The sequence below is a fragment of the Ranitomeya imitator genome, chromosome 4 (assembly GCF_032444005.1).
Source record: "Ranitomeya imitator isolate aRanImi1 chromosome 4, aRanImi1.pri, whole genome shotgun sequence".
Classification (NCBI taxonomy): Eukaryota; Metazoa; Chordata; class Amphibia; order Anura; family Dendrobatidae; genus Ranitomeya; species Ranitomeya imitator.
Window position 1 is genome coordinate 585,601,802 of NC_091285.1, and position 144,179 is coordinate 585,745,980.

A 144,179-nucleotide genomic window follows, 5' to 3' on the forward strand; every position below is an offset into this window, starting at 1 on the left:
GGCCACAGTGAATTCCCTCAATAGGAACTTCTTCCAAAAAAACAAAAAATCCTTTTTTTTTTTTTTTTTTTGCAGTGACCTGCTATAAATCGATGCACAGCCTTCTGTACTTTGCTATAGTGTTAGAAGGCTGTCCTGCTCCGCTCACTTCTGCTTTTCCACAGATGTCACATATACGGAGAGAAGATCTGCTGATCATGATCAGCCTCTGTTCAATGGAAACCTTCAACCATGGGCCGGACCGATATCGGTCTCAGATGGTTTGGTGAATCCTGCATTGAGCAGGGGGTGGACACGATGACCCTGGAGGTCCCTTACAACTCTAACATTCCATGATTCTATGTCCTGGTCGGTAGCCGTAGACATGATGTCATCTGCCCTGCTCAACTCATTAGAAAGTGAGCGCAACTGAACTAACCCTTTAAATATACTGTAAGAACGTGCATATCGGCCAGATGTGGGGCGAAGAAGACCTGTGCTGAGATAATGTTATAAATGTACTGTCCGTGCAGGAACACGGTCTGATCACAGCAAAACTCCTGGGACGGGGGTGAGAAAAGGAGTCTACAGGCAGGACAGCATTGTGTCTTAGCTGATTCTACAGGCAGGACAGCATTGTGTCTTGGCTGATTCTACAGGCAGGGCAGCATTGTGTCTTGGCTGATTCTACAGGCAGGACAGCATTGGGTCTTGGCTGATTCTACAGGCAGGGCAGCATTGTGTCTTGGCTGATTCTACAGGCAGGGCAGCATTGGGTCTTGGCTGATTCTACAGGCAGGACAGCATTGTGTCTTGGCTGATTCTACAGGCAGGGCAGCATTGGGTCTTGGCTGATCCTACAGGCAGGACAGCATTGGGTCTTGGCTGATTCTACAGGCAGGGCAGCATTGGGTCTTGGCTGATTCTACAGGCAGGGCAGCATTGTGTCTTGGCTGATTCTACAGGCAGGACAGCATTGTGTCTTGGCTGATTCTACAGGCAGGGCAGCATTGTGTCTTGGCTGATCCTACAGGCAGGGCAGCATTGGGTCTTGGCTGATTCTACAGGCAGGGCAGCATTGTGTCTTGGCTGATTCTACAGGCAGGACAGCATTGTGTCTTGGCTGATTCTACAGGCAGGACAGCATTGTGTCTTGGCTGATCCTACAGGCAGGGCAGCATTGTGTCTTGGCTGATTCTACAGGCAGGACAGCATTGTGTCTTGGCTGATTCTACAGGCAGGGCAGCATTGTGTCTTGGCTGATTCTACAGGCAGGGCAGCATTGTGTCTTGGCTGATTCTACAGGCAGGGCAGCATTGTGTCTTGGCTGATTCTACAGGCAGGGCAGCATTGGGTCTTGGCTGATTCTACAGGCAGGGCAGCATTGGGTCTTGGCTGATTCTACAGGCAGGGCAGCATTGGGTCTTGGCTGATTCTACAGGCAGGGCAGCATTGGGTCTTGGCTGATCCTACAGGCAGGGCAGCATTGGGTCTTGGCTGATCCTACAGGCAGGGCAGCATTGGGTCTTGGCTGATTCTACAGGCAGGGCAGCATTGGGTCTTGGCTGATCCTACAGGCAGGGCAGCATTGGGTCTTGGCTGATCCTACAGGCAGGGCAGCATTGGGTCTTGGCTGATTCTACAGGCAGGGCAGCATTGGGTCTTGGCTGATTCTACAGGCAGGGCAGCATTGGGTCTTGGCTGATCCTACAGGCAGGGCAGCATTGGGTCTTGGCTGATTCTTTTATTGAGGTAAAACATTTCCTTTCCTGTTTTTAATCAATGTTTTACTTCAAAGAAAAAAAAGCATTTGTGATCACGTGCTGTAATGGCTGTATACTCCCCACCCTCACTCCTACCCAGGAGATGTGGTATGATCAGACCATGTTCCTGTACGGTCAGACAGCCATTACACAGCAGGGGCACATTTATAAGATTATCTCAGCACAGGAACATTTTATTTATACACATCCAATTGTGGAAATTATTATTATTCCAAGATCTATTGATTAAAATCAACTTTTGTTTGTGGGGCAGACCCCTGTAAGGTCTTAGCTCCTGTCTTTTAATGTGATTTTTGATGTCTACTTTAAAAAAAAAAAAAGGTCCATCAATGTGCTCACTGAAATGAAAGAAATTAGCCTAAATAAATAGGTGTTAAAGGTTTATCCTCATTGTATAGAGTGATGGCATATCGCACGCATATGCTATTATTTTTCTCTTCTTTATACTGTTGCAGGGGGTCCATCCACTGGGCTCAGGGACCACCATAGTCTTGAGAAAGAATGGGGCCGCGGCAGTCTTGTGACGTTGGGACGCATGAAGTGGTTTCAGGTGGCCTCTACCGGAAAGTCCCAGATACATTTTGGGGAAGGATGCAGTACTCCTCCAGCGCTGTGGCCTTTTTACTCTCTGGATTGGATGAATTGTGGACCCTTCATATTAATTTGTATTGACGTTTTAGGTGTGGCGAAAGCCAAAAAAAAAAAAAGGTTCTAAATAAAAGAATTTGGACGTTAGTTGAAGCGGGTTTCAAGGCAAACTTTTATGCAGAAGGAAAAGAAAGCCACAACCATCTTCTTTCAACTACTGTATGTAATAAAACAAATGTCGGAGCGGTCACAAGCACCTAATGCATTACAGGGCGCAGATTTATTTATTTTACTATATAGCACCATTAATTCCATAGTGCTTTACAGTCATTATCATCACTGTCTCCATCAGGGCTCACAGTCTAGATTCCCTATCAGTATGTTTTTGGAATGTGGAATCTGGAGAAACCGGAGGAAATCCACACAAATACGGGAACAAAGTACAAACTCCTTGCAGATGTCCTTTGGGGGGGGGGGGTTTGAGCCCAGGACCCCAGCACTGGCAGGCAGTGAGCATGATTCTTTTTACTTCTCTGATGCCCCAGCCAAATCTTGTGGACTTGCCATAATGGACTGAGATGGCAATAACCCTTTAAGGCGGAGGTCTTGGCACCAATCATTGCACTTTGTGGTTGTGGGAAATCTTCCTGCCACATCACAAGCTATAATACACAGTGTTAATGATGGGCACGTGTATCATTCACAGGCATATAGGATTGCTGATCTATGAAAGTTCATGAACATACAAAAATGAGATTGCACCCATACATTGAATGAGTAACCAGATCTAACAGTATGATCTGTGTGCATCCGGTATACATCCCCTGACTGTGGTGTGGATTGGAGCACTGGCAAATCTATCCCAGAATGAGCTTTAACGGGAACCTGCCATCTGATCCATGCAGCGTATACCACGGGCGCCCTGAATCGGAGGCGACTGCGGCATTCCAGCTGTGTATGTTTGTGGCAGGGGCTACACACTGACATTGCAATCGTAGTGATGTATTGCGGCATCGCATCTAATGATCGGTGCTGCCCCATTGCGACTGCGACAGAGTTGCAAATGTTTCCGAATGAGTTGGATCTTCTGTCAGATGTGGCTCGCTGGCGTAACGTAGACTTGTCTGCTTTATTTTACAGCAAAAACACAGCTCTAAAATAGTTGTGACAGTAAGTTGTGCTAATGTTTTTGTCGCGTGACTTTTATTTTGAGAAGGGTGACAAATGTTGCTTTGTAGCCCTAGCCCCACTCTAAACGCTGCAGCCAGTCGGGGGCTATGCAGTCTGAGGCAGCCCGCTCCTATTGGCTGACAGGTTATTTCCGAAGCACTCAGACCTGTCACTCGAGGGTCGGAGATGGGATAAGCCACCGGCTGTCAATCTCAATGCTGGGGGCAGGAGGGAGGAGATGAAGCTGAGTACTGATAAAGCCTGCACCACCCAAATTGTGATTTCCATAATGCACAAATAAACATTTATTTAAAAGGAACCTGTCAGGTCCCATAACCACTGGAAAAAACCATAGTTGCTGATTGCAGTGTTACAATGCGGCTTTAGAAGTTACAATCTAAGGTTTCTGTGTTTTATAAAAGCTCTTTTATTCTGCAGCTTGTTGCATGTCAATGAGCCATGACTAGACAAGTGCCTCCCCCTGGACTAGTCCTCTAATCATACTCCATGGCAGGCTGCCGTACGTATTGTGCTGTCAGACGACATGCCTGTGATCCTACCATTACATTGGGTGTGATTGACAGCCCTTATTTAATCCATTTCATGGTAGGGCTACTGGCACTTTGTGCACAAGATTTCCAGCAATTCAATCATGAAGGAGATTGTATGGAATATGTCAATGTCAGGGGGGACATGATGAGAGGGGTCTAGTGAGGACTAGTCTGGGTCCTACCCGACTAGTCCTGGCTCGTACAATGAGCTGCAGAGTAAAAGTGCTTTATAAGGCCGGGATCACACACCGCGAGATACGGACGAGTCTCACAGGTTAAAACCAAGCTCTGGCACCGGCACTCCGGAGCGGAGCGTGCGGACGCATAGCAATACATGGAGCTGCACGCTCCGCTCCTGAGTGCTGGCGCCAGAGCTTGTTTTTAACCTGCGAGACTCGGCCGTATCTCGCTGTAGTGTGACTCCGGCCTAAAGCAGAAACTAAACATTGGAACCTCAAAGGCTTTAACCTAGGCTTAAACAACGGCTCTGGCCCTGTCACATTAAAGATCACTATGTTCAGCTGCTATATCGCTGCATAATCTTTGCGACCCTTAATTTGACCACAACAAGCAAGTTGTTAAAAGTTGAAAATCAGTTTGATTTTTTACGACTTGCTTGTCGCAGTAGCTAAAGGGGTCGCATGCAACCCCATTCACGTGCATTATCCTTTGATGTAGCAGCTGCACAGTGCGATCTGTGGCTGCACGACCTGTGGTGCCAACGTCACCGATTTGCCACAGCATTGTAATGCTGGTCTGAGCACGTGTGTGTGTATATATATATATATATTATAATAGATGTTTGCAACTTTTAGGGGACATGACATAATTGATGAATATTGGAAGGAGGCGAGGAACAATCCCACAAGCGCTGAGGGGTATTTAAAAGACTATGGTCAAGTTTGGAAGCTAGCTTCCATTCACGGGGTACTGGATAACTTGCCGATTCCTGGGGGTCTGACCTCTACCGTGTGAACTACCATTCAGTGTTAGGCCAGTCTCACACGTCCAGATAATTCCAGTACCGGAATTATCCATGTCCGTGTGCTCACGTGCGGCATCCGTGTGCTGCCCGTGTGCCGACTGGGTACCACACGCACCGTGCAGGAGACAGCGCTACAGTTAAGCACTGTCCCCTGCATCTGGTGCTGAAACCGCCATTCATTTCTTCTCTCCAGCATCGTTCGCTGGAGAGAAGATATGAAAAATCTTTTTTTTTTTTTTTTGGGTGTTTAAAATAAAGATCCTTGTCCCCAAAAATACGTGCGCTCCCACGAACACTGACATGTCTCCGTGTTTTCCAAACGGACACACGGTCCGGGAAAACACGCTGGCATGTGCAGAGACACATTGATTTTAATGTGTCTACGTGAGTCAGTGTCTCCAGTACGTGAGGAAACTGTCACCACGTACCGGAGCCAGTGACGTGTGAAACCGGCCTTAATGAGACCGCTGGAGACGGCTGAGTGATGTACTCGACTGGCCTTCAGGACTCCCATCAAGGCCTCTTTGACACGTCCATGTCTCCGGTACGTGTGGTGACAGTTTTCACACGTACCAGAGACACTGACACAAACCCAAATGAATGGGTCAGCACATGTCAGTGTGTTTCCACAGACCGTGTGTCTGTGGGCAAAACACACTGACGTCTGTTTTTTACAGTCAGCACTGGCCACTAAACGTCCCGCACACGTGCACTCCATTGACACACTGGGATGTCATCCGTGTGACACGCACCGGCGCCAGGAAAGAAGAGTTACAGTAAGCGCTGTTCTCTGGGGCCTGAATACGGCTCTCCTCATTCTCCGCTGCTCTGCCGGCGATCTGCGCGAGCAGGGGAGAATGATGAAAGCTGTATTCAAGTAAGAATAATGACCGCAGGTGGCGACTGATGGGACTATTACTTCCATCAGCCTGCACCTGCTGCCACTAATTACAGTGACAGCTGTGAGTTTTGCCTGGCTGGTTAGCGTACGTGCACACGTTGCGGAAAGATGTGCAGATGTTTCCGCACTGATTTTGGGAAATCCGCACTGCGGAATTACCGCGGTTTTTGTGCGGATTCCTATTATGGAGCAGGTGTAAACCACTGAGGAATCCGCACAAAGAATTGACATGCTGCGTAATAAACAATGCAGTGTTTCCGCACATTTTTTCTCGCAGCATGTGCACTGCGGATTTTGTTTTCCATAGGTTTACATGGTGCTGTCCAACGCATGGAAAACTGTTGTGAATCCGCAGCAAAATCCACAACGTGTGCACATAGCCTCAAAGAAAATACAGGGGAACCCACCTCGGGATTTTAATTAATTTATAGTGCAGGCGGCGGGTGATGAATACCTCCATCAGCCACTCCTGCTGTCACTTATTAGTGGCAGCAGGTGTAAGCTGATGGGAGTAATTGTCCCATTAGCTGCTGCCTGCTGTCATTGTTCTCACTTGAATACAACTCTCATCATTCTCCCCTTCTCGCGCTGATCGCTGGCAGAGCAGGGGAGAATGATGAGAGCCGTCTTCAGCACCCGGCGCCAGGGAACAGTGCTAACTGTACCGCTTCTTCCCTGGCGCCCGTCCGTGTTGTAGTGATGGGGCACACGGATGCCACTCGTGTGCCGCAAATATTACACACACGGACATTGACATCTTCTGGACTGTGTTTTCCTGTTACAGGAAATATCAGGATGTGTGAAAACCGGCTTAAGGGTATGTGCACACGCGGAATGGTGTGCGGATTTTTCCTCACTGATTTTGTGAAATCCGCACTGCGGAATTACCGCAGTTTTTGTGCGGATTCCTATTGAGGAGCAGGTGTAAACCGCTGCTGAATCCGCACAAAGTATTGACATGCTGCGGAATAAACAACGCAGTGTTTCCGTGAGGTTTTTCCGCAGCATGTGCACTGCGGTTTTTGTTTTCCATAGATTTACATGGTACTGTAAACTCATGGAAAACTGCTGTGTATCCGTAGCGGCCAATCTGCTGCAGATCCGCAGTGTGTGCACAAAGCCTAAGGCACATTACGTTAATGCAGTCCGTTAACGCTGCCATTAACCCCTATTATCGGTCGCATCGCCATTATGGCATGCGCTAGCGATGTGCCGTCATTCAGTGACGGAGCCTCGGATGCGGGCTGCAGGTTCTGTGGCTCAGTCACCGCTAGCACAGATGAATCATCTGTGCTAGTGGTATAGCATAACGCGATCGCGTGTAGGCTATAGCGTTAATGTAGCCCGTCAACGCTATGCGTTGAACGGGCTGCTTCTACGCAATGTGGACCTGGCTTAGAATGAATGGAGCAGAGGTGATCCTGATTGACCACAGCTCCATTCACACAAGAAAGAGCCCTGGTTCTCGGGATCGGTGGGGGTCCCGGCAGTTGGACTCCCAGAGATCAGGAAGCTATTCTCTCCCATGGATAAGGAATACTTTCCAGACTTGAAAATACCCCTTCAATGAACCTCACACTGTAGGATAGGAGGTTGGCGGTTCTAGTGACCGATTCCTCATACTTATTAGCGATAACTTGTGATATTACAGTGTGATCTAATATGATTGTCTGATCATCACGTATAAAACCTACTTTTAAGCCAGAAACCGAAACCTTTTTTGAGAACAGATTTTGGATCTGATATAATGCCATTTCTGTCCTTACATGTAAATCCTCAGCTTTCATTGAACGTGGCTATAACTGTGCCCAGGGTGATGTCTGTGCCTTGCATCTGAGCAGACTGCACTGGAGAGAAAGCTGCTGTCAAATTTGGGAAAAGTCTTTGAACTTTGCTCTCAGGAATGGGCTGAGTCATCCTGACCCTGGTTTTCATTAGTGACATCCCGGTGGGTGTAGTAGTTCCTCTAGGCAGGATTGGTTAGTGAGGAGGAGGAAGTATACAAGTCCTGAGCCTCCCTCTCCTGACACATCTGGAGCTGAGGATCACGCACAATCTGGGGCCATTCTCCTGTCTCTGCTCACAATGTCCTTCATCCCTGTAGACCCAGACTCTGATTTTCCTATCCAGAATTTGCCATATGGGATTTTCTCTACAGAAGATGAGGTTGGTACTGTTGTTGTACAATGATGAGGTTTATTCTCTATAACTAATTGCAGACTTTCAGAAGTTCCCTGCTATCATACATGAAACTGGAGAATGTGTTTGGATTATTTCAGTTCTTCAGGTAAGGAAATTGTTGTTCTTGTTATCTATGCGACTTCATTAAGGCCGGGTTCACATTGCATTAACAGCAGCCTGTTCAACACATGCGTTAACGGGCTACTAGCGGCGCAGATAGAGCTAGCAGATGCTCTATCTGCCCTAGCAGTGACTGACCCGGAAACGCTGCAGCCCGCGTCCAAGGGTCCGTCACTCAATGACGGCACATCGCTAGCGCACGCCCGACATAGGACTTAATGGCGGCGTTACTGGACTACGTTATGCCGCGGTGTAGCGTAGTCCGTCTAACGGACGCCTATAACGTAATGTGAACCCAGCCTAACCCAAGGGAGCCAATGATGGCAAAAGCTAGCCATCCGGGAGTGACATTACCAAAGGCCACGCTCTATATTTGATCAGTATTTTACCTCAGTATTTGTAGCCAAAACCAGGAGTGGGTGATAAATACAGAAGTGGTGACGTGTTTCTATTATACTTTTCCTCTGATTGTCCCACTCCTGGTTTTGGCTTATAAATACTGAGGTAAAAAAACTCTCCAAATACTGAAGTAAAATACTCAACGTGTGAACGCGGCCTTAGACTGGTCATAGTGCCTGTTGGGCTATGTGCTTACTTTGAGTATTTTCAGCAGAATTTTCTGCAACAAAAGCCAAAGTGTTCGCAGGAAAACAGCTGCCATTTTACGTGCGTTTCGGCTGTGTTTTTACTTTCAATTGAATGGATGAAAAACGCTGAAAGAATTAACATGCTGCAGATTTTGGGGAAAAAAGTACTTTTTTTTTTTTTTTTGGTTAAAATCCACAAGGAAAAATTAAGCAGCGTGTGCATGAGAGTTCAGAAATCTCACTTATTTTACTATTTTACTGGTGCTGTGAAGTGCAGCATTTTGAATATAGGTTATAGTATGCCTGAATGGCAGGTCATACACTGACTGGACGCGGGCAGGTCGCTGCAGGGAGTACTTTGTCCTTAAACTTGCACATGTAAGCCTATGTGCACACGTATAATGGTCCACTGCAGATTTGATAAATCCGCAGTGCAAAACCACTGCAGATTTATCGCGGATTTCACTGCGGTTTTACAACTGCGGTTTACTATTGGAGCAGGTGTAAAACCGCTGCGGAATCCGCAGAAAGAAGTGACATGCTAAGAAATGTTAACCGCTGCGTTTCCGCGCGTTTTTTTTCCGCAGCATGTGCACTGCGATTTTTGTTTCCCATAGGTTTACATTGAACTGTAAACTCGTGGGAAACTGCTGCAGATCCACAGCGTGTGCACATACCCTAATGGGTCCCACGTATGATCGGAGGGACTACTAATCGGCCACATTTGAGTCACTTGGTCCTATTTGTATGGCCAGCTTCAATTAAAATAGCATTAATATATACTAAATAATATTCCTTCCAAAGACCTTACCAAGGACCATGGGGCACTCATTACGGGTGGAAGAAAGGCTATTTCGGCAGCTAAACAGGAAAGGGTTCTTTACAGTTAGAGCAGTCAGACTGTGGAATGCCCGACCACAAGAGGTAGTAATGGCAGACACTATAACCGTTTTTAAAAAGGGCATGATGATTTCCTCAGTACACAACATTGTGGGTTTTAGATAATTTAGTGACAAAAAAAATGTATAATTGGTACAAAAGAGTTGAACTTTATGGACCTGGGTCTTTTTTTCAACCTATGTAACTGATTATAAGTGATCCATGTCTACAGTAGGGATGAACAATCGTGCTCGGTGACACTCTGATATCACTCGAGTATCTGGATGCATGGATATGCTCGGTACTTGTCGAACAATGGTGCGGTGCTTGGATTTGAAGCTTGAATCCGCATGTTTGGCGCCTTTTACGAAGCCAATAAGCATGCAGGGATTTCCTGCCAGTCACTGTAATGCTGTAGCCATCTTGGTAGTGGCATTACTGTGATTGGGTAGCAGCATGACCTCTATCAGAGGTTATAAAAAAAAAAAAAAAAAACTGCTGCTGCCGCCAATCTTGGCTTCCTGACGCCATTTCATAGCTCAGGGACAGTTCTGATTGGAGGGAGAAAGCTGTTATTCAGGCCTGTGTGTACACAGTATAGAGAGTCCTAGTGCTGATGCTGAACCATCATACTCACCTGTGAGAAACTCGGATGAGTCTCGCACGTCAATACCCGGCACTGCACCAGGCACTCAGATCGGAGCGTGCAGCCGCACACTCCACTCCTGAGTGCCAGCAGCAGCGCCGGGTATTGACGTGCGAGACTCATCCGAGTTTCTCACAGGTGAGTATGAGCCCTAAGAGCTAATCTTGTGCTGTGCTGTTTGTATTCAATACATTCTGAATTTAGCATAGGGACAGTTGCAGGAGCTGGGATAATGGCAGAATACAGAGCTTAGGGCATTGCAGTCCGTTGCTAAACATACAGTTAGTTCCATATATATTTGGACAGAGGCAACATTTTTCTAATTTTGGTTATAGACATTACCACAATGAATTTTAAACAAAACAATTCAGATGGAGGTGAAGCTCAGACTTTCAGCTTTCATTTGAGGGTATCCACATTAAAATTGGATGAAGAGTTTAGGAGTTTCCGCTCCTTAACATGTGCCACCCCTGTTTTTAAAGGGACCAAAAGTAATTGGTCAGATTAAATAATTTTAAATAAAATGTTCATTTTTAGTATGGACCTAACTGTATAGCTGTTGCACGTGACCACTTTTTCTTTTTTTTTTGGGGGGGGGGGGGGGAGAGAGTGGTGAAAAAATTGATTATATTGTCATCGATGGAGTATTTCGTGCTTTCTGTTAAATTTCAGTGGCATATAACACTTCAAAAAAGTGTTACATTTTTTTTCTACATTGAATTTGTCATCCACACACTTTTATTTTCTTTGTGTTACAATACAGTGGTATTAAATTTAAAAAACACACTTATTTGACTGCTGCAGGTGACCCATTTTATTTTTTTTAAATTCAAAATAAACTTTGTTTCAAAAGATCTAGCAATTAGAAAATGTGTAAGGCGTGTGGTAAGGAACGTGGAAGTGCTGATGATGGTGCACGTAGACGCCGATGACGTGGGGCAGATACATAGTATATACCGTATTTTCCGCTTTGTAAGACGCACTTTATTTCCCCCAAATTTGGGGGGGAAATGTGGGTGCGTCTAACAAAGCGGATATACCGCTTACCATTACAGGCTGGGAGGAGGGGGTGTCCGCCGCCGCTACCGCCTGCCGCCGCTGTCGTCCGCCGCCACTGCCGGGGTTGTCCGCTGCTGCCCCGGGTGATGCTGAAGGCTCCGGTGCTGCGGGGGGCTCTGGCGACATATTGTGAAAGACCAGAGCCCCCCGGCAGTTCTTCCATGCGTTCCAGTATGACTTATTCCGGGAAAATGGCCGCCGGAATCTCGGGAGATGAGATTTCAGCGCTGAGATCTCATCTCTCGAGATTCCGGCGGCCATTTTCCCGGAGTTAGTTCCAGTATGACTGACTCCGGGAAAATGGCCGCCGGAATCTCGGGAGATGAGATTTCAGCGCTGAGATCTCATCTCTCGAGATTCCGGCGGCCATTTTCCCGGAATTAGTCATACTGGAACGCATGGAAGAACTGCCGGGGGGCTCTGGTCTTTCACAAAATGTCGCCAGAGCCCCCCGCAGCACCGGAGACAGCCCTACAGCACAGGAGCCCCCTGCAGACCCCTCATCCCAGCCTGCAGCAAAGGAGCCCCCTGCAGACCCCTCATCCCAGCCTGCAGCAAAGGAGCCCCCTGCAGACCCCTCATCCCAGGCTGCAGCACAGGAGCCCCCCTGCAGCACAGGAGCCCCCTGCAGACCCCCTCATCCCAGCCTGCAGCAATGCTCCACTCCTGCCTCCGGCAACGAGCCTGGGACCCTGATCCACCACAACGACAACCCCTGGTAAGTAATAAGACGCATGGATTATAAGACGCCCCACCAATTTATTAAAAAATAGTTTTTTCCTATTTTTCTCCTCAAAATTTGGGGTGCGTCTTATAATCCGGAGCGTCTTACAAAGCGAAAAATACGGTACATAGTTTTTAAGGTTGAAGGAAGACTTTAAGTCCATCTAGTTCAACCCATAGCTTAACCTAACATGTGACTATGCCTGTTGCTGGAGTACAAGAAACACGCCCATCCACGACACAAAGGTTCCTGTCCCACTTTCCAGGGAGGCACAGTATACCACTTCTGAAGTCACACCAGTGCAAACAGGTGGTCAGTTGGACAGCAGATAATGCTTCCAGCAAACTTGGCAGCACCACCCAGTCTTCCACATGGTCCAGACTCACCAATCAACAGTGTGAATCACTTAATCCTCAACATTATATGCCTTCCTCCCACCATAGTGAGTCCAAGGACACTTGTGATGCCACACTAGGACACTCCGAGGAGCTCTTTACAACATCATTTTTTTGTTTGTGACCTCTCATCTTGCATGATCCAAGGGGGACAAGAGAACATACTGTTTAGTGATGCACAAATCTTAGAGCCTTGGCCACAAGAAGATGACAGTGGGGAATTGCATATTTTATCTAAGGATTAAGTTAGTTATTAAGTCAGGAGGACCAGGGTGCAGCAGTGAAAGATGGGGTGGTGGGTGATGAAGTCACCGACCCAACCTGGGAATCTGTCATGTTGAGTGAGGCCAACAGCGCTGAGGGTGAGCGTTTAGCAGCAGGGGCCTGACCACTAAGAATCTAACCACCACCAGAATGATTAGGCACATGTCATCTAAGCACCTGAATTGGTAGGCCGAACGCCTGGGTCCACGATTGGTGCCATTGGGTGACACCACTGCCTCTTCCCCTGTGTTAGGTGCTTCCAAATCCACTCTCCATGACACTGGCACAGATGCCTTCCGCCCTGCGCCCTGTCTTTGCACATTCTGATGGACTATTATAAGGCACTTCCAAATCATTGTCCCAACACAGTGTTCATCTTTCCCTACCCCAGGCCTTAGAACAAAAGAGAAAGTTTCCAGTCAAGCACCCACCCATAGGCCTAAATGGGCACATTTCCAGACTGCTTGCCTTGGAAATGTTGCCATTTAGGCTTGTTGACACAGAGAATTTCCACTGACTCATGGCGGCATTCATCCCTTTGTGTCCCCAGCCACTACTTTTTCTCCTGGTATGGCATCCCTGCCTTGTACCACCTTGAGCCCAGGAACATCACCTGTGCCCTTACCAACGCACTTACTGGGATTGTACACTTAACGAACAACAAGTTCTTGTGGCCAGAGGTGCTACATTTCCCCGACGACACACTGGGTGAACATTGTGGAGACTGGAGCAAAGTTCCAGCCTAGCACGGCACATGTGCTCCTGACACTGAGGATTATGGCCCTACTTCTATCAGGGTTTCCTCCACCTCATACATCAAGCCCTGCACCCCCTCCTGCTCCTCCTCATCTTCCATCTCTGATGTTCTATATTTAAGCACGTCTTCCACGTCAGTCAGAAGCTGGAAGCTCTGCAGCACTACCTCAGCAAAGCGTCAACAGGCTCTACTGAAGCTAATTTGCCTGGGAAACAAACCGCACACCCCAGCAGAGTTATTAAAACGAATAACATACCTGTGGCTTTTGCCGCTGAACCTCCAGCCAGGCATGGTCGTGTGTGATGAGCATAACGTGGTGGCGGCTGTAAAGCTTGATAAACTCATACACACATCATCATGCTTGGCACATGTGCTCAACTTTGTAGTTAAGTGGTTTCTGAATGCATACCTAGATTTGCCACAGCTCCTGTTCCAGGTATGTTGCATCAGCGCCCATTAGTGCAAGTTGGCTACAGCTTCCGCCGGTCTGGCAATACTGTAGCACAGGGATCCCCAACCTGTAGCTTGGGAGCCACATGTGGCTGGCTGCTAGCTTGGTACATTAGCTCCAGGTCTAGCAAAGAGCTATGAAGAGCACATCTCAAAATGGTGAATTTTGTGAGTAGTTCGGCACAGAAGAGCAGATCTGGATGTACATATACTGGTCTTAGGGGTTTAAGGATAATTTGAGGATGTGTGCTGGAGGCAGGATGATACTACCCGTCAGTGCTTGATGGGAGAATACTGAATGTGGAGATTGTGGGAACCCTTGGATGTTGGTATACTGCTTCTGTGGAAATGCTTTGGCTGACATTCTACCCATAATAGGAGCTTTGGTTGCCACTAATGTGAGGGAGTGTGGGAGCTGGATGTGGCTCGCGACCCTCTATCAGAGGTGAATGTGACTCTCGATCCTCTGTCAGAGGTGGATTTGGCTCTCAAGGTCAGAAAGGTTAGGGATCACTGCGTAGCAGCTCGTGCAAGTGCCAGTTCACCGACTGATGTGTGACATTACCATGTGCAGGAACGCCACACTGCACATGCTGGCAAGGCTTTGTGAGCAGCAGAGGCCGGTTGTCAAATTTTATCTCCAACAGTTGTGCAGTTCTCCAAGACTTTGAGGACTTCACAAATATGGTGAGTGGTGATGATTAGGGTTGAGCGACTTTTACTTTTATAGGATCGGGTCGGGTTTCACGAAACCTGACTTTTTCAAAAGTCGGGTCGAGTGAAATCGGCCGATCCTATAAAAAAGTCGGGGTCGGCCGAAACATGAAACCCACAGCAGTGCATTGGGTTTCCAATGGTTCCCAGGGTCTGAAGGAGAGGAAACTCTCCTTCAGGCCCTGGGATCCATATTTAAGTGTAAAATAAAGAATTAAAATAAAAAATATTGCTATACTTACCCTCTGACGCGCCCTGGTACTAACCGGCAGCCTTCCTTCCTTAGAATCAGCGCGTGAAGGGCCTTAGATGACGTTGCGGCTTGTGATTCGTCGCGCGACCAATCACAAGCCGCGATGTCACCGAAGGTCCTTCAAGCGCTGATTCTTAGGAAGGAAGGCTGCCGGAAAGAAGCAGGGTGCGTCCGAGGGTGAGTATATTCCTATTAGGTATATACTCACCCTCGGACGCGCCCTGCTTCTTTCCGGCAGCCTTCCTTCCTAAGAATCAGCGCTTGAAGGGCCTTCGGTGATGTCGCGGCTTGTGATTGGTCGCGCGACCACCCATGTGACCACTCGCGCGACCAATCGCAAGCCGCGACGTCATCTAAGGCCCTTCACGCGCTGATTCTAAGGAAGGAAGGCTGCCGGTTAGTACCAGGGCGCATCCGAGGGTGAGTATAGCAATATTTTTTATTTTAATTCTTTATTTTACACTTAAATATGTATTCCGATACTGATTTCCGATATTGCAAACATATCGGAACTCGGTATCGGAATTCCGATACCAGATTCAGAAGATCGCCGACCTCATGGCCGACCCCACACAGGGGTCGGGTTTCATGAAACCCGACTTTGCCAAAAGTCGTCGACTTCTGAAAATGGCCGACCTGTTTCGCTCAACCCTAGTGATGATGCCATAATCAGCACAGCAATCCCGCTTCTGTGCTTAAACAGTCACTGCTCACAATTAAACATGAATCTATACATGCGGACCAGGTGGAGATGGAGGAAGACATGAGGCAGGGAGATACTGCTCAGCATGTATAGGCGCAGTCTGATAAAAATGAGCAAATCCTGGATTAGCCCCCATTCTTCCACACCACCAGATGGCAGCAGCACATAGCGTTTTAAATGTTCAATATTTGAATGAGACCCTCCAGTTGTCGGCTTCAAGGGTGTATGGATGACCGTCCTTATAATTTTGTTTCCTGCCTTTGAGTGTAGAAGTACATCAACTACACTTTGTTCACAATATTTGACTGAGGCACTCCATTTGGTGTCTTCAAGTGTGCATGGATGACCCTCCTCATAATTTTTATTTTTTGGCCTTGTACTCTGTGCAGAGCCTTTATGTGTCTAGGAGTACCACTGCATGACAATTTGAACAGAATGTGTATGAGGCCCTCTATTATGTCTAATACAGGGTGTATCTGAGTCCCTCTTCCATCTAATTTTTGGCAGTTCTTGCATCCTTCATATATTACACTGAAATTTCTATTTATTTTTTTTAAATAAAAAAATCAGTTTTGGTTTACTTAAATTATTATATTTTAAATCCTTTTTACTTGTTGCCTTATATACAATTTATTATACAGGAAAGAATGTTTAACATTGTTTTTCCTGTAAATTCCAATTTCTCTTCGATTTTGAATGCTTTATTGTCCCTCCTTTAAAATGGAGTAGTAAAAGTGGGATACCATTGTTCTGAGCAGCAATCTGGGAGTCGGAGATGCTTACAGGGGTCTTCCCCATATTGTTGTCCTTCCATTCAGAACTTTTTTTTCTTCAATTCCACTGACCCACAGACCACCTTCTAAGGCCTGCTGAAAAATTGTTCAGATTTCCCATTGAATCCCATTATACTTGTTACTCGAAAGGAGCATGCGAATATTAGGAATTGCTCGCTTCGAGTAAAGAGCATCAGAGCATTTTATTGCCCGTTCATCCCTAGTCTACAGCCTAGCGGGTTGCGCTAACGCAATGTTTTTAATGGGGCCGCGTTCCGGTGTCGCGGTAACGTCCCCGCTCTCGCAGATCCCCGATCTGCGAGAGCGGGGAACGGACCGCGGGCGCGCCTCGGACGCTGCAAGCAGCGTCCGCGGCGCGCCAGGAAACACCGGCGCGTCGCTAGCGCGTGCCGAACATGGCACGCGCTAGTGCTGCGCGTTCCCATTGCCGTGAATGGGCGCGCTAACGGACGCGTTGCACGGCGTTAATTTCGCCGTGCAACGCTGTCCGTTAGCGCTTTCCGATTAACGCAATGGGAACCAAGCCTAATTCTGATATGGAGACATCAGCTGCATTAACTCTAAAATGATGATAATTACGGTCAAAATTATCCGTATAAGTTTTTGTTAGCTTCACAAATCTCACGGACGCCTTAAATATTTTTTACAAAGAGGTCTGAAAAGTGCCATATTTTTACGGACTGTCCTGGGATTTTTGAACAGTTGACGACCCTATAATGAGTGCTTCTTTAAATTCAGTGTTACTGATGGTAGTTTTGTAAAGAGATTAAAAAAATTTTTTATTGTCGTTTTGGATATTTCATTGATACAAGAAATCTATTTAAATCAGCCTCACAATAAAAGAAAATGTATTTTTCTTATCAGGATTTATTTTATGATTTATTAGCAGTAAGCAACGTAGAAATTTGCTTGTTTTATTATTGTTCCTTTTTCAATTTATGACCACTAGAGCGCACTCTAATACCTATAATATCATCGGAAGGTATTTATCTGCAGATTACATGCAATGTGCTGATCAACAACACAGAATATATGGCACATTTGCAACACGTGAATTAATCTAAGGCTACTTTCACACTTCCGTCAAAGTGCCTACGTCGCAATGCATCGTTTTGGAGAAAAAAACGCATCCTGCAAAGTTGCCCGCAGGATGCGTTTTTTTCTCCATAGACTTTCATTAGCGACGCATTGCGACGTATGACCACACGTCGCATCCATCGTGCGACGGATGCGTCGTGTTTTGGCGGACCGTCGGCACAAAAAAAACGTTCCATGTAACTTTTTTTGTGCGACGTGTCCGCCATTTACGACCACGCATGCGCGGCTGGAACTCCGCCCCCTCCTCCCCGGACATTACAATGGGGCAGCGGATGTGTTGAAAAACTGCATCTGCTGACCCCGTTGTTCATTTATTTCACAACGTACGTCGGGCCGACGCATGGCGACGGCCCCGTACCGACGTAAGTGTGAAAGTAGCCTAATAAGTGTTGATCTCACACACAGTATATGTATATTCTATTATATTATGATTAGTGGTGGGATACAGTCCACAAGAGAAATGGATAACTTGCTATGAAGCAACTCGGTGACCTGCATTTCACTCTTCAGCTGGATTCACATATGGTCGATTCCATTGTTTACAACAGGATCTTTCCCACCTTTCCAGCACGTCTGCTTTTTTGCCAGGGGTGCAGACGACGCTGTGGTGGCTGATCATGCAATATTGTGATCCGGACAAGTGCTTGATGAAGAAACAGCCTGATGGTGTCAGATGCTTTTTTTTTTTTTTTTTTTTTTTTTCATTAGTTTTACCATCAGTTCAGATCCTTTGTGTTGCATCAGACTAGAAGGAACTGAACCTGAAGCCGTGGATTTGTGTGGACCCAGCCTCCCACAGTGGATGTAATGCTGTAAAATCCACACCGGTCATAAACGGGCAAATCAGAGGCTATTTCCAAGAAATACATTTATCACCTCTTCAGGACTACTATATTTTGGACCCTCACCAATCCATGGGTCCCCAAGTCTCTGAAGTGACGAGAAGAGGCCATAAATATTTCCTTTTTTTTGCCTGGTGACAATTACAATGTTCTCTTTCTTGAGCCGGCGTTTTTTTATTTTCCTTTTGTTCCTTCGCGTCTCTGTTCCTGAGAAATGGACCTTTTTTCCTGTATGTAAATCTAGTCTTGATGGTCAACTGGGAATGATCATCAAGAAGAGGGCCACACCCACTTGCCTATCAATGCTGGATTTACACATAGGGAAGAAAGGGCCATATCTCAGGAAGGGAGAGGAATAAAAAATACCAGATACAGGGGAATATAGGATTTTGAAAATAATTACATAGTTATGGTGACAGGTCATCTACAAGCAATGGTATGACCACTGCTCCATTCTTTTCCACAGCAGGGCTATGTCCGTCACTGCCATAGAAATTAATCAGCGATGGAGCTTGCACAGGGGACTTTCTTCACATTTGCTTGAAGGGTTTCAGTTTGCAAAATTGATGGGGGGAATAGTTTAGAATACAGTAGTGTTCCTACTATCAAAATAACAGACCCTAAATAAAACCCTGACAGACCCCATATAAGTCAATAGGGTTCATTGTGTGAGGTTGGTATCCGTTCCACAACACATCTCGCAGAAAGTCTTCCGTAAAGCTTCATATATTTGTGAATTATTTTAGTGTTGTTTAAGGGGTTATTCCCATCTTCATAGATGGATTATGATAGCACTTTTGCCAATTGCTACTTATAAACAATTACTTCATTCTATAGATATTAACACTTTCCTTTCCATCTTTTTTTTCTTAACTCATTGCCTAGGAGACAGACTAGCTCTTGTCTAGATTGCGAGCACAGCGTAGAATCTGGCTGGTAGGTAACTGCGAGCTCCAGCCATCCTGGAAAGCTTCAAAGCAGTCTACAAGCTCAATAGAAAAGAGCTCCGAGCACTGCACATATTCTGCTGTTTAGCAGTGGTGGTCGGTCTCCAAGGCAACAAGCTGAAAAGAAAAGTGGTAATATTTCATGAACGTCTGAAAATTTTAATAAGCAGGAAATTGGGAAATTACCAGCTCTAGCTGTCAGTACCCATTTATTAAGATGAGAATAACCTTTTTCAAATAATGGTCAAGGTAATAGACACTAATCTAAAGAGAGAATTAATCAGACCTTTTCTTTTTCTTGGCAGCCGAGACATAGGATAGGAGTGGCTATTGGGGACCAAATCCTGGATCTGAGTGTCATCAAGCACCTCTTTAATGGCCCTTTCTTGTCGGGACATCAAAATGTATTTTTTGAGGTATTGTATGTATAAGCCATCCATCTTTCTAGTAGGCCGGGGTCACACTTGCGAGTTCAATGCGAGTCTCGCGCATCAAGTCCCGGCACTGCCGCCGGCACTTGGGACCAAAGTGTGTGGCTGCATGTATTTCTATGCAGCTGAACGCTTCGGTCCCGAGTGCCGGCCGCAGCGCCGGGACTTTATGCGAGAGACTCGCGCAAGTTTCTCACATTGAACTCGCAATTCAGACCCCGGACGTATTGTGTGTGTATAGGTTATATAATTTGCTATCCATCTGATACATTATTTGTTAACTATCTAGTCATCCATTTTTATTTTTTTCTTCTTTTTATAGTGTAGTATAGTGATGCAAATATTACCATAGATATTATTTCTCAGGATCTAGACTTGAATGTTAATTTCAGTACAAATGTGTAAATTGATTTGTCTCTTGATGCTATGAGAGAATGGGGAAACAAAAATACATGGTATGGAAACACATATGGTAGTAACAAGGCCAAGGCCACAGTACATGGCTACACTATAGTACATGGCTATGATACAGTACATAGCTACAGTACCATAAATGTCTATAGTACAGTACATGGCTACACTATAGTACATGGCTATGATACAGTACATAGCTACAGTACCATAAATGTCTATAGTACAGTACATGGCTACACTATAGTATATGGCTATGATACAGTACATAGCTACAGTACCATAAATGTCTATAGTACAGTACACGGCTATTGTACAATAGATGACTACAGTACATGGCTACACTAAAGTGCATAGGTATGCTACAGTACTTGGCTAGGCTACAGTACATGGCTAGGCTATAGTACGTGGCTACAATGCATGACTACAGTATAATGCATGACTATAGTACAATAGATGGATACAGTACAGGGCTACGCTACAGTACACGGCTACAGTACCGTAATTGGCTACACTATAGTACATGGCTATAGTACAATAGATAGCTACAATACAGTAAACGGCTACAGCATAGCTAAATCTTATTTCTTGCTGCTAAAACAGAGAAAACTGTCCCACTGATGATATTATGGTCATTAATGCAGGCCTACAATGTAGCATTAATCGTAACCGGCAGAAGTGATAATAATTTGGCTATGCAGGACATATTATTGTGTGAAATCATGGCCAGGACTTAACAGGTAAGTGGTCACCTGCTTATAAGAGAAGTATCACAAGTATTACCACCAAGTGAACAATGAACAGTATCTACCACAGAGGCACCGTTCATATGCCACAAATCGTGTTTTTTAATGCATTGTATGGAGGACGGTTTATAAATTTGGCTTCTACCAAATTTCTACCAAATCATGTGTTATGATTGATCATACTATTACTGTGTGTAATGTATAGACTATTTATGTGGCCTATCAATTTGTAACCACCCTGCCCCGTTCTGTTTTTTATGGGATTTTCTGTTGTTGTATATGTCTGTTTATTGATTTAATAAAGATTGAATTAAAATTTGATCGAACTGTGGGGTACACACCGTTTATTGTTCACTTGGTGGTAATAATTGTGTTTATATCTTGGGTAGCCTCAAGATTTTAGTTTATTTTGATTCATATTGAAATGGGTTTATATATCCTATTCTTGGTAATAATTCTATAAGACAGGTAATTGGGGATTAGTAATTCTAAGTGATATGAACACAGCAGCAGTATTAACTGAAAATATATCCTAAATGTCCGATGTCTTATCATAGGCAACCCTCAATAGTTTCATGGCCCTTGGGCGCAGTGCATGGAGAGAGGCCCGACAAACCATTCACCAGCTTCTATCAGCAACGGAGCCGACACTCAGAGACAGCAAGGAGCTGCGTGCCAGGTGAGTGGAGCCGTGCCTATTCTGTGTGGTTGTACTCTGCATCCGTATGACTTTTCTATCAATCACCGGGAGCGCGGTTTACCCAATGTTTAGGGTCACTTACCTCAATTATATATGTGACAGCTCTGCCTTCCATCTCTCAGCCGGGCTGCTACCAATATGGCTTCTAGCAGTCACTTTTAATCCGCCATTGTAAATTGCTTTACCGATGTGACAGAGTTTTGTTAATTTAACTGTTTGGTGCCCCAAGGTTCCCAAATAACTGTAAGGCTTCATGCACACATGTGTATAATGACCCTTTAGAAGCTCTATGGAGCCATAATATGCCCCATATACACTTGTGCTCAAACGTTTCCATACCCCAGCAACATTTATGCTTTCTTGGCCTTTTTTCAGAAAATGAGTTAGTACACCAAAACTTTTTCTCCACTCATGGTTAGTGGTTGGGTGAAGACATTTATTGTCAGACTACTATGTTTTCTCTTTTTAAATCATAATGACAACCCAAAACATCCAATTGACCCTGATCAAAATTTCACATACCCTGGTGATTTTGGCCTGATAACATGCACAGAAGTTGACACAAATGGGTTTGAATGGCTACTAAAGGTAACATCCTCACATGTGACCTGTTTGCTTGTAATCAGTGTGTGTGCATAAAAGCTAAGTGAGTTTCTGGGACCCAGACAGACTCTTGAATCTTTCATCCAGCCACTGACATTTCTTGATTGTGAGTCATGGAGAAAGCAAATGAATCGTCAACGGATCTATGGGAAAAGATAGTTGGAACTGTATAAAAGAGGAAAGAGCTACAAAAAAATATCCAAGGAATTGATAATACCAGTCAGTAGTGTTCAAACTGAGGCAGACAAGCCTCAAAACTTCTGGAACAAGGTAATTTGGAGTGATGAGACCAAAATGTAACTTTTTGGCCACAACCATAAACGTTACATTTGGAGAGAGGTCAGCAAGGCATATGATGAAAGGAACACCATTCCTACTGTAAAGCACGGAGGTGGATCGCTGATGTTTTGGGTATATGTGAGCTACAAAGGCACAGGAAACTTGGTCACAGCTGAAGGAAAGATGAATGCAGCACGTTATCTGCAAATACTGGAGGCAAATTTGCAATCCTCAACCAGGAAGCTGCGCATGGAACATACTTGGACATTCCAACATGACAACGATCCAAAACACAAGGCCAAGTTGACCTGTCATTGGCTACAGCAAAACAAACTGAAGGTTTTGGAGTGGCCATCTCAGTCTCCTGACCTCAATATCATTGAGCCACTCTGGGGAGTTCTCAAGCGCGCAGTTCATGCTAGACAGCCCAGGAATTTACAGGAACTGGAGGCTTTTTGCCAAGAAGAGTGGGAAGCTTTACCATCTGATAAAATAAAGAACCTCATCCACAACTATCACAAAAGACTTCAAGCTGTCATTGATGTTAAAGGGGGCAATACACGGTATTAAGAAATGCGGTATGTAAACTTTTGATCAGAGTCATTTGGATGTTTTGAGTTGTCATTATGATTTAAAAAGAGAAAACACAGTAGTTTGGCAATAAACGGCTTCACCCAACCACTAATCATGAGTGGAGAAAATTTTAGTGTTATATCTATAACTCATCTTCTCTGAAAAAAGGCCAAGAAAGCAAGAATTCTGCCAGGGTATGTAAACGTTTGAGCACAACTGTAAGTCTAGAGTTTTTTTTTCATATGAAATCTGGCAGAAAATATTTATGGCTTTTTCAAGTGCTTTATAATCAAGCTTTTCTCTGTAAAGTGATGCCCCCTACCTCTCGATAACATAGAATGGCACGTTGTACCTGCCGTTCCTCTGTACAAAGCCCTCAGGACCCTGAGTACCACCATACAAATGACAGCTGTACCATATGCACGAGTCCTAAAAGTAAGTTCACAGACATTTGAAATGGATTCGCTCCAAAACCCACATGAAAAAGGACAGCGTCAAATACACTTTAAATACTCCTATTCATTCATTTCAATGGAAAGTCCACTTTGCTGCTCATACGACAGGTTTTCTGAGAGCGTTTCTTTCCTCTGACAAGGTTTTGAAAATCTTGCCACAGTAAATAAAAAAGGGACATGTCACTTCTTCTATGAGGTAAATTCCCTGCGGAATCCTTCCCAAACTTGACCCTGACGAGTCAAAATACTGTCAATGCTCCAAAAACTGCTTTAGGCAAAAAAAATAGCAAAATAAAATAGCGCCGCGTTTTCTGAAGTGAATTTATTCAGTCGCCATGACAGCACAACGAGAGAGGGGATCCGCCCTTCAGTGACAGGAAACCTCAGACATAAAAAGGGCGGCACCTCACTCCCCCGCCAGTTGGTTTCCTGTCCCTGACAGTGGAACCTCTTCAGACAGGCCCTGAGAAGAGGGTCGAAGAAAAGAAGTTATCCCACTCCTGACAGGCCGATGCAGGTAGCGGGGGTCCCCTACCTCGGCCTGGTCAGGATGATGGAAGCACCACAGCAGGGGGACTGTCTGTGTAGGTGACAGCAGGAGGAAGCAGCCCTTGGCAGTGGGGTTGGCTTCTAAAGGTGCCGCTTTATACCTGGTGAGTAGGGTCCCCTTGGTGCCGCATCTGCTGGAGCTTCTGGGGTCTGTCCGCCGCTTGCGCTGGGGTCTGCGGTGGCTGGGGAGTGCTGCCGTCCTTGTTTGGCGCGTCTGCTCTCAGCGCCGCAGCTGCATCCGGAAGAGGCGTGTCCGGATGACGCGGCGAGCGGTGCGGGGCGATGACGCGGCCGCGCATGCGCGGTGGCGCCTTGTTCCGGCTAATGGCGGCGCCCAGCGTCTGCGGTGGGATTTTGGCCACAGGGGTCCGGCGCTCTCAAGCGGCTAGCAGTCGGACCCTATCGGTGCAGTACCAATCAGCGGTACAACGAGTGATTTCCCTGCTGACCCCCATCCGGGGGTGGTACCCAGGGGGATGGATTTAAACGGTGCACTGAGGCCTCAGCGTGTTCCTGTCCACCTTTTCCGGTATGTAGTCACCGGAGGGAACACCGCAGCTGTGCGGTGAACAGCAGCAACCACTTGAGCAGCCTTTGAGAAGCTCCCAGCGACGTTCTAGTGGCAGTAGTCGCGCTGGTGGAGCTAAAGCGGCTCAGAAATCAACCAAGTCCTCGGGCCGTAAAGAATCTCCGGCTAAGAAGGACCCCCCGATCACGGTACCATTCGCTGCAGGGATGGGTAAGTGAGCTTCGTGAAAGTACGCTTTCTGATTGCTGTCCCTCCTTGTATTCCCTCTCTCCTTATTAGGGGAGGAAATCTGTGTCCAAGTCCAAGCATAGGGAGTGTGCCATGTGTACGGAGCCACTTCCAGATGGACATAAAAAGAAGTTGTGCAGCATCTGCATACAACGTTTAATTGAGGAGGAGGCCCCTGACCTTACGTCTACTCTTAGGGATATGGTTAGACAGGAGGTCAGAGATTCCATGAGGTCTCAGAAGACGGTTTCCAGAAAGAGGAAGGAGATATTATCCCCGGCCTCAGATGTAGATTCAGACACAGGTGGTGTAAGCTCGGATTCTCGTCCATCATCATCATCAGAGGACATGGAATCTAGCCGAGCCTGTCTGTCACTGGATAGGATTAACCACCTAGTCAAAGCTGTTAACAACACTATGGGCATTGAAGAGACCCAGATGGAATGTTCCATCGAGGACATAATGTTTAAGGGCATAGATCGCAAATCCCGAAGGGTTTTTCCTGTAGTAGATAAAATTACGTCGCTGATTACAAAAGAATGGAAGAAACCCGAAAGGAAGGGATCACTCCCACCAGCATTCAAAAGGAGGTATCCCTTTGAGGAAGAGGCTTCATCCTCGTGGGACAAGGTCCCGAAATTGGATGCAGCGGTGGCCAAAGCATGTAAGAAAACTTCTCTCCCATTTGAGGATTTGGGAAACCTAAAGGACCCGCTTGATAGGAAAGCCGAGGTGTTCCTTAAAGGAGCTTGGGAGACGTCAGCAGGATCCCTGAGGCCGGCAATTGCGGCCACCTGCACAGCCCGGTCGTTGATGGTATGGCTGGGCCATCTGGAATACCAGCTCAAGGATAAGGTTCCTAGGAACGAAATCCTATCATCTATGTCCATGATTCAGGATGCAGCAGCCTTCCTTTCGGATGCGTCAGCAGATTCCGTTAGGCTGGCCGCAAGGTCCTCAGCCTTGTCTAATGCAGCCCGTAGAGCTCTTTGGATAAAATGCTGGCCAGGAGACTTACAGGCCAGATCGAAGCTATGTAGCATCCCCTGTGAGGGCGTTCATTTGTTTGGCCCAGTGCTAGATGAACTTCTGGAAAAGGCGGGTCACAGCAAAAAACGATTCCCTCTTTTGACAAGACCCTTCTATAGGCGGGATTACAACAGAGGATGGCCGTATCGCCGAAGATCGGACAGAGATTCAAATAGAGAATCGACCAGATATAACTCTTACAGAAGAAGAGGTAGAGGTTATATGTTTAACTCCTCTAGAGACTCTAAAAAACCTCAATGACTGGCGGTCCAGGTGGGCGGTAGGCTTTTAGCCTACTACCCGGCCTGGATAAAGATCACCAATAGTCCATGGATACTCCGTATCATTAAAGAGGGGTTAAAGTTCCAGTTCCATCATATCCCTCAAGACAAATTTAAATTAACTCCTATCCGTTCTTCTCCTGTAGAACAATTGGCATTGGAGTCAGAGGTTCAAGATCTCCAACAAAAGGGGGTTCTTATTAGAGTACCCACGGAAGAACGAGGTATGGGGTTTTATTCCCCTTTATTCCTGATAAAGAAGCCAGATGGGTCATATCGTACCATCATCAATCTAAAAGGCCTGAATGAATTCTTGCTTATCCCATCCTTTAAAATGGAATCTGTGAAAACGGCAATAAAGCTTCTTTTTCACAATTGCTTCATGGTTGTCTTAGATCTGAAAGACGCCTATTACCATGTCCCGATACATGTAAATCATCAGCGCTTTCTCAGGGTGGCGGTTTCTCTTGCCGGCACAGTAGAGCACTTTCAATATCGGGCACTCCCCTTTGGTGTTGCAGTCGCACCACGGGTTTTCACTAAGATTATGGTAGAGGTTATGGCACACCTTCATGAGCAAAACGTACTAATAATTCCCTACCTGGATGATTTATTGATTGTTGGGCGTTCAGAGTCACACTGTAAAGAGCAGTTGGAGAAGGTGATGGCAGCATTACATAACTTAGGATGGATTATCAATCTCAAAAAATCGCGTCTTCAGCCCTTAACATCACAGCAGTTTTGGGGTCTTATTGTAGATTCGGGTCAGCAGGAATGTCGCCTGCCGGACTCAAAGGTTGATAGTATTCATCGGCTGGCCTCCAGAGCAATTAATAATCCCGTTATCTCCTTAAGGCCGTGGACACACACAACGTATAAAAAAAAGGTACGTTGTTGATGGACGAGAATCGCACAAATGTTACCAAAACATTGATCCGTGTGCAGTGCGAGGGTGCGATTTTTCTCGCATCAAATGATCCGTATGGCATCCGTACTGCGTGTTTTTATCGCAGGCTTGCAAAACCGACATACGGCAATACAAGGGATGCATGTGACCAAAAAAAAAAAACATATACTGTATATGTATGTATATATATATATATATATATATATATATATATATAATGTCAGTAGACACATATGTATATATATTAATATTTCAGCCAGCGCGATTTAGCAGAAAGCCGTTAATTCAATTACCGACTTCTGCTTTCTCCTTCCTAAAACCCGACATGATATGAGACCTGGTTTACATACAGTAAACCATCTCATATCCCCATTTTTTTTTTGCATATTCCACACTACTAATGTCAGTAGTGTGTCTATGCAAAATTTGGCCGAATCTAGCTAGTAAATTAAGGGGTTAAATGGCGGAAAAAATTGGCGTGGGCTCCCACACAATTTTCTCCGCCAGAGTAGTAAAGCCAGTGACTGAGGGCAGATATTAATAGCCTGGAGAGGGTCTATGGTTATTGGCCCCCCCCTGGCTAAAAATACCTGCCCCCAGCCACCCCAGAAAAGGCACATCTGGAAGATGCGCCTATTCTGGCACTTGACCACTCTCTTCCCATTCCCGTGTAGCGGTGGGATATGGGGTAATGAAGGGTTAATGCCACCTTGCTATTGTAAGGTGACATTAAGCCAAATTAATAATGGAGAGGCGTCAATTATGACACCTATTCATTATTAATCCAATACCAGTAAAGGGTTCAAAAAATACACAAACACATTATTAAAAATTAATTTAATGAAATAAACACAAAGGTTGTTGTATTAAGTTATTCTACTCTCAATCCACTCACTGAAGACCCTCGATCTGTAAATAAAAAAAAATAATAAACCAACAATATACATACCTTCCGAGGATCTGGCACGTCCAACGATGTAGATCCATCTGAAGGGGTTAAAATATTTTGCAGACACGAGCTCCGCTAATGCAGGATGCTCATTTCTGCAAAACCCCGGCGAATGAAGCTAAATATAGGTCAATGATCTATATTTAGCTTCATTTGCGATGAGGCGCCCTCTGCTGGCTGTTCCTAGATCGTGGGAACTTTACTAGAAAGCTCCCTGGCTCGAGTTCATATGAGGACAACCAGCAGAGGGCGCCCTCTTATGATCTCGAGCCAGGGAGCTTTCTAGGAAAGTTCCCACGATCTAGGAACAGCCAGCAGAGGGCGCCTCATCGCAAATGAAGCTAAATATAGATCATTGACCTATATTTAGCTTCATTCACAGGGGTTTTGCAGAAATGAGCATCCTGCATTAGCGGAGCTCGTGTCTGCAAAATATTTTAACCCCTTCAGATGGATCTACATCGTTGGACGTGCCAGATCCTCGGAAGGTATGTATATTGTTGGTTTATTTTTTTTTATTTACAGATCGAGGGTCTTCAGTGAGGGGATTGAGAGTAGAATAAATTAATACAACAACCTTTGTGTTTATTTCATTAAATTAATTTTTAATAATGTGTTTGTGTATTTTTTTTAACCCTTTACTGGTATTGGATTAATAATGGATAGGTGTCATAATTGACGCCTCTCCATTATTAATTTGGCTTAATGTCACCTTACAATAGCAAGGTGGCATTAACCCATCATTACCCCATATCCCACCGCTACACGGGAATGGGAAGAGAGTGGCCAAGTGCCAGAATAGGCGCATCTTCCAGATGTGCCTTTTCTGGGGTGGCTGGGGGCAGGTATTTTTAGCCAGGGGGGGGGGGGCAATAACCATAGACCCTCTCCAGGCTATTAATATCTGCCCTCAGTCACTGGCTTTACTACTCTGGCGGAGAAAATTGTGCGGGAGCCCACGCCAATTTTTTCCGCCATTTAACCCCTTATTTTACTATCTAGAACAGCCAAATTTTGCATAGACACACTACTAACATTAGTAGTGTAGAATATGCAAAAAAAATAGGGATATGAGATGGTTTACTGTATGTAAACCAGGTCTCATATCATGTCGGGTTTTAGGAAGGAGAAAGCAAAAGCCGGTAATTCAATCACCGGCTTTAAAGCTGTCTAGCGCTGGAAGAAATTATATATATATATATATATATATATATATATATATATATATATATATATATATATATATATATATATATATATATATATATATACAGTGGGGCAAAAAAGTATTTAGTCAGTCAGCAATAGTGCAAGTTCCACCACTTAAAAAGATGAGAGGCGTCTGTAATTTACATCATAGGTAGACCTCAACTATGGGAGACAAACTGAGAAAAAAAAATCCAGAAAATCACATTGTCTGTTTTTTTAACATTTTATTTGCATATTATGGAGGAAAATAAGTATTTGGTCAGAAACAAAATTTCATCTCAATACTTTGTAATATATCCTTTGTTGGCAATGACAGAGGTCAAACGTTTTCTGTAAGTCTTCACAAGGTTGCCACACACTGTTGTTGGTATGTTGGCCCATTCCTCCATGCAGATCTCCTCTAGAGCAGTGATGTTTTTGGCTTTTCGCTTGGCAACACGGACTTTCAACTCCCTCCAAAGGTTTTCTATAGGGTTGAGATCTGGAGACTGGCTAGGCCACTCCAGGACCTTGAAATGCTTCTTACGAAGCCACTCCTTCGTTGCCCTGGCGGTGTGCTTTGGATCATTGTCATGTTGAAAGACCCAGCCACGTTTCATCTTCAATGCCCTTACTGATGGAAGGTTTGCACTCAAAATCTCACGATACATGGCCCCATTCATTCTTTCATGTACCCGGATCAGTCGTCCTGGCCCCTTTGCAGAGAAACAGCCCCAAAGCATGATGTTTCCACCACCATGCTTTACAGTAGGTATGGTGTTTGATGGATGCAACTCAGTATTCTTTTTCCTCCAAACACGACAAGTTGTGTTTCTACCAAACAGTTCCAGTTTGGTTTCATCAGACCATAGGACATTCTCCCAAAACTCCTCTGGATCATCCAAATGCTCTCTAGCAAACTTCAGACGGGCCCGGACATGTACTGGCTTAAGCAGTGGGACACGTCTGGCACTGCAGGATCTGAGTCCATGGTGGCGTAGTGTGTTACTTATGGTAGGCCTTGTTACATTGGTCCCAGCTCTCTGCAGTTCATTCACTAGGTCCCCCCGCGTGGTTCTGGGATTTTTGCTCACCGTTCTTGTGATCATTCTGACCCCACGGGGTGGGATTTTGCGTGGAGCCCAAGATCGAGGGAGATTATCAGTGGTCTTGTATGTCTTCCATTTTCTAATTATTGCTCCCACTGTCGATTTCTTCACTCCAAGCTGGTTGGCTATTGCAGATTCAGTCTTCCTAGCCTGGTGCAGGGCTACAATTTTGTTTCTGGTGCCCTTTGACAGCTCTTTGGTCTTCACCATAGTGGAGTTTGGAGTCAGACTGTTTGAGGGTGTGCACAGGTGTCTTTTTATACTGATAACAAGTTTAAACAGGTGCCATTACTACAGGTAATGAGTGGAGGAAAGAGGAGACTCTTAAAGAAGAAGTTACAGGTCTGTGAGAGCCAGAAATCTTAATTGTTTGTTTCTGACCAAATACTTATTTTCCACCATAATATGCAAAAAAAATGATAAAAAAACAGACAATGTGATTTTCTGGATTTTTTTTTCTCAGTTTGTCTCCCATAGTTGAGGTCTACCTATGATGTAAATTACAGACGCCTCTCATCTTTTTAAGTGGTGGAACTTGCACTATTGCTGACTGACTAAATACTTTTTTGCCCCACTGTATATATATATATATATATATATATATATATATATATATATATATATATATATATATACCTATTCTATGTGTACACATTTATTCGACCTATTCTATTGTAAGCTGTCAGTGTGATTTTACTGTACACCGCACTGAATTGCCGGCTTTTCTCTCTAACAGCGCTGCGTATTCCTCGCAAGTCACACTGCTGGTCCGTGTGTGATCCGTATTTTTGGGGCTTCCATAGACTTTCATTGGCGATTCTCGGCCGAGAAACGCTGACAATCGCAGCATGCTGCGATTTCACTCGGATCCTGAATACGGCCGAGAAAATATCGGATGATGGGAGCTGCCCCATTGATTAACATTGGGACGAGTGCTATGCGATTTTTTTTATCGCATTGCACTCGTCCGTATTACGGTCTAGTGTGACCCCGGCCCAAGAGGTGCAATGTCACTTTTGGGTTCTCTTACTTCTTGTTTTCCGGCGGTGCTGTGGGCACAGTTTCACTCCAGGTCTCTGCAATGGGATGTTCTACATAATTTTCGTCGGCTGGGCGCTAACCTCGATAAAAAATTTTCTCTATCTGTTGAGGCCACTGATTCACTAATTTGGTGGACGCACATTCCGAATCTGCGTAGAGGTGTACCCTGGACAAATCAAATAACGCGAGTAATAACAACTGATGCTAGCCCCACGGGTTGGGGGGCACACTGGGAAGATGATTGCATTCAGGGTTTGTGGTCCCAGTCTGAGCGAGACACGTCTTCCAATCTAAAAGAATTGTTGGCTTTAGAACGCGCCTTGAATGGATTCCTTATACCTCTGCAGGGTAGACATGTCAGACTACTCTCTGACAACCAGGTGACCGTTGCTTATGTTAACCACCAAGGAGGTACGCGGTCTAGGTCATTAATGGACGTTACAAATCGTGTTTTTCAGATGGCCGAAAATCACCTACTCTCCCTTACGGCTCTTCATATAAAGGGAAAGCTAAATACCATGGCCGATTATTTAAGCCGCAACGAGCTCAAACAAGGGGACTGGTCTCTAAAACCGTCTGTCTTCAATCAGATCGTACATTTATGGGGATGTCCAGAAATAGATCTTTTTGCCAGTCGAGGAAACAGGAAACTACATCAATTCTGTTCCCTAAATCCGGAGGACAACCCGTATGCAGTCGACTCTCTTCTAATCTCCTGGAACTTCAGTCTCGCCTATGCCTTTCCCCCTCTAAATCTAATTCCTATTGTTCTGAGGAAAATACGGGAAGACAGGGCCCGAGTGATATTAATAGCCCCGTTCTGGCCCAGAAGGTCGTGGTTCCCATGGCTGAGAAGCATGTCCATTTCCCAGCCATGGATCCTCCCAGAAATACCAGACCTCCTTTCCCAGGGTCCAGTCCTGCATCCACGAGTAACTAACTTACACCTGACAGCGTGGAATTTGAGAGGTCACTTCTGAAAGGGAAGGGATTTTCTCAAAATCTTATAAATACACTGCTTAAAAGTAGGAAAGCCTCCACGACAAACATTTATGTTAGGGTTTGGAGAAGATTCCTATCGAGTTCAGGGGCACAAATTGATCAAAGACCTGATATTACTCAAATCTTAGAATTTTTACAAAAGGGCCTAGAGTTAGGCTTAGCCACCAGAAGCCTTAGAGTTCAGGATTCAGCTCTAGGGGCGCTATATAATTCTAAGTTAGCCAGTAATCACTGGATAACAAGGTTTTTCAAGGCGGTTACCAGATCCAGGCCGGTTATTAAACAAAAAATAGTCCCTTGGGACCTAAATCTTGTGCTCTCAGCTCTAACACAAGCCCCGTTCGAGCCTATTGACTCTGTCCCAATCAAGATCCTGTCGGTCAAAACGGCCCTCTTAGTTGCCCTCACATCCGCGAGAAGGGTTAGTGATCTACAGGCATTGTCCAGACAACATCCATATATGCAGTTTAGGGAAGATAGAGTGGTTATGAGACCTGACCCTCTTTATCTTCCAAAGGTTGCTTCAAAATTTCATAGATCCCAAGAGGTGGTCCTACCTTCATTCTGTTCTAATCCCTCTAACGATAAGGAACAGAGATTTCATTGTTTGGACGTACGAAGGTGTCTTCTCAAATACATTTCAGTAACAGACACCTGGAAAAAAGATCACTCCTTATTTTTATCCTACCAGGGAGTTAGGAAGGGGCTTAGGGTATCAAAAAATACGCTAGCCAGATGGATTAGGGAGGCGATATCTCTTGCTTATACCGCAGGTGGCGTGGAAATTCCAGAAGGTATAAAGGCTCACTCCACTCGTGCGGTAGCCACATCCTGGGCTGAGAGAGCAGAGGTGTCGATTGAGGACATTTGTAAGGCGGCCACATGGTCTTCTCCATCTACCTTTCTTAGACACTATAGATTAGATCTAGGTGGCTCCTCCGACCTCACGTTTGGGAGAAGGGTGCTGGAGGCAGTGGTCCCTCCCTAGTCACTTTTCACTTCTCTGAAAGTCTCTCGTTGTGCTGTCATGGCGACTGAATAAATACGTACGCTACTCACCTGGTAGCAGTGTTTTTTCAGGAGCCATGACAGCACCCTTATATTCCCTACCCTCTTTGCTTTATGGGTTCGACACTTCCTTTAGTTAATTCCTAAGTTTATTCACTGGGTGAATTGTACCATATATTAATATTGTTTATGTGCTACTAACCTAGAAGGTCCTTTCATACTCTGTAAACCAACTGGCGGGGGAGTGAGGTGCCGCCCTTTTTATGTCTGAGGTTTCCTGTCCCTGAAGGGCGGATCCCCTCTCTCGTTGTGCTGTCATGGCTCCTGAAAAAACACTGCTACCAGGTGAGTAGCGTACGTATTTCTTTTGAAAAACTTGATGGATTTTTTTGCCTCTACAATGCTCCATGTGAACACTTTATGATGATTTTTGAAGTTTAAACGGCTCCAAAATTCCCATTCAGTGAGTATTTGAAGCTGCTGTTTTTGATTTGGATTTTACATCTTCTTCAAAATGCTCCTTAAAAAAAAAAAAGTATGAACATACCCTAAGACTATGCTGCTTTTTTGACATTTCCCCCAACCAATTAGCTAAAGTTGCATTTTTTTCATTGTGCTTTTCAGTGTGCTTATTTTTTACAGGCGTTTTTTTCTGGCTGCGGTGTCTCTTTTTAGTATGTCATTTTGTTTTTGATACTTCATAGTATTTTTCCTTTTTAAAAAATTTTTTATTGATACAATCATCGTGTGAGGATTACATATGTTGTTTTTTTTTTTTTTCCTGTTTCCGCTGCAGATATTTTTTTTTACCTCCAGATTTTCCTCATTTCATTCCAATCTTTGGGGAAAATCCACAAATAAAACGCATACTTGTCATCAGAAAAATTGACATGTTGTGGACTTCCAAAATGCGCCACATACGCAGTGGAAAATACTTGTCAGAACTTAGACTAAGGTTGTGTTCACACCGAGTCATTTTGCTGAGTTTTTGGAGCGGAATCTGTCCAAAATCCTACTCCAAATCTCAAAAATGTGGAGTTTTGGCTCCGTTTTTGCTCCAAAACTCAGTGTGAACACATTTTAAGGGTACATTCACACGTATCATGTTTGTACTGGTCTTGTCTGCACCAAAACCCAAATTGACAGAAGGAAAAATGCTGCGTAAAATTTGCTCATTTTTGCGTGCGGTTTCACTTATGAAAAAAAATGTTTTGATGGTTCAATTCTGCGAGGAAAAAATAAGCAGCGTGTGCATGAGATTTCAGAAATCTGGCACTGAAAAACGTGTCAAAAATACCATGTGGGATCAAGCCCTTAGAAGATTTAGGCCATTTATTTACTGCATGTCCTTTGTTCAACCATAGATCACGGCTCAGTATGTCCCAAAGTGAAACCTGCAGGCTCAGTATACAGAAACAGGAGTGTCTCTCCCCCAGCAATCTATATAGTGTGGTACTACATACTGCAGTAAATTTCACATCGTCAAGGACTTTTCATTCAATATTATTAATTATTATTATTATTTAAAACAGTTTATCTCTGTCGCTGCTTCCTGTCCTGGCCGCACATTCTACTGTATGCGGTCACGTGGGGCCGCTCATTTACAGTAATGAATATGCGGCTCCACCCCTATGGGAGGTGGAGCCGCATATTCATGACTGTAATCGGCGGCCTCACGTGACCGCATACAGTAGAATGTGCGGCCAGGACAGGAAGCAGCGACAGCCAACGAGAGAGCTGGGTGAGTATTTTCAGAACAGCGGGGAGGGGCGCACAGGGGGTGGGAACATGGACCTTTATTTTATACACGAAAAGCCACAAAAAATGGATTATCCATATCTTCTTTACAGCAAACGCTGCTGCACAGAAGATATGAATCGCGGCTTCAGCACCATGTGGGGGGGACAGCGCTTACTGGAGGGCTGTCTCCTGCACGGCGCACGGACTGCACACGGACAACATCCGTGTGCGGTACGTGTTTTACATGGACCCATTGACTTTAATGGGTCCATGTAATACGTGCGCTCCCACGAACACTGACATGTCTCCGTGTTTGGCACACGGAGACACAGTCTGCAAAAAATCAATGACATCTGCACAGATGCATTGATTTTAATGTCTACGTGTGTCAGTGGCTCCGGTACGTGAGGAAACTGTCACCTCACGTACCGGAGCCACTGACGTGTGAAACCGGCCTAAAGCTGTTTTCCAGTTTCAGAAAACCCCAGTTCCCTTGCTCCAGTTTGTTTTATAAAACATATTGTGATTTAATTACCCTGTTTCCACTGCTGCTCTCAGTGTCTGTTATTGTCTGCAGCGTTGACATCACATCAACAGCACTGCAGACGATCAGTGCAGTGAGTTCAGCGGCTCCATCAGCTATGATAGAGCCACAGAGCTCAGTTATTGTCTGCAGCGCCATCTACTGGACAGAGATGGGGACAATCACAGACATTGGGGGCAGCGGTGGAGGCTCTGAACCTGAGAAGGTTGAGTAAAGGACAGTTATATATACGTCACCATCAAAAACCTACAGCCGGTGAGTGAAGAAATCCAAAACCAGAATTTTTTTTTTAGAGATGACAGATTGTAGATTGTGACTTACAGCTGACGGCCTTTCTGATTGGGGTCGTCCACTTTTTCCTGTCTTTTTCATCATGCACCGGACCAACATGATGACTTTTTCTCCATCTCCAGAGACACATATGACTTCTCAAATTTCCAGCACCAGCCCCACCTAAACTCAGCAAAATGTTTACTGGCATCTGGATTGCAAAGGTTTTTGTTCCCTTCAACTTTCAGAGTTTTTTTCAAAATGTTCACAATGTGTCAGATATCTACTTTCACAATACAATAGGTGGAAATCAGTGTCTTAGGCCGCCGTCACACATGCGAGTTTTACGGACGTAAGAGCGCAGAATCTACGTCCGTAAAACTCGCAAAAAATACGGCACAATTATTCTCTATGCCCCTGCTCCTATTTGCCGTATTTTACTGATCAGTATTATACGGCTTTCTACGGCCGTACAAAATCGCAGCATGCTGCGTTTGTCACCGTACTGCGCAAGAAATACGCCAATGAAAGTCTATGGAAGCGTGAAAAATACGGATTACACACGGACAAGCAGTGTGACTTGCGAGAAATACGCAGCGCTGTTAGAGAGAAAAGCCGGTAATTCAGTGCGGTGTACAGTAAAATCACACTGACAGCTTACAGAAGAATAGGTAGAATAAATGTGTACACATAGAATAGGTATATATATATATATATATGTCAGTGAGACACATATATGTATATATATTAATATTTATTCCAGCGCTATACAGCTTGAAAGCCGGTAATTCAATTACCGGCTTTTTCCTTCTCCTTCCTAAAACCCGACATGATTTGAGACATGGTTTACATACAGTAAACCATGTCTTCTCTCCATTTTTTTTGCAGATTCCACACTACTAATGTCAGTAGTGTGTATCTGCAAAATTTGGCCGTTCTAGCTCTTAAAATAAAGGGTTAAATGGCGGAAAAAATTGGCGTGGGCTCCCGCGCAATTTTCTCCGCCAGAGTAGTAAAGCCAGTGACTGAGGGCAGATATTAATAGCCTGGAGAGGGTCCACGGTTATTGGCCCCCCCCCTGGCTAAAAATATCTGCCCCCAGCCACCCCAGAAAAGGCACATCTGGAAGATGCGCCTATTCTGGCACTTGGCCACTCTCTTCCCATTCCCGTGTAGCGGTGGGATATGGGGTAATGAAGGGTTAATGCCACCTTGCTATTGTAAGGTGACATTAAGCCTAATTAATAATGGAGAGGCGTCAATTATGACACCTATCCATTATTAATCCAATACTAGTAAAGGGTTAAATAAAACACAAACACATTTTTTAAAATTATTTTAATGAAATAAAAACAATGGTTGTTGCAGTATTTTATTCAACGCCCAATCCAGTCACTGAAGACCCTCGTTCTGTGAGTAAAAAAACATAATAAACCAACAATATACTTACCCTCCGCAGATCTGTAACGTCCAACGATGTAAATCCTTCTGAAGGGGTTAAAACATTTTGCAGCAAGGAGCTGTGCTAATGCAGGCTGCTCCTCGCTGCAAAACCCCAGGGAATGAGGCTAAAAATAGATCAATGATCTATATTTAGCTTCATTTGCGGTGAGGCGCCCTCTGCTGGATGTTTATAGATCGTGGGAACTTGCCTAGAAAGCCTGGGAGCTTTATATATATATATATATAGACAGTATATATATATTTTCTTTTCTTTTTGGGACACATGGATCACTTCTATAGCGGTATGTTGGTTTTGCTAGCCTGCGAGAAAACCACGCAGTACGGATGCCATACGGATTACATACGGAGGATGCCATGCGCAAAAAACGCTGACACACCCTGCCTACGGAGGAGCTACGGACCACTTTTTTCGGGACTTTTCAGCGTATTACGGCCGTAATATACGGACCGTATTGTTTTACGCTGTGTGTGACGCCGGCCTTAAAAGGAATCTGTCACCAGGATTTTGCTACCCCACCTGAGATCAGCATGATGTATGGGCAGAGATCCTGATTCCAGCTATGTATCACTTACTAGGCTGCTTGCTGCACTTTTGATAAAAGCAATGTATTTTGGACTTCGTTCAATTCCTTCCTCAAGTAGATTTCCTCCTTCATATCATTATACCCAAGGAAGGGGTTGAACCAACTCCGAAACACATTACTTTGCGCATGGTGGGCATAGCCCCATGCGGGAAGTAAGCTGATCAATGCATCCCTATGTGTGCGGAATCACCGCGATTCCACACAAAGAATGAGCATGCTGCAGATTTTTCCGCTATGCGATTCCGCAGTGGACAAATAAGCAGCATTAGCCCAGCATTGTGGAATCCCATTGAATTCAATGGGCTGTGTTGTGTGTGCGTTTTCGCAGCGAAAAACTGCAGCAAAAACGCATACAATCTGCAACGTGTGCACATAGCCTTAGGTTTCCATGCTTAACATTATTTTTTCACTGTGTTTTTTGTTGGATAACAATCGTCAAACTAATCTCTGTGCACTTTTTTGCAGAGCATTTGTTCCGCAGTCATTGGCAAAGCTTCATCTGCCAGCAAATATTGGTATGTATCTTCTAAGCTGAGATATATAGAACTTTGAGGCTGCTCTACTTTCTGATTGACAGCATGTCCATTGGTGTAACTTATAGCTTATTGCCCCAATAAAAACAAAACCCAACTATTATAGTTCTTTAATAGTATTGTATGGGCCATAAAGATCTTTGGACCCCCAAGTTCCAGGGCCCACTGCTACTGCAACCCCTTCACGCACGATAGTTGCTTCCCAGGACATGTGCCTTGGGATCTATGTCCGATTCATTGTGATCATCGAGATCTTCTTAGGATCACCATCAACTTCATTATTCATACATATAGTTTAGCTTGGCTGTTTGAGATGCAGTTCATAGTTAGGCTACTTTCACACTAGCGTTGTTTGTGCTGCACAACGGGTGCAGCGGATGCAGATTTTCATCGCATCCACTGCCCCATTGTGAGGTGCGGGGAGGTGGAGGCGGAGTTCCGGCCGCGCATGCGCAATCGGAAAAAGCGGTCCGTCGGCAGTAAAAAACGTTACATGTAACGTTTTTCGCTCCCGGCGGTCCTCCACAACACGGCGCAACCGTCGCACAACAGTTGCGACGTGTGTCAATGCGTCGCAATGCGTCGCTAATGTTAATCTATGGGGCAAAAACGCATCCTTCAAACAACTTTGGAAACAGGAACACATGGGCTACTTGCACAGTGAACAAGTCTGTATGATCATGTTCACACACCACCAAGAAACCTGAAGACACAAAAGAGAATGGTAAAACCAAAAACACTCAGTTTGAAAAAATGTTGCAGTAATCCGCAAGTGCTAGTAAAAGATGTAAAAAACAGGGTATTTGGTTGATACGTTTTTTGCAAAAAAATTTATACAAACAACTTTGCAGGATGCGGTTTTTCCCATAAACGATGCATTGCGACGTATTGCAAAAAACGCCAGTGTGAAAGTAGCCTTATTCAGAAGACCTGACCTGCTCCGGGAACACTCCGCACATATGCATTTGTATCTCACCCGCATCTACAACTCTCTGGACCTGATTTTATTACGTTTGCGCTTTTTTTTTTTTTGTCTAGTTTTTGGTGTTTTCTGACTGTTTCTAATTTGCGCCTTTTTTACAAAGATATTTCATATGTGTTCTCTGGTTTTGTTCTTTTTCATGTTCATCATTGAGAGCAGGATTTTGGGTTTCAGTTTTTTAGAGTCGAAACATTTTGGCACTAAATGTACTCAAGTTCCACCCTGGAGTACTCTTTGCGTGCAAACTTTGTGACGTTTTAGCAGAACAATCGACTTTTCCCGCTAAGAAGTCACATAAAAATAAAGAGCACTTTTGATTTGTGCACAAAAATTCGTAAAACCACGTGTGTCATATTGAAGAATTTGGCACAAAGACTATAAACGAATACAACAAGACAAAAAAAAAGAAGGGTGACTTAAAAAAAAAATGCAAATGATGAATCAGGGCCTTTTATCTATGGTGACACCTCTTAGGGCTTCCAGGTCCCATTTCACTCTCTGGGTCCTCACATGGTGATACCTCATCTACACTCCCTCAGGCTTCACTCTACGCCTTGATGGTCCACTAGTCCCAGATCTCTGTGGAGCCTTACAACAGGTCTCCCTGCGAGCACACACTGAGGAGAAGAGACGAGCTTTAAAGTTTGGGCACACCCCAGGCCCACCTATAGATGCTGCAGTGCAATGTCCACTGACAAGAACAGAGCATCGAGGTGAAAGACCACCCGGCCAGCAACTCCTCGTCCTGACAGATCACTTTGAGGAGAACCATCATCAAGTAGCACAGGAATGGCGACCACATGTATGGGGGCAAGCCCCGCACACGTCCAGTGCCACCCCTCTACTGCCAGGATAAAATATTCTTATTTTCTGCCATTATTCCTTTTACCCAGTGACCATATTTACCAGGAATATTCACTTGGTTAAATAATTCAGCTTACAGTTTATCTGCAGTTTACTATTTCTTCGCTGTTCTACCTCAGAGACAGAAATGACTGACGTGCAGCAGTAACACGGGGTTGGTGTTTGCCTTCCAGGGGATTACACTGACTTCTATTCCTCCAGGGATCATGCTACAAATGTGGGGATTATGTTCAGAGGGAAGGAAAATGCTCTGATGCCAAACTGGTGAGTAGACGTTAACCCTGTGTGTACAGTCCATTGTTTTATTATGTGTGGTGAAAGTCTCTGAGCCATTACCATGCAGATATATACTGGACTTGAAGTGACAAGGCATAAATCAGAATCCATTAGACCTTCAAGGGTATATTCATCAGTCATAAGGCTATGTGATTGGTGCAGCTCTTTCGGGTGCGTTTTTTTTTGTACTTTTATATATTTTTTTCCTTACTACGACCTAAATGCCAAATAAACTGGGACTCCGTGTAAAATGTAAAGAAGGCAATGATTTCAAAATGTTTTATAACCATATTTTATTCACAATAGATTAGACTTTAAAAATTAGACATACAGTATGAGTGTGTCTGTGTACAGCATGTATATGAGTGTCTGTATGTACATTGAGTGTGTCTGTATTTACACTACACATGAGTGAGTGTGTCTGTATCTACGCTATATGTGAGGGTGTGTCTGTATCTACGCTATATGTGAGGGTGTGTGTCTGTATCTACGCTTTATGTGAGGGTGTGTCTGTATCTACGCTATATGTGAGGGTGTGTCTGTATCTACGCTATATGTGAGGGTGTGTGTCTGTATCTACGCTATATGTGAGGGTGTGTCTGTATCTACGCTATATGTGAGGGTGTGTGTCTGTATCTACGCTTTATGTGAGGGTGTGTCTGTATCTACGCTATATGTGAGGGTGTGTGTCTGTATCTACGCTATATGTGAGGGTGTGTGTCTGTATCTACGCTATATGTGAGGGTGTGTGTCTGTATCTACGCTATATGTGAGGGTGTGTCTGTATCTACGCTATATGTGAGGGTGTGTGTCTGTATCTACGCTATATGTGAGGGTGTGTCTGTATCTACGCTATATGTGAGGGTGTGTGTCTGTATCTACGCTATATGTGAGGGTGTGTGTCTGTATCTACGCTATATGTGAGGGTGTGTGTCTGTATCTACGCTATATGTGAGGGTGTGTCTGTATCTACGCTTTATGTGAGGGTGTGTGTCTGTATCTACGCTATATGTGAGGGTGTGTGTCTGTATCTACGCTATATGTGAGGGTGTGTCTGTATCTACGCTATATGTGAGGGTGTGTCTGTATCGACGCTATATGTGAGGGTGTGTGTCTGTATCTACGCTATATGTGAGGGTGTGTCTGTATCTACGCTATATGTGAGGGTGTGTGTCTGTATCTACGCTTTATGTGAGGGTGTGTGTCTGTATCTACGCTATATGTGAGGGTGTGTGTCTGTATCTACGCTATATGTGAGGGTGTGTCTGTATCTACGCTATATGTGAGGGTGTGTCTGTATCGACGCTATATGTGAGGGTGTGTGTCTGTATCGACGCTATATGTGAGGGTGTGTGTCTGTATCGACGCTATATGTGAGGGTGTGTGTCTGTATCTACGCTATATGTGAGGGTGTGTGTCTGTATCTACGCTATATGTGAGGGTGTGTGTCTGTATCTACGCTATATGTGAGGGTGTGTCTGTATCTACGCTATATGTGAGGGTGTGTCTGTATCGACGCTATATGTGAGGGTGTGTGTCTGTATCGACGCTATATGTGAGGGTGTGTGTCTGTATCGACGCTATATGTGAGGGTGTGTGTCTGTATCTACGCTATATGTGAGGGTGTGTGTCTGTATCTACGCTATATGTGAGGGTGTGTCTGTATCTACGCTATATGTGAGGGTGTGTGTCTGTATCTACGCTATATGTGAGGGTGTGTGTCTGTATCTACGCTATATGTGAGGGTGTGTGTCTGTATCTACGCTATATGTGAGGGTGTGTGTCTGTATCTATGCTATATGTGAGGGTGTGTGTCTGTATCTACGCTATATGTGAGGGTGTGTCTGTATCTACACTATATATCAGGGAGTGTGTATCTATATATACACTATATGGAACGCCCGACAGGGCCGTGAGTACTCTGTACCGGGTCCGGTACTTAAAGGGATGTGTCACGGCAGCAGTGACCCGGTCCGTGGCCCTGGGTGCCAAATAAAAGGGACGGTCTTTAAAGGGATTTGAATAAAGTTTGTAAAAATAGGAAATGTTTGTGACGCCACCTGTGGTACTCGGTCAGGGGTGACCGACACTGCTTAAAGGGGCCCTGTGGGGTGGTGTTATGGCAGCAGGGATGGTATGGCTTCCCACAGGTGAAGCTGGGTTCCTAGGGCTCCCAGTGTGAAACCGGGTTTAGAGCTCCCCCTTATGGCCCGGAGTCAGAAAATGTTTCATGTACAGGTTACCTGTCAAAGGGATCCTTCTCGTTTCCAGGCATGGCATCACCCTCGCCTAAAAGCGCAACAGGAAGGCAATACCACTGTGGTACCTGAACTCCTGGGGTGCCACATATACATGAGTGAGTGTGTGTCTGTATCTACATTATACATGAGTGAGTGTGTCTGTATGTACACTATACATGAGTGAGTGTGTATCTGTATCTACACTGAGTGTGTGTCTGTATCTATGCAGCACCCCAGAGTCCTGGTCGTTGCAGTAATGTCGCTCTGCCACTAACGGGAGTGATGTTATGTATGATTGCACTAAAGGAGTTCACCTGACCAGGTATCACAGTCACACATTACACTTCACACTCCGGCCACCAGGGGGAGCAAAAGGCACTATGTATTAGGCCACTCCTCACACTTTGATAAAACTGGGGGTTGGATAGGAAGTTAGAACAGAACGCAGCCTGGGAGAGCTCCAAGGAGAACCTGTCAGGGGTGGGTTCCTGGCAGGTACTTAGCAGAAAGGACAGATCGTTACGGAGCCACGCCTGCACTACCTTGCCGCGGCATCCTAAGGAAGGACACGAAGCAAAGGATATTGTGGAGAAGTTAGAAACGAAATCGCAGCACAAGGAGATAACCAGTAGGAGTCGTGCTCCGAGATCGGCAACATCCTACTGAGGCGCGTAGCCGGTGGCCAGAACACCGAGGAAGTAACAGACTTCAAGCATTACTTCAAACAGCGGCAGGACAGTTGATTATAGGTTGGCTGTCTACCTTACATCACCTAAGCAGACATAGGGGGCAAACGTGGAGAGGGGCGTCTCTAGGGTCCCAGAATAGCTCCGAGCCTTCCCGTCAAATGGGTGCGTCCTAGCCAGATAAACTTGGCAGGACGGAGAAGAGAAAGAACGAATACGAAAGTTGTGAGGACTATCCCGAATGCTCAGCAGGGAAGGACTACAACACACAGGCACTAGTTGGTAGGCACTGATTTCCACCTGCAAAGGGAACTCTGGATGTGCCTTCGGACCGGCCGGACTCAGCCAGCCCTGTTAGCAGTGCTCTGGATTGCGGATCACGAAGCCTTCAGGAAAAAGGTAAAGATACTGCAACACTGTGTCCTCGTTATTAACTGCGCCTCACATCATCGCCACCTACATTACTGGGAAGCCCTGGGGAAACACTTCACCTGTGGGAAGGTATTCCATCTAGCTGCCATAACATCACCCCAGTGGACCCCCAAGCAGCGTCGGTCACCCTGACTGAATACCACAGGTGGCGTCACGAACCCTTGACAAACTTTCATCACCCCTTTCATTGGACGCCCCTTAGCAGGGTCACAGACCGGGTCCAGCGACCGTGACAACCCGAGCACCGAGAACCTGTGGCCCTGTGTCTGGGGGCGCTCCATCTACACTATACATGAGTGAGTGTGTCTGTATGTACACTGTATGTGAGTGTGTATCTGTATCTACACTGAGTGTGTGTCTGTATCTACACTATACATGAGTGAGCGTGTCTGTATCTACATTATACATGAGTGTGTCTGTATGTACACTATATGTGAGTATGTGTCTGTATGTACATTACATGTGACTGTGTATCTGTATCTACACTGAGTGTGTGTCTGTATCTACACTATACATGAGTGTGTCTGTATGTACACTATATGTGAGTGTGTGCCTGTATCTACACTATACATGAGTGAATGTGTGTCTGTATCTACGCCATATATGAGTGTGTATATATCAACATTATACATGAGTTAGTGTGTCTGTATGATATGCAAATTGCCTCTTCTGAGAAAAAGAGGACTTAACTCTATAGCGCCACCTGTTGGAAGTAGCGATCCTACAAGTCACAATCAACCCTTTAACGAGTCGTGCAATATGACTTAGGATAAAAGCCAAATTAGTATCTCAATTTGCAGACACGGTGTTTCGGGCTGTTGGCCCTCGTTAGTGCAAAGCATGAGAACTAATTTGGCTAGGTGAGAGGCTCTGGACTGGGGTCTAAAGGGGTATCGTTTCTCCTTATGGAGAGTGACATACCATCTCTGGCTTGTCAAGGTAAGGAGGCTTATTCGCCGTGCAATGCTCCTCTGGGAAATATAATATGCAAATTGCCTCTTCTGAGAAAAAGAGGACTTAACTCTATAGCGCCACCTGTTGGAAGTAGCAATCCTACAAGTCACAATCAACTCTTTAACGAGTCGTGCAATATGACTTAGGCCGGCGTCACACTCAGCGTATACAAATACGGTCCGTAATTTACGGCCGTAATACGCAGAAAAGTCCCCAAAATAGTGATCCGTATCTCATCCGTAGGCAGGGTGTGTCAGCGTATTTTGCGCATCCTCCGTATGGCAACCGTACTGCGAGATTTTCTCGCAGGCTTGCAAAACCGACATACGGACATACAATGGATCCATGTGCTCAAAAAATCATAAAAACATATATACTGTTATATATATAGAAGACACAAAAGAGAATAGTAAAACCAAAAACATTCAGTTTGAAAAAATGTTGCAGTAATCCGCAAGTGCTAGTAAAAGATGTAAAAAACAGGGTATTTGGTTGATACGTTTTTTGCAAAAAATGTATACTAAGCTGCTCTACCAATCTTCACGGTATACCCTTATCAGAGCAGTCCTAACTAATGTATGCAATCCCTATCTGATGTATTTAAAAACCTGATCATCTGTATATTACCTGTGTGAACAGGGTTCAGAGAGGAAAAATCCATGTGTGCATACAGGGTAGAACAGCTTTTGTGCAGATAGCCCAAGAGGAGTGGTGGAACTCCCCAGTCTTGTAGACACAAGAGAACAATTATGGAAACAGGAACACATGGGCTACCTGCACAGAGAACAAGTCTGTATGATCATGTTCACACACCACCAAGAAACCTGAAGACACAAAAGAGAATAGTAAAACCAAAAACATTCAGTTTGGTAGAGCAGCTTAGTATACATTTTTTGCAAAAAACGTATCAACCAAATACCCTGTTTTTTACATCTTTTACTAGCACTTGCGGATTACTGCAACATTTTTTCAAACTGAATGTTTTTGGTTTTACTATTCTCTTTTGTGTCTTCAGGTTTCTTGGTGGTGTGTGAACATGATCATACAGACTTGTTCACTGTGCAAGTAGCCCATGTGTTCCTGTTATATATATAGATATATATATCTATATATATAATTGTCTAAGGGTTTTTCTGTCTGTCTGTCCTGGAAATCCCGCGTCTCTGATTGGTCGAGGCCGCCAGGCCAGAAAACGTTTAAAACTTGAAAAATCAATCAATTTATCCTATGCAGGACTTTTGAACACCACTATATATACAGTGGGGCAAAAAAGTATTTAGTCAGTCAGCAATAGTGCAAGTTCCACCACTTAAAAAGATGAGAGGCGTCTGTAATTTACATCATAGGTAGACCTCAACTATGGGAGACAAACTGAGAAAAAAAAATCCAGAAAATCACATTGTCTGTTTTTTTATCATTTTTTTTGCATATTATGGTGGAAAATAAGTATTTGGTCAGAAACAAACAATCAAGATTTCTGGCTCTCACAGACCTGTAACTTCTTCTTTAAGAGTCTCCTCTTTCCTTCACTCATTACCTGTAGCAATGGCACCTGTTTAAACTTGTTATCAGTATAAAAAGACACCTGTGCACACCCTCAAACAGTCTGACTCCAAACTCCACTATGGTGAAGACCAAAGAGCTGTCAAAGGACACCAGAAACAAAATTGTAGCCCTGCAACAGGTTGGGAAGACTGAATCTGCAATAGCCAACCAGCTTGGAGTGAAGAAATCAACAGTGGGAGGAATAATTAGAAAATGGAAGACATACAAGACCACTGATAATCTCCCTCGATCTGGGGCTCCACGCAAAATCCCACCCCGTGGGGTCAGAATGATCACAAGAACGGTGAGCAAAAATCCCAGAACCACGCGGGGGGACCTAGTGAATGAACTGCAGAGAGCTGGGACCAATGTAACAAGGCCTACCATAAGTAACACACTACTCCACCATGGACCCAGATCCTGCAGTGCCAGACGTGTCCCACTGCTTAAGCCAGTACATGTCCGGGCCCGTCTGAAGTTTGCTAAAGAGCATTTGGATGATCCAGAGGAGTTTTGGGAGAATGTCCTATGGTCTGATGAAACCAAACTGGAACTGTTTGGTAGAAACACAACTTGTCGTGTTTGGAGGAAAAAGAATACTGAGTTGCATCCGTCAAACACCATACCTACTGTAAAGCATGGTGGTGGAAACATCATGCTTTGGGGCTGTTTCTCTGCAAAGGGGCCAGGACGACTGATCCGGGTACATGAAAGAATGAATGGGGCCATGTATCGTGAGATTTTGAGTGCAAACCTCCTTCCATCAGCAAGGGCATTGAAGATGAAACGTGGCTGGGTCTTTCAACATGACAATGATCCAAAGCACACCACCAGGGCAATGAAGGAGTGGCTTCGTAAGAAGCATTTCAAGGTCCTGGAGTGGCCTAGCCAGTCTCCAGATCTCAACCCTATAGAAAACCTTTGGAGGGAGTTGAAAGTCCGTGTTGCCAAGCGAAAAGCCAAAAACATCACTGCTCTAGAGGAGATCTGCATGGAGGAATGGGCCAACATACCAACAACAGTGTTTGGCAACCTTGTGAAGACTTACAGAAAACGTTTGACCTCTGTCATTGCCAACAAAGGATATATTACAAAGTATTGAGATGAAATTTTGTTTCTGACCAAATACTTATTTTCCACCATAATATGCAAATAAAATGTTAAAAAAACAGACAATGTGATTTTCTGGATTTTTTTTCTCAGTTTGTCTCCCATAGTTGAGGTCTACCTATGATGTAAATTACAGACGCCTCTCATCTTTTTAAGTGGTGGAACTTGCACTATTGCTGACTGACTAAATACTTTTTTGCCCCACTGTATATATATATATATATATATATATATATATATATATATATATATATATATATATATATATATATATATATATATATATATATATATATATATATATATATATATATATATATATATATATATATACAGGTCCTTCTCAAAAAATTAGCATATAGTGTTAAATTTCATTATTTACCATAATGTAATGATTACAATTAAACTTTCATATATTATAGATTCATTATCCACCAACTGAAATTTGTCAGGTCTTTTATTGTTTTAATACTGATGATTTTGGCATACAACTCCTGATAACCCAAAAAACCTGTCTCAATAAATTAGCATATTTCACCCATCCAATCAAATAAAAGTGTTTTTTAATAACAAACAAAAAAACCAACAAATAATAATGTTCAGTTATGCACTCAATACTTGGTCGGGAATCCTTTGGCAGAAATGACTGCTTCAATGCGGCGTGGCATGGAGGCAATCAGCCTGTGACACTGCTGAGATGTTATGGAGGCCCAGGATGCTTCAATAGCGGCCTTAAGCTCATCCAGAGTGTTGGGTCTTGCGTCTCTCAACTTTCTCTTCACAATATCCCACAGATTCTCTAATATATGAAAGTTTAATTGTAATCATTACATTATGGTAAATAATGAAATTTAACACTATATGCTAATTTTTTGAGAAGGACCTGTATATATATATATATATATATATATATATATATATATATAATATATATTTAATATATCAGACAGCGCTAGATAGCTTAAAAGCCAGTAATTCAATTGCTGGCTTTTGTTATCTCCATCTCAAACCCGACATGATATGAGACGTGGTTTACATACAGTAAACCATCTCGTATCCCTTTTTTTTGCATATTCCACACTACTAATGTTAGTAGTGTGTATATGCAAAATTTGGGAGCTCTAGCTATTAATCTAAAGGGTTAAATCACGGAATAAATTGGTGTGGGCTCCCGCACAATTTTCTCCGCCAGAATGGTAAAGCCAATGACTGAGGGCAGATATTAATAGCCTGGAGAGGGTCCATGGTTATTGCCCCCCCCCCCTCTGGCTAAAAACATCTGCCCCCAGCCACCCCAGAAAAGGCACATCTGGAAGATGCGCCTATTCTGGCACTTGGCCACTCTCTTCCCATTCCCGTGTAGCGGTGGGATATGGGGTAATGAAGGGTTAATGTCACCTTGAACTCGAGCCTGGGAACTTTTCAGAATATTTTCCCACGCTCGAGTTCATATGAGGACATCCAGCATTCCATTCATTCGCTGGGGTTTTACTGGCATGAGCACAGCTGCATTAGCAGAGCTCCTGCTTGTAAAATTAGTTAACCCTTTCAGATGGATTTACAGCGTGGGACGAGACTGATCATCGGAAGGTATGGGATATTGTTGTTTTTTATTTTACCTTTTTTACAGAGCGAGGGTCTTCAGGTGGATTACCAGTATAATAAACTATTCCAACAACCTGTGTATTTATTTCATTAAAAGACTTTGTAATAATGTGTGTGTGTGTGTGTGTGTGTTTTTTAACCATTTCATACTATTGGATTAATAATGGATAGGTGTCATAATTGACGCCTCTCCATTATTAATCTGGCTTAATGTCACCTTACAATAGCAAGGTGACATTAACCCTTCATTACCCCATATCCCACCGCTACACGGGAATGGGAAGAGAGTGGCCAAGTGCCAGAATAGGCGCATCTTCCAGATGTGCCTTTTCTGGGGTAGCTGGGGGCAGATGTTTTTAGCCAGGGGGGGGGGGGGCAATAACCATGGACCCTCTCAAGGCTATTAATATCTGCCCTCAGTCACTAGCTTTACCATTCTGGTGGAGAAAATTGTGCGGGAGCCCACGCCAATTTTTTCCGCGATTCAACCCTTTAAATTAATAGCTAGAGCGCCCAAATTTTGCACATGCACACTAATAACATTAGTAGTGTGGAATATGCAAAAATATGGGGATATGAGATGGTTTACTGTATGTAAACCATGTCTCATATCATGTCTGATTTGGAAAGGAGATGGCAAAAGCCGGCAATTGAATTACCGGCTTTTATGCTATCTCGCGCTGGATGAAATATTAATATATACTGTATACATATATGTGTCTCAATGAGATATATATATATCTCCCTATACTATGTGTAGACATTTATTTTAGCTATTCTATTCTAACCTGTCAGTGTGATTTTACTGTACACCGCACTGAATTGCCGGCTTTTCTCGCTAACACCGCTGCTTATTTCTCGCAAGTCACACTGCTGGTCCGTGTGTAATCCGTATTTTTCTGGCCCCCATAGACTTTCATTGGCGTATTTTTTGCGCAATATGGTGACAAATTCAACATGCTGCGATTTTCTACGGCCGTAGAATACCGTATAATACGGATCAGTAAAATACGGCTGATAGGAGCTGGGCCATAGAGAAGCATTGTACCGTATGCAATCCAAATTTTCAGCACCTCTCTTACGTCCGTAAAACACGCTAGTGTGACGCCGGCTTTAGGATAAAAGCCAAATTAGTATCTCAATTCGCAGACACGATGTTTCGGGCTGTTGGCCCTCGTCAGTGCGAAGCATGAGAACTGACTTGGCTAGGTGAGAGGCTCTGGACTGGGGTCTAAGGGGTATCGTTTCTCCTTATGGAGAGTGACATACCATCTCTGGCTTGTCAATGTAAGGTACTTCAAACAGGCGGCGCTATAGAGTTAAGTCCTCTTTTTCTCAGAAGAGGCACATTGCATATTATATTTCCCTGTATCTGTATGTACACTGAGTGTGTGTGTCTGTATCTACGCTATATGTGAGTGTGTGTTTGTATCTACACTATATGTGTGTGTGTGTGTGTGTGTGTGTCTGTATGTGCGCTATATATGAGGTGGCTAGGAGAATGATAATGAAGTCTTGATCAGGACCTGGCAGCTAGACCAGAGAACCTGGGAGGTGAATTTGAAGCTGAGAGGGAAGCATTGATGATGATCACGGAGAATAAAATAATCCTGTTCATCACACTGAGTCACTGTGAACAATTCTCAGGTCTAACCTGCTGTCAGTACCTCTTGTATTTAGGCTCTGGATGACACAAACACAGTAGATCTCTCTGCTGCCAAGTGCGTGGAATGATTACCCAGCTCACCATGCCCCAATTTCACCAAAATGTTTTTTTAATTCTATTTCTAATGTTCTCTACAGAACTGTCTTCTCTTTTCTAGCAGAAACAAACCTAAATGGAAAGCCTATTTCTCCTCATCTGACTGGTGGTTATCAGATCGGCATGTAGCCTTCCACCAATATTGCTCTTTGTTCTGTTTCCATAGGTTGCACCTTCCAGTTGGGTATCATGGACGAGCATCTTCTGTTGTTGTTTCCGGTTCTCCTATTAAAAGACCAAAAGGACAAACAAGGCCAAGTGATGGTAGGTCAGTCATGATGTACTGCCATTGCAAAGGCAACTAAGTCCTCGCTGCTATGTGGCTGGAGGACGGCCGCTGTGATCACTGTTTTTTTTTCTTCTTTTTATCCATTCCTTACGTGCCAGTGACAAGGCAATCTGTTGGCTAAATATTATTATCCCAGAAATGGTATACATTAGTATTTTTATAGAGGCCATCCTAATTATGAGCAGGAGTAATTTATAAACCCTTTTTTCTTTAGCTAAGCTGAGATAAAAAGTTTAGTGTGGATGCCTGGTTTATGGGGTGTCCTCTCTTTAGGATCCTCATCTGTAGGGAAAAAAAGAGAGCCCCTCTCTGCCTCTGTAGGTCCTTTCCTGTCCTACATTATACGGACCACCCATAGATTTGCATAAGCGCTGTGTAATGCCTTATTTCCCCTATGGTTGCGCTGCAGGGAAAAATGAGAACTTACCACCAGGTTCACACACCCCAACCTGGAGGCCATAATGTATTCTTCTTACTATTACGAGACCCTTCTTAGGCCCTCTTTACACCATCTTTTAAAAATTTCTAACAACCTCACAATTTGATATTCTAAACAAGAAAAACCTTTGTTGTGAAACATACGCAAACTGATGCATTTAAGGCAAGTATATTTGTTTTTTTGGGGGGGGGGTTTAACACACACACAATTTTTTTTTTTTTTTTTAATTGCTCAGGTTTTTTTATTGAATCAAAGTTGAGTGTTAGGAGGTTACGTTTTTCCCTATCTTTTTTAAATCCTTTCTTTCCAAAAATATATCTTTTATTATTTACCTACCCAGTACCATAATGGTAAGTCACCACTACAATGCAAAAATAAAAGTTAACCAAAAAAATCTTGAAATTGAAAAACCGAATTCATTTAGATTTTGAAGTAGGCTTTAAAGAAACACATGGCCTCATTGTTTTTGTTTTTTTTATCACCCCCCAAAATGTCTAGACTTCAGAACTGATGACATTTCCTAGCTAAAATTATGCATTCTGTCATTCAAAACTTAACATATTAAAGGCAAAAAGTCAAGAAGCTTTTCCCCCTTATTTTCTATAAAGGTCAGAATACATAATAGATTAAATGTGCATCAATTACTCTATTTTCTCTGGCTAATATGACATAGGTTCGTGTAATAGTAAAGTCAACTGGGAATACGTTTTCAGCATTTTTTGCAATCTAATAGTATAGCTTTTGTTGTAACATAGTAACATAGTTAGTAAGGCCGAAAAAAGACATTTGTCCATCCAGTTCAGCCTATATTCCATCATAATAAATACCCAGATCTACGTCCTTCTACAGAACCTAATAATTGTATGATACAATATTGTTCTGCTCCAGGAAGACATCCAGGCCTTGTGTGACTTTTGAACCAAGAAGATCTTAAAAAATACTAGGTCTCTTTTGTGTTTCCTTTTATTACGAAAGCATGAAAGAACACCTACCATTTGGGGAAGCGTTTTTATTTTACACTATCTATGAGGTGTGTGCTAAAAATGAGTTTGAAAATTCTTCCACATTATGTAAAATACAAATCTTCTGTCACTTAAAGGGTTTGTCTGGTCTAAAACGAAAAGTCTGCAGTCACTCTGTGTTCCAAGCTTGTGAATCCTCGCACAGTGTTTGTGCTGGGAGGATTCACAAGTCTGCAGTCACGCAGAGTGGCTGCAGACTTTTCATTATAGACCATACAACCTCTCTACCATTAATAGAAGAAGCCTTCTGGTCTTCTTATGTCTCCTTCCTAGTAGCGAGAAGGGCTATAAAGAGCATCCATCCCTCTAGAAAAATTGACCATACATTACATAGACAGTAGAGTTGGTGTGACTTGAATTGCTGGACTAATTCCATTGGCCAGGTCAGTAGTCTGTGGTGATAAGACAAGAGCCCTGAAAAATCGCTTCCTAGCTCCCGGAATCCACTGCGGGGTTTTTTTTGGTTAAAAAGGTTTACCTCGACATCACATGTCAAACTTCAACAATGAAGTTGTGCCAAGCTGGACAATCAACAGAGAAACTGTGGATGCTGGGAGATAGGAGGTGGTTCTCCGGCACCAGACCAACGGCCTTGGATTACTTTTGTGGTCATGGTTGCTAGCCCAGATCCTGCAAATCAATTTGCACCAACTCTAATAGACAGCCTATTGATTTCATAAGAACCTGAATATTAGCTGTAAATTTTCCCCACAGTTTAGAGCTGACCCTGAATGAGATTTCCTATAAATCGACTTATTCCCAACAGAACTTTCCAGGAAAATTTAGATTAAATATCTAAAATGGACAACCTCTTTATAACGAACTTGGATTATTGTATACAATATTTCATATACAGTATTTTACGTATGTGCACAATTATAAAGTACCGTAATTTGCATAATATAGGACGTGGCGACCCTGCAAGGTAATATTCAGTACATTCTCAGCATTCCTCTTTTCGTTATTACACTGTGCACTTTGACCTTTTTTTTGTATGTAATATACCTCTGTATATTGATGTGACACTTGGCACTTTAGTTCTTTTATATATGTGGTACACACCCTGTGAATCTAAGGTTTGAATATATAAAAAATACTTTTGCACTGTTGCGCTTTCTCCAATTGCACTTTTTTGTATTTTTGAGTGAATTGCTTAGATGTAAGGAAGGGTCAGCCATTACTGTTTGCACTGGAGCAATTATAGATGACTCCGAGTCCTGTTATGCGCACTAATGCTTGTTTTTATATACATTTTATATATACATTTTTTTAATGTTGCGCTGTATATTTAATAAAGGCATTTTTTAATCTATCCCCTGTATGGTGCTTCTCTGGGGATCCATTGTTTGGTTGGCTGGGTTGTTTTCCTTGGTTGAGGAGCACTCACCCGGTCTCTCACAGAGCACTGATTGCTAGACTCTAATTATATATGTATACATTTCTTATCAGTATTTTTATAGAGTTTATTGAGGTAATTTGTAGTGCTTCTGTGGTTCTAACCCAATCGTAATCATGCAGCAACACCCAAAGGAAAGAACACACCCCAACCATAGCTTAGAGCAAATTTTTCAGTGTGTGAAATGTAATGATGCAGTGCTGATCTCCTGGTCTATCCTTCTGCATGATTAGAAAGCACAGATGACAAACAACTTTCAGATTAGGTATCTGTGGAAGAGAAGAGGGGAACAGCTGAGTTTAGATGTGGCACATTACAAAACCTTCTATCAGTTATTCTCCTCTCCTAGCACTATTAGATTTGCCATTTCCCCACACTGCCTGTCTGGAGCTGAGAACTCAGTGTCAATTGTGTATTTTGTGCTCAATGTTTAATAATTCTGCAGTGCGATGGGAGCAGGGTCTCATTAGAACAGACAGGTTACTCCTAAATAAGATGTAATGACAGCACTAATCTCTCTGCAGAGCAGACATAAGTATGATTACTGACACTTCTGCTAACAGTGTGTGAGAAGAGCAGTACAACTGAACAGAGCTTTCAGTGTTATGAGTGGAGGAGAGCTGATAGAAGAATTTTTAATGTGACACAGCTAAGCTCAGCTGTGCTGCCCCTCTCCCACAATTTCTCATGTAGGAGGATAGACCAGGAGATCAGGGCTGTCTTTTTTTCCTTTGTGTGTTGCTGCCTACTTATGATTGGTCAGCATCATGCATGGTAAATAAGTACACACACCCAGTGAAAAATGTCTGATAGCATTCAAATGAACCTTTATTTTTTTAACTCATCAGGTACAAAATACTTTTGATTGTCATTCCTTTTTTTTCAACAAAATTTACAAAACCATTTTTTAGGGACCACATTACATTTGAAGTGACTCTGAAGGGTCTATGTGACAGAAAATACCCACCAATACCACCACCAATATACACTATTCTAAAAACCACATTCAAGAAGTTTATTAACCCTTCATGTGCTTCACAGGAATTTTTAGAATGTGAAATTAAAAAAATTTCAAACAGGAAAAAAATTGTCCCTAAAAATATGTGGGGGAACACCACTTTTTGGGTGCATGACAGGGCTTGCAAAGGAAGGGGCGCCATTTGATTTTTCGAATGCAAAATTTGCTGGAATAATTAGCGGTTGTTATGTCGCATTTGGAGAGTCCCTAATGTGTCTAAACCAGTGTTTCCCAAACTCCAGTCCTCTCGGACCGCACGGGTCATGTTTTCAGGATTTCCTTAGTTTTGTGCAAGTAGTGGAAGTATCATCAAAGCATCAGGAATTGTCTCACCTGTGCAACACTATTGTTAGTTATAGTTATTATTAAGGTTGAAGGAAGACTATATGTCCATCTAGTTCAACCCATAGCCTAACCTAACATGCCCTAACATGTTGATCCAGAGGAAGGCAAAAAAAAACCCATGTGGCAAAGAGTAAGCTCCACATTGGGGAAAAAAATTCCTTCCCGACTCCACATACGGCAATCAGACTAGTTCCCTGGATCAACGCCCTATCAAGGAATCTAGTGTATATACCCTGTAACATTATACTTTTCCAGAAAGGTATCCAGTCCCCTCTTAAATTTAAGTAATGAATCACTCATTACAACATCATACGGCAGAGAGTTCCATAGTCTCACTGCTCTTACAGTAAAGAATCCGCGTCTGTTATTATGCTTAAACCTTTTTTCCTCCAAACGCAGAGGATGCCCCCTTGTCCCTGTTTCAGGTCTATGATTAAAAAGATCATCAGAAAGGTCTTTGTACTGTCCCCTCATATATTTATACATTAAAATAAGATCACCCCTTAGTCTTCGTTTTTCCAAACTAAATAGCCCCAAGTGTAATAACCTATCTTGGTATTGCAGACCCCCCAGTCCTCTAATAACCTTGGTCGCTCTTCTCTGCACCCGCTCCAGTTCAGCTATGTCTTTCTTAAACACCGGAGACCAGAACTGTGCACAGTATTCTAAGTATTGTAATCCTGAAAACATGACCTGGGGGTCCGTGGAAACCCCTCCCCCACAAGTGACACCATTTTGGAAACTAAACCCCTCAAGGAACTTAACTAGATGTCTGGTGAGCGCCTTGAACCCCCAGGAGCTTCATAGAAGTTTATAACATTGAGTCGTGAAAATAAAAAAAATCCCATTTTTCCCACAAAAATGGTTTAGCCCCAAATTATGCATTTTCACAAGGTTAACAGGAAAAATTACACCATACAATTTGTTGTGCAATTTCTCCTGATTATGCCGAAACCCCGTATGTGTAGGAAAACTACTGATTGGGCGCACAACAGGGCTTGGAAGGGACGGAGTGACATTTGACTTTTAGAAAGCAAAATTTGCTAGAATAATTAGTGGACATCATGTCACTCTTGGAGAGCCCCTCATGCGTCTAAACAGTGTAAACCCCAGACAAGTGATAACATTTTGGAAACTAGACCCCCTTAGGGAATTTATCTAGATGTGTGCTGAGCATCTTGTGCTTCACAGATGTTTATAACGTAAAGCTGTGAAAATGTAAAAAAAATCAAATTTTTCCCACAAAAATTATTTTAGCCCCAAATGTTATATTTTAACAAGGTAACAGGAGAAATGGACCCCAAAATTTGTTGTATAATTTCTCATGAGTACGCCGATACCCCATATGTGGTAAAAATTCTTTTGAGGCACAGTGCAAAGCTCAGAAGAGTAGAAGCGCCATTTTGGAGTTTAGATTTTGCTGGAATGGTTTGAGGGGGCCATGTCACATTGGCAGAGCCCCTGAGGTGCCAGAACAGCAGAACCACTAATAAGAGACACCACTTTACAAACTATACATTTCAATGAATTAATCTAGGGGTGCAGTGATCATATTGACACCACAGGTGGGTCACAGAATGTATGCCATTGGGCAGTGAATAAAAAAAATAATTACATTTTACCAACAAAACTTAGTTTTAGTTCCAGATTTTACATTTTTACAGTGAGAAATAGGTAAAAATAGCACAAAAAATTGTCCCACAATTCCTGCTGAATGTAGAAACACTCTATATATGGCTGTACAGTACTACTTAGCCACACGGCGAGACTCTGGAGGGATGGACAGAACGCTGTTTGACTGCTGGAGCACAGATTTTCCTAGAATAGTTTGCGGACTCCATATATAGCGCTTCTAGGTGCTAGAAGAGTAGCATTTTCATCAAGTGACCCCATTTTGGAAATTATACCCCTTTTGGAATTTATCTGCAGGTTTAATGAGAATTTTGATTCCATGGGTGTTTTCCAGACACAAGCAGCAGTGGATGTTGAAAATGAGTGAAAATTGCAAATTGCCATTGTAGTGACCAGTATGTTGTAGTGACCAGTACGTTATGTCCAGCTCATGCTTCTGGAGACATGCACTAAATTGGGCGAGTTCTCATAACTACAGAAATGCCAAACATGTGGACGCTAACTGCGGTTTATGCACACTGTGGTGTTCAGGAAAGAGGGGGCATTTGGATTTGGGAGCGCAGAATTCGCTGGATTTTTTGGTGGGAAACGAGGAGCTATAGCGTTTTCCCAGAGCCTTTGTGCTACCAGAAATGTGGAAGCCCTTATATTTCCAATGACAGATGACAGACATAAGTGGGGACTTGCTTTTTTTGTGGATTGATTTGAAGTTTTTGTTAGGAACATTTTACATATCATTTAGGATCACATTTATCCGACATTCTATTCTGCGCACTCTGGATTTCCATCTAAATTTCTGTGTGAAGTGATTCAGATGAACCCCAGAGGGAGCTACTCCCTATAATGAGGAAGCAGTTACTCTGGACTGCTTCAGGTCAGTACGATTACAGTGATACTCCAGTTATATTTTATTATATTTTGGCGCTTTTACACAATAAAAAACAATTTAAAGTATTTTTACACATTTGTTTTTAATTTTTTTTTTTAACTTTTTTACTTTGTCCCACTATGGGACTTTCACTGAGTTCTGGGTGTCAGCTGTGTTCAGTGATCACACTCGCACAGCACCTGTGTGTGGGCTATTGACATGACGTATCCATACTGTAGGGGTTTCACTCGCTCAGGTGCGACGGCTCACACTCAGGAGGCACGTTCCATTAAAAGTTCACAGGGTTTATTGCTCCATAAACCACATAGCAAAACAGAAAACAAATAGCCTTTAGCTCAGGAAAAGGAAAAACAAGTGTCCAGTCCTTCAGGCTCAGTCCTGGAGCCTTAACACACTCTGGAGGCTAACACCTCCACACATATACCTCCTGTGTTAAACATTAGCCTTTCTTTTATAGGTCTAACCACACCCAGGAACCCATCACATGATTAGACATGTGGTTATGACATCACCACAGGTCCTGAAACACACATAGATAGGCATGGTTATGTCACAGCGACAAGCCACCTATCTCCTGTCGACTATACAACCTTTAGCCACGCTACAATACGTACAAGATCGTTAAGTACCAGGCGACTTTGACGTATGGATATGCCCAAGGTCATAAAGTAGTTAATATCTCCACAATGGAGAGGCAAAAAAAATAATTCTTTTATACTTTTTAAAAAGGATATTCAAAAGTTAGAATCAGTTCAAAGACGGACAACTAGATTATCACAAGGGATGGAAGGCCTCTCATATGAGGAGAGGTTGAAAAAGTTGGGCTTGTTTAGCTGAGAGAAAAGACGCCTCAGAGGGACGTGTGTGGCCAGCATAAAACACTGGCACATGACTTACTGCGACCAAAGACCATACTGATGAATAGGGATTAATGATGGGCGAGTAGCATTGTTGCTTTGGGGAACTCCGAGTATTTGTGAGTGCTCGGAGATTTAGTTTTAGTTTTTGTAGACGCAGCTGAATGATTTACGGCTGATTGCCAGCCTGAGTACATGTGGGGGTTGCCTGGTTGCTAGGGAATCCCCTTATGTATTCAAGCAGTCTAGCAGCCGTAAATCATGCAGCTACCTCGACAAAAACTAAATCTCCGAGCAGTCACAAACACTCGGAGACCACCGGAGCATGCCATGCTCGGGGGGAAAACCCGAGCAACGAGTATAGTCACTCATCACTACTAGGGATCACTTATTACGGGTGGAAAAAGGTGATTCCAGCAGATAAACAGGAAAGGGTTCTTTACAGTTAGAGCAGTAAGACTGTGGAATGCCGACCACAAGAGATAGTAATGGCAGACTCTATAACAGCTTTTAAAAAAAAAGCTGGATGATTTCCTTGATACATATAACATTGTGGGATATAGTTAAATTAGTGGCAAAAGGTTGAACTTGATGGACCTAGGTAGTTTTTTTCAACCTACGTAACTGCGTAACTTTCCAGCAACTACTACATCCTGTATCCATTTCAACATGAAAAATTTGGTGAAAGATCCTCCTTAAGCAAAGGAATCTAACCGACTTGATACGGGGTCGAGTGACGTAAAAAATAAATAAAACTACTCTTTTTCATTTATTTCTCTAGACAAACCACCAATTTTTGATGCCAGCAAACTTTTGGACATTGAGCTAGAAATGGTGAGCAGCTTTCTTCATATTTCAAGCAATACTGTATACATGTCACGGGCAGACAGACATTAGAAACCTCTGTGAAAGAACAGTATGTGAGCCCCTGTTATCTTAATAAACCCATTTTTTTTTTTATTTCTCACAGTCCATCAGTAATTGTGAGCTCTGAAGTTTATTCGCTCATGCCCTTAAAGAGAACCTGTCAGCAGGATTTATCATTATAAAGTATTGCTATATTGGCACTATTACACTGATTAACCCCTTTCCAACATCGGGCATATTAGTATGCCGACATAGGACTCCCTCTCTTGGATGTAGGCTCAGGCGGGGAGCCCACATCTTTCCTGGCACATGTTAGCTGTTTGGAACAGCTAACATGTGCCCGGAACAGCCGCTAGTGGAATCGCGTTTCACCCTTGGCTATTAACCCTTTAAATACCGCTGTCAAACGCTGACAGCGGCTTTTAACAAGCGATTCCGTCCATCGAGCTGGAAGTCCACCCACCGGCGCGGGTCACCTGTTCATTGGCATGACAATCAGAGGTCTCCTCTATGGTTGTCACTGCCGGCTTGCTGTGAGCGCCGCTCAGTGGTCGGCACTCATTGCAAGTGAGTAATTCAGCTACATAAAGGCTATCGGGTCATCGCCTATATGTAGCAGAGCCAATTAAGTTATGGCATCTTTTAGTCTCCCATGAAGACTATTGAAGCATGCCAAAAGTAAAATAAAAAAAATATAAAAGTACAAATCACCCCATTCAAAATAAAACCATAAAAAAAGATCAAAAATACACATTTGGTATCTCCACATTCAGAATCGCTCGATCTATCAATAAAAAAAAGATTGCTAAACGGCGCAGTGAGAAAAAAAAGTAAAAACGCCAGAATTACGTTTTTTTGGTTGCCGTGACATTGCATTAAAATACAATAACGGGCGACCAACAGATCATAACTGCATGGTATCATTAAAAATGGGAGCTCAGCACGCAAAAAATAAGCCCTCACCCAACCCGAGATAACGAAAAATGGAGACGCTACGGTTATTGGAAAATGGCACAATTTTTTTTTAACATAGTTTGGAATTTTTTTTCACCACTTAGATAAAAAAAAACATAGACATGTTCAGTGTTTATGAACTCGTAATGACCTGGAGAATCATAATGGCAGGTCAATTTTAGCATTAACTGAACCTAGTAAAAAAGTCAAACAAAAAACAAGTGTGGGATTGAACCTTTCTTTTGCAATTTCACCGCACTTGGAATTTTTTTTCCTTTTTTCTAGTACATGACATGGTAAAACCAATGGTGTCATTCAAAAGTACAACTTGTCCTCACTTGGCCATTTTGACCAAAAAATAAAAAATGTATGGCTCTGGGAAGAAGGGCAGCAAAAAATGAAAATGCAAAACCAAAAATACCTCTGGTCGTTAAGGGGTTAAATTGATGCCTTTGTTGAAAGAATCTGATGAGTGGTTCATTTTTACATGAGGAGCCTAATGAGAAATCATGCGTTACATGGTGAATATTAAGAGGCCTGTGTCCATCTAATGCGCTGATCTGCCAGATCTGTATATTGTAGCATCTCTGTACAAGGTCACATAGAGGTCTTGTTTTAACCTTTTTAAATTTCACACAGAAACAAACCGCAGTCTGAAAATCAATTCCAAGCTCCAGAAAACAAGCACAGTCTGTAATTGTGAAATCCTCTATTAATCAGGAGCAATTTTTCTGTCCTTTTTCACAGGCTTTCTTTGTAGGCCCTGGAAACGATTTAGGAAAACCGATTCCCATTCAGAAAGCTGATGAGCACATTTTTGGCATGGTGCTGATGAATGATTGGAGTGGTAAGACTTTCAGGAGTCATATTTTATTACAGAAACTTCTAATCAGAGAGACGATAAGTTAAAAAAAAAAAAAAAATGGTGATGGGAACATCCGAACGTTCATTAGTGTTTACCACTTGTGGGTTCTGAGCTCTCCATTGTCAACGTCTGTTTTTAGTGGCTACTTATGGGGGGTCCATATATTGATGATCACGGAATAAGGAAACTTCTAAGGCTAGTAACGTATCTGTCTGCATTTATGCAATGTTGCTATAAATCATAGACAGACATGGCAAGGTTAAAGCACTACTCCAGCATTATTTTTATTTCAGTGCTATAGTGGTGCCACTAATGTTAGTTCCATGATCCTAATCTTATACTTACAAGCCGCCGTCTTCAGCGCTTCTTGGCGTCGCTCTGGTCCCGCGCCTCCATCTTGTGACCGCAACTTCTGTCTGGAAGTCAGAGGTAACGATCACAAGCTCTCGGTGGAAGTCAAAGAGAGCCTCTTTCTGGCTTCATTCTGGACTTACATTGAGAAGTGACCTGTAACTCGTCCAGCAAATAGTGGACCAATCCGGTAGATCACAACTTGCAGAAGATGACTGGTGTGGAGCCCATAACGGATGAAGACGGCAGCTGGTGGTAAGTAGAAGTCCAGGGGCAGGGAACTTAGATTGGTGACACCACTGGCAGGGGTATAACGATTATGGTCGCAAGGGGTGTGAACGTAACTTGGCGTAAATGTAGATTGTATCAGTACGGAGCATTGGTTTTAACACGAAGCATTCATACAGAGATTATTTCTGTAATTCAGACGATATCATATCTATATTTTAATAGTTTTTTTTTTTGCTAAACATGAAGGAAATATTTGCTGATTATGGGCTTAACTTTTTTACAACCAATAGGTGGCGCTATGAGATCTCTGTATAATGCTAAATGTGTCAAATAAGTACAGATGGGTGGAGAACGCAGTGCAACTTCACTAACATTGTAATTATTGATCTTTAAAGCTGAACGTAAGAGGTACTTTTATTATATTAGAAAATTGCATTATGAGATGTTTTATAGTATATTGCTCTTAATAGAATCTATACTCTGTAATTAAAAGCTATAATGTGGTGATTTGCTTAGGCTGCGTTCTTATATGGCATCTTAACATCCTGGAAACAGAGGTTGTGTCAGTTTATTGAATGGAGGAAAGAGCCCATCAAGCAGAATTTTGCTTTTGCTCTAAAAGCCAGAATTAGAATTTGAAGGATCTCCTAAAATGAATGAGGCCTCTCTGCTTTTATTGGCATCAGTTAGGCAATGATCTGTTTTTCACATTAAGGGCTCATACCCAACAGCGTTAATAAAATCGGTCCGATGTTGTTCCTGAAAAGTTGGGACGTGTGTCATGCGAATAAAATGCGATTTTTCTCACCTTCCATCTGTACAACATTTGCATGACTTGCATATGGAATCCGTATGCAATGCGATGTTAACATTAGCTTTTACATATTCTCTGTCATTTAAAGATAGTTTTCTAACAAAATATTCTTCAATACATAGGTAGAAATATGTGAGTGAGATATACATTACTTTGCGTGTGTAGCTTACCATGTATTTAAGTCAGAAATAAATAGCTTAAAGAAAAAAATGCTGTGTGGTCCTCCCAAATTTTAATAACCAACAGAGGGGGAACAGACAGCTGGGGGCTGATGTGTATAGCCTAGGAAGGGGGTAATACTCGTAGAGCTTCCCAAGCTATTTAATATCAGCTCACAGCTGTATACTTGGCCTTTACTGGTAATTAAAATGAGGGACCTCAAAAAAATTGTAGGGCCAACATCTAATTAATAACCAGCAAAGGCAAGGCAGAGAGTTGTGGACTGATATTAATAGGCTAGGAAGGGGCCATGGATATTGGCCCTCTCCCTGACTTAAAACATCAGCTCTCAGCCACCCCAGAAATGGCATATCCATAAGATGCACCAATTTTGGAGCTTAGCCTTCATTCTTCCCACTTACCTTGGTGCAGTGGGAAATGGGGTAATAGCATTGGGGTTGATATCACCTTTGTATTGGCAGTTGACATCAAGCCCAGGGACTAGTAATGGAGAGGGATCTATAAGACTCCCCCATTAATAACCAAATAGTCAAATTGTAAAAAAAACAACACAGCCTGAATAAAGTCCTTTTAGTTGAAATAAACACCCCCTTTTACCCATTTATTATTGAAAAATTAAAAATAATGAACCATTATATTCCTCACCTGTCCGACGAGAAGAAAATCCATTTGTCCTGCAATGAGTCTGTAGCTCTGCTACATCTAGATGCCATACTGAACATTGACATGATGCAAACGGTTAACCTGACATCCAGCAGAGACACTGAGCTGCGTGTGATAGTGCTGCATCAGTTTCTTGCACTGACATGAATAAGGTAAATGGAGTTCATAGTCGATTAACTCAGATCACCTCACTGTCGTCACCACTAGTGTTTTCTATTATTCCTTTTAGAAATCTGTGACTATATTGACAGTTGCATGCAGCATGCGTGATTTGCATCCGTAAATCGTACTGAACTTGGCCATCCAAGTTTATGGGTTAATGGAAAACATTGCGATTTTCACAGACTGACACAATGGAGAAGACGGAGAAAATGTTTTTCCCATCTTCTCCACATCTGGGAAGAAAATTGGATCACACTGCGATCCCTCTGATCTGGGCTTGATCAAACGGTGATTACCATAATCAACCCGATTCTCTCAGTTGTGAGAAAATACCGTCCTGTGAGGCAAGCCTTACTGATTCTCCACCCACTCTGACACTGGCAGCACTGATTGGACAATGCCAGATTATGTAGGAACACCCATTGACAATATGTTCAAAAATTCTTTGAGGAATTACAGATAAAGTGTACGATAATGAGTTACAAGAAAATATACTAAAGAATTGTTATTTCTTGAAAAATTCATGTATTTACTAAAAGAGAAATGTCGGGAGAACTAACAGGTCCTCAAGTACTGTAGATCTTAGGAGCTGTGGCAATAGGAAAGCGCCGTGCCACTTCATCTCCTGTTACCTTTCAGAGGCTGCATCGTTTGGAATAATCAGGAGTGAAGTGGTACAGCGCTCTCCTAGCCTTGCTGTCACTTAAAGTGAACCTGTCACCAGGTTTGGCCGATAAGAGATCTGACCATCACCTTTCAGGGCTGATATGCAGAATTCTAAAATGCTGTATATCTGCCCCCAACCTGACCTGGAAGAGAAGAAAACAATTTATTATACTCCCCTGCGGGGCAGTCCAATGGGTGTCGCTCATCTGCTTGCGATACCTCCCTCCTGCTTGCTTCATGTGTATGATGCGTCTCCTTGGTCCTTGCGCAGGCATACTTCTCTGCCCTGTTGAGGGCAGAGCAAAGTACTGCAGTGCGCAGGTGCCGGGCCTCTCTGACCTTTCTCGGCGCATGCGCACTGCAGTACTTTGCTCTGCCCTCGACAAGGCAGAGAAGTACGCCTGCGCAGGAGCGCAATGCCGAGGAGACTGTGTGGATGACGAAGGGACGCATCAGCCACACGAAGCAAGCAGGAGGACGGGGATCGTAACAAGATGGGAGGCGCCGGACCAAGACCAGCGACGCCCATCGGACCTGAGCGCCCCACAGGTGAGTATAAAAAGTTATTTTTCTTCTCTTACAGGTCAGCTTGGGGGCAGATATACAGCATTATAGAATGCTGTATATCAGCCCTGAGAGGTGACAGCCATATCTCTTATTGGCCAAAACTGATGACAGGTTCCCTTTAATTTGTGGGGATAACATGAGTCCAACTCCTGCAAGGCCATTTTTAGCATATCCTGTTTAATAAAAAGCAGGGGTGGAGAATCTTTTTTTTTTTCTGCTAAGGGCCATATGGATTTGTATACGATCATTCCGGTCAAATATTTAATTAACTGACGCCTAATGGGATGGCTGCAGCTGCTTCTCTTTGCTGCGGTTGTGATGTTAGGTGGTATGGATGATGTTGAAATTCATAACTTCTTTTCCAGATTTGCATCCGTCTGGAGCATGGTGACTCTTTTTGAACTTGCAGCAATAAGTCATACTGAACCAGAGGCGTAGCTAGGGGTTCAGCTCAGGGAGGGCAAAACATGTGAGTGGGCCCCTAACAGGCGGACATATCATTACTGCAACCTATGCGGCAGCACATGGGCCCAAGAGATAAGGGGGCCCATTTCTACCTCTAAATAAGGTGCAATTTTGTATTTTTAGGAGCTCTTGGGCTGCAAAGGGCCCATATATTGTTCTTGCACATGGGCCCTTTTCTGTCTGTGTCAGCCTGTGGCCCTTAACCAGGTAACCATGATTATAACTGCGGTGGGTATAGGGAAACCTCAGGAGATGACCGCACTGATATTGAAAATAAATCTCTATTCAATGACCAGTATTGATATTACTGCCATACGGTGACATATAGTGGTAGATACCAGTCCTGCATGACAGATAGAGATCACAGTACACTTCTAGATGGTGACTTACCGCTGACATTTTTTCTGATGGAATTGTTCATTTTTCCCATCTTTTTGATCTGGCCCAGACCGACATGTCGACTTCTCCAGCCAGGACTCGTCTGCAGAGATCACAACAAAGACACATTTCACTTCACACATTTCCAGCCCCATGACATCTATTCCCAACCTGCACAAACTGCTCATCCTGCTGATTCCAATGCTGAGCCGCTGCTGCCGTATGTGTCCCTATTACTGAACCTGCTGTGTGGTACAATAACGGCTCCTCTTAGTGCCCTACATAGTAATGATGCCACTGTGCCCTCACATAGTAATAATCCCTGTTCTGTCCTCACTAGCTGAGGCAGGCTCATACGTAGCTATACAGTCAGCTAAACCGCTATACCGGGGTCCAATAGGGAGACTGTGGTTGAGTCTGTGCTTTATTAAACGTAGTGGTATATTGATGCGGTGAAACTGTGAACAATGTTATACATAGTATCAGTGCATGGTATAGAACAGATACATAATACACATGATATACATTATGCATAACATTTAGAAGGCTAGAAACTGAACTGGGAGTACAACTGGCTAGGCTAGGCTAATATGGAGCAGAAATATCTATAGGAAGCATAAAGACATACCGGCAATGCAATCGCAAGGGGGATGAAGTGAAGCGTCTTTCCTTGAAGGCAGACTGAGGAAAGTGAAAGGAAAAAATGGAGGGAAATGGAGGCTGAGCTACCATAATGCATTGCAAAGGAGGAGGAGAATCAGACATGGATAATACAAACACAGAAGATTTAACTGTCAACATAACTCTGACCGCTAGAGGGAGCCAAAGCACTAAAAACAAATAAAGATATGAACATCTATACTGAGAAACCTGCAATTACGCAAACAGATAATCAGGGTAACAATATTAGATGGCGGAGACAGAACAATCCCGCTTCTGTGCTCTCTAGATGGTAAAATTGCTCCTAGAAAATATTAATTTCCTGTACATGTGCCCTCCATATTTTGTCCCTAGAAAGTAATAATACTCCATGTGCAACTTTGATGGTCACAATACTGAGTGCCCCTCTTTATAATAATTTTTAAGTGCCCACTTAACATTTTTATAAGGTTCCCCATGTACAACTCCTCTATACACAGTGTGGTGGGCCCACAGATCACCTATACACCATATAGTGATCCCACAGCTCCCCTACACACTGTATAATGCTGACAGAGCTCCACTATACATAGTATAATGAGACAACTTCTCCCCTATACACAGTATAATGCCCCCACAGCTTTCTTATACACAGTATGATGGGTCCACAGCTCTCCTATACACAGCATTATAGGCTCACAATTGCCTTATACACAGTATAATGCTCCCACAGCTATCTCATACACAGTATGGTGAGCGCACAGCTCCCCCATACACCGTATGATGATCCCACAGCTCCCCTATACATAGTATGATAGGCCCACAGCTTCCCTATACACAGTATAATGGGCCCACAGCTCCCCTATGCACAGTATAATGCTGACAGAGCTCCAGTATACACAGCATAATTCCCTCACAGCTTCCTTATACATAGTATGATGGGCCCACAGCTCCCCTACATATAGTATGATGTCCCCCAGATTTACCCTATACATAGAATTATGTCCCCGCTGCTGTCCCAAACACAGTAGAATGACTCCCACAGTAGTCTTCACGTTTTATATTGTCCCCCACATAGTATATTTGCCCTCACAGTAGCCTCAACAATGTTTATTGGTCCTCACAATAGCCCCCATACTGTTTAATGTCCCTCACACTTCATAATAGCTGCCACGGTAGTCTCCACACATTGAGGGCCATGCACAGTAGTTCACACTGTATAATGGCCCTCTCATTAGCTCCCACACTGTATAATGGCCCCCACTGTAGTCCCCACACTTTATGGTGGCCCCCTACAGTGGTTCCCACACTGTATATGGGCTCCCACATTGTATGATGGCCCCCACACTGTACAGTGACTCTCGTTAGCTCACATTCTGCGCATGCGCTGGTGACTCAGCCAGTGCATCACCCAGCTGTTCTGTAGACGACAGGCTTAAAGAAACCTGTGGTCTACAAAACAGAGCAGTAGTGCAGGGAGATCATGTCACCCTGATCTACTGCAGAGCTTAAAGGGACCCTGTCATGTAAAGTAATGCTATTAACCTGCAGATATGGGGTTAATGTGCAGGTTAATAGCGTTCTGACACCGTATGGTGCCCACAATGAGCGCCCCCGTTGGAGGGAGGAAATTAACTTTATTCCTCCCAGCAGTCTTGCTCTTCCAGTCAAAGAGGCGGCTCCAATGCTTTTCAGTCACCGCTCTGTGTATAAAGAGCAGCCACTGTAACTGATGCCCTGGGACAGACTGACAGCCGGTTCAGCACCGTCTGTTATCCAGTATCTAGGTTTCAATGCTTCATAAGTGCCTGCTTAATATTTAGGAGTCCCCCTATGTACAGTAATAATGGCCCCAGCATCGCTGATGAGAGCAGGAGGTCATGTGACGATTTTCTTCTATTGAGTGAAGTCAAACTTGTCTAGTCAATACGTGCAAATAGCAAACGTGGTCGCATGACTGCCTGATCGCACCAATGGTTTTGGGGTCTCATGACGGCAGGCGCACCCCATCATGATTTGGCAGTCTGTAGTCTCAGAGTGACTGCAAACAGTCATCCCAAGCATTTAATAACTTAATAAGTAATTTATTCTTATAACATAGAATGCAGCCCGTGGTTACTGTATTGTTATACTTGTTAGGGGGAAGACAGATGGACGTATTTCTCATGTGAGGATCGCATCACAATCCTCGGACTGACCGTCAGTTCTCCTGACCTGAGCACGACAGCTGCATAGTAATCTATCACGCTGTCACGCTCATTGCAGGAGCGGTACTGGCCAGTCTGAGGATTGCAATGCGATACTTGCATGAGTTATACAGCGTCTGTCTGCGCCCTTATGCTAATACTTATCCTTGTTATAGTAATACTGAAATATTAACCTATTAGTAACGTAGTCATGCTATTAACCTGCATTGTTATGCTTGTTATACTAATACTTATAAAAAACCCAGCTCGCAAGTATAAAAAGCCCCCGACCTCCCCATCTCCAGCCCCCCAGACATCAACTATTATATGATGGAGTGCATATAATCTCCATTAAACAGTATAATAATAATCAGCCCCCCACTTCCCTGTGCCCCCTCACCCGTTTCAGCCCTCACAATACCCTCAAAGTCTCACATTCACCCCCCAGTACCCTGTTCCCCTCCCACAATACCACCATCCTCTTTCACCTTTACCCCACAATGCCGTCCCCCTTGCTCACCCCAACACCCACAATAACCCCCATCCTCTTACATTTACCCCACAGTGCCCTGTCCCTCTTGCACACCCCAACACCCACAATAACCACCATCCTCTCACAGTTACCCCACAGTGCCCTGTCCCCTCCACCACTTCAGCCCCCACAATACCACAATCCTCCCACATTCACCCCCACAGTGACCATGATATGCTTAAATCGAATTACTCTAATAAATTCCATCCCCACTCACTGATGAAGTTTTCAGGCAGTGAGGAGAACCAGGATGTGTCCAGATAGATGCTGGAGGGCACTAGGACCCAGCGTGCCTCAGCCAATCCAAGCTGCACAGCCAGAAAGTAACTGCAGCTGCTGCCAGCCCAGCCAGGAAGAGACCACATCACACTCTGCACGGAGGGAGGCTCTGCAGCCTGCCACTGTGCGGAGTCTATCAGACAGGGGAGCTGGCATTGTGCTGCTCTCTCCCTGACACCTCAGACGCAGCAGTGGATCTCCCGGTGGGCCCCTTCAGGTGACTGGGCCTGGGGCAATGGCCCTCTCTGTCCCCCCAGTAGCTACGCTACTGTACTGAAACACAGATGTATATTACACTGCAGGTCTCCTCACAGTGAGAAATTCATCACTGCTCACGTTACATTTATAGAACTTAGCAGTGGGAGACCTGCAGTATACATAACCTAGTAGACATTGAGACTGCTGTATATACATCACATAAGAGACATTGTGACTGCCGTATACATCACATATGAGACACAAAGGCTGCTGTATACATAAACTAGGAGATACCAAGACAACTGTATATACATTACAGGAGATATGGGGCTGTGGTATAGAGCAGGGGTGTCAAACTGCATTCCTTGAGGGCTGCAAACAGGTCATGTTTTCAGGATTTCCTTGTGTTGCACAGGTGATAATTTAATCACCTGCACAGAATGATTCCATCACCTGTGCAATACTAAGGAAATCCTGAAAACATAACCTGTTTGCAGCCCTAGAGGAATGCAGTTTGACACCTCTGGTATAGAGATCATAGGAGATAATGAGGCTGCCTTATTTATGTCACTGGACACACTGGGGCTACAGTATAGACATCACGGGAGACAAGTCAGTGCAGTATAATCATCACAGAAGATATGGGGCTGCAATATAGACATCACATGACACATAGAACTGCAGTATACACATCATAGGAGATTCTGGAGCTGCAGTATACAGAAGCTTGGTGTCACTCGGTCGAAGCGTTGAGGTGGTGGTGGAACAGTGTGTAATCCCCAGAATCATAGGTTGATTAATAGTGTTGAGCGATACCGTCCGATACTTGAAAGTATCGGTATCGGATAGTATCGGCCGATACCCGAAAAGTATCGGATATCGCCGATATCCGATACCAATACAAGTCAATGGGACACCAAGTATCGGAAGGTATCCTGGTGGTTCCCAGGGTCTGAAGGAGAGAAAACTCTCCTTCAGGCCCTGGGATCCATATTAATGTGTAAAATAAAGAATTAAAATAAAAAATATTGATATATTCACCTCTCCGGCGGCCCCTGGACATCACCGCAGGTAACCGGCAGGCTTCTTTGTTTAAAATGAGCGCGTTTAGGACCTGAGAATGACGTCGCGGCTTCTGATTGGTCGCGTGCCGCTCATGTGACCGCCACGCGACCAATCAGAAGCCGCGACGTCATTCGCAGATCCTAAATTCCTAGAATGAGGAGTTTAGGACCTGAGAATGACGTTGCGGCTTCTGATTGGTCGCGTGGCGGTCACATGAGCGGCACGCGACCAATCAGAAGCCGTGACGTCATGGAAGTCCCTAAACTCGCTCATTTTAAACAAAGAAGCCTGCTGGTTACCAGCGGTGATGTCCAGGGGCCGCCGGAGAGGTGAATATATCAATATTTTTTATTTTAATTCTTTATTTTACACATCACTATGGATCCGATACCGATTCCCGATACCACAAAAGTATCGGAACTCAGTATCGGAATTCCGATACCGCAAGTATCGGCCGATACCCGATACTTGCGGTATCGGAATGCTCAACACTATTGATTAATTCACCACATACTCTTGAGTGAAGAAAGCAAATTACTTTATTGATGTACAGCAAACATGCAGAAAAACCATAGGTGGTGTTGGTGAGAAGGTGAGCTGGCCAGATGCCACTAATACAGGCGCGAGAGCGCCGCATAAACTTGTCCTCTGAAGCAAGTGTTGTGACAAAGACCAAAAAAGGGTTGAAACGTTTCATGTCTACTATTGCATGTAGAAGTTCGGTCACCTATGGTCAAAATTACGGTTATTGTGAACAGTTAAGCAAGTTGAAGATGAAATGATCTCTAAAACAGGTAAAATTAAAGATGTCACATTTCCTTTGTATTTTAAGTAAAAAAATATACATATTGTAATTTTTTTACATTTTAAAAATTTCAAAAAGTAAAATGGGCCAAAGCAAAAGTTTGGGTACCCTGTACAGATAGTACCTAGAAGCAGCCCATTTGAGAGGATCACAGCTTGTAAACACTTTTTGTAGTCAGCAAAGAGTCTTTCAATTCTTGTTTAAGGGATTTTCCTCCATTCTTTCTTGGAAAATGTTTCCAGTTCTGTGAGATTCCTAGACACAGACTAGACACAGTTTTTTAATGGTGTTCTGATCAGGGGACTGTGAAGGCCATTGTAAAACCTTCAGCTTGCTCCTTTTGATGTAGTCTATTGTGGATTTTGATGTGTGTTTCTGATCATTATCCATTTGTAGAAGTCATCCTCTTCTCAACTTCAGCTTTTTTTTACAGAAGGTGTTATGTTTGCATCAAGAATTTGCTGAAATTTAATTGAATCCATTCTTACCTCTACCTGTGAAATGTTCCTGCGTCATTGCCTGCAACACACCCCAAAGCATAATTGATCAACCCAACTCTTAATGGTTGGCGAGATGTTCTTTTCCTGAAATTCTGTACCCTTTTTTCTCCACACATACCTTGATCATTGTGTCCAAAAAGTTCTATATTAACGTCATCGGTCCACAGTACTTGTTTCCAAAATGCATCAGGCTTGTTTTGATGTTCTTTTGCATACTTCTGACACTGAATTTTATGGTAAAGATGCAGGAGAGGTTTTCTTCTGATGGCTCTTCCATGAAACACACATTTGTGCAGGTGTCTCTGAATAGCAGAACAATGTACCACAACTTCGGAGTCTGCTAAATCTTTCTGAAGGTCTTTTGCAGTCAAGCGGGGGTTTTGATTTGCCCCTCAAGCAATCTTACGAGCAGCTTTCACTGAAAGTTTGCTTGGTCTTCCAGACTATATTTTGACCTCCACTGTTATGGTTAACTGACATTTCTTAATTACATTTCGAACTGAAGAAAGGGCAACTTGATAACGCTTTGCTATCTTCTTATAGTCTTCTCCTTCTTTAGAAATAAAAATGGTGGAAGTCCACAGAGTGCTAGACAAATGCTTAGAGCCCATGGCTGCAGTTTTTTTGGCACAAGGTTAGAGGAGGCTAGATTTTTATAAAGCTGGGAAATTTGCATGACCTGGCCTTTCCTACCGATAATGATGACAAGCCCTAGCATTAACAGGCTAAATAAGGTCTGAAACCTTGGAATGAGCACACAAGTCTCCTAGAGTGCCCAAACTTTGGCACCTGTCCATTTTGCTTTTTGTAATTTTTTTTAAATGAAACAAAATGGCTATATATACACATACAGTAGTGGCCAAAAGTATTGACACCCCTGCAATTCTGTCAGATAATACTCAGTTTCTTCCTGAAAATGATTGCAATCACAAATTCTTTGGTATCATTATCTTCATTTAATTTGTCTTAAATGAAAAACACAAAAGAGAATGAAGCAAAAAGCAAAACATTGATCATTTCACACAAAACTCCAAAAATGGGCCAGACAAAAGTATTGGCACCCTCAGCCTAATACTTGGTTGCACAACCTTTAGCCAAAATAACTGCAACCAACCACTTCCGGTAACCATCAATGAGTTTCTTACAATGCTCTGCTGAAATTTTAGACCATTCTTCTTTGGCAAACTGCTCCAGGTCCCTGATATTTGAAGGGTGCCTTCTCCAAACTGCCATTTTTAGATCTCTCCACAGGTGTTCTATGGGATTCAGGTCTGGAGTCATTGCTGGCCACCTTAGAAGTCTCCAGTGCTTTCTCTCAAACCATTTTCTAGTGCTTTTTGAAGTGTGTTTTGAGTCATTGTCCTGCTGGAAGACCCATGACCTCTGAGGGAGACCCATCTTTCTCACACTGAGCCCTACATTATGCTGCAAAATTTGTTGGTGGTCTGCAGACTTCATAATGCCATGCACACAGTCAAGCAGTCCAGAGCCAGAGGCAGCAAAGCAACCCCAAACCATCAGGGAACCTCCTCCATGTTTGACTGTAGGGACCGTGTTCTTCTCTTTGAATGCCTCTTTTTTTCTTCTGTAAACTCTATGTTGATGCCTTTGCCCAAAAAGCTCTACTTTTGTCTCATCTGACCCGAGAACATTCTTCCAAAACTTTTTAGGCTTTTTCAGGTAAGTTTTGGCAAACTTCAGCCTGGCTTTTTTATGTCTCATGGTAAGAAGTGGGTTCTTCCTGGGTCTCCTACCATACAGTCCGTTTTCATTCAGACGCCGACGGATAGTACAGGTTGACACTGTTGTACCCTCGGACTGCAGGGCAGCTTGAACTTGTTTGGATGTTTGTCGAGGTTCTTTATCCAACATCCGCACAATCTTGCGTTGAAATCCTTGTCAATTTTTCTTTTCCGTCCACATCTAGGGAGGTTAGCAACATTGCCATGGGCTTTAACCCCTTTACCCCCAAGGGTGGTTTGCACGTTAATGACCAGGCCATTTTTTACAATTCTGACCACTGTCCCTTTATGAGGTTATAACTCTGGAACGCTTCAACGGATCTTGGCGATTCTGACATTGTTTTCTCAAGACATATTGTACTTCATGATAGTGGTAAAATTTCTTTGATATTACCTGCGTTTATTTGTGAAAAAAATGGAAATTTGGCGAAAATTTTGAAAATTTCGCAATTTTCCAACTTTGAATTTTTATGCAATTAAATCACACAGATATGTCACACAAAATACTTAATAAGTAACATTTCCCACATACCTACTATACATCAGCACAATTTTGGAACTAAAATTTTTTTTATTAGGGAGTTATAAGGGTTAAAATTTGACCAGCAATTTCTCATTTTTACAACACCATTTTTTTTAGGGACCACATCTCATTTGAAGTCATTTTGATGGGTCTATATGATAGAAAATAACCAAGTGTGACACCATTCTAAAAACTGCACAACTGCACCCCTCAAGGTGATCAAAACCACATTCAAGAAATTTATTAACCCTTCAGGTATTTCACAGGAATTTTTTCAATGTTTAAATAAAAATGAACATTTAACTTTTTTCACAAAAAATTTAATTCAGCTCCAATTTGTTTTATTTTACCAAGGGTAACAGGAGAAAATGGACCCAAAAAATTGTTGTACAATTTGTCCTGAGTACACTGATACACCATATGTGGGGGTAATCCACTGTTTGGGCGCATGGCAGAGCTCGGAAGCGAAGGAGCCCCGTCTGACTTTTCAATGCAAATTTGACAGGAATTGAGATGGGACACCATGTTGTGTTGGAGAGCCACTGATGTGCCTAAACATTGAAACCACCCACAAGTGACACCATTTTGGAAAGTAGACCCCCTGAGGAACTTATCTAGATGTGTGGTGAGCACTTTGACGCACCAAGTGCTTTACAGAAGTTTATAATGCAGAGCCGTAAAAATAAAAAATCATATTTTTTTTCACAAAAATGATCTTTTTGCCCCCAATTTTTTATTTTCCCAAGGGTAAGAGAAGAATTTGGACACCAAAAGTTGTTGTATAATTTGTCCGGAGTACGCTGATACCCCATATGTGGGGGTAAACCACTGTTTGGGCACATGGGAGAGCTCAGAAGGGAAGGAGCGCCAATTGACTTTTCAATGCAAAATTGACAGGAATTGAGATGGGACGCCATGTTGCTTTTGGAGAGCCACTGATGTGCCTAAACTTTGAAACCCCCCACAAGTGACACCATTTTGGAAAGTAGACCCCCTAAGGAACTTATCTAGATGTGTGGTGAGCACTGTGACCCACCTAGGGCTTCACAGAAGTTTATAATGCAGAGCCGTAAAAATAAAAAATAAAAAATTTTCTCACAAAAATTATTTTTTACCCCGCAGTTTTGTATTTTCCCAAGGGTAACAGGAGAAATTGGACCCCAAAAGTTGTTGTCCAATTTGTCCTGAGTGCGCTGATATCCCATATGTGAAGGGGAACCACCCTTTGGGCGCATGGGAGGGCTCAGAAGGGAAGGAGCGCCATTTGGAATGCAGACTTAGATGGAATGGTCTGCAGGCGTCACATTGCGTTTGCAGAGCTCCTAATGTACCTAAACAGTAGAAACCCCCCACAAGTGACACCATCTTGGAAAATAAACCCCCTAAGGAACTCATCTAGATTTGTTGTGAGAGCTTTGAACCCCCAAGTGTTTCACTACAGTTTATAACGCAGAGCCGTGCAAATAAAAAATATTTTTTTTTCCACAAAAATTATTTTTTAGCCCCCAGTTTTGTATTTTTCCAAGAGTAACAGTTGAAATTGGACCCTAAAAGTTGTTGTCCAATTTGTCCTGAGTACGCTGATACCCAATATGTGGCGGGGAGCCACCGTTTGAGCGCATGGCAGAGCTCAGAAGGGAAGGAGCATCATTTGGAATGCAGACTTAGATAGAATGGTCTGCAGGCGTCACATTGCGTTTGCAGAGCCCCTAATGTACCTAAATAGTAGAAACCCCCCACAAGTGACCCCATATTGGAAACTAGACCCCCCAAGGAACTTATCTAGATGTGTTGTGAGAACTTTGAACCCCCAAGTGTTTCACTACAGTTTATAACGCAGAGCCGAGAAACTAAAAAAAAAAAATTCCCACAAAAATTATTTTTTAGCCCCCAGTTTTGTATTTTCCCAAGGGTAACAGGAGAAATTGGACCCCAAAAGTTGTTGTCCAATTGTTCCTGAGTACGCTGATACACCATATGTTGGGGTAAACCCCTGTTTGGGCACATGGGAGAGCTCGGAAGGGAAGGTGCACTGTTTTACTTTTTCAACGCAGAATTGGCTGGAATTGAGATTGGACGCCATGTCGCGTTTGGAGAGCCCCTGATGTGCCTAAACAGTGTAAACCCGCCAATTATAACTGAAACATCAATCCAAACACACCCCTAACCCTAATCCCAATGGTAAGCCTAACCACACCACTAACCCTGACACACCCCTGATCCTAATCCCAACCCTATTCCCAACCGTAAATGTAGCCCTAACCCTAGCCCTAACCCTAGCCCTAACCCTAATGGGAAAATGAAAATAAATAAATTTTTTAAATTTTTCCCTAACTAAGGGGGTGATGAAGGGGGGGTATGATTTACTATTTATAGCGGGTTTTTTTAGCGGATTTTTATGATTGGCAGCCGTCACACACTGAAAAACGCTTTTTATTGCAAAATATATTTTTTGTGTTACCACATTTTGAGAGCTATAATTTTTTCTTATTTGGGTCCACAGAGTCATGTGAGGTCTTGTTTTTTGCAGGACAAGTTGACGTTGTTATTGGTAACATTTTCGGGCACGTGACATTTTTTGATCGCTTTTTATTCCAATTTTTCTGAGGCACAATGACCAAAAACCAGCTATTCATGAATTTCTTTTGGGAGAGGCGTTTATACCGTTCCGTATCTGGTAAAATTGATAAAGCAGTTTTATTCTTCGGGTCAGTACGATTACAGCAATACCTCATTTATATCATTTTTTTATGTTTTGGCGCTTTTATACGATAAAAACTATTTTATAGAAAAAATAATTATTTTTGCATCGCTTTATTCTGAGGACTATAACTTTTTTACTTTTTTGCTGATGATGCTGTATGGCATCTCGTTTATTGCGGGACAAGATGACGTTTTCAGCGGTACCATGGTTATTTATATCAGTCTTTTTGATTGCATGTTATTCCACTTTTTGTTCGACAGTATGAGAATAAAGCGTTGTTTTTTGCCTCTTTTTTTTAATTTAGATAAATGTATTTATAGGAAGAAAATTTTTTTTTGGGGGTAATTTTTTTAAACATTTTTTTACACATGCGAATATATATATTTTTTACGCTATAACATTGCCCCGGGGGGGGGGGGCATCATTTAGAAATACACTCTATACATTGCTAATGTGGTAAATGACCATATATATACACACACACACACACACACACTACCATTCAAAAGTTTATGGACTAAATGACTATATATATATATATATATATATATATATATATATATATATATATATATATATATATATATATATATATATATATATATATACTGTATATATATATATATATACATATACACACTACCATTCAAAAGTTTATGGACTAAATGTATGTGTATGTGTGTGTATATATATATATATATATATATATATATATATATATATATATATATATATATATATATATATATATATATATATATACACATACATTTAGTCCATAAACTTTTGAATGGTAGTGTGTAGGTGTGTATATCTATAATATAATGCTGGGAGCGTCACTCTGTCCGAATCCTTTATAGACTGCGCCGGCGCAGTCTGGGCCTCACAGAGTGACGCTCCCAGGAGATCGTGGTATGCGTAAACACTGAACGCACACCACGATCTCCACCGGAGAGTCAGGGACCGCCAGGAGGGTAAGTATATTCACCTGTCCCCCGTTCCAGCGCTGCGTGCGGCTCCGTCTCCCGGGTCCTCTGCTGTGACGTTCCCAGTTCAGAGGGCGTGATGACGCGCTTAATGCGCGCAGCGGTGGAACGGGACAGAAAGGTGAGTATAGCAAGTGCTGGGGGCCTGAGCTAGCGGTGACTCCGGCACCTGACCCCCAGAGCGCGCCGGTGTCCCTGCCTGCTCAGGCCCCCCAGCACTCGGCGCCCAGCGACGATAGGTGAGTATGGTATTTTTTTTTTTTATATATATGGCAGCAGCATACGGGGCATATATAATGGAGCATCTTATGAGGGGCATATAATACAATGGTGGCGCAGTATGGGAGCAGCACATGACAGAACGGGGGCGCAGGATGGCAGCAGCACAGGACAGAATGGGCGCAGGATGGGACCAGCACATGACAGAACAGGGGCGCAGGATGGGAGCAGCACATGAAAGAACGGGGGCACAGGATGGGAGCAGTGTTATGAATTCTGTTGTCAAACTCCCTCCTGTGGTCGTGAATGGTACTTCGGCGAGTTCTGTCTATGGGCTCCCTCTGGTGGCTATGAGTGAAGCTGCTGCTTCTGAGGTTCCTTACACAGGTGACGTGGGTTATCCTTTGGTTGGCTGCTCTATTTAACTCCTCTCAGATCGGTACTCCGTGCCAGCTGTCAATGTTTTTGCATTGGTTCAGTTCGCTCCTCGATCTCTCTGGTGACCTGCCTTCTCCTGCAGAAGCTAAGTTCCTGATAGTCATTATTTGTTCATTGTTTTCTTGTCCAGCTGGTTATCATGATTTTGCCTTGCTAGCTGGAAGCTCTGGGATGCAGAGTGGCCCCTCCGCACCGTGAGTCGGTGCGGAGGTCTTTTTTGCACACTCTGCGTGGTCTTTTGTAGGTTTTTGTGCTGATCGCAAAGTTACCTTTCCTATCCTCTGTCTATTTAGTAAGTCTGGCCTCCCTTTGCTGAAACCTGTTTCATCTCTGCGTTTGTGACTTCCATCTTTACTCACCGTCAATATATGTGGGGGGCTTCCTTTACCTTTGGGGAATTTCTCTGAGGCAAGGTAGGCTTTATTTTCTATCTCTAGGGCTAGCTAGATCTTAGGCTGTGACGAGGCGCCTAGGGAGCGTCAGGAGCGCTCCACGGCTATTTTTAGTGTGTGTGATAGGATTAGGGCTTGCGGTCAGCAGAGCTCCCACATCCCAGAGCTCGTCCTGTATGAGGTTTAACTATCAGGTCATTCCGGGTGCTCCTAACCACCAGGTCATAACAGCCTGTGCATCAGGATCTGTACTCAGACCGCAAAACTCAGATGTGTTAATAGGGTTTATCCATATTTTTTTTTTATTGTGGGCCTAAAAACTAACAGGCAAGTAGATGCCACTTACCTGCCTGTTGTGCCCAGCGCCGATTTCTGCAGGCACAGAGCAGACACAGGCCACTCCTGCCAGTGATTCGGTGACTTCCACTGACCTGACATCAACAAAACAGTGGCCTCTTTCATGCTCTGAACTATTGACAGAGCGTGACTACTGATATTATACTCATTGACATTCAGCTCCCTGCTGCCTAACTGCGGGGAGCACATGACAGAACAGGGGCGCATGATGGGAGCAGCACATGAAAGAACGGGGGCACAGGATGGGAGCAGCACATGACAGAACGGGGGCGCAGGATGGGAACAGCACATGACAGAACGGGCGCACGATGGCAGCAGCACATGACAAAACGGGCGCAGGATGGCAGCAGCACATGACAGAACGGGCGCAGGATGGGAGCAGCACATGACAGAACGGGGGCGCAGGATGGGAGCAGCACATGACAGGATGGGAGCAGCAAATGACAGAGTGGAGGCACAGGATGGGTGCAGAACATGTCAGAATGGAGGCGCAGGATGGGTGCAGCACATGACAGAATGGGGGCGCAAGATGGGTGCAACACATGACAGAATGGGGGCGCAAGATGGGTGCAGAACATGTCAGAATGGAGGCGCAGGATGGGTGCAGAACATGTCAGAATGGGGGCGCAGGATGGGAGCAGCACATGTCACAATGGGGGCGCAGGATGGAAGCAGCACATGACAGAATGGGGGCGCAGGATGGGTGCAACACATGACAGAATGGGAGCGCAAGATGGGTGCAACACATGGCAGGATGGGGGCGCAGGATGGGTGCAGCACATGACAGAATGGGAGCGCAAGATGGGTGCAACACATGGCAGGATGGGGGCGCAGGATGGGTGCAGCACATGACAGGATGGGGACGCAGGATGGAGCAGCACATGTCAGAATGGGGGTGCAGGATGGGTGCAGCACATGTCAGGATGGGGACGCAGGATGGAGCAGCTCATGACAGGATGGGGACGCAGGATGGAGCAGCACATACCAGGATGGAGACCATATACCAATATAGATGCTAGCCACCTGGGCGTAGAACGGGTTCAATAGCTAGTATATATGTGTGTGTATATATATATATATATATATATATATATATATATATATATATATATATATATATATATATACACACACACACACTACCATTCAAAAGTTTATGGACACTTAGAAATGTCATTTTATTTGAAAGAGAAGCAGTTTTTTCCAATGAAGCTAACATTAAATGATTTAGAAATACACTCTATACATTGCCAATGTGGTAAATGACTGTTTTAGCTGCAAACCTCTGGTTTGTAATGCAATATCTTCATAGGTGTATAGAGGCCCATTTCCAACAACCATCACTCCAGTGTTCTTATGGCACTTTGTGTTTGCTAACTGTGTAAGAAGGCTAATGGATGGTTAGAATACCTTTGAAAACTCTTGTGCAAGTACGTTAGCACAGTTGAAAACGGTTTGGCTGATTTGAGAAGTTGTAAATCAGACCTTCCTTTGAGCTAGTTGAGAATCTGAAGCATTATATTTGTTGGTTCCATTAAACTCTCTCAAAATGGCCGGAAAAAAAGCACTTTCATGTGAAACTCGACAGTCTATTCTTGTTCTTAGAAATGAAGGCTATTCCATGCGAGAAATTGCCAAGAAACTGAAGATTTCCTACAATGGTGTGTACTATTCCCTTCAGAGGAGAGCACAAACAGGCTCTAACCAGAGTATAAAGAGAAGTGGGAGGCCCTGCTGCACAACTAAGCAACAAGACAAGTACATAAGAGTCTGTAGTTTGAAAAATTGACGCCTCGCAGGTCCTCAACTGGCAGCTTCATTAAACAGAAACACATGGGCTACTTGCACATTGAACAAGTCTGTAGGAACCTGTTCACACACCAACAAGAAACTTGAAGACACAAAAGAGCACAGTGAGGTCAAAAATACTCTGTTGTAAAAAAAATCACAGTAATAAGCAAGTGCTAGTCAAAAGATGGAAAAAACAGGGTATTTAGTTGATATGTTTTTTTGCAAAAAAAGTATACTAAGCTGCTCCACCAATCGTCAAGGTATACCCATATATGAAAAAGTTTGGGCACCCCTATTAATCTTAAGCTTAATGTTTTATAAAAATTGTTTTTTTTGCAACAGCTATTTCAGTTTCAAATATCTAATAACTGTTGGACACAGTAATGTTTCTGCCTTGAAATGAGGTTTATTGTACTAACAGAAAATGTGCAATCTGCATTCAAACAAAATTTGACAAGTGCATTTTCACCACAAAATGTACGCCGTAAAAACAATTCCCAAAAGCAATGTCAGAATTGTGTGGTTTTTTTTTTCACAATTTCTCTGCACATGGGAGTTTTTTTTTACTTTTTCGAGTACACTATGGTAAAATGAATGGTGCTATTCCAAAGTACAACAAAAACGTCCCACAAAAAGCAAGCCCTCATATGCCTCTGTGGACATAAAAATTAAGAGGGAGGAAAAAAACAGAAACCCAAAAAAAGAAAATGGGCTGCGGTGTGAAGGGGTTCACAATAACAGTAATTTTGATCAGAGGTGCTCAAAATTTTACATGCTCCTGTATGTCGCTCACCTCTCATCATCACCTGGTTTTTCTGCATATTTGCTGTACATCAATAAAGTACTTTGCTTTCGTCAGGTGAATTGCTCAACCTGGGGCTGCAGTATAGACAGCACAGGAGACGCTGGGGCTTCCGCTGCTGTCTTCTTTTGTGGGCCAGGAGGGCAACACGTGATAAGTCTGCCCACAGAGTTTGCACAGACACTGTCACTGACTAGTGTTCAAACGCAATCTTTCAGTGCACATGCCACAGTGTTCACTAGTCAACGCTATATGCGTGCACTTGCAGAGCCAGAAGAAATTAAAGGCCTGGCAACCGTCAAAACGCAGCTGTTGACCTGACCACTACAGTCCCGGGATTCTGTGCTGTGGCCAGAGAAAAGGTAATTGTGGTCACCAAGAAGGAAAAGTCATGGAAATCACAGGATACATAGACATGTTAATGATGTGAAAATGCTAAAAAAATTGAAACAAAACTTTCAATACTTATCAGTTTAAGTATTGTGTACGAGCACCATGTGCAGAAATCTCCTCACTTACACGCTTTGCCTTGACATGTTATCAATGTGGTTATTAATGGTTGTCTGAAAAATGTTCTACCATGCTGAATGCCCTTGGGCCCACAAATCATCATGATCCGCTGCTGGCAGCTCTCTTTCCAATTGCCGATCAATGACTTCCCAATCATAGTCAGATGCTGCAGGCCATGGTAGGACGTTTAGGCAACACCGGCTGCTCACCGTAGCATGAGCAACATGCAGCCTGCAGTTGTGTTGAAAAACCGTTCCTGCGACACTGATTCTACCACCATATCAATGTAACACTGAGCTGTTATTGCACCTGGAATGAAGACTAGGGGATCTGACTACCCAGGAGTAAGACAGGTATGAGGTTTCCTTATAAAGACCTCTTCAGGATGCCGCCGTTCCAACTTCCATTGCTTTCTTGCTCTGCTCCATGATAGATTTTGACAGCAGTGGCGTGAGGTCAATGTAACTGGTCATCTGGCTCATAGCCCAATGTCGTGTAAATGCCCTTTGATGGTTTCTTTAGACAATTATTTGATGCCTTAGGTTTTGTATGTGGCATAAAATTTCAATTCTAGTACACAGTGGTTCAATCATGCAACCACAGCCATTTCTTCAGTGTGTCCCAAGTACTGTTTTTCACTATGACATCGCTGGGCGGCATGTTGCTTGTGCTATTGTGAGCAGGCTGTGTGACCTACCATGGGCTGCAGTTTCTCCAAATTTGTCTCCCATCAAGCACATCTGGGACCTCATTGGTTGGGAGTTACAAAGACAGCAGATATTGATGATTTGCCCAAGTGCATTCAGTATGGCAGAACATTACTCAGACTACCATTAATAACCTCATTGATAGCAGCCAAATCGTGTAAGTGCGGAAACTTATACACGTGGCGCTCATACTTGATACTGAATAAATTGAGATGTTTTGAAAACTTTGTTTCCATTTTCATCATTTGAGTCACTATCATTTCTATTGATCCTGTGATTACCATAACACAACTACTTTTTTGTCTTGTAAATTCAATGTTGAGGAGTGTATGTTTCTAAATCTGACCTGAATTGCAAGTTATTCCACTGAATAACAATTGTTTTTTTTTCCCTCCTCCCATAACTAGCCAGAGACATCCAGAAATGGGAATATGTTCCTCTTGGTCCTTTCTTGAGCAAGAACTTTGCAACCACTATATCTCCATGGGTGGTACCTATGGAAGCCCTCATGCCTTTTGTGCTACCAAACCCAGTGCAGGTGGGTAACTGTGGATGATTTACAGCTCTGTTCTAGTGATACAAATATGTGTAATGAATGATTTGAACAATATAATTTCTAGCATGGTCTCCAAGTCATCCATAAGTCAAGATCTCAGATGCTTCCCATTGCTCACCATCCATTGATTTTTGTCGTATCATCTGCCTGCAGGATCCAGCACCACTGCCATACCTCCAGGATAAGAGTAATTACACATTCAATATTAACTTGTCTGTCTGCCTTCAAGGTAAATTGCATTTTACTAATGATTTTGTGCTATTGATCCATGTGGGTGTTGAGAGAAGCATTTACTGGGTTTATTCTGGGACGTTTACATTTACATGTATTATTCTCTCCCTTCCAATATATGAAGAGACAAGTACTAAGACTCTATATATTTAGAGTCAATCCTCATATGTGCATCTCATGAAAGATTTGCACCCCGTATATGTGCTAGTGATCTCATTACAGAGCATGGCAACAGCAGTAAGAGAGAAGTAAGCATGAATGATAGGTCTTATTGGGCCAGATTATGATTCATTCCAGGTATTATTTTTATTCCCATAGAAAGTATTGCTAAGCACCTTAACCCTATTATCTATCTATATAGACTGGATCAATAACCAGGTTAAAGCAATCACAAATGGGTCATTCTGAAGTTTTCAGAAACCAATAATTATCACGGTTGATTTGGCATTTTGGGGAAGGCTTCAATAATGCCCTCCAGTGAAGATCCCATCACAGAGGAGATTTGTGTAAGACTCGTCTGTTTTAGGCTTTTGACCCCTTGAATTTGCCTGGACTTTTTTAATACAAATTTGAACAATCCCAGTAGATTTTGGACAGTTAATATACGGTATATGGAAACCTCATCATATCCTAAAAATGCATTTTATAACAGATCATTCACTTCAATACTGCAGCGGTAATAATGTCTGCACTTTGCATGTACCCCTTTGGGTAGATTGTGTTTTGCAGACATGGGTTGGGGAGGGACATTCTCTGTTATTCTCCCTGGATAGAATTTTAAATAATGGAATTTAATTCAAGAACAGAACACATTTTTATTTTAGCCAAAGTGGAAAATAGTGGATAAATATAATAATAAGATTTACACTTGAGTTGGGTCAAGGGAGTCTCATTCAGTAAGCCATATCCTGCACTATTGAGGGGCAAGCCCCCCGACACAGCTGTCTGCGGATGGATATCTGACTCGTAGTATCTCTAGTCATGTTACAAGTCACATATTGACTCACAGAGTAACTAGCTAAATAGTTTCTTTCCTATAGAAATACGGCTGATTTCCATTGTTTAGGAAAAGATACGCAGAAAATTGCTCAATGTGAACTTGACCTAAAAGGAGTTTCCGGAAAAGGCACCACACTTGTCTATAAGGTGTCTGCTATTGCAAATGAATGGATATAAATCACCTGCAATACTAGCAGCAGTCTTATTGTAAATGTGGCACTGTTTGGGGAAAAATAGACTTTTTTAAAAAAAAAAATAATCTTACACATTTACAAGAGGAGGCAAAAAGCTGTCTATTATAACTGACTCCATTGTTTGCATTCTGTTTACTTTGGTTTTATAAATGTATTTATTAATAAAACATTGACAATATTTTCTGCAGGGGATGGAATGAAGGAGCCGGCCACTCTGTGCAGATCTAACTTCAAAGTAAGTCATTCATGTGGTTGTAGCTTATATTATGCTACATTACGGATGCATTTTCCACTGCTGCTGATGCTATGTAATCACCATACCTTCACCGTATACATGATCTGATCACAGCACCTTCACCGTATACATGATCTGATCACAGCACCTTCACCGTATACATGATCTGACCACAGCACCTTCACCGTATACATGATCTGATCACAGCACCTTCACCGTATACATGATCTGATCACAGCACCTTCACCGTATACATGATCTGATCACAGCACCTTCACCGTATACATGATCTGACCACAGCACCTTCACCGTATACATGATCTGATCACAGCACCTTCACCGTATACATGATCTGATCACAGCACCTTCACCGTATACATGATCTGATCACAGCACCTTCACCGTATACATGATCTGACCACAGCACCTTCACCGTATACATGATCTGACCACAGCACCTTCACCGTATACATGATCTGATCACAGCACCTTCACCGTATACATGATCTGATCACAGCACCTTCACCGTATACATGATCTGATCACAGCACCTTCACCGTATACATGATCTGATCACAGCACCTTCACCGTATACATGATCTGACCACAGCACCTTCACCGTATACATGATCTGATCACAGCACCTTCACCGTATACATGATCTGATCACAGCACCTTCACCGTATACATGATCTGACCACAGCACCTTCACCGTATACATGATCTGACCACAGCACCTTCACCGTATATATGATCTGATCACAGCACCTTCACCGTATACATGATCTGATCACAGCACCTTCACCATAGACAGTACATGATCTGATCACAGCACCTTCACCATATACATGATCTGATTACAGCACCTTCACCGTATACATGATCTGATTACAGCACCTTCACCGTATACATGATCTGATCACAGCACCTTCACCATATACATGATCTGATTACAGCACCTTCACCGTATATATGATCTGATCACAGCACCTTCACCGTACACACGATCAGATCAGAATACATTCACCATATACATGATCTGATTACAGCACTTTCACCGTATACATGATCTGATCACAGCACCTTCACCATATACAGTACATGATCTGATCACAGCTCCTTCACCATATACAGTACATGATCTGATCACAGCACCTTCACCTTCAATGGTTTGGCCAGCAAATATCTCACCCAACTCGTACACACTGGAGCGCTCATTCTGCCGAGCATTCCTGTGTTCTCTGTGACAGATCACCTGCCAGACATCTCTCCTGGCAGCTTGTCTCTCTTTGAGAAAAAAAATCAGAAATGCTGGATCCTTATCTTCCTTGACTTAATCTGTGCAGGAAGAACATTATGCTAATGTCATTTGAACACGTTGATATCTGTGGTTCTGGCCCATGTTAATCTCGTGTTTGTAGGGTCTAAGTACTGTATATAAATATTAAATTACGTCTTCACCATATCCATGATATTTAATTAAAATATCTTCTCCATATATGTGGCCAGGGCCACCATTAGAATTTTTAGAATGGGCCACAGAAATTGGAGGGAGGCTGGTCAGGGATATTGTGCGCATCTCCGCAGCTAACAATTCTGCTAGTGATAAAAAACACTGAGGACCAATATTACCACCATGCAGTGACCATATAGTGGTAGATAGCAGTTCTACAGGTCATGTCAGAGATGACAGTAGTTATATATAGTGACATCTGACATTCTCTCTATTATTTGTTCACTTTTCACACTTTTTCAATCGGGCTCAGACCACCATGACTACTTCCTCCAGCCACAGCACTTCTGCAGAGTTTGCAACAGAGACAGGTTTAAATTCTCACATTTCTGGCACCTTCCTTATGTATTCTCAATCTGCACAAAGTCAGCTGAATTCTGTAGATGTCGATGTCCTAGTGGCCTCTTTTACTGCATGTACTTATAATGTTCTGATTACCCACAAAATATTGTGCAAAACAAACTCTGCCCCTAAAAACCTTAGTACCCCCAAAATAATAGTGAACATTGTCTTACATTGTGGACAACACAGTAAAAGTGTCATATTTTGTGCCCCACAGAGTAATAGTGATCTTCTTTGTGTGCAAAATAATAATAATAATAATAATAATAATAAAGCCCACTTTTGAGCTCTTTAGGAAGTAATAATAATACTCTTTAGCAAACTATTTTCTACTATTGATCCTTTTTTCTTCCCTTAAGAGGTGTATGTCTGAAGTATAGATTAATACCAGATTGACTTCCTTTTGTACACCTCCACATACGTGCTTTATAATTCTGACGATTGCATAGACGGAGATTTGAATCACTTATATTGTGGTATTGTGTTGTATAGAAGAGTTGGATGTACACCTGTAACTATATTGACATATTACAGTGCTGCTCACCATTATTCGCACCGCTTCGTATTTTTCATAGACTGTACAATATCTGCAGAAATAAATGTAAATGTACCAAAGTGATGTCCTCAGGATTTTTTAATTAGTGGTCCAAAGTAATACAACAATAAAACATTGCTTTTCATCTTACATGTTGCAATTTCAAAGATGAAACTGAATAAACAGCATGTGCAGCAATAAAGGCACCCCTAATTAATACTTGGTTGCACACCCTTTGGTATTGATGACGCCCTCTAAACATTTCTTGTAGCCATCAATAAGCTTCTTGCATTTCTCAGCTTACTATTTTTTCCCAGTCTTCCTTTGCAGTTTGTTTAAGCTCTTGAACGTTTGCAGGATTCTTTTTCTCAATGACAGCTTTCAGCTCACCCCAAAGATTTTCAATGGGATTGAGGTCAGGACTCATTGCTGGTCATTTTAAAATAGTCCAATTTTTCGTATTCAACCATTTATCTGTACTTTTGGTTGTGTTCTTTGGGTCATTGTCTTTGGAGGACCCATGATCTTTGAGTCAAACCAAGTTTTACTCAACTGGGTAGCACATTTCACTCTTAACTCTTAAATCTCTTGTTAATTCTCTGATTTCATGATTCCTGTGATACAGTCAAGACCTCCAGTACCAGACACAGCAAAGCAACCCCACAGCATTATGGATCCTCCAACATGCTTAACTGTTGGTAGGGTGTTCTTTTCCTTATAAGCTTCATTGCACAGTCTGTAAACAAACTGTTGCTTTGCATTGCCAAAAGCTATATTTTTGTTTCATGTGTCCACAGAACATTTTCCCAGAAGAATTGTTGTTTCTCAAGGTACACTTTGGCAAAAATCAGTCTTTCCTTTTCATGTCTTTTCCTCGGCAATGGTTTCTTTCTTGGCCTTTGCCCATAAAGCTCTGCTTGGTTTAGTGTGCGCAATATGGTACTTGTTGAATCCATGACCCAAGACTGTTCCAGGTTGGCCTTCACGTCTTTGGATTTTTGACATGGTGTTTTTCCACTATTCACACCAACCTTCGAAGGCATATCTTGGAAATTTTCCTCTTTCCCCCTCGACCAAGGAGGTTTTTAATGATTCCATGCTTGGCAAACTTCTTAGGAACATTGTGCACTGTTGAAACTGGGATACCTAGGTCTGTGGAGATGGCCTTATACCCTTTTGAAGTCTTGTGTTTGCTAATAATAGCAGTTCTGATGTCCTCAGACAGCTCCTTTGTCTTCACCATTGTGACAAAGGAACGTAGCCTACCATGTGGCTTTTTAAAATACTGAAGTCATCATTCATTGGCTAATTCATGTCACATGGTCACCGACAATTAATCACAGTTGATTCTCTTTTGTGATTTACCACAGGCGAGTCAAAATATGTTTCCATACTAACTTAATCTAAAGGATGCCAATAACATTGTCCAATCAAGCTTTAGGTTTTTCTATTTTTCCCTTCGATTGGTTTTTGTTTTAAATTATTATTTACCATTTGCTCTTTTGCATTTAACATGAGTTCTCCATACAAAAAAAGCTGTTTCACTTGATTCATTTATTTCAGGAGATATTCCACATGATGCATTTAAACTTCATGGGTGCCAGTAACAATGAGCAGGACTGTACGTTTAATACTAGGGAATGTGGATGAAAATAGTAGGGATTTTTATTTAGTAGCAATTCAATGTTATGATTGGATTACCTATATAATACCTCCCATTAGGAATAGTTTTTTCTTATAACCAATGGGAAAAACCTGGGACAATGCCTGAATCCCTTGTCCACTATCAGACTCTTCTGTCTCTTCTCATGGTGGACTCCCTGTTTTTCAGTACATGTACTGGACGATGAAGCAGCAGTTGGCTCATCACACTGTGACAGGCTGCAATGTTCGTCCTGGAGATCTTTTGGCCTCTGGAACTATAAGTGGACCGGTAAGTCTGGACTCTTATCTAGAGCCCATATAATTACTCTGCACAGATATTAACTGTTAAATGACAAATTCACTGCTAATAACATGAGCAAAACTTGCTGAAACGGTCAGCTTCATCGCCATAAATACTACTCTACTGAACACTAGTCATGATACAGAGACAGTTTGGAAATATCCCACCCATACATCGAGAAAATAGGATACTTGGTAACGTAAAAATACAACAAAAAAAAATGTACATGAAGGGGTTGCCTGGCTTAGAAAACTTATGTATAAGGAATGTTAATAGGGTTCAAGGCTCTTATCTATCAATCAAGGTGGAGAGTGGCTACAAAGAAAGTGGCCCCTCATTTTGGATGCGCCAACCTGTCCATGAATTAAACAACCTGTTTGTTTCAGTAACTTGTGTAATGTTTTATTTTCCCTTTGGTGGCCTGCCAATGGATGACATCGGTTACAATTGATCACAGGGGGGCTCCAGTAGTTGGGCACCAAGGGACCAATTCATCATGTACGGGTGTTTGTGGGGTGGGTGGGAGAGGGTAATTACCTGATGTACATAAAATCATTCCAGATTGCAACTGGAGTAGAGTTGCACCAAATTTAGTGACATTTTTAAAAGTCGAATTTCATGAATCTTGTCTAAAATATTTGGAAAAAAGCCAAATCAGTAAACTAAGCCACGAATTAAAAAAAGGTGCAAGTCACTTGATAAATTTGTCGCAAATCAAAAAAGTCACTAAAAAGTACGGGTGTGTGTGGGGTGGGTGGGAGAGGGTAATTAACTGATGTACATAAAATCATTCCAGATTGCAACTGGAGTAGAGTTGCACCAAATTTAGTGACATTTTTAAAAGTCGAAATTCATGAATCTTGTGTAAAATATCTGGAAAAAAGCCAAATCAGTAAACTAAGCCACGAAATAAAAAAAGGTGCAAGTCACTTGATAAATTTGTCGCAAATCAAAAAAGTCAGTAAGAGTTATTCATGCCCCAAAAATGGTGGCGATACAATGATAAATTGTATCACAAGAGATTATTGTCAGGGGACCTTTCTAAAAAAAAAAAAATCAAACCTCTGTCAATTCCTATAATGGACAACCAACACTACTCATCAGCCAATCACATACGTTCTCTCTTAATAATGTTTTTTTAATTTTTTCTATCAGGATCCTGAAAGTTTTGGATCTATGTTGGAACTTTCCTGGAGAGGCTCCAAACCGATTGATCTTGGAAATGGTCACACTCGAACATTTTTGAGAGATGGAGACACTGTAGTTATAAGAGGTACTGTCTGATATTGCATATGACTTCCACTCATATATTGTTTTTCAGGCACATTAGAGGTATTCACCAGATATTCTCCCAGTCCAGAGCTCTGACTTACACCATGTCAGAGATGGGCTCCTATTGTATACATGTATACTGCATGTAGTGCAAAGGGACCAGTGCCGTGGTGTAACTTGAAACTTCTGTTCCCAGTGCAAAATCTCCAACAGGGCTCCCAACTATCACAAATCCTTAGCAGTAGTGGTCTTTACATATGGAGACTGAGACCTTTTGGGCCCATAAGCTACAGTCCATGCATCTATTATAGTTGCGTCCCTGGGCCTATGTAACAAATGTATACTGATGAATACTTCCAAGAGTGCCTGAAAAAGAGACGTGAACAGAATTTAAAGGGTTTAGCCAAAACTTAGTTTTTAAGCCTATAGTAAAAAATCAAAAACAAAAAACAGGCAGATAGTTTATAACTACATTCTTGTTCTACCCGACGCCAGCATACTGCGGTCGTTGACAACTCCCGCCTGCAAATCAGGTGCTCAACCTCCAACAGAGCAGCTTTTCCTCTTCTGTGCTGCTCTGTAGATTGGTTGTGACTGACAACATCATACTGATTGACAGCTGGCTCCCCGCAGTTAGGCAGCAGGGAGCTGAATGTCAATGAGCATAATATCGGTAGTCACGCTCTGTCAACAGTTCAGAGCATGAAAGAGGCCACTGTTTTGTTGATGTCAGGTCAGTGGAAGTCACCGAATCACTGGCAGGAGCGGCCTGTGTCCGCTCTGTGCCTACAGAAATCGGCGCTGGGCACAACAGGCAGGTAAGTGGCATCTACTTGCCTGTTAGTTTTTAGGCCCACAATAAAAAAAAAAATATGGATAAACCCTATTAACACATCTGAGTTTTGTGGTCTGAGTACAGATCCTGATGCACAGGCCATTTGGGGGTCTCCAGACTCTTACACAACAGTCGCTTACGGGATATGCCTATGGGGATGTCTAGTTCGGGCAGGAGACCAGCAGCCGATCTGTGCATTGTGGTCTGAGTGCGGACGGTTGTGTGAATCCAGCCTAGCTGGTGAGTTTTGTAAAACGAAACATAAAAAGTGCACAGGTGTCCAATTATTAAAAATATCTGATAATTCCACATCCCGGCAGTCGAGGGAACCTGGATTATCACAATTTTACTGTAATGCAAAATTCTTATCACAGACTACTTATGTAAAGGTCACTTTTGTTAACCTATGGTTCCTCACTGCTCAGGATTAATATTCTCACGACCATCCTGTTTCTCTACCACAGGTTTCTGCCAAGGAGAAGGTTATCGAGTCGGATTTGGGGAATGTTCTGGAACTATTCAACCAGTAGAATAATAGATGGTGTCTTTCTTGTATCATTATATTAGGAATTTACAATATTCCCCTAAATTCATGTAGACAGCTGGAACACTGACAGCATTGCAGAGCATTCTGGAAAACATATGTCCTGAATGTGGAATGAGCAACTATTCTTTTTTCTACTCTTAGTGTAATTCACAAGAGATTAAGTCTACATCATGTCACCCAGTCCTTCAGCCCCAGAACCTGTTTGAATCGCGTCAGCCTAAACTGTAGAAAATGTGCAGCAGACAAATATTCAACATGAATGAATAATTAAGACACAATCAGATGTAGAGGATATGATGTAGAATTTCAGAGCAGACACTGCACAGAAAATCTGCAGCAAAGTACGGAACAATACATTTGATTTTTGGGCTTTTTCTGCTGCATATTTTCATATTACAGTTTGGATTTTCATAATATACACTGTATATCTCCTGCAAAATGTTTCAAGTTTGTAGCAAATTTACAGTAAAAAAAATTCTTAAATTTACCACATATTTGTTTATTTTCTATAACCTTTCTCTACTGTTTTTTCATTGGTATCAATTGATACAGCTGCAGTAAAAAATGAGGTTTGAATGTGACTGAAGTTTTCAATAAGTGCAGCCCTAAAAAAAGGTATTGAAATCTTCAGGGTTTTTTTTTTTTTTTTTTTAAAGGGAACCTGTCACCCCGTTTTTTGAGATTGAGATATAAATACTGTTAAATAGTGCCTGCGCTGTGTGTTACTATAGTGTATGTAGTGTACCCCGATTCCCCACCTATGCTGAGAAATACATTACCAAAGTCGCCGTTTTCGCCTGTCAATCAGGCTGGTCAGGTCGGGTGGGCGTGGAGACATCGCTCTTTTCTTCCCCAGCTTTCCGTTTGTGGCGTAGTGGTGTGCGCATGTCCAGAGTTCCGAATCCCCTGCGCGCACGAGAAGCAAAAGCGCACGTTCTGCGCTATTGCCCCTGGCTTCAGAAAATGGCCGCGGGATGCCGCGCGTGCGCATTAGAGATCGCGGCGGCCATTTTCCCAAAGCCGAGATGCAAACCCGCGATCTCTAATGCGCACGCGCGGCATCCCACGGCCATTTTCCTGAAGCCCCGTGCAGCAGAGCACTCGATCTGCGCACGCGCGGCCCCAGGAAGATGGCCGCCCCCACCGATGACAGGGGCAATAGCGCAGAACGCGCGCTTTTGCTTCTCGTGTCAGAGGTAATAACTCGGGAACGCTTCAACGGATCCCACTGATTCTGAGACTGTTTTTTTCGTGACATATCGTACTTCATAATAGTGGTAAAATTTGTTCAATATGACGTTTATTTGATATATGCGTTTATTTGTGAAAATATTGGAAATTTGGCAAAAAATGTTGAAAATTATGCAATTTTCAAACTTTTGATTCTTAAGGCCTTAAAAACAAACACACCTACAAAGAAGGGCACCACACAAAAGCAATTTACTAATAAAAGTTATGTTTATTCATGACAAGAGATAAAACAAGACCAAACATGATCATAAAAAAGCTAAAACCGGCACAGGTAAGAAACAGACACAGAAACAAAGATGGAGGAACCTGGAGAATAATAATATAAATACCAGTGTATAAATATAACTCTCACTTAGGCAAAGAGTGGTAGAAATAGAAAAAAGACACAGGATGGCACTTACCGTATATACTCGAGTATAAGCTGACCCGAGTATAAGCCGACCCCCCTAATTTTGCCACAAAAAACTGGGAAAACTTATTGACTCGAGTATAAGCCTAGGGTGGAAAATGCAGCAGCTACCGGTGAATTTCAAAAATAAAAATAGATGCTCCATACCGTTCATTATTGCCCCATAGATGCTCCATGTATAGCTGTGCCATATAGAATGCTCTGCACTGTTCATTATGGCCCCATAGATGCTCCATATAAAGCTGTGCCCCATATACAATGCTCTGCACCGTTCATTATGGCCCTATAGATGCTCCTTATAAAGCTGTGCCATATATGCTCTGCAGCGTTCAGTTTGGCCCCATAGATGCTCATTATAAAGTTGCCTCATATAATGCTCTGCAGCGTTCAGTTTGGCCCCATAGATGCTGCACATAAATCTGTGCCATATATAACGCTGCTGCTGCTGCAATAAAAAAAAAAACACATACTCACCTTTCTTGCTTGCAGCTCCCAGCGTCTCGTCCCGGCGTCTCTCCGCACTGACTGATCAGGCAGATGGCGGCGCGCACACTATATGCGTCATCGCGCCCTCTGACCTGCACAGTCAGAGCGGAGAGACGCCGGGAAGATGGAGCGCGCCCGGCGTGTGGATCGTGGACAGGTAAATATGACATACTTACCTGCTCCTGGCGCGGTCCCTGGCTCCTTCTCCTGGACAGCTGGTCTTCGGGTGCCGCAGCTTCTTCCTCTATCAGCGGTCACCGTTACCGCTGATTAGAGAAATTAATATGCGGCTCCACCCCTATAGGAATGGAGTCCATATTCATAAGTTTAATGAGCGGTACCACGTGACCGCTGTACAGGGGAAGAGCTGCGGCACCCAAAGACAGTGTGACGGGCAGGGGGAGCGTCAGGATCGCTGGGACTAGGTAAGTATGCCTCAGACCTCTCCCCCCCTCACCCGCCGACCCTGCCACAGACCGTGACTCGAGTATAAGCCGAGAGGGGCACTTTCAGCCCAAAAATTTGGGCTGAAAATCTCGGCTTATACTCGAGTACATATGGTATTTATTTATTACTAGCCAGTGCTATGACCTCTATACTAGTGAATGGAAATAAAAATTAAAATAGATCAATATATAAATAGATTAATACAGAAAAATCAGGCATGTATGAGGTATTAATAAACAAGGCTAAATGTGCCATATGTAACAACATATATGGTGTCCAAGTACAGCCATTCTATACATATGTCTAATACAATACATAAAAAAACACTCGTTTACCAGGTAAGATAGAGAGAATCCAGGAGTCCACCACACCCGGCACACGTTTCGTAATGAAATGCTTCGTCCAGGAATATAGTAAGCATTTTGAACCCACAGGTACTACACAGAATTTCATAACATTTAGGTTTCCATGTTTAAAATTTTCATTTGTTTCACAAAAATGTTGATTTAGCGGCAAATTTGTAATTCTCACAATGGATAACAGGAGAAAGCGGACCCCAAAATTTGTTGCGCAATTTCTGCCAAATGCGATGATACCCAATATATGGTCAAAAACTTCTGCTTGGACACATGGCAGAGCTAGGAAAGGGAAGAGTGCTATTTTTCTGGAATAAATTGTGACTGCCATGTCGGATTTGGAGAATCCCAGCCATGCGAAAATAGCAGAAACCCTCCCACAAGTGACCCCGTTTTGAAAACTAGGCCCCTCAATTCATCTAGCAATGTACTGAGCCTTTTTAACCTACAGGTGATTTAGAAAACTTTATATTATTTAGAGAGAACAAAAAATTATTATTTTTACACTAAAATTCTGTTTTAGCACCAAATTTATAAGTTGCACAAAGGGTAATGGGAAAAATTGGATCCCACAATTTGTTATGCAATTTCTCCTGAATGTGGCAGTACCCTTTCTGTGGTTGTACACTACTGTTTGAGCACACGGCAGGGATCGGACCGGAAGGAGCACTATTTGGCTTTTAGAATGCAGATTTTGTTTGAATAGATTGTGGACCTCATTAGCTGATCCCCTGAGGTACCAGAACAGAAGAACGGCCCAAGGTGACCCCTTATTGGAAACTTCACTGCCTAAGGAATTCATGTAGGCGTGTGGTGAGTATTTTGAACCCTTAGGTGCCTCACAGAATATTATAACATTGAGATGTGGAAATATGACATTTTAGTTGTAAAAATAAAATTGTATTTGCTGCAAATTTCTCAGGTACACAAGGATGAATAGGTGAAACTGGACTCCATAATTTCTTCAGAACATGGTAGTATCCCCACATATTGTCATAAATTACTGTTGAGCCACACATCAGGGCTGAGAAGGAACGCTATTTGGCTTTTGGAGCACAGAATATGCTAGAATAGTTTGGGGATGACATTTGCGGATCCCCGAAGATACCAAAACAGCAGAAAAACCACAAAAGTTACCCCATTATAGAAATTTGCACCTCTCCATGAATTCATCTACTGCTGCAATCACTATTTTGTAACATCCAAGCCAAGGTTTTTTTTGTTGTTGTTGAGAATTACAAATCTACCAGTTTAGTGCCCATACATTGTGTCCCCATATAGTATAGCGCCCCCATACATTGTGCCCAGCTTGTTCTGCTGGTGACAGCCCCCCCCCTCATAAATTAAGTGCTTTCTCCCCGCTACAATATTGTCAAACATGTGTCTGCTTAATGTGGTTTAGGCACAGTGTGGCTCAGAAGAAGGGGGCGCAGAATTCACTGAATTCTATTTGATGGGGCTGGAGCCATGTCGATTTTCCAGAGTCTTTGTTCTAGCAGTAACGTGGGAACCATGATATTTGCAGTGGCAGCAGAGGCGTAGCTAGGGTTTCAACTTAGGGGGGCGAAACATCTGAGTGGGCCCCTAACCAGCTAACCCTGATTACAGTTACGAATGCGCACTCTAATTGTGACTATAGTGGAACCTCAGAATATGACCGCACTGTTATTGAAAATATATCTATATACAAAAACGAACATTGATTTTACCGCCATATTGTGACGATATGCAACTTTGATGGTCACAATACTCTGAGTGCCCCTATAACAATCATGCTTAAGTGCCCACTTTACATTTAATAATGTCCCCTAAGTTCCCCCATGTACTGCTCCATTATACACAGTATGGTGAGCTCAAAGCTTCCATATACACCGTATAAGGCCCCCACAGCTCCCCTATACCCAGTATGATGATTCTATAACTCCCCTATACACCGTATGATGTTCCCACTGCTCCCCTCTACACAGTATGATCCCACTGCTCCCCTATAGATTGTATAGGGGAGCATTGGGCTCATACTAAGTATAATGCTGACAGGACTCCACTATAGAAAGTATAATGCCCCCCAGAGCTCCCCTGTATACAGTGTAATGGGCCAACAGCTCCCATATGCACAATATGCCTTCACAGTTCCCTATACACAGTATGATGGGCCCGCAGCTTCTGTCAAACAGTATGATGTCCCTCACAGTTCTCCTGTACACAGTATGATGGGCCCGCAGCTCCCTTATACACAGTATGAAGGGCCCGCAGCTCCCTTATACACAATATGAAGGGCCTGCAGCTCCCTTATACACAGTATGATGGGCCCACAGCTCCCTTATACACAGTATGAAGGGCCCGCAGCTCCCTTATACACAGTATGATGGGGCCGCAGCTCCCTTATACACAGTATGAAGGGCCCGCAGCTCCCTTATACACAGTATGATGGGCCCGCAGCTCCCTTATACACAGTGTGATGGGGCCGCAGCTCCCTTATACACAGTATGATGGGGCCGCAGCTCCCTTATACACAGTATGATGGGGCCGCAGCTCCCTTATACACAGTATGATAGGGCCACAGCTCCCTTATACACAGTATGATAGGGCCACAGCTCCCTTATACACAGTATGATGGGCCCGCAGCTCCCTTATACACAGTATGATGGGCCCACAGCTCCCTTATACACAGTATGATGGGCCCACAGCTCCCTTATACACAGTATAGTGGGTCCACAGCTTCCTTATACACAGTATGATGGGGCCGCAGCTCCCTTATACACAGTATGATGGGGCCTCAGCTCCCTTATACACAGTATGATGGGGCCGCAGCTCCCTTACACACAGTATGATAGGGCCGCTGCTCCCTTACACACAGTATGATAGGGCCCACAGCTCCCTTATACACAGTATGATGGGCCCACAGCTCCCTTATACACAGTATAGTGGGTCCACAGCTTCCTTATACACAGTATGATGGGGCCACAGCTCCCTTATACACAGTATGATGGGCCTAGTAGCCTCCGTAGTGTGGCATTCTATAGCGCAGTATTTTGTGTCTTTTTAGGATTGTGTATATAAACTTGTTGAGAATTTAAATCTCCTTTTTTTGGGGAGACTGAACCAAAACTCAGGCCCTGTGCATAAAACAACACAAAGTAAGTGTCAGAAAGTGGCTGGCTGATATACGACAAACTAACAAGACTGAAGAATATCCACTTTGTGAGAATTTGAATCTCCCTTTTTTTTTTGGGAGACTGAACCAAAACTCAGGCCCAGTGTATATAACAACGCAATCTAAGTGAATGAAAGTGACTGGCTGACATACGACAAACTAACAGGACTGAAGTATATCCACTTTGTGAGAATTTGAATCTCACTTTTTTGGGGGAGACTGAACCAAAACTCAGGCCCAGTGCATAAAACAACACAATGTAAGTGGCAGAAAGTGGCTGGAAGATATATGAAAAAATACAAGGACTGTAGTACAATTTCAATCTCCCTACAATGATCTCAGGACAAGTATGGCAGCAATAAAAAGGACTGCTGCACACAAGTGTGGACAAATAAACAAGGTAACTGTGCAGAAAGGAGCAACAGGATTTTTGCTTTTAAAAAAGCAGTTGGTTTGCACAGCGGCGTGCAAACAACAATGCAGCTATCAGGGAGCCTAATAGGGCAGCCTAATAAGCTACAGAGCTGATGCACAAAAATATAGCCTCCACTGTCCCTGCAAAAAAATGGTGGTGTTGGACAGTGGAAATCGCTACAGCACAAGCAGTTTGGGGGTTAATCTTCCCTCCCTAACTATATCCCTTCTTCTGATGAGGCTGCAGCAACCTCTCCCTATGCTAAGATCGGCAGAAGTAAGATGGCGGTCGGCATGCACGCCCCTTTGTAGCCCCTGTGACGCCGCAGAAAGCAAGCCAATCACTGTCATGCCCTTCTCTAAGATGGTGGGGACCGAGACCTATGTCATCACGCTGCCCACACTGTTGTGAATTCTGTGGCAGAGCTCCCTCCTGTGGTCACAAGTGGTACTTCGGCTGATTCTCTCTGTGAGCTTCCGTTGGTGGAGAAGAGTGGTACTGCGGCTTCTGAGTTTCCTTCCTCAGGTGATGTGGTGAAGTCGTTAGGTGCTGCTCTATTTAACTCCACCTAGTGCTTTGATCCTGGCCTCCAGTCAATGTTCTAGTATTGGACCTGTTTCCTCCTGGATCGTTCCTGTGGCCTGCTGCTCTGCATAGCTAAGTTCCGCTTTGCTATTTTGTTTGCTGTTTTTTTCTGTCCAGCTTGTCTTTTGTTTTTTCTTGCTTGCTGGAAGCTCTGGGACGCAGAGGGTGTACCTCCGTGCCGTTAGTTCGGTACGGAGGGTCTTTTTGCCCCCTTTGCGTGGTTGTTTGTAGGGTTTTGTGTTGACCGCAAAGTTACCTTTCCTATCCTCGCTCTGTTTAGTAAGTCGGGCCTCACTTTGCTAAATCTATTTCATCTCTACGTTTGTCTTTTCATCTTAACTCACAGTCATTATATGTGGGGGCTGCCTTTTCCTTTGGGGTATTTCTCTGAGGAAAGGTGGGCTTATTTTCTATCTTCAGGCTAGCTAGTTTCTCAGGCTGTGCCGAGTTGCATAGGGAGCGTTAGGCGCAATCCATGGCTGCCTCTAGTGTGGTTGGAGAGGATTAGGGATTGCGGTGAGCAGAGTTCCCACGTCTCAGAGCTCGTTCTATGTTTTTGGGTTATTGTCAGATCACTGTATGTGCTCTGACTTCTATGTCCATTGTGGTACTGAATTACCTCAACATAACAGTACTGGAGGCCAAAAGTACTAATGATTCTCAATAGAGGGAAAAAAGAAGTTCTGAGACCATTTTTTTTTCTCTGCACTGTGTTTTGCCTTTTTTTTCCCCTAGACATTTGGGTGGTTCAGTACACAGGTGTAGCGATGGACATTAAAGGTCTGTCTTCATGTGTGGATCAGCTCTCGGCAAGAGTACAAAAGATTCAAGACACTATTGATCAGAAATCTATGTTAGAACCAAGAATTCCTATTCCTGATTTGTTTTTTGGAGATAGAACTAAATTTCTGAGTTTCAAAAATAATTGTAAACTATTTCTGGCCTTGAAACCTCGCTCCTCTGGTGACCCACTTCAACAAGTTTTGATCATTATTTCTTTTTTACGTGGCGACCCTCAGGACTGGGCATTTTCTCTTGCGCCAGGAGATCCTGCATTAAGTAATATCGATGCGTTTTTCCTGGCGCTCGGATTGCTGTACGATGAACCTAATTCAGTGGATCAGGCAGAGAAGAATTTGCTGGCTCTGTGTCAGGCTCAGGATGATATAGAGGTATATTGTCAGAAATTTAGAAAGTGGTCCGTACTCACTCAATGGAATGAAGGTGCGCTCGCAGCTATTTTCAGAAAGGGTCTCTCTGAAGCCCTTAAGGATGTCATGGTGGGATTTCCTATGCCTGCTGGTTTGAATGAGTCTATGTCTTTGGCTATTCAGATCGGTCGACGCTTGCGTGAGCGTAAATCTGTGCACCATTTGGCGGTATTACCTGAGCTTAACCCCTTCATGACCCAGCTTATTTTGACCTTAAAGACCTTGCCGTTTTTTGCAATTCTGACCAGTGTCCCTTTATGAGGTAATAACTCAGGAACGCTTCAACGGATCCTAGCGGTTCTGAGATTGTTTTTTCGTGACATATTGGGCTTCATGTTAGTGGTAAATTTAGGTCAATAAATTCTGCGTTTATTTGTGATAAAAACGGAAATTTGGCGAAAATTTAGAAAATTTCGCAATTTTCACATTTTTAATTTTTATTCTGTTAAACCAGAGAGATATGTGACACAAAATAGTTAATAAATAACATTTCCCACATGTTTACCTTACATCAGCACAATTTTGGAAACAAAATTTTTTTTTTGTTAGGAAGTTATAAGAGTTAAAATTTGACCAGCGATTTGTCATTTTTACAACGAAATTTACAAAACCATTTTTTTTAGGGACCACCTCACATTTGAAGTCAGTTTGAGGGGTCTATATGGCTGAAAATACCCAAAAGTGACACCATTCTAAAAACTGCACCCCTCAAGGTACTCAAAACCACATTCAAGAAGTTTATTAACCCTTCAGGTGCTTCACAGCAGCAGAAGCAACATGGAAGGAAAAAATGAACATTTAACTTTTTAGTCACAAAAATTATCTTTTAGCAACAATTTTTTTATTTTCCCAATGGTAAAAGGAGAAACTGAACCACGAAAGTTGTTTTCCAATTTGTCCTGAGTACGCTGATACCTCATATGTGGGGGTAAACCACTGTTTGGGCGCACGGCAGGGCTTGGAAGGGAAGGAGCGCCATTTGACTTTATGAATCAAAAATTGGCTCCACTCTTTAGCGGACACCATGTCACGTTTGGAGAGCCCCGTGTGCCTAAAAATTGGAGCTCCCCCACAAGGGACACCATTTTGGAAACTAGACGCCCCAAGGAACTTATCTAGATGCATAGTGAGCACTTTGAACCCCCAGGTGCTTCACAAATTGATCCGTAAAAATGAAAAAGTACTTTTTTTTTCACAAAAACATTCTTTTCGCCTCAATTTTTTCATTTTCACATGGGCAACAGGATAAAATGGATCCTAAAATGTGTTGGGCAATTTCTCCTGAGTACACCAATACCTCACATGTGGGGGTAAACCACTGTTTGGGCACATGGTAAGGCTCGGAAGGGAAGGAGCGCCATTTGACTTATTGAATGAAAAATTATTTCCATCGATAGCGGACACCATGTCGCGTTTGGATAGCTCCTGTGTGCCTAAACATTGGCGCTCCCCCACAAGTGACCCCATTTTGGAAACTAGACCCCCCAAGGAACTTATTTAGATGCCTAGTGAGCACTTTAAACCCTCAGGTGCTTCACAAATTGATCTGTAAAAATGAAAAAGTACTTTTTTTTCACAAAAAAATTCTTTTCGCCTCAATTTTTTCATTTTCACATGGGCAGTAGGATAAAATGGATCATAAAATTTGTTGGGCAATTTCTCCCGAGTACGTCGATACCTCATATGTGGGGGTAAACCACTGTTTGGGCACTCGGCAGGGCTCGGAAGGAAAGGCGCGCCATTTGACTTTTTGAATGGAAAATTAGCTCCAATTGTTAGCGGACACCATGTCGCGTTTGGAGAGCCCCTGTGTGCCTAAACATTGGAGCTCCCCCACAAGTGACCCCATTTTGGAAACTAGACCCCCCAAGGAACTTATCTAGATGCATATTGAGCACTTTAAACCCCCAGGTGCTTCACAGAAGTTTATAACGCAGAGCCATGAAAATAAAAAATAATTTTTCTTTCCTCAAAAATGATTTTTTAGCCTGGAATTTCCTATTTTGCCAAGGATAATAGGAGAAATTGGACCCCAAATATTGTTGTACAGTTTGTCCTGAGTACGCTGATACCCCATATGTGGGGGTAAACCACTGTTTGGGCGCACGGCAGGGCTCGGAAGGGATGGCACGCCATTTGGCTTTTTAAATGGAAAATTAGCTCCAATCATTAGCGGACACCATGTCACGTTTGGAGAGCCCCTGTGTGCCTAAACATTGGAGATCCCCCAGAAATGACACGATTTTGGAAACTAGACCCCCAAAGGAACTAATCTAGATGTGTGGTGAGGACTTTGAACCCCCAAGTGCTTCACATAAGTTTATAACGCAGAGCCATGAAAATAAAAAAAAAAAATTATTTTCTCAAAAATGATATTTTAGCCTGCAATTTTTTATTTTCCCAAGGGTAACAGGAGAAATTTGACCCCAAAATTTGTTGTCCAGTTTCTCCTGAGTACGCTGATACCCCATATGTGGGGGTAAATCACTGTTTGGGCACATGCCGGGGCTCGGAAGTGAAGTAGTGACGTTTTGAAATGCAGACTTTGATGGAATGCTCTGTGGGCGTCACGTTGCGTTTGCAGAGCCCCTGATGTGGCTTAACAGTAGAAACCCCCCACAAGTGACCCCATTTTGGAAACTAGACCCCCAAAGGAACTTATCTAGATGTGTGGTGAGCACTTTGAACCCCCAAGTGCTTCATAGAAGTTTATAATGCAGAGCCGTGAAAATAATAAATACGTTTTCTTTCCTCAAAAATAATTATTTAGCCCAGAATTTTTAATTTTCCCAAGGGTTACAGAAGAAATTGGACCCCAAAAGTTGTTGTCCAGTTTCTCCTGAGTACGCTGATTCCCCATATGTGGGGGTAAACCACTGTTTGGGCACATGCCGAGGCTCGGAAGTGAAGTAGTGACGTTTTGAAATGCAGACTTTGATGGAATGCTGTGTGGGCGTCACGTTGCGTTTGCAGAGCCCCTGATGTGGCTTAACAGTAGAAACCCCCCACAAGTGACCCCATTTTGGAAACTAGACCCCGAAAGGAACTTATCTAGATGTGTGGTGAGCACTTTGAACCCCCAAGCGCTTCATAGAAGTTTATAATGCAGAGCCGTGAAAATAATAAATACGTTTTCTTTCCTCAAAAATAATTATTTAGCCCAGAATTTTTTAATTTTCCCAAGGGTAACAGGAGAAATTTGACCCCAATATTTGTTGTCCAGTTTCTCCTGAGTACGGTGATACCCCATATGTGGGGGTAAACTACTGTTTGGGCACATGCCGGGGCTTGGAATTGAAGTAGTGACGTTTTGAAATGCAGACTTTGATGGAATGCTCTGCGGGCGTCACGTTGCGTTTGCAGAGCCCCTGATGTGCCTAAACAGTAGAAACCCCCCACAAGTGACCCCATTTTGGAAACTAGACCCCGAAAGGAACTTATCTAGATGTGTGGTGAGCACTTTGAACCCCCAAGTGCTTCATAGAAGTTTATAATGCAGAGCCGTGAAAATAATAAATACGTTTTCTTTCCTCAAAAATAATTATTTAGCCCAGAATTTTTTATTTTCCCAAGGGTTACAGGAGAAATTGGACCCCAAAAGTTGTTGTCCAGTTTCTCCTGAGTACGCTGATACCCCATGAGTGGGGGTAAACCACTGTTTGGGCACACGTCGGCGCTCAGAAGGGAAGTAGTGACTTTTGAAATGCAGACTTTGATGGAATGGTCTGCGGGTGTCACGTTGCGTTTGCAGAGCCCCTGGTGTGCCTAAACAGTAGAAACCCCCACAAGTGACCCCATTTTAGAAACTAGACCCCCCAAGGAACTTATCTAGATATGTGGTGAGCACTTTGAACCCCCAAGTGCTTCACAGACGTTTACAACGCAGAGCCGTGAAAATAAAAAATCATTTTTCTTTCCTCAAAAATTATGTTTTAGCAAGCATTTTTTTAGATTCACAAGGGTAACAGGAGAAATTGGACCCCAGTAATTGTTGCGCAGTTTATCCTGAGTACACTGATACCCCATATGTGGGGGTAAACCACTGTTTGGGCACACGTCAGGGCTCGGAAGTGAGGGAGCACCATTTGACTTTTTGAATACGAGATTGGCTGGAATCAATGGTGGCGCCATGTTGCGTTTGGAGACCCCTGATGTGCCTAAACAGTGGTAACCCCTCAATTCTAACTCCAATACTAACCCCAACACACCCCTAAACCTAATCCCAACTGTAGCCATAACCCTAACCACAACCCTAATTCCAACCCTAACCCTAAGGCTATGTGCCCACGTTGCGGATTCGTGTGAGATATTTCCGCACCATTTTTGAAAAATCCGCGGGTAATAGGCACTGCGTTTTACCTGCGGATTTTCCGCGGATTTCCAGTGTTTTTTGTGCGGATTTCACCTGCGGATTCCTATTGAGGAACAGGTGTAAAACGCTGCGGAATCCGCACAAAGAATTGACATGCTGCGGAAAATACAACGCAGCGTTTCCGCGCGGTATTTTCCGCACCATGGGCACAGCGGATTTGGTTTTTCATATGTTTACATGGTACTGTAAAGGCACAGATGATTGGCCTCGGGGAGACCAAAACATCCAACACTGCGGAGACACCATCACGTGTTTCTCAACGCAGTGATTCCAGAACACTGCCCCCATCCCTTATGGGAAATATGCAGATGCATGTAAAGAAGCTGCGGAGACACCATCACGTGTTTCTCGACGCAAGCAGTGAATAGCCAGGCCTTTCCCCGGGAAGGAACAACCACGGGAAGGGCAGCATCCTATGAAGGAAAGCCACCTATGCCAAGCATGGTATCCATCCACAGACAGCTGTTTCGGGGTTTTGCCCCTCATCAGTGTGGAGTAGGAATCTGGCTATTAGGAGCAGTGCCTAGTAAAAAGGCTATAAAGGCACAGATGATTGGCCTCGGGGAGACCAAAACATCCAACACTGCGGAGACACCATCACATCACACTGATGAGGGGCAAAACCCCGAAACAGCTGTCTGTGGATGGATACCATGCTTGGCATAGGTGGCTTTCCTTCATAGGATGCTGCCCTTCCCGTGGTTGTTCCTTCCCGGGGAAAGGCCTGGCTATTCACTGCTTGCGTCGAGAAACACATGATGGTGTCTCCGCAGCTTCTTTACATGCATCTGCATATTTCCCATAAGGGATGGGGGCAGTGTTCTGGAATCACTGCGTTGAGAAACACGTGATGGTGTCTCCGCAGTGTTGGATGTTTTGGTCTCCCCGAGGCCAATCATCTGTGCCTTTATAGCCTTTTTACTAGGCACTGCTCCTAATAGCCAGATTCCTACTCCACACTGATGAGGGGCAAAACCCCGAAACAGCTGTCTGTGGATGGATACCATGCTTGGCATAGGTGGCTTTCCTTCATAGGATGCTGCCCTTCCCGTGGTTGTTCCTTCCCGGGGAAAGGCCTGGCTATTCACTGCTTGCGTCGAGAAACACGTGATGGTGTCTCCGCAGCTTCTTTACATGCATCTGCATATTTCCCATAAGGGATGGGGGCAGTGTTCTGGAATCACTGCATTGAGAAACACGTGATGGTGTCTCCGCAGTGTTGGATGTTTTGGTCTCCCCGAGGCCAATCATCTGTGCCTTTATAGCCTTTTTACTAGGCACTGCTCCTAATAGCCAGATTCCTACTCCACACTGATGAGGGGCAAAACCCCGAAACAGCTGTCTGTGGATGGATACCATGCTTGGCATAGGTGGCTTTCCTTCATAGGATGCTGCCCTTCCCGTGGTTGTTCCTTCCCGGGGAAAGGCCTGGCTATTCACTGCTTGCGTCGAGAAACACGTGATGGTGTCTCTGCAGCTTCTTTACATGCATCTGCATATTTCCCATAAGGGATGGGGGCAGTGTTCTGGAATCTCTGCGTTGAGAAACACGTGATGGTGTCTCCGCAGTGTTGGATGTTTTGTTCTCCCCGAGGCCAATCATCTGTGCCTTTATAGCCTTTTTACTAGGCACTGCTCCTAATAGCCAGATTCCTACTCCACACTGATGAGGGGCAAAACCCCGAAACAGCTGTCTGTGGATGGATACCATGCTTGGCATAGGTGGCTTTCCTTCATAGGATGCTGCCCTTCCCGTGGTTGTTCCTTCCCGGGGAAAGGCCTGGCTATTCACTGCTTGCGTCGAGAAACACGTGATGGTGTCTCCGCAGCTTCTTTACATGCATCTGCATATTTCCCATAAGGGATGGGGGCAGTGTTCTGGAATCACTGCGTTGAGAAACACGTGATGGTGTCTCCGCAGTGTTGGATGTTTTGGTCTCCCCGAGGCCAATCATCTGTGCCTTTATAGCCTTTTTACTAGGCACTGCTCCTAATAGCCAGATTCCTACTCCACACTGATGAGGGGCAAAACCCCGAAACAGCTGTCTGTGGATGGATACCATGCTTGGCATAGGTGGCTTTCCTTCATAGGATGCTGCCCTTCCCGTGGTTGTTCCTTCCCGGGGAAAGGCCTGGCTATTCACTGCTTGCGTCGAGAAACACGTGATGGTGTCTCCGCAGCTTCTTTACATGCATCTGCGTATTTCCCATAAGGGATGGGGGCAGTGTTCTGGAATCACTGCGTTGAGAAACACGTGATGGTGTCTCCGCAGTGTTGGATGTTTTGGTCTCCCCGAGGCCAATCATCTGTGCCTTTTATAGCCTTTTTACTAGGCACTGCTCCTAATAGCCAGATTCCTACTCCACACTGATGAGGGGCAAAACCCCGAAACAGCTGTCTGTGGATGGATACCATGCTTGGCATAGGTGGCTTTCCTTCATAGGATGCTGCCCTTCCCGTGGTTGTTCCTTCCCGGGGAAAGGCCTGGCTATTCACTGCTTGCGTCGAGAAACACGTGATGGTGTCTCCGCAGCTTCTTTACATGCATCTACATGGTACTGTAAACCTGATGGAACACTGCTGCGAATCCGTAGCGGCCAATCCGCAGCCAAATCCGCACAGTGTGCACATAGCCTAATTCTAAAGGTATGTGCACACGCTGCGGAAAACGCTGCGGATCCGCAGGAGTTTCCCATGAGTTTACAGTTCAATGTAAACCTACGGGAAACAAAAATCGCTGTACACATGCTGCGGAAAAACTGCACGGAAACGCAGCGGTTTACATTCCGCAGCATGTCACTTCTTTGTGCGGATTCCGCAGCGGTTTTACAACTGCTCCAATAGAAAATCGCAGTTGTAAAACCGCAGTGAAATGCGCAGAAAAAAATGCGGTAAATCCGCCATAAATCCGCAGCGGTTTAGCACTGCGGATTTATCAAATCCGCAGCGGAAAAATCCGCAGAGGACCAGAATACGTGTGCACATACCGAAACCCTAACCCTACCCCTAGCCCTACCCCTACCCCTAACCCTACCCCTAACCCTACCCCTAACCCTACCCCTAACCCTACCCCTAACCCTACCCCTAACCCTACCCCTAACCCTACCCCTAACCCTAACCCTAACCCTAACCCTATTCTAACATTAGTGGAAAAAAAAAATTTCTTTATTTTTTTATTGTCCCTACCTATGGGGGTGACAAAGGGGGGGGTCATTTATAATTTTTTTTATTTTGATCACTGAGATAGATTATATCTCAGTGATCAAAATGCACTTTGGAACGAATCTGCCAGCCGGCAGATTCGGCGGGCGCACTGCGCATGCGCCCGCCATTTTGGAAGATGGCGGCGCCCAGGGAGAAGACGGACGGAACCCCGGCTGGATCGGTAAGTATGATGGGGTGGGGGAAACACGGGGGGGGGAATCGGAGCGCTGGAGGGGTGGAACGGAGCACGGGGGGCGTGGAACGGAGCACGGGGGGGCTGGAATGGAGCACGGGGGGGTGGAACGGAGCACCGGGGGGGTGGATCGGAGTGCAGGGGGGGTGATTGGAGCACGGGGGGGTGATTGGAGCACGGGGGGAGCAGACAAGAGCGGGGGGGGGAGCGGAGCACTGGACGGAGGGGAGCCGGAGCAGTGTACCGGCCAGATCGGGGGGCTGGGGGGGCGATCGGTGGGGTGGGGTGGGGGCACATTAGTATTTCCAGCCATGGCCGACTTTCATGACGCCTACGTGGCGTCATAGGTCGGGAAGGGGTTAAACCTGAGCCTATGCAGTGCGATAGGACTTTGACCAGAGTTGAACGGCAAGAACACAGACGTCTGAATGGGCTGTGTTTCTACTGTGGTGATTCCACTCATGCTATCTCTGATTGTCCTAAGCGCACTAAGCGGTTCACTAGGTCTGCCACCATTGGTACGGTACAGTCAAAATTTCTTTTGTCCGTTACCTTGATCTGCTCTTTGTCATCGTATTCTGTCATGGCATTTGTGGATTCAGGCGCTGCCCTGAATTTGATGGACTTGGAGTATGCTAGGCGTTGTGGGTTTTTCTTGGAGCCCTTGCAGTGTCCTATTCCATTGAGAGGAATTGATGCTACGCCTTTGGCCAAGAATAAGCCTCAGTACTGGACCCAGCTGACCATGTGCATGGCTCCTGCACATCAGGAGGTTATTCGCTTTCTGGTGTTGCATAATCTGCATGATGTGGTCGTGTTGGGGTTGCCATGGCTACAAGTCCATAATCCAGTATTAGATTGGAAATCCATGTCTGTGTCCAGCTGGGGTTATAAGGGGGTACATGGTGATGTCCCATTTCTGACTATTTCGTCATCCACCCCTTCTGAGGTTCCAGAGTTCTTGTCTGATTACCGGGATGTATTTGATGAGCCCAAGTCCGATACCCTACCTCCGCATAGGGATTGTGCTATCGATTTGATTCCTGGTAGTAAATTCCCAAAAGGTCGACTGTTTAATTTGTCTGTGCCTGAGCACGCCGCTATGCGGAGTTATGTGAAGGAGTCCTTGGAGAAGGGGCATATTCGCCCATCATCGTCGCCATTAGGAGCAGGGTTCTTTTTTGTAGCCAAGAAGGATGGTTCGCTGAGACCTTGTATAGATTACCGCCTTCTAAATAAGATCATGGTTAAATTTCAGTACCCCTTGCCGTTGTTATCTGATTTGTTTGCTCGGATTAAGGGGGCCAGTTGGTTCACCAAGATAGATCTTCGTGGTGCGTATAATCTTGTGCGTATTAAGCGAGGCGATGAATGGAAAACTGCATTTAATACGCCCGAGGGCCATTTTGAGTATCTAGTAATGCCATTCGGACTTGCCAATGCTCCATCAGTGTTTCAGTCCTTTATGCATGACATCTTCCGACAGTACCTGGATAAATTCCTGATTGTGTACTTGGATGACATTTTGATCTTCTCGGATGATTGGGAGTCTCATGTGAAGCAGGTCAGAACGGTGTTTCAGGTCCTGCGTGCTAATTCTTTGTTTGTGAAGGGATCAAAGTGTCTCTTTGGTGTTCAGAAGGTTTCATTTTTGGGGTTCATCTTTTCCCCTTCTACTATCGAGATGGACCCTGTTAAGGTCCAAGCCATCCATGATTGGACTCAGCCGACATCTCTGAAAAGTCTGCAAAAGTTCCTGGGCTTTGCTTATTTTTATCGTCGCTTCGTCTGCAATTTTTCTAGTATTGCTAAACCATTGACCGATTTGACCAAGAAGGGTGCTGATGTGGTCAATTGGTCTTCTGCTGCTGTGGGAGCTTTTCAAGAGTTGAAGCGTCGTTTTTCTTCTGCCCCTGTGTTGTCAACCAGATGTTTCGCTTCCATTCCAGGTCGAGGTTGATGCTTCTGAGATTGGAGCAGGGGCTGTTTTGTCGCAGAGAAGTTCTGATTGCTCGGTGATGAAACCATGCGCCTTCTTTTCCAGGAAGTTTTCGCCTGCTGAGCGAAATTATGATGTGGGCAATCGAGAGTTGCTGGCCATGAAGTGGGCATTCGAGGAGTGGCGTCATTGGCTTGAAGGAGCTAAGCATCGCGTGGTGGTCTTGACTGATCATAAGAACTTGACTTATCTCGAGTCTGCCAAGCGGTTGAATCCTAGACAGGCTCGTTGGTCGCTGTTTTTTGCCCGTTTTGACTTTGTGATTTCGTACCTTCCGGGCTCTAAAAATGTGAAGGTGGATGCTCTGTCTAGGAGTTTTGTGCCCGACTCTCCGGGTTTATCTGAGCCGGCGGGTATCCTCAAAGAGGGAGTAATTGTGTCTGCCATCTCCCCTGATTTGCGGCGGGTGCTGCAAAAATTTCAGGCTAATAAACCTGATCGTTGCCCAGCGGAGAAACTGTTTGTCCCTGATAGGTGGACGAATAAAGTTATCTCTGAGGTTCATTGTTCGGTGTTGGCTGGTCATCCTGGAATCTTTGGTACCAGAGAGTTGGTGGCTAGATCCTTTTGGTGGCCATCTCTGTCGCGGGATGTGTGTTCTTTTGTGCAGTCCTGTGGGATTTGTGCTTGGGCCAGTGGGTTGCTTTTGCCCTTGCCGGTCCCGAAGAGGCCTTGGACACATATCTCTATGGATTTTATTTCAGATCTTCCCGTCTCTCAAAAGATGTCAGTCATTTGGGTGGTCTGTGATCGCTTCTCTAAGATGGTCCATTTGGTACCTTTGTCTAAATTACCTTCCTCCTCTGATTTGGTGCCATTGTTCTTCCAGCATGTGGTTCGTTTACATGGCATTCCAGAGAATATAGTTTCTGAAAGAGGTTCCCAGTTTGTTTCGAGGTTTTGGCGAGCCTTTTGTGGTAGGATGGGCATTGACTTGTCTTTTTCCTCGGCTTTCCATCCTCAGACTAATGGCCAGACCGAACGAACCAATCAGACCTTGGAAACATATCTGAGATGCTTTGTTTCTGCTGATCAGGATGACTGGGTGTCCTTTTTGCCTTTGGCTGAGTTCGCCCTTAATAATCGGGCCAGCTCGGCTACCTTGGTTTCGCCGTTTTTCTGCAACTCTGGGTTCCATCCTCGTTTCTCTTCAGGACAGGTTGAGTCTTCGGACTGTCCTGGTGTGGATACTGTGGTGGACAGGTTGCAGCAGATTTGGACTCATGTAGTGGACAATTTGACCTTGTCCCAGGAGAAGGCTCAACGTTTCGCTAATCGCAGACGCTGTGTGGGTCCCCGACTTCGTGTTGGGGATTTGGTTTGGTTGTCTTCTCGTCATATTCCTATGAAGGTTTCCTCTCCTAAGTTTAAACCTCGTTTCATTGGTCCGTATAGGATTTCTGAGGTTCTTAATCCTGTGTCTTTTCGTCTGACCCTTCCAGATTCTTTTTCCATACATAACGTATTCCATAGGTCATTGTTGCGGAGATACGTGGCACCTATGGTTCCATCTGTTGATCCTCCTGCCCCGGTTTTGGTGGAGGGGGAGTTGGAGTATATTGTGGAGAAGATTTTGGATTCTCGTGTTTCAAGACGGAAACTCCAGTATCTGGTTAAGTGGAAGGGTTATGCTCAGGAAGATAATTCCTGGGTCTTTGCCTCTGATGTCCATGCTCCCGATCTTGTTCGTGCCTTTCATATGGCTCATCCTGGTCGTCCTGGGGGCTCTGGTGAGGGTTCGGTGACCCCTCCTCAAGGAGGGGGGGGTACTGTTGTGAATTCTGTGGCAGAGCTCCCTCCTGTGGTCACAAGTGGTACTTCGGCTGATTCTCTCTGTGAGCTTCCGTTGGTGGAGGAGTGTGGTACTGCGGCTTCTGAGTTTCCTTCCTCAGGTGATGTGGTGAAGTCGTTAGGTGCTGCTCTATTTAACTCCACCTAGTGCTTTGATCCTGGCCTCCAGTCAATGTTCTAGTATTGGACCTGTTTCCTCCTGGATCGTTCCTGTGGCCTGCTGCTCTGCATAGCTAAGTTCCGCTTTGCTATTTTGTTTGCTGTTTTTTTCTGTCCAGCTTGTCTTTTGTTTTTTCTTGCTTGCTGGAAGCTCTGGGACGCAGAGGGTGTACCTCCGTGCCGTTAGATCGGTACGGAGGGTCTTTTTGCCCCCTTTGCGTGGTTGTTTGTAGGGTTTTGTGTTGACCGCAAAGTTACCTTTCCTATCCTCGCTCTGTTTAGTAAGTCGGGCCTCACTTTGCTAAATCTATTTCATCTCTACGTTTGTCTTTTCATCTTAACTCACAGTCATTATATGTGGGGGCTGCCTTTTCCTTTGGGGTATTTCTCTGAGGCAAGGTAGGCTTATTTTCTATCTTCAGGCTAGCTAGTTTCTCAGGCTGTGCCGAGTTGCATAGGGAGCGTTAGGCGCAATCCACGGCTGCCTCTAGTGTGGTTGGAGAGGATTAGGGATCGCGGTCAGCAGAGTTCCCACGTCTCAGAGCTCATTCTATGTTTTTGGGTTATTGTCAGATCACTGTATGTGCTCTGACTTCTATGTCCATTGTGGTACTGAATTACCTCAACATAACACCACACTCTGCGTCCTCCTTCATTGGCTGAGAAATGGCGCTGAAACGCGACTTTTGCGCGCAGATCACCGACCTCATGGCCGATCCCACACTAGGATCGGGTCGGGTTTCAAGAAACCCGACTTTGCTGAAAGTCGGCGATTTTTTTTAATTTGTCCGATCCGTTTCGCTCAACCCTAGCATTGACGTCATGTGATCTTGTGAGGCCTAGCAAGCGCAAGGGGTGTCCAGGATGGAGGCGTGAAGACTGACTGCAAAGGAGAACCGGAATGGACATCTGACTACTGTACAAACCGATTTGCCTTTCAGTTATGTGAAAAAACTGGGTGACTACCCCATGTCAATCCATAACAGTGTCCTTTTTTATTATTATAAGACAACAAAACAAAGAAATGGATGAATCTAACAATTACAGAGACAGACAGCATCATCTTCAAATACTGGTACCATTGATTATCTATTATCAGGGTATATCCAAGCCTTAGTTATTAGCCCTTTAATGAGCAGGAATTTACCATAATCCTCCCTTTAATGCACTACTTACAGTGTATATGGAAAATTCTTGGCATTTAAACCCCTGAGAGATTCCTGCCGCCTCATCCTTCCCATCGTTGCAGGATGCTTACAGGCTTCATTTTCAAAGGATGTTTCTTACTTGTTAACAACACAACATATGTCCTCCAAAAGGTCAGAACTGTGTTTATCCAGCCAATTTTTTTATCCTGCATTTTTTTTCTTAATAAAATATTGTGTACTAGATTTATATTGCTTTTTTCTACATGAGCACTGATGAAAATGACAAAGCTGGACTAAAAATAGCATTTATTGTAGTTGTGGATTTTGGCCATGCAGCCCTGCCAGTACCACTCAGGCTTGCTATTATCTTTATTGGATAGTTATGAATTTTGGCAATGACATATCTTGATTTGTAATGTACTGTATGCAGCCATTATGTCCTGAGATGGGATACAATATAGAAATAATTGCTGGACTTCAGATGACACTGCGTTTGAGTTAATGGAATTAAAGGGGTTGTCCACAACTAAGGACAACACCTTCTTGTACTAAATGTTTGCCTCCAGGCTCTTGTACAGTGTTCTGAAACGTGACCCCCAGCCCAATCAGCACTGGCGTCACTGTCCCCGCCTACATACGGATTGAACATGAAGAGGAAGCCAAGGATCAGTTGCAGCCTGGCTGATTGGGCGCCAGGGTCATGTGCCACAACACCGCAAGAGAGCACCGGGTAGAGCTAGTGCCAACACTGCGGGAATGGTGCAGACACCGGAGGTGAGGGTAGGTTTTTTTATTTTATCAGGGGCAAACATTTAGTAAAAAAAGGGGTTGTCCTTGCAGTGGATAACCCCTTTAAGGTAGTTTTACACTTTAAACAGCTGTCAGCCAAACACTCATTTGTCTTATCACTACAGCTCTCGATTAGCTAAGCAAGCAGGGGCTCTCAATGGGGAGGAGGGCTGAAAGCTGGTGCCAGAGAAAACTGGTGGTGACTTTTCTCCAGTAAGGAAAAAAGGATAAACTTTAACATGCCTTGCCCTTCTTTCCTCGGCATCTGTTGTAGGGGAGGCTGAGCACATTCCCATACACGTTAAGTAGTTGGCCAGTTCTCCCAAAATTTGCAGGTTTGTTTGACCTTCATCTAACATGTATGGCCAGCTATAGCTGTTCGCAATAAATCAAGTAAAGAGGACCTGTCACTAAGTCAAAATAGACAGTTTTGCTCTTATTTTATTCCATTTTTTTTAAAAAAAATCTGCCATAGGCTATATTCACACTTAGCGGTTTTTACCGCGGAACCGCCGCGATTTTGATGCTGCGGGTCCGCAGCAGTTTCCATAGCGTTTACAGTAAGGCTATATTCACACTTAGCGGTTTTTACCGCGGAACCGCCGCGATTTTGATGCTGCGGGTCCGCAGCAGTTTCCATAGCGTTTACAGTAACATGTAAACCCTATGGAAACCGCAAACCGCTGTGCACATGCTGCGGGAAAAACCGCGCGGGAACGCAGCGGTTTACAACCCGCAGCATGTCACTTCTTTGTGCAGAATCACTGCAGAATCAGAATCACTGCGATTCTGCACCCATAGGAATACATTGAACCGCTTACTTCCCGCATGGGGAAGCGGATAATGTGCGGGTGGTACCCGGGGTGGAGGAGAGGAGACTCTCCTCCAGGCCCTGGGAACCATATTTGGGGTTAAAAAATAAAAAATCTGGTTATACTCACCCTCTGATGTCCGGAGCTCCATGACCGTGACGTCACGAAGGGTCCTTCTCCCACAGCATCTTTGGAACCGGACCGCCGGGTGCAGCGCCCAGGAGATCCGGACATCAGAGGGTGAGTATAACCAATTTTTATTATTTTTAACATTACTATTGATGCTGCATATTGCTGCATATGCAGCATCAATAGTATAGGCGGAAACCCGCAGCGGAAACCGCGGAACAAACCGCGATAAATCTGCAGGGAGAACCGCAGTTGTTTTGCCCTGCAGATTTATCAAATCCGCTGCGGGAGAACCCGCAGGGACCCGACGCAAGGTGTGAACATAGCCTTACTGTTCATGAGATATGGGCCTTTTTATTTACTCTGCCCATTATGCTAATTTTTATGGATCCTCACGGGTCATGTCTTTAGGCTGCTTTGCATAATTACTATGTGCAATGCCTCCTTGTGCAGACCATAAAAATGAACATATTGTGTGCACTATTTTAAAAGGTCCTAATCTCCTACACTCCCTCTCCCTTAGAATGGATTTTTTTTTCTTCTTTTCCCCTCTACTTTTCGTATACTTTCACTCTCATACTCTTTTTGCTGTCTGATATCATATTTCAGCTATATTGGGTTAAACATGAAACCCAACATCTAATATACTGCTTATTTATCATATTGCATCTGTTAGATATCTATAATATAACGCTGGGAGCGTCACTCTGTCTGAAGCCTTTATAGACTGCGCAGGCGCAAGCGCCTGGCCCCCATAGAGTGACGCTCCCAGAAGATCGCGGTATGCGTAAGCACTGAACGCATACCGCGATCTCCAACGGAGAGTCAGGGACCGCCAGGAGGGTAAGTATATTCACCTTTCCCCGTTCCAGCGCTGCGTGCGGCTCCGTCTCCCAGCTCCTCCGGAAAGTGCAGACTGCGCAGGCGCCGATTCCTGCTGCCGGAATCGGCACCTGCGCAGTCCGTGCTTTCCCGCGCCATTTTCTTGAAGACACACTCCGGCTCCACTGCAGGTGTGTCTTCTAGAAAATGGCGCCGGAAAGCGCGGACTGCGCAGTCCGCGCTTTCCGGCGCCATTTTTTTTGAAGACACACCTGCAGTGGAGCCGGACGATAGGTGAGTATGGTATACTTTTTTTTTTTTATATGGCAGCAGCATACGGGGGCATACACACTGGAGCGTCTTATGGGGGGCATATAATACAATGGTGGCGCAGGATGGGAGCAGCACATGACAGAACGGGGGCAGGATGGCAGCAGCACATGGCAGAACGGGCGCAGGATGGGAGCAGCACATGAAAGAACGGGGGCAGAATGGCAGCAGCACATGACAGAACGGGCGCAGAATGGCAGCAGCACATGATAATGGGGGCGCGGGATGGCAGCAGCACATGACAGAACGGGCGCAGGATGGGAGCAGCACATGACAGAACGGGCGCAGGATGGGAGCAGCACATGACAGAACGGGCGCAGGATGGCAGCAGCACATGACAGAACAGGGGCGCAGGATGGGAGCAGCACATGACAGAACGGGGGCGCAGGATGGGTGCAGCACATGACAGAATGGGGGCGCAGGATGGGAGCAGCACATGACAGGATGGGAGCAGAATGGCAGCAGCACATGATAATGGGGGCGCGGGATGGCAGCAGCACATGACAGAACGGGCGCAGGATGGGAGCAGCACATGACAGAACGGGCGCAGGATGGGAGCAGCACATGACAGAACGGGCGCAGGATGGGAGCAGCACATGACAGAACGGGCGCAGGATGGGAGCAGCACATGACAGAACGGGCGCAGGATGGGAGCAGCACATGACAGAACGGGCGCAGGATGGCAGCAGCACATGACAGAACAGGGGCGCAGGATGGGAGCAGCACATGACAGAACGGGGGCGCAGGATGGGTGCAGCACATGACAGAATGGGGCGCAGGATGGGAGCAGCACATGACAGAACGGGCGCAGAATGGCAGCAGCACATGATAATGGGGGCGCGGGATGGCAGCAGCACATGACAGAACGGGCGCAGGATGGGAGCAGCACATGACAGAACGGGCGCAGGATGGGAGCAGCACATGACAGAACGGGCGCAGGATGGCAGCAGCACATGACAGAACAGGGGCGCAGGATGGGAGCAGCACATGACAGAACGGGGGCGCAGGATGGGTGCAGCACATGACAGGATGGGAGCAGCACATGACAGAATGGGGGTGCAGGATGGGAGCAGCACATGACAGAACGGGGCGCAGGATGGGAGCAGCACATGACAGAATGGGGGCGCAGGATGGGAGCAGCACATGACAGAACGGGTGCAGGATGGGAGCAGCACATGACAGGATGGGAGCAGCAAATGACAGAATGGAGGCGCAGGATGGGAGCAGCACATGACAGAATGGGGGCGCAGGATGGGAGCAGCACATGACAGAACGGGGGCGCAGGATGGGAGCAGCACATGACAGGATTGGGATGCAGGATGGAGCAGCACATGACAGAATGGGGGCGCAGGATGGAGCAGCACATGACAGAACGGGCGCAGGATGGCAGCAGCACATGACAGAATGGGGGCACAGGATGGGAGCAACACATGACAGAACGGGTGCAGGATGGGAGCAGCACATGACAGGATGGGAGCAGCAAATGACAGAATGGGGGCGCAGGATGGGAGCAGCACATGACAGAACGGGGCGCAGGATGGGAGCAGCACATGACAGGATTGGGATGCAGGATGGAGCAGCACATGACAGAACGGGGGCGCAGGATGGGTGCAGCACATGACAGAATGGGGGCGCAGGATGGGAGCAGCACATGACAGAACAGGGGCGCAGGATGGGAGCAGCACATGACAGAACGGGGCGCAGGATGGGAGCAGCACATGACAGAATGGGGGCGCAGGATGGGAGCAGCACATGACAGAACGGGTGCAGGATGGGTGCAGCACATGACAGGATGGGAGCAGCACATGACAGAATGGGGGCGCAGGATGGGAGCAGCACATGACAGAACAGGGGCGCAGGATGGGAGCAGCACATGACAGAATGGGGGCGCAGGATGGGAGCAGCACATGACAGAACGGGTGCAGGATGGGAGCAGCACATGACAGGATGGGAGCAGCAAATGACAGAATGGAGGCGCAGGATGGGAGCAGCACATGACAGAATGGGGGCGCAGGATGGGAGCAGCACATGACAGAACGGGGGCGCAGGATGGGAGCAGCACATGACAGGATTGGGATGCAGGATGGAGCAGCACATGACAGAATGGGGGCGCAGGATGGAGCAGCACATGACAGAACGGGCGCAGGATGGCAGCAGCACATGACAGAGTGGGGGCACAGGATGGGAGCAACACATGACAGAACGGGTGCAGGATGGGAGCAGCACATGACAGAACGGGTGCAGGATGGGAGCAACACATGACAGAACGGGTGCAGGATGGGAGCAGCACATGACAGGATGGGAGCAGCAAATGACAGAATGGAGGCACAGGATGGGAGCAGCACATGACAGGATTGGGATGCAGGATGGAGCAGCACATGACAGAATGGGGGCGCAGGATGGGAGCAGCACATGACAGAATGGGGCGCAGGATGGGAGCAGCACATGACAGAACGGGGCGCAGGATGGGAGCAGCACATGACAGGATTGGGATGCAGGATGGAGCAGCACATGACAGAATGGGGGCGCAGGATGGGAGCAGCACATGACAGAATGGGGGCGCAGGATGGGAGCAGCACATGACAGAACGGGTGCAGGATGGGAGCAGCACATGACAGGATGTGAGCAGCAAATGACAGAATGGAGGCGCAGGATGGGAGCAGCACATGACAGAATGGGGGCGCAGGATGGGAGCAGCACATGACAGAACGGGGGCGCAGGATGGGAGCAGCACATGACAGGATTGGGATGCAGGATGGAACAGCACATGACAGAATGGGGGCGCAGGATGGAGCAGCACATACCAGGATGGAGACCATATACCAAGATAAATGCTCGCCACCCGGGCATAGAACGGGTTCAATAGCTAGTTATATATACTGAGTTAACTCATGAAACCCTAAGATTAATTCTATTTTGCTGCAGGGAAATCCTGACAGTTTTGTGAGTTTTATTGCAAAGAAATGCTTTGTGCAATTATTTTATTTTATTTATTACACCCTCCCTTGCTTCTGTATATTTTGAAATATGTAGTAATTTCTTCTATATTTTGAAAAACTTTTTTTACTTGATTTTCTTTTTTAGTCCCCAATGGGATTTAAACCCGCAACCACCTGCAAAACCCCTTAAAAATTAGCATATACCCTGTCACTGACGAGCAAATAAGTAGCAATGTTTTCAACTTTTGACTTTCAGTCTCCATATCTCACCATCCACTACTGCTTTGAACTTGAGATTACTTTCATTTTATAGACAATCATCTTGGATATCTCATACATAAATTTGATTTGCAACTATTTAGCATATGATTTTATTTATGCAGATCTTGTCATATCACTGCACTGTTACTCTTTTGCTCCTAAAAATCTAAATTTTTATCATTTTGCTAGTATTTTGTAAATCCACCTTTTGTCTTTCAACACTGCCTGAATCCTTCTGGGCATGATCTTGATCAGATAAAAGCATGTCTCAAACAAAATCTTATCAGGTCTTTTCTACACTTTCTCAAAGTTGGTGCATACTGGACGATTCACTTGGGTATGCATACAAATTTTTCTTCAACTCTACCCGCAAGTGTTTAATAGGGTTGAGGTCTGGTGACAGTGGGGGCCAAGCCAGCAGCTCTACTTCATTGTCATTGAACCATTTCTTCGCCAATCTCGGCATATGCTTTTGGTTGTTGTCATACTAGAACACTGTCGTCCTTAAGGGAAACTCACATATAGCTCAGCATTGAGACCACCATGGATAATGGTGAAGTATCCAATGCCTTTGGCTGTGAAACAACCTCATATCATTAGGCTACCTCCATCGAATTTGACAGTTCCTTGAATTTCTCGATCCCTTAGACCTTTTTACCCCTGGTTTCTTTCAGACCATTTGCACTATCAGAGCTTAAACTATTTATTGACTTTCGTCTCATCGGTCCGAATCACCGATTTCCAATCTTTTACTGTCCACTTTTAGTTCTTTTTTTTTTTTTTGCAAACTTGAACTGACTGTTTTTATGACTACCGTATTTTCCGGCGTATAAGACAACTTTTTGACCCCTAAAAATTGTCCCAAAAGTCGGGGGTCGTCTTATACGCCGGGTACGGCGTGTGCAGGGAGCGATCCTTCATGTTGGCGTGTGGTTCCCAGGGTCTAGAGGAGAGGAGAGTCTCCTTCAAGCCCTGGGATCCATATTCAAGTAAAAAATAAAGAACAAAAATAAAAAACATGGATATACTCACCCTCGGATGGTCCCTGGCTCACAGCGCTGCTAGCGTCTCGCTCCGTTCCTAAGGAATGCAGTGAGTGAAGGACCTTCGATGACGTCGCGGTCAGGTGACCGGTCACCTGACCGCTCATGTGACCACGACATCATTTTTTTTTTTAAAAGTATGTTAAGCTGCTCCACCAATCGCCAAGGTATACCCATAATAGAGCAGGCCTATCTAATGTATATAATCCCTATCTGATGTATTTAAAAACCTGATCATCTGTATAGTACCTGTATGAGCAGGGTTCAGAGAGAAAATATCCATGTGGAACTTGGTTTCTACAAGACTGGGGAGTCCACCACTCCCCTGTGGGTCATTTGCATTGTAGCTGTTCCATCCTGCAAGTTCCACATGGATATTTTCTCTCTGAACCCTGGGGGGGGGGGAGGAAGAGGCGGATGCCGCCGGTCAGGAGGTTCGTGATGCGTGGTCTTTGCTGAAATATCTCCCGCTATCATGCTGTCCTGAGCCAGCACATTCTCGGATTGGCATGCCCTGGTGTTGAGCGTGAAGGAGACATTGCCGCCCGGGTCTCTGCTGGTGACATAAATAGGTGCTCCCTGGTGACGAGCACACTGGAAAGTGAGGATGCAGCCATAAAATGCTGGGTCTGTGCATGTGCAGGAGTCGCCTGATGGAGACTCAGGAAGAGCAGCAGCAGCCACGGCAGCAGCAGCCTATAAATTGGAGAATAGCCGACAGCACAACCGACAAAGGGATACCCGTCCCAGTTCCACTGGACCCAAATGGACAAGTACATACCAAAAAAGAAGTGAAGGACAGCATCCAATCCAGGTGAAACGTAAAAAAAATCCTTTATTGTGCCAGATGCAACGTTTCAACCATAATCTTTTTGATTGCGTGTTATTCCACTTTTTGTTTGGCAGTATGATAATAAAGCGTTGTTTTTTTTTCTTACGGTGTTCACTGAAGGGGTTAACTAGCGGGACAGTTTTATAGGCCGGGTCATTACGGACGCGGCGATACTAAATATGTGTACTTTTATTGTTTTCTATTTAGATAAAGGAATGTATTTATTGGAACAATATTTTCTTTTATTATTTATTTAGGAATTTTTTTTTTCACACATGAATTTTTTTTTTTACTTTTTTACTTTGCCCCAGGGGGGTACATTACAGTAAAGTGACAGATCACTGATCTAACACTTTGCTGTGCACTGTGTCAGATCAGCGATCTGATTTGCACAGCAGGGAGGCTTCCCGGCACCTGCTCTGAGCAGGCGCTGGTAAGCCACCTCCCTGCAGGACCCGGATGCAGCCCCGCGGCCATTTTGGATCCGGACCTGCAGGGAGGAGGAGGTAAGAGACCCTCACAGCAACGCGATCACATTGCGTCGCTCCGAGGGTCTCAGGGAAGCACGCAGGGAGCCCCCTCCCTGCGCGATGCTTCCCTATACCGCCGGAACACTGTGATGATGTTTGATCGCAGTGTGCCGGGGGTTAATGTGCCGGGGGCGGTCCGTGACCGCTCCTGGCACATAGCTGACTATCGCAGCTGACATCCGGCACTGACACCCGGCCGCGATCGGCCGTGCTCCCCCGTGAGCACGGCTGATCGCTCTGGACGTACTATTCCGTCCTTGGGAAGTAGGGCCCACCCCACATGGACGGAATAGTGCGTCCAATGGTAGAAAGGGGTTAAAGACAGCTGTCTTACATAGTCACCTTTATAAAAGACTTTTGTCCACAGACTCAATTAATCAGTCAGACTCTAACCTCTACAACATGGGCTCGACAAAAGAGCTTTATAAGGATGTCAGGGACAAGATCATAGACCTGCACTAAGCAGGAATGGGCTACAAAATACAATTGTTGGTGCAATAGCAAGAAAATGGAAGAAATACAAAATCACTGTCAATCAACATCGATCTGGGGCACCATACAAACTCTCACCTCGTGGGGTATCCTTGATCATGAGGAAGGTGAGAGATCAACCTAAAATTACATGGGGGAAAATTGTTAGTGATCTCAAGGCAGCTGGGACCACAGTCACCAAGAAAACTGCCATGGCTGCGGCCGCGCCTGCCGCTACCTCTACTGCTGTCTCCACTCACCACTTCCGGCGCCACGCTTTCACGGCCTCCGTTGTGGCCATTCCCACTGCTGTCTCCGCTCCTGGGTCCTCTGTTCCTCTTCCCGCTGCTCTAGCCGTCTCGTCGCTGTTTCCTCTGCTGCAGCCGTTGCCGCTGCTGTCTCCGAGGTCTCCGTGCTGCCTTCTCCTCATCGCTCCAGATGCCACCGTCCTCTCGTTCTGCCACCAGGGGGCTTCAGCGTGGTGCTCTCTCCCATTCATTCTCCCGGTCAGTTTCTGCTTTGTGCATGCGCCTTAGGTCGCGGGCACGTGCTCCTCTCCTCTATTAACCCTCTCTGCACCTTCCCAGAAGTCCTTGCGCTCCAATCAGCCTTCAGCACAGGGTATATCAGGCGGCTCCACCATACTGACGGTGCCTGAATGTCGTGTGCATTCTGTACGTAGTTCTGGCCCATTTTCTGCCCCGTCCTGTTTACTTGTCTATTCTAGTATTCTTGTCCGATTCTATCTGGCTATCTCCGTCTGTCTCCTGTCCTGTGCATTCTTCTTCTTGAGCCGTCCCTCTTGGTTGCAGCTGTTGCGGTATTTGACTCCCTCGGGTCTGCTCCTCACGATCCCTGTATAGGGGTTGGTCCACCCAGGTCCGCTCACCCGTGGGACGAACCCTCTGACGAAGGCGAAAGCCGAAATGCGCATCAGGGTGGACGCCACTCGGATGAAGGAACGCCATTGCTATGTAAGTTCACTACATTAATAGATTGATTTTATTTTATTACGCCCTACTCCATGAAGTCTTACTACACATGGGTTCACTATGATATGAATGCGTTGATGTACACTATGTTATATATGGGGACTTGTCCTGTAATGGTTTAGAAGCATTGGGAATTGCACTGGCACCTTATTTACTTTTCACAATTGGACTCACTGTTATATTATTTATGCTTCAGTCTTCCCATATAATTACCAACATATTGTATTGGACTTTTTTCTTCCTTCTCACACCAATATACATCCTGGGTGTGCGTCCTAGTTCTCTGTTTTTTTATCTATGATTTTAATAATATCTTTTGTATCATTGTACTGATACTCCTGCTGTTGCTATTACTATTTTTAATAAATTACTATTTATATATTATATTGGGACGTTCTGGTCAGTCGTTTTCTTCCCCCCTCTTCCATTCCTCACGATCCCTGTATAGGGGTTGGTCCACCCAGGTCCGCTCGCCTGTGGGAGCTTCAGTGCCCTGACCATGAGGGTCCACTCTTGTTACACTTCTCTTCCCGTCGTCAAAAAAACCATTGCGAACACATTACACCGTAAAGGTTTAAAATCCTGCAGTGCCCGCAAGGTCCCCTTGCTCAAGAAGGCAGATGTACAGGCCGTTCTGAAGTTTGCCAATGAACACCTGGATGACTCTGTGAGTGATTGGGAGAAGGTGCTGTGGTCAGATGAGATAAAATTGAGCTCTTTGGCATTAAGGAATTGAAGCATTTGCTCAACAGGAAAAAAAAGGCATTTAAATTAGGTGACAAAGAGGAAATTAAAATGATACAGCATGAATTGAAGCATAAAATAAAGGAGGCCCAGGAAGCCTTCAGAATTAAACTTGAAAAGAAACTGTCCCACAATAATACCAGGGAGGTTTGGTCAGGAATTAAATTACTGACTGGGCTTAAGGTGAGGCCTGAACATGATGGTGGAAATCTGGACAAGGCTAATGAGATGAATGAGTATTTCAACAGGTTTAGCAGTACATGTGTACTGCCAACTGATAGTGGATGATTTGGATGGATGATTTTAATAATATCTTTTGTATCATTGTACTGATACTCCTGCTGTTGCTATTACTATTTTTAATAAATTACTATTTATATATTATATTGGGACGTTCTGGTCAGTCGTTTTCTTCCCCCCTCTTCCATTCCTCACGATCCCTGTATAGGGGTTGGTCCACCCAGGTCCGCTCGCCTGTGGGAGCTTCAGTGCCCTGACCATGAGGGTCCACTCTTGTTACACTTCTCTTCCCGTCGTCAAAAAAACCATTGCGAACACATTACACCGTAAAGGTTTAAAATCCTGCAGTGCCCGCAAGGTCCCCTTGCTCAAGAAGGCAGATGTACAGGCCGTTCTGAAGTTTGCTAATGAACACCTGGATGACTCTGTGAGTGATTGGGAGAAGGTGCTGTGGTCAGATGAGATAAAATTGAGCTCTTTGGCATTAAGGAATTGAAGCATTTGCTCAACAGGAAAAAAAGGCATTTAAATTAGGTGACAAAGAGGAAATTAAAATGATACAGCATGAATTGAAGCATAAAATAAAGGAGGCCCAGGAAGCCTTCAGAATTAAACTTGAAAAGAAACTGTCCCACAATAATACCAGGGAGGTTTGGTCAGGAATTAAATTACTGACTGGGCTTAAGGTGAGGCCTGAACATGATGGTGGAAATCTGGACAAGGCTAATGAGATGAATGAGTATTTCAACAGGTTTAGCAGTACATGTGTACTGCCAACTGATAGTGGATGGGAACTGGGTGCAAATTCTGCAACATCGATATTGGAGGATGAGCAGACTAATTTTAGAGTATCCGAAAATGATGTGAGGAGGCAGTTTAAGTCACTTAACATTGGTAAAGCAGCAGGACCAGATGGACTCAGCTCACGTGTCCTTAAAGTTTGTGCAGACCAGCTGTGTACTGTCTTTACACACCTATTTAATGGAAGTATACAAACACAGAGGGTACCTGTGTTATGGAAAACTTCCTGTCTGGTGCCGGTACCCAAGACTTCTTCTCCTGCAACCCTAAATGACTATCGTCCTGTAGCCTTAACATCTCACGCTATGAAGGCCTTGGAAAGATTAGTGCTTGCTCACTTAGGACCAAGGGTCAATGCTTTTATCGATCCCCTTCAGTTTGCCTACCGACATAGATTGGGGTGGATCATGCTATTCTTTCTCTGTTACATAAGGTACATTCATTTCTGGAGACTGACGGTACCATGGTGCGAGCGATGTTTTTCGATTTCTCGAGTGCATTTAACTCCCTGCAGCCACTTTTACTACACAAAAAGATGACTGATATGAAGGTTGAGGAGGGGATGAGAAATTGGATAACTGACTACCTATCAGATCGGCCACAGTTTGTACAGATGGGAGCAGTGGTGTCAAGCAGATTATTGAGCAGTGTAGGTGCCCCCCAGGGAACGGTGCTTGCGCCCTTTCTATTCACACTGTATACTTCAGACTTTCAGTATAAATCTGAACTTTGCCACCTTCAAAAATTTTCGGATGACTCCGTGGTTGTGGGATGCATTAGGGGAGATCAGGGGGATGAGGAATACAGAAGGGTGGTGTCGAATTTCGTGGATTGGTGCAATGGTAACTATCTACAACTAAATGTTAAGAAAACTAAGGAGTTGGTGGCCAACTATAGCAGGATAAAGATGGAATGCTTACCGATCACTATTGCTGGTCAGGAGGTCGAGCAGGTGGAGAGTTACAAATATTTGGGGGTCCATTTGGATAGCAAACTGGACTGGAGATGCCACTCATTTGTCTACAAGAAGGGGAGAAGCAGACTATTTCCTAAGGAAACTGAGGTCTTTTAATGTGTGTAGCAAAATGTTAGAAATGTTCTACCAATCTGTAGTGGCAAGTGCCATCTTTTTTGCAATCACATGCTGGGGTAGTAGTGTGCGGGCCTCTGATGCTAATAAGCTGAAAAAGAATATTAAGAAGGCAAGTTCTGCTGTGGGCTGCAAGCTGGACTCTTTTGGGGAGGTAGTGGAGAAAAGAACTCCGAAAAAGTGTATGGCAATTATGAACAATAATGCACATCCACTATATGAGCTATTCATGAGACAGAAGAGCACCTTCAGTAACCGGCTAATACTTCTGAGGTGTAAGAAGGAAAAATATAGGAAATCGTTTGTGCCAACTGCCATGGGGATGTACAACAATAACATTAGGGTTAACCCCTTAGTGACAGAGCCAATTTGGTACTTAATGACCAAGCCAATTTTTGCAATTCTGACCACTGTCACTTTATGAGGTTATAACTCTGGAACGCTTCAATGGATCCCGCTGATTCTGAGATTGTTTTTTCGTGACTTATTGTACTTCATGTTAGTGGTAACATTTCTTCGATATTACTTGCGATTATTTATGAAAAAAACGGAAATATGGCGAAAATGTTTAAAAATTTTGCAATTTTCAAACTTTGTATTTTTATGCCCTTAAATCAGAGAGATATGTCACGAAAAATAGTTAATAAATAACATTTCCCACATGTCTACTTTACATCAGCACAATTTTTTTGTTAGGGAGTTATAAGGGTTAAAAGTTGACCAGCAATTTCTCATTTTTACAACACCATTTTTTTTAGGGACCACATCACATTTGAAGTCATTTTGAGGGGTCTATATGATAGAAAATAATGAAGTGTGACACCCCTCAAGGTTCTCAAAACCACATTCAAGAAGTTTATTAACCCTTTACGTGCTTCACAGGAACTGAAACAATGTGGAAGGAAAAAATGAACATTTAACTTTTTTTTGCAAACATCTTAATTCAGAACCATTTTTTTTATTTTCACAAGAGTAAAAACAGAAATGTAACCAAAAATTTTGTTATGCAATTTCTCCTGAATACGCCAATACCCCATATGTGGGGGTAAACCACTTTTTGGGCGCACCGCAGAACTTAGAAGTGAAGGAGCGCCATTTGACTTTTTCAATGCAGAATTGGCTGGAATTGAGATCGGACGCCATGTCACGTTTAGAGAGCCCCTGATGTGCCTAAACAGTGGAAACTCCCCACAAGTGACACCATTTTGGAAATGAGACCCCTTAAGGAACTTATCTAGATGTGTGGTGAGCACTTTGAACCCCCATGTGCTTCACAGAAGTTTATAAGGTAGAGCCATGAAAAAAAAAAATCGCATTTTTTCTACAAAAATGATCTTTTTGCCCAAAAATTTTTATTTTCACAAGGGTAACAGGAGAAATTAGACCACAAGAGTTGTTGTGCAATTTCTCCTGAGTACGCTGATACCCAATATGTGGGGGTAAACCACTGTTAGGGCGCACCGCAGTGCTTGGAAGAGAAGGAGTGCCGTTTTACTTTTTCAATGTAGAATTTGCTGGAATTGAGATCGGACGCCATGTTGCGTTTGGAGAGCCCCTGATGTGCCTAAACAGTGGAAACCCCCCACAAGTGACACCATTTTGGAAACTAGACCCCCCATGGAACTTATCTAGATGTGTGGTGAGAACTTTGAATGCCCAAGTGCTTCACAGAAGTTTATAATGCAGAGTCGTGAAAATAAAAAATACTTTTTTTTTCCACAAAAATGATTTTTTAGCCCCCAAGTTTTTATTTTCACAAGGGTAACAAGAGAAATTGGACCCCAAAAGTTGTTGTCCAATTTGTCCTGAGTATGCTGGTACCCCATATGTGGGGGTAAACCACTGTTTGGCGCACGGCAGAGCTCGGAAGGAAGGAGCGCCGTTTTGGAATGCAGACTTTGATAGAATGGTCTGCGGGCATTATGTTGCGTTTGCAGAGCCCCTGATGTACCTAACCAGTAGAAACCCTCCACAAGTGACCCCATTTTGGAAACTAGACCCCCCAAGGAACTTATCTAGATGTGTGGTGAGAACTTTGAATGCCCAAGTGCTTCACAGAAGTTTAGAATGCAGAGTCGTGAAAATAAAAAATATTTTTTTTTCCACAAAAAAGATATTGTAGCCCCCAAGTTTTTATTTTCACAAGGGTAACAGGAGAAATTGTACTGCAATAGTTGTTGTCCAATTTATCCCGAGTACGCTGATGTGCCACATGTGGGGGTAAACCACTGTTTGGGCGCACGGCAGAGCTCGGAAGGGAAGGAGCACCGATTTGGAATGCAGATTTTGATAGAATGGTCTGTGGGCATTATGTTGCGATTGCCGAGCCCCTGATGTACCTAAACTGTAGTAACCCCCCACAAGTGACCCCATTTTGGAAACTAGACCCCCCAAGGAACTTATCTAGATGTGTGGTGAGAACTTTGAATGCCCAAGTGCTTCACAGAAGTTTAGAATGCAGAGTTGTGAAAATAAAAAATATTTTTTTTTCCACAAAAAAGATATTGTAGCCCCCAAGTTTTTATTTTCACAAGGGTAACAGGAGAAATTGGACCACTAAAGTTGTTGTCCAATTTATCCTGAGTATGCTGATGCCCCATATGTGGGGGTAAACCACTGTTTGGGCGCACAGCAGAGCTCGGAAGGGAAGGAGCGCCGTTTTGGAATGCAGACTTAGATAGAATGGTCTGTGGGCGTTATGTTGCGTTTGCAGAGCCCCTGATGTACCTAAACAGTAGTAACCTCCCACAAGTGACCCCGTTTTGGAAACTAGACCCCCCAAGTAACTTATATAGATGTGTGGTGAGAACTTTGAATGCCCAAGTGCTTCACAGAAGTTTAGAATGCAGAGTCATAAAAAAAAATATATATATATATATATATATGTTTTTCCACAAAAAAGATTTTGTAACCCCCAACTTTTCATTTTCACAAGGGTAACAAGAGAAATTGGACCCCAGAAGTTGTTGTCCAATTTATCCCGAGTACGCTGATGCCCCATATGTGGGGGTAACCCACTGTTTGGGCGCACGGCAGAGCTCAGAAGGGAGGAAGCACCATTTGACTTTTTGAGCGCAAAATTGGCTGTCGTGTTTGGAGACCCCCTGATGTACCTAAACAGTGAAAACCCCCCAATTCTAGCTCCAACCCTATCCCCAACACACCCCTAACCCTAATCCCAACCTGATCCATAATCCTAATCACTAACCATAATCACAACCCTTACCCCAAAACAACCCTAATGTCAACCCTAACCATAACCCTAATCAAAACCCTAAATCCAACATACCCCTAATCCTAATCTCAACCCTAACCTCAAACCTAACCCAAATCCCAATACACCCCTAATCACAACCCTAGCCTTAACCCTAATCCCAAACCTAACCCTAATCCCAAGCGTAACCCTAATGCCAACCCTAACCCTAATACCAACCCTAATCAAAACCCTAACCCTAATCCCAACTCTAACCCTAACTTTAGCCCCAACCCTAGCCCTAACTTTAGCCCCAACCCTAACCCTAGCCCTAAGGCTACTTTCACACTTGCATCGTTTTGGCATCCGTCGCAATCCGTCGTTTTGGACAAGAAACGGATCCTGCAAATGTGCCCGCAGGATTCGTTTTTTGCCGATAGACTTGTATTGCCGACGGATCGTGACGGATGGCCACACGTCGCATCCGTCGTGCACTGGATCAGTTGTGTTTTGGCGGACCGTCGACACAAAAAACCGTTCAATGAAACGTTTTTTTGTACGTCGCATCCGCCATTTCTGACCGCATGCGTGGCCGTAACTCCTCCCCCTCCTCCCCAGGACATAGATTGGGCAGCGGATGCGTTGAAAAACTACATCCGCTGCCCACGTTGTGCACAATTTTCTCAACGTGCGTCGGTATGTCGGGCCGACGCATTGCGACGGCCCTGTACCGACGTAAGTGTGAAAGAACCCTAACCCTAAATTTAGCCCCAACCCTAACCCTAAATTTAGCCCTAACCCTAACCCTAGCCCTAACCCTAGCCCTAACCCTAGCCCTAACCCTAGCCCTAACCCTAATTTTAGCCCCAACTGCTGTTCTCCTGCCGGCCAGCAGATGGAGACAGATGGCGGGCGCACTGCGCATGTGCCCACCATTTTCTTTTGCCGGCGGCCAGGAGGAGCAGCAGGAGGATCCAGGGACACAGGTGAGTATGATGGGGTCCCCGAATCCCCCTATTTTTCTGTCCTCTGATGTGCGATCACATCAGAGGACAGAGAATTACACTTTACTTTTTTTTTTTTTTGCGATCGCCGGTAAACAGTTAATTACCGTCGATCGCAAAGCAGGGTCGGTAAAACCGACCCCGATCATGCTCTTTGGGGTCTCGGCTACCCCCGGCAGCTGAGACCCCAAAGATTCTCGCAGGGCCGGCCGGTGGGTGCACTGCGCATGCGCCTGCCATTTTGAAGATGGCGGCACCCACCGGGAGCCACGAGGAGCATCGGGGGAGATAGGTAAGTATTGGGGGGCTACCTGGGACCCCTTTTCTCGGAGAACAGAGAAATTAAAAAAAGATCGCGTTTTTTTTTGCGATCGCCGGTACACGGTTAATTACCGGCGATCGCAAATGCGGGGTAGGTAAAAAAACCCCCGAATCATGTTCTCTGGGGTCTCGGCTACCCCCAGCAGCCGAGACCCCGGAGAAAATCCGACTCTGGGGGGCGCTATTTACTTTTTCCACAGCGCCGTTAATTAGCGGCGCTGTGCTTTAAGTACCCTTAGCGGCCGCCGTTAAAAGGCGTATCGGCGGTCGCTAAGGGGTTAAACCACCAAGGTGAATGTCTACTTATTTCTCTACATTTCAGTTCACTTGTTGTGGATGTCCTATTTTGTATAAATCATTTTTATTGGTCACAGCAATAAAGAATAAAGGTAAACAGTACAAACTGATAAATCTGTGCAATGATAGACAGTAATTTTAAATCGAACAGGAAGAGCATAGTTACATTTATGTCTTACGATATAATTTTCTAATTAATAATGCTCTTGACTATCCCGAAATTATGGGTTAATAACAATAAAGAACTACCGGGATAGTTGATAACAATTATTAAATTCCTTTGTAGATATTTAAAACACAATATGAAAATCAAAACTGGATATGAGGAGGACATACATAGAAAGTAAGAAAGAGGAAAGAAAAGAGGGTAGAAAGAAGAAGAAGAGAGGGGTGGATGAGGGGGTGGGGAATTCAGGGAAGGAGTGCGGCTGCCCCCGTAGCCCAGCGGACAAGACGCATGCTGAGGAACGGCCCGGAAGCATACGAAAATAAGCTACACAGTGTGTCGGGTTCTGGAAACCCAGAGATCCAGTTCAGGAGTTTCCCTAAAAGCGATCCAAGGGGCCCATGTGCTGTAGGTTTTTTCTACGTTACCTGGTGACTGGTTTATCAACTGCTCCATTCTATAGATGTTATTAAGTTCTGCCACAAATTCTGTACGGGTAGGAAATTTTTCTTGTTTCCAAAACCTAGGGATTAGATTTCTGACTGCGGTAAGAAAGTGTCTGAGGATACCCCTCTTGAACCTGGATATTGATAGGTCGCATAGAGACAGCAATGCTAGACCTGCTGAAGGTTGGATCTGTGTGATAGACAGCTTATTATGGAGTTCAAAGACAGCCAACCACAAATCCTTTATGGGGGGGCAGTCCCACCAGATATGCATGTAAGAGCCTATTTCCTTTAAACATCTCCAGCAGGTGTCAGGGGTCGTGGGGAACACCGCATGCACCATGGAGGGGCATCTATACCATCTTGCTAGAATTTTATAGCTCCTCTCCTGTGATACCGCGCATAATGACGATCTGGATGAGAAGAGAAGAATTTTTCCCCTGTCTTCAGATGACAAGGGCCTTCCCAGATCGCCCTCCCATTTCGGGAAAAACAATGGCCAACCCTGCAGCGGAGCCCTCCCCTCTTGGAAGATTTTATACAGCAGCGAGACAGTATGATCCGGGGGATTTGCTGATATACAAAGCATCTCAAAGGGAGTTAGCGGCCTGCTGATATTGGTTTGTTTAGAGATTGAGTGGATATAACTTTTTAGTTGTTCATAGAAGAACCAATCAATAGAGTGGGATTCTTCCTCCGGGAATAATTCCCGGAGGGACTTCATCCCAGTTTCTTTTAAGTAATCATGGATGATGGGTTTGGAGTCTTTTCTCTTATTTAGAAATGTCTCTCTATTCAGCCCCGCTGGAAAAGCAGAGTTGTCATAAATTGGGATTAAAGGGCCCGGGAGAGTTGTGATCTGAAGGTCTTTGTTTCGGTTTTTAATGAGAAGCAATATGTTTCGCGTGAGGAAAGGTATGTAAGTGCCCGGTCCTAGCCCCCTGCCTCCTGTCCAAAGAACAACTTGAGGGTCGCATCCGTTAAGATCGTTTTCTAGGTTTACCCACTTTTTGTTGTTTTTACTGTGATAAAGGTCTAGGATACAGGTTCCCATTGATGCATAACTATAAATCGCGAGATCCGGGAGACCCAATCCACCTGTCAGTTTAGATCTACTTAATGTTGTATATGAAATACGTGCCCGATTATGAGACCAAATAAAACGGGCAATTATTTGTTTGAGGCGGGAAAAGAAGGAAGCTGGCAAGTATAGGGGAATTGTTTGAAAAAAATATAAGAGACGAGGCAGAAGGTCCATCTTAACTGCATTGATCCTACCCAGCCAGGACAATTGGAGCCTGTGCCATTTCTCCAAGTCTGAGTTTGTTTTCTGTAGGATTGGCGCAAGGTTGCTTTCAAACAATTTAGACGTTTTGCTTGTAATTTTGATACCTAAATAAGTAAGGGAATCAAAGTTCCATTTAAATGGGAAGGACCTCCTTAATTGATCCACCAAGGGGAGTTGGAGTGAAATGTTTAGGATTTCGGATTTATGGGAATTCATTTTGAAGTTACTTAGGTGGCCAAATTTATGTAGCTCCGAAATGATATTTGGTAGACTCGTAGAGGGGGACGTGATATATAGGAGGATGTCATCTGCAAAAAGTGCTAGCTTATGTTCTTCAGAACGTAATTTTATGCCATTAATTGATGGGTTGTTTCTCAGGGCCACAGCTAAATGCTCCATTGTTAGGATATATAAGAGGGGAGAGAGAGGGCACCCCTGCCTTGTACCATTCCTGATCGGGAACATTTCTGATAATGTGCCATTTACCTTGACCTGGGCACTAGGACAAGAATATAGGGCGGAGATCCTACGCAGCATGTTTTCTTTTAGGCCAATTTCCTCTAGGGTCTGGGAAATAAATTCCCAATGGACCCGGTCAAAGGCCTTTTCCGCATCTATTGACATGATACACAGGGGGTCCCCCTCCCTGCCCGCTCTGTCAATTAGAGACATGGTTCGGATTGTGTTGTCCCTCGCCTCTCGCCCTGGGACGAAGCCCACCTGGTCTTGGTTTATTAGTTTTGGTAGAAGGGGGCATAATCTATTGGCTAACATTTTTGCATATATTTTAATATCCAGATTTATTAAAGAGATCGGGCGGTAATTTTCGCATGTAGAAGGGTCCTTGCCCAGCTTAGGGAGAACTGTTATGTGAGCGATGAGTGCCTGTGTAGGGAAAGAGCCCCCAAGAGAGACAAAATTACAGGCCTTCAGGAATATTGGACTAAGCAGCGAGTTGAACGACTTGTAGAAGCCTGCTGAGTACCCATCAGGGCCCGGGCTCTTGCCCTGTTTCAGGGCGCTAATGGTTTCAGACACCTCCTCCACCGAGAATTCCCTTTCAAGATCAAGTAGATCACCTTCAGGCAGAGTGGGTAGTTTATGTTCCTGTAAATATGATTTGATTTTGTTACGGAGAGAATGTAGTGGGGCCTCTTTATAGTGACCCGCTATGTTATATAGAGATTTGTAGTATTCGCTAAAGTTGGAGAGAATATCTTTGGTATTAAACATTTTCTTCCCCTCTTTGTTTTTAATAAAAGGAATGTAGGTATTGGGATTACGTTGATTGAGGGCTCTGGCCAAGAGTCTACCACTTTTATTGCCGAGCTGGTAGAAGCAGCTCTTGAGTCTTTCTCTGAGGTATTTAGATTTTTGGTCTATTATAGATAGCAGTTTTTGTCTGGCCGAGGAGAGCCTAGCAAATGTGCTGGCCTCAAGGTCTCGTTTGTGTTTGTTTTCTAATTGGTGGATTTGATCTGTTAAGCTAAGTATTTCCGCCGCTCTTTCTTTTTTTAACCTAGCGCCATGAGAGATGAGGACGCCTCTTACTACACTTTTCAAAGCCTCCCATTTTACAGTGGGGGACGTGGTGTCTTCCTCGTGGTCAGTCATGAAATCTGTGATTGTTTGATCAATCTTGGATTTACATATGGGATCCTGTAACAGATTTTCATTCAGACGCCAGGAGAAACCTGCTCTCGAGGCAGAATGAAGTGAGATTGTTAGGTAAATAGGAGCGTGATCTGACCACAGTATCGACCCCACATCCGCCTTTACCTGCATGTCGAGTAACTTATGTGAAACGAAAAAATAGTCTATTCTACTATAAGTGTTATGTATTTTTGAGAAGAAGCTATAGTCCTTAGTTGTTGGATTAAGAACCCTCCAGATATCTACCAGTCTCATGCTGTGCAGCTGGGATCTTATTTTTTTAATAGAAGATGCAGGATATGAGGACTTACCCGAAGAGACATCCACCGCAGGGTTCATAGGAATATTAAAGTCGCCCCCAAGTATCACAGGAGAGGAACCAGCAAACTCCTCGAGACGTCTTTTGCAATCGGCTCCAAACTTCTGTTGCCCTTGGTTTGGAAAATAAACGTTAGCGATTACAAGTTTATGAGCTGCCCATGTGATGAGCAGGAAGATATATCTGCCGTGTTTGTCAATTTGTGAGTCTAAGATCTCAGGTACAAAGGATTTGTGGAAGGCTATTGAGACACCTTTTGACTTTGAAAATGGATTTGGGCTATGATACCATTTGGGATAATTTTTCGTGGTACAGTGTGGTACCACACCAGTTTTGAAATGTGTCTCTTGGAGCAGTAGCACAGAGACCCTCTGTTTGTGACTCTCAAATAGGACCCGACGTCTTTTTTCTGGTATATTTAGCCCCTTAACGTTGAAGGAGCAAAATTTAAAATCATCCATTGTCAAATATCCCTACGCCAACCCGCAACACTATGAGCCCCGTCCGCCAGAACCGGTGACAGCCAAGGGTAGTAGGGAAGGAACAGTAGGAGGGAAGGGAAAAAGACAGGGTAGAGAAGAGATAATAGAACATGGAAAACATGAAAGAAGGTGCGTTAGGGTTGACGCACCAGGTTAGACTATGCATCTGTGTAGTTAGGGCAAAAGAATGGAGAAGGAGAAGTCTCCTCCCCTCCCTTCGCCCGTGCACCTTAGGTGGATAAGGGAAGCCAAGGGAGATACTGAACCCCCCAACCCCCCCGAACTTGGTATGTCCCATAAATGAGGATTTGCAAACATGTAGACAATAAGTGATCATGGGACCACTCAGCTGCAGCAGAGTATCTGGGCATATTGCAACAATGGGCAGAAACTAATTAAAACTAAGAAGAAAATGAAACAAATGAAGAGAGGAGAACTTCATGGGGGATCTGAGGAGCCTTCGTTGGTATGACGATTCTTGGAACGGGGAACCTTGAGCCACCTCGGAGGAGCATCTGGAAGTGTCGGGGCCAGAGGCCAATCTGGAAGATCTATTAATGGGAGTTCAAATGTTCCTAAGAAGTTAGCCAGGTCCCCAATCCGGCGAAAGTATGCACTTTTGCCGCCTTTGAATGCTGTTAGTTGGAATGGGAACCCCCACCTGTAGGGGATATCTCTTTCCTTGAGAACTTCCAGCAAGGGCTTCAGAGCTTTGCGCAGAAATAGGGTGCGCCTGGATAGGTCTGATAGGAGTAGAATTGGATGGCCTTCAAACTGGAGGGATCCCTTTTTCCTAGAGGCCATCATGATGGCCTCCTTAATTCTGAAATAATGCACCCTGCAGATGACGTCTCTAGGGCGCGCCTCAGACGTGGGTTTAGGACCAAGGGATCTATGGATCCTGTCGAACTCGATGGTGTTGTCCTCGTGGTCGCCGAGAATGTCCAGAAATATTCTCTGAACTGTGTGGTCTAGGTCCCGAGGACTGACAGATTCTGGTAAGCCACGTATACGGATATTGTTACGCCTATTGCGATTCTCTAGATCCTCAAGGCCAGATGACATTTCCTCCAGTTTCATGGTGTGGTCCATTAAAATTTCCCTGTGCGCCTGAAGTTCCTGTGAAATATCCTCTTGTGTCTTTTCCACATCTTCTATACGCGATGTGAATTCTGTCTGTAAGTTATGTATCTCCTTTTTGTAAGAGTTCTCAAGCCTACACGCAAAACTTTCCAGGTCCGTTTTAGTTGGAAGAGCTTTAATGTATTTACTCAGTTCGGCTATATTCATGTCCTCCGATATGTCTACATCTCCCCCGCTATTGTCTGTTGTTTTTTTAGGAGAGATGTGTGAGGTCTGTGGCTCTTTTGAGGAGGAACTATTTTTGTGCGGTGTTTGCGACATTGCTGATCTGGTGTTCCTTGTTTGAAGTGGTTGGTTTAAGAATCGATCCATGTCCTCTATAGAAGGTTCCTTATGTAAGCCTGTGGGTTGCCCAGAAGTCTTCTTATTTTTACCCATATATATCTGCTGCTATTAATTGCCCGTGGTAGTGTTCAGGGGAGCATGGGGGCACAGCGGTCGCCACATCAGACAAAGCCCCCCATCAGCAAGCCCCCTCCGAGGTGCATTAGTTATGATCTTGAGGTTAGTGGGGCATATACAATGTCCTGGACCAAGAAAAGGAGCCTCTAGTTGTTATACACAATTTCAGCACTAGGTGTCACCAGAGGTCTGGGCTAGTAAGTTATAGGCCTGTTACATGGTGTGCTGCAGTTCTTTTTTCTGATAATAATGTAAATAAAGCACAATGACAACCCTTTAAGGAGCTATGGTAGGGTGGCTGCACTGCTTCTGCAGCAAGGATGACAAGCAAAGCAATATGCAGGGGTGCCAGGTATCTTGGGCACGTCCGCCCTGAAATGGTGCTTCTTTGTGAGGAGTCCCGTCCCCAAAATGGCGTCCACCCTCTCAGTGGCGGGAAATCAATCAACACTGGCGGTACAATGGTGGGCGCCCTGGGGGGATTCTCCTATCCCACCTATAGCAGTCCTACCTTCCTTGTCTTCCTCTTTAGTGGGGTGCACACTTCAGGGTTTCCCCAGCAGGAGTTCCAGGGTGCTTGCGGCGCTCTCTCTGTGAGTGCACACCGCGCCTGCTGAGCCTCCTCGTGCTGTCCGCAGAGCCTGAGGGGATCAGTGGAGCGCAGCCCGCGCACTCCTCAGGGACTCACCCGCAGGGGCTCCGACCAAGCACGACCGCGGCGTTCTCCCCGCAGATGCTCACCGCGCTCTGTCCGCCGAGCCTCCCTGTGCCTTCTGCAGAGCCTGATGGAGCCGGTGGAGCGCGGTCCGCGCGCTCCTCTGGGATTCACCCGCAGGGGTTCTAACTGGGCACGCCTGCGATGCTCTTTCGGCAGGCGCCGCGGAGAATCCAAGGGCGGGAGGGTCCCTCCTTCACTGCCCCCTCAGCTCAGCGGGGGTCCGCGGGCTTCCTATCGCCGCCGCTCACCTCGCCCTGCACCGCCTGCTGTGTCAGTCTGTGCCCGGAGTGGTGAACTGTAAGGCCGCTCCAGGTCCGTGGGTCCGATGCGGCGTCTCCTCGTGGAAGGGGGGTCACCCGCTGGGGGTCTCCCTTAGTCCATATATGATTGCCCAGAAAAATTGGTGGTCCACGTTTGAGTGGAGTCTGGGGGAAGACCTTTTTCCTCCTTTTTGCTGGAGGAGCTCTCCACCATGCGTCCTTCTTCTCCGGCTGTTAGACACGCCCCCGTGGATGTCCTATTTTAATGTATAATATGTAATGTTCTTCTGTCAACTCTACTGTCATGTCAACTATGTAATTCCTTTATGATTTTTATGATTTATGTTGTGCTGCTGTGATACCATAATTTCCCACGGGATCAATAAAGTGTATCGTATCGTATCGTAAGTCAACTCCACGTGTTTTGGGGGAAGAGCAAGGCTGCCTATGACCCAAAGAACACCGTCCCCACTGTCAAACATGGAGGTGGAAACATTATGTTTTGGGGTGTTTCTCTGCTAAGGGCACAGGACTACTTTATAGCATCAATGGGAGAATAGATGGAGCCATGTACCATAAAATCCTGAGTGACAACCTCCTTCCCTCCACCAGGACATTAAAAATGGGTCATGGCTGGGTCTTCCAGCAAGACAATGAAAACATACAGCCAGCCAACAAAGGATTGGATCAAAAAGAAGCACATTAAGGCCATGGAGTGGCCTAGCCAGTTTGCAGAACTTAATCCCATAGAAAACTTATGGAGGGAGTTGAAGCTCCGAGTTGCCAAGCGACTGCCTCAAAATCTTAATGATTTAGAGATGATCTGCAAAGAGGAGTGGACCAAAATTCCTCCTGACATGTGTGCAAACCTCATCATCAACTACAATACACTTCTGACTGCTGTGCTTGCCAACAAGGGTTTTGCCACCAAGTATTAAGTCTTGTTTGCCAGAGGGTTCAAATACTTATTTCTCACTGCAAAATGTAAGTGTATATAATTTATACAAGGTGATTTTCTGGATTTTATTTTTGATATTCTATCTCCGACTGTTAAAATTAACCTACCCTTAAAATTATAGACTGTTCATGTCTTTGTCAGTGGACAAACTTACATACAAAATCAGCAAGGGATCAAATAATGATTTCCTTCATTGTATATCTGAAACAGAAATGGGAGTCTTCTGTGGGGGCATTAAAGCCAGTAGTTTCTGCAATCTGTACGGCCAGATAAAGGCTGATTTGGTTGCAGCAGTCAGAGGATCAAGTTAAGAACCATGTCTCCAGGGATAGGATCCTGGCCAAACTTTGTTAATACAGGGAGCAGCTGCCTTTCTTCCAGACGCTTCGGCAGACTCTGTGAGATTGGCAGGCAGGCGAGCACGCCTCTCAAATGCCGCCCATAAATTGTTATGGCTCAAAAGCTGGCTGGGGGTTGTACAATCCAAGGGCAAGCTGTGCTCAATTCTATTGGAGGGAGAGTTTCTCTTTTGCCAAGTCCTAGATGATATACTGGACAAAGCGGGAGACAGGAAGAAAGGATTTCCAAGTGTATCTATGCCTGAGTATAGGAAGTCCTTTCGTACTAGAAGATACAATCTGAGAAGAACCCCTAGAGATCAAGGAAAATGGAATGAAAGGAAACCAAAAAGTAAAGGTCTTCCCAGTGACGTTTTTTTTCAGGTGGGAGGAATGTTTTCCCATTTCTTTCCTGCCTTGGAAAAGATAGCAGCCATTGGCTGGAATTCAAGTTTGTTCCCTGGCACACCTTCAGGGCATCATCTCCCAGGGGCTCTAGGGACAATCAGCTCTGGAGACGAAAGTTTTGAATCTGGTACAAAAACGAGTCCTGATGGAAGTACCAGTGGGAGAACAGGGAAAGGGATATTATTCCCCCCTATTTTTAATAAGGAAATCGGATGGCGCCTTCAGGACCAGTAGCCATCGCCTGTATGTAGCAGAGCCGATTGGACAACTGCAGCTTCTAGTCTCCCGTGGAAATTATTGAACTTTTTAAAAATATGAAAAAATTTTAAAAATACAAAAGTTCAAATCACTCTCCTTTCGCCCCATTAAAAAAAAAAAAAAATCAATCGTACACATATTTGGTATCGCCGCATTCAGAATCGCCCGATCTATCAATATAAAAAAAATTAAGTAGATCAGTAAATGAGAAAACAATTAAAAACACCATAATTATATATTTTTCTGGTCGCCGCTACCTTGCAATAACAGGTGATCAAAAGATCGTATCTACACGAAAAATGGAGACGCTACAAGTCTCGGAAAATGGCGCCATTTTATTTCTTTATTTTTTTTTTACCAAAGTTTGAATTTTTTTTTTCATCCCTTAAATAAAAAAGAACCTAGACATGTTTGGTGTCTATGAACTCGTAATCACCTGGAGAATCATATTGGAATGTCAGTTTTAGCATTTAATGAACATGGTTAAAAAAAAACAACTGTGGAATTCCACTTTTCTTGCAATTTCATCGCACTTGGAGTTTTTTTTCCCATTTTCCTGTACAATATATATTAAAACTAATAATGGCGTTCAAAAGTACAACTCGTCCCGCAAAAAATAAGCCTTCACATGGCCATTTTGATGGAAAAATAAAAACGTTAGGGCTCTAGGAAGACGGGGAGCAAAAAATCCGAACACCTAAAATCGGAAAATGGCTCGGGGGTTAAGGGGTTAAAGTGTAGTTGCTGCTGTATATCACAGATGTATTACTTCACAATCACACTGAGTAGTGATGAGATGCTATAACAAGTGTATATCACTTGAATCTTCGATTTTTACCCACAGACTGAGACTATCACTCGTTTTCAATATAGTACATCAGCACTAAAGCAGTACATCCAGGGCCACCATCAGGGCATTACTGCCCTGACTCGCGTATGGGGCCCGGTGAGCAGAGGGGGCCTGCATCAGGCCCCATCTCATCTGCTCACTGGGCCCCTACCGGTAGGCTAAACCAGCCTTCTGCAGCGCTGCCGCAGTAAAGCTATTGATGTGCGGGCCCGTGCCCACACGTCAATAGTTAACAGCTGCCAGCCAATCGGAGGCTGGCAGCTGACGTCAGCCGCAGCGCACACGTTGCCGGCATCTGGCGTCATTGTCAGTCACCGGCGAGTGCGCGCTTCAGCTGAGTGGAGGGAGCTTTGCCTTCGCCGCAGGAGCGCAGCCAGGTAAGAACTTTTTTTCTTATTATTGAGAGCAGCGATCCGGGGGGGCCCCGGGGCAGATTGTTGTAGACACAGGGTGGGGGGCAGAATGCTGGAGACACTGGGGAACAATGCTGGAGACACTAGGGCAGAATGCTGGACACACTGGGGTACAATGCTGGACACACTGGAGGCAGAATGCTGGAGACACTGGGGGCACAATACTGGACACACTGGGGACAGAATGCTGGACACACTGGAGGCAGACTGCTGGACACACTGAGGGGCAGAATGCTGGAGACACTGGGGGCACAATGCTGGACACACTGGGGGCACAATGCTGGAGACACTGGGGCATAATGCTGGACACACTGAGGACACAATGCAGGACACACTGGGACACAATGCTGGACACACTGGGGGCACAATGCTGGAGACACTGGGGCAGAATGCTGGACACACTGGGGACACAATGCTGGACACACTGGGGGCAGAATGCTGGAGACACTGGGGGCACAATGCTGGACACACTGGGGACAGAATGCTGGACACACTGGAGGCAGACTGCTGGACACACTGAGGGGCAGAATGCTGGAGACACTGGGGGCACAATGCAGGACACACTGGGACACAATGCTGAAGACACTGGGACACAATGCTGGAGACACTGGGGGCACAATGCTGGAGACACTGGGGGCAGAATGCTGGAAACACTGGGGCACAATGCTGGACACACTGGGGCACAATGCTGGAGACACTGGGGCAGAATGCTGGACACACTGGGGGCAGAGTGCTGGACACACTGGGGGCAGAATGCTGGAAACACTGGGGCAGAATGCTGGAGACACTGGGGCAGAATGCTGGAGACACTGGGGCAGAATGCTGGGCACATTGGGGGCACAATGCTGGAGACACTGGGGGCACAATGCTGGACACACTGGCGGCAGAATGCTGGAGACACTGGGGGCAGAATGCTGGAGACACTGGAGCAGGATGCTGGAGACACTGGGGGAAAAATGCTGGAGACACTGGGGGCAGAATGCTGGACACACTGGGGGCAGAATACTGGACACACTGGGGGCAGAAAGCTGGAGATGCTGGTGGCAGAATGCTGGAGACACTGGGGGCAGGATGCTGGACCCACTGGGGGCAAGAATGCTGGACACACTGGGGGCAGAATGCTGGACACGGGGCAAAATGCTGGAGACACTGGGGCAGAATGCTGGATACACTGGGGGCAGAATGCTGGACACACTGGGGGCAGAATGCTGGAGACACTGGGGCAGAATGCTGGAGACACTGAGGCAGAATGCTGGAGACATATTGGGGCAGAATGATGGAGACACATTGGGGGTAGAATGCTGGAGACACATTGGGGCAGAATGCTGGACACATTGGGGCCAGAATGCTGGAGACATAGGGGGCATAATGGAGATATGGGGCATGATTGGATCATGAGGCAGGATGGATATGATGAAGACAGATGGGGCAGGATGGGGAGATCATATGGGGCAGAATTGATACTCATAAGGGCAGGATGGGAGAACATATAGCTGACGCCAGGAATGAGGCACACGGGGACCAGGATGGTGAATATTATTACCATAGGGGCTAATTAAGGGATATTATTACTGCAGTGATGTATTTATTTTATTTTTTGAGCATACTGTTTAAATGGGGGGGCGGTCCTGTTACTGTTTAGAGTGATACTATGTCGCCTTTTTTTCTTCATGTGGTGTAATGTAGAAGTTGGGAAAAATTAATTAATGTGTTCTACAAGCGGAGCTCAAGATAACTGTGTTATTTCCTGCAGAGATGAGCCCTGGCTGGAAGAAGTGATGGCGGTCTGTGCTGGATGAAAGATGAAGGACTTCACCTAGAGACGTCACTGGTAGAGTTGAGTGACTTTTACTTTTTTAGGATCGAGTCGGGTTTCGCGAAACCCGACTTTTCAAAAGTCGGGTCGGGTGAAATCGGCCAATTATTGCGAAAAGTCGGGGGTCGGCCGAAACACGAAACCCAATGCAAGTCAATGGGGAATCAAAGTCGGCATTGAGTGGAGGACAGGAAAACACCTACAGTGCCCATTTTAATGCCAAAAACATCAATTCGTATTTCTTAAGCTTGTCAATCTTAATTTACTTTATAATAATAGTTAGGCATTGAAAACAGGGGCTCATCTGGCTAAAGTTATGGGGGGGGTAGGGCTGGCTCAAGATTTTCGTGGGCCTAGGAAACGCGGAATACTTCATGGCGGTGGAGCAGGGAGAGGTAAGTATTTCAAGTTTGCAAGTGCTGCGATCCTGAGCAAGCAAGGGGGGCCCACTAGTTGGCACTGGCACAGGGCCCCTCATAGTACGGTGGTATGTTTGATGGCGGGCGGCGCCTCCCACTGCCAGAGACACTTTTGCGTACTATGAGGGGCCATGTGCCAGTGCCAACGAGAATGCCCCTCCACCTGATGAAGGAACCTGCACTTTCATCTGCACCTTCCTCTTTGTCCCCGTGTAAGGTGGTATAGTATGCAGGAAGGGGAACCTGACTTTCAGCAGGGTCAGATTCTGGCTGTGTAGAGTGCAAGGGGAGTGTGGTGGTCCAGGTTAATGTACCAGCAGACTCCTCTAGCAGTGGCTGGGCAATGGGCAGGATGAGGAGGAAACACAGATCTAGGCCCAAAATGAAAAAGTAGGCTAAAAGCAGTTCAAAA

At 44.4% G+C, this 144,179-nt stretch overlaps 1 protein-coding gene across 2 annotated transcripts; it reads left to right on the forward strand.

The window, feature by feature from the left end:
• Window positions 1-7,965: 7,965 nt before the first annotated feature.
• FAH (fumarylacetoacetate hydrolase) lies at window positions 7,966-93,096 on the forward strand. 2 transcript variants are annotated; one of them, XM_069766485.1, is made up of 14 exons: window positions 7,966-8,124; window positions 19,677-19,787; window positions 21,517-21,638; window positions 38,457-38,506; window positions 40,544-40,634; window positions 51,147-51,244; window positions 59,649-59,701; window positions 61,436-61,535; window positions 83,813-83,943; window positions 84,115-84,190; window positions 85,574-85,620; window positions 89,842-89,943; window positions 91,111-91,228; window positions 92,527-93,096. In XM_069766485.1, the coding sequence occupies exons 1-14, from the start codon at window positions 8,044-8,046 to the stop codon at window positions 92,595-92,597; spliced, it is 1,251 nt and encodes a 416-aa protein (XP_069622586.1). In that variant the 5' UTR covers window positions 7,966-8,043; the 3' UTR covers window positions 92,598-93,096. The 2 variants fall into 2 exon arrangements, with proteins under 2 accessions (XP_069622586.1, XP_069622587.1); XM_069766486.1 differs by lacking the exon at window positions 7,966-8,124 and adding an exon at window positions 8,225-8,245.
• Window positions 93,097-144,179: the final 51,083 nt, after the last annotated feature.

Coding starts and splice junctions, on each gene's coding strand:
- FAH (XM_069766485.1), top strand. CDS start 8,044: ATGTCCTTCATCCCTGTAGACCCAGACTCTGATTTTCCTATCCAGAAT. Junction 59,702..61,435: donor TGGACATTGAGCTAGAAATG/GTGAGCAGCTTT, acceptor CCTTTTTCACAG/GCTTTCTTTGTAGGCCCTGG. Junction 89,944..91,110: donor CTGGAACTATAAGTGGACCG/GTAAGTCTGGAC, acceptor TTTTTCTATCAG/GATCCTGAAAGTTTTGGATC.